At 48.6% G+C, this 106,398-nt stretch overlaps 1 protein-coding gene and 3 long non-coding RNA genes across 13 annotated transcripts; 1 reads left to right on the top strand and 3 right to left on the bottom strand.

The window, feature by feature from the left end:
- The first annotated feature begins 34,890 nt into the window (after positions 1 to 34,890).
- On the top strand, positions 34,891 to 92,566 carry JCAD (junctional cadherin 5 associated). Of its 8 annotated transcripts, none has more exons than XM_040546535.1 (5): positions 34,895 to 35,105; positions 76,807 to 76,846; positions 76,939 to 77,159; positions 83,178 to 86,818; positions 90,727 to 92,566. In XM_040546535.1, exons 1-5 carry the CDS (start codon positions 35,068 to 35,070, stop codon positions 90,759 to 90,761), a joined length of 3,975 nt encoding a protein of 1,324 aa, XP_040402469.1. In that variant the 5' UTR covers positions 34,895 to 35,067; the 3' UTR covers positions 90,762 to 92,566. The 8 variants fall into 8 exon arrangements, with proteins under 8 accessions (XP_040402465.1, XP_040402469.1, XP_040402466.1 ...); XM_040546538.1 differs by lacking the exon at positions 34,895 to 35,105 and adding an exon at positions 65,293 to 65,390; XM_040546536.1 differs by lacking the exon at positions 34,895 to 35,105 and adding an exon at positions 66,307 to 66,350.
- On the bottom strand, positions 40,894 to 56,345 carry LOC121064668. 2 transcript variants are annotated; one of them, XR_005816617.1, is made up of 3 exons: positions 55,824 to 56,345; positions 42,187 to 42,254; positions 40,894 to 41,121 (listed from the first exon to the last, which is right to left on the bottom strand). It is a non-coding gene; the product is annotated as an uncharacterized LOC121064668 (long non-coding RNA). The 2 variants fall into 2 exon arrangements; XR_005816616.1 differs by lacking the exon at positions 55,824 to 56,345 and having other exon boundaries at positions 42,187 to 44,209.
- On the bottom strand, positions 66,963 to 79,172 carry LOC121064667. The gene is made up of 6 exons (XR_005816615.1): positions 78,981 to 79,172; positions 72,307 to 76,237; positions 71,097 to 71,195; positions 70,675 to 70,807; positions 69,604 to 69,997; positions 66,963 to 68,986 (listed from the first exon to the last, which is right to left on the bottom strand). It is a non-coding gene; the product is annotated as an uncharacterized LOC121064667 (long non-coding RNA).
- Positions 90,900 to 99,072, bottom strand: LOC121064666. Of its 2 annotated transcripts, XR_005816614.1 has the most exons (3): positions 98,993 to 99,072; positions 96,797 to 96,856; positions 90,900 to 96,196 (listed from the first exon to the last, which is right to left on the bottom strand). It is a non-coding gene; the product is annotated as an uncharacterized LOC121064666 (long non-coding RNA). The 2 variants fall into 2 exon arrangements; XR_005816613.1 differs by having other exon boundaries at positions 90,900 to 96,856.
- Positions 99,073 to 106,398: the final 7,326 nt, after the last annotated feature.

The raw sequence follows: 106,398 nt of genomic DNA, 5'->3' as shown, positions 1-106,398 counted from the left end.
TAACGATTACTGCTGTATTAAGCTATTTATAAGTGTATTTATTTAATACCCTAATTTAATAAAGCTGCTTTTAAAAGTAACTCATTGAGTTTGTTCTGTTTTCTTTTAAAATGTGTTCAGTCTGTTTCCTATTAAAATTAAGAGAAATGGGTTCCACCTTGTTGTTTTCCGTTGGCACTAAGGATGCTGCTGACAAGGTGACAAGGTGGCCAAAATCCCACAAAGTTCAAAACTGGAATTCTTGCCTGTTCATGAAAGTTTTTTTTATTCCTTTAGCACAATTCCAGAGCAGTTTATATGCATCTGTGTGAAAACTTGTTTTTGTGATATAACAGCCTGCCCTACTGGTATTGTTTCCAGAGTCAAGATCCTGTATGTAACAGGCAAAATGTACTGAAATGGGCAAAATGTACTGAAATTTGCAAAAGTCTGTGTTATAACTGAGGGGTGAGTGTGGCATTTTGCATCCATGGGGGTCAGGTGCTGAAGCAGGAGCAAGCTCAGAGCTGCTACGCTACAACCACAGTCCCACTGTGCCAATGGTCCTGTAAGTCAACTGAAAGCCTTTATTCAGAGCCTCCTCGCTGACAGGAGGCAAATTCAATCTCTCTCTCTCTCTTTTTTTTTTTTTTCCCTCTGTGGCAGAGGGGCCCGGGGTGAAACCCCCTCTCCCCTGCTCCTGCTCAAGCGCTGGCCACCCTGGTGCCACACAGGCCTCAATTCACGGCACCAGCTGAACGAGCCCAGGAAGCTACAAGGTTTCCTGTCGCTTTTACAAGCGCTCGCAGCCTGCCAGGAGGAACCATCAGCCCAGTTTCTAATAACTTCGCGTTTTAATCGGGAAAAGGCTGACGTGGGTTTATTCCTGAGGCGCCCGCCCCCGGTGTCATGGCGCCCGTGCCCACGCAGGCCCCGTGACGCAGGGAGCTCCTGGCGGGGTGGCCTGGGCGAGGCGCGCTCCCTCAGGGGATTTCCCCCGCCTCAGCGGGGTGCCTTCGGGTGCCGCTGCTCAGCCCTCGCAGCTTTCTCTTTTAGAACCGCAGGGGAGGAGACATAGAAAGCTCTGTCCTCATCTGATGTGGCTTCAGAGCTGCCTCCCTCTGCCAGTTAGGGTTCACTGCTCAGAGACACTGCTCCTCGTGAGGAGATCGGGTTGGGGGATTTCAGGATGGCTCTGTCAGGAAGTTTTAGGAAGTTTTACTCTGGCCCAGGGAGGTGAATAAATCCATGACCATGAAAAGGGCCCGATCCCCACATTTACATCTCTGCAAAGTCTGCAGAAGTGTTTCTGTGCTGCTGGAGCCCTGCTGGGAATGTGACGCAAAGCACGTTTTCTCTTGGTATAGCACTGGAGAGAAAAAATCCCTCCCCACGCTGACAGCATGAAAACTGCTAATTCTGTTTTCTTCCTTTTAAGGCATTTACACAGCTTGAAGAGATTTCTTTTGTTTTTCAACCCCAGCGAGCACAGGCAGGCGATGTGAGAATGGCTCCGTATCGTACCCCATGTCACAGCACCCTGCACCTGAAGACGGGCACGGTGATGGACAAGGGCTGGGGATCAGCCTGCTGCAAACACCTGGATTTTGAAACAGATTGTGGCCCCCTCAGCTTCCCTGCCTCATGCTTTGTGCTGTGCATGGTGATAAAAGGCACAGGAGCCCAGCCCAGGCCGTGTGCCATCTCCTCCTGCTCTGTCCTGCTCACCTCTGGACCAAACTCTTCTCTCTCCCTTGTGCTACGAAAAGCACTGGGAAGGTTCTTCTTGACCAAAATAAATAATTCCTGCTTTCTATTTCCCTTCTCTGGTACCTGCCAGTTTACTCAGTGTTGGATTGCTGCATCACTTATGCTTTCCTGGTATTAAGTCCATGCCCTAGAGAGAAGCTATCCTTTTTCTGCGCGTTCTGGGAGAAGACAGATCCTGAAAAGCCAGAAGATGGCAAAGAAACACCTCCCATCTTCCACACACTGCTTGCTGCCTTCCTGCTCCATAGCTCCTTGCCAGCTCAGTTCTGCAGTTCTGCCTCAGAAATTTTGAGTTTACTTCCAGCAATAATAGTAAAAAAAAAGTTATTTGCGTGAATTTAAACATAAGCAGTCCTTGATGATGGCAAAGTCAGTGGGTTGGAAAGCTCTCTGTCCTGTTAGTGCATCCAGACAGCACGTGGACGTGGTCTTGCAGGAGCTTGCGATATGCTGAGAAAGACAGATTGGGTGGTCTGCTCCCAAGAGTAGACCTGGTGGGTGGGGAGATGCTGTAGATCATAATTTTGGATAACTTCAGCGCTGCACAGAAGACTGAACTTCACGCTGCTGTTCCCTGTCAAAAAAGATTACTGCTTAGCTGCACTCCAGCCAAGCCTCCTCGTTGCTGTTGGAAGTTGCACATGGTGCCACAGGGTGCACATGGTGCCACAGGGTGCAGGTGGTGCCACAGGGTGCAGGTCGCCCTGGTCGGGGTACAGCCACGTGCACCAGCTGAGGGTCAAGCAGCCGATGAAGCCAAGCACATACAGCCACCCGTGAGCTCCCAGCCAAGCAACAAGTGAGCTGGTGGGTTTTATTGGAGTGCGTTTAGAAACAATCCACCACAGTGCTTGGAAAACCTGGAAGAGCAAAGGAGGTGCCTGGCTCTGCCAGCAAAAACATCTCCTAAAAGGAGAAGATAAATTACTTCTTGCGTGCGGTGGACTCACTTTCCAGAAAGGCGGCTGCCACCAGTAGTGGTGGGAGGGATACCAGAGGCAGCTCATACAGGGAGGTGATTTCTCTCAGCATGAAATTATGCATCTGTTCTGCCTGCTACAGACCTCCCGACATCAGCCCTCCCTGCCTCGGCTCAGCGTCTTTCTTTCGGTGTGAGGCTGCAGGCTCCTGTGCAAAATATATATAATTTTAACATGGAATAGCTGCTGCTGGAGAAGCACATGTCAAAGGCACCAAAGCACTCCCTGAAAAGCTCTGAGCCAGCCTGCCTGCCCTTTCCTCCTGGGGCTGAGCATGGGGCTATTGGTTAGAAAGAGCTTTGCTGAAGTTTCAAGCAAGCTGGGAAAACTTTCTCTCCACTGGTTTCTCTAAAATTGAAATCGAAATAGATTCTTTCCAGAAGGTTTGTTCATATGCATGTAAACATGAACCAGAAAAATAATACCATTTGTTCTGTGGCATTTTCCTATAAAATTCTCATTATTTCAGAGTAATTTTTCCAAGCCCTGTTAAGTACATGTGGTAAAACCATTTCATCCTTACCAACAGAAAGCTCTTCCATCATTCACTAAAAAAGTCCTTGTACCAATAAAATGGAGAAATAAAAATCACATCAGTTTGAAGCTGGGTAACATGAAATCACAGAATGGTTGAGGCTGACAGAAACTCTGGAGGTCGTCTAGTCATCTAGCAGGGGCAGCTAGAGCAGGTTGGCCAGGACCATGTCCAGCTGGCTTTGGATGTGTGGAGATGAAACCTGCACAACCTCTGTGGTCAGCCTGCTCTCCTGTTTAACCACCCTCACAGAATTTTTGTTTCTTGTGCTTAAATGGAATTTCTTGCCTTTTGATTGGTGCCCATTGCCTCTTGTCCTGTCACTGGCCACCACTATAAAGAGCCTGGCTCTGTGTCCTTTAAACCCTTCTGTCAGGTATTTGTACACATTGGTGAGATCTCCTCTGAGCCTTCTCTTCTCCAGGCTGAACAGCCCCAGATCTCTCAGCTTCCCCCTGTTTAAGAGATGCTCCACTCCCTTAGTCATCTTCACGTCCCTTCGCTGGATTTGCTGCAGTATGTCCATATCATTCTGGCACTGAAGAGCCCAAACTGGATTTAGTACTTCACAGATGGCCTCAGCCATGCTGAGGGGAAGGATCTCCTCCCTCCACCTGCTGGCAGCACCCTGCTAAAGCAGCCCAGGAAGCTGTGGGCCTTCTGTGCCACAAGGGCACACTGGTGGCTCACGTTCACCTTGGTGTCCATCAGGTCTCTCAGGTCCTTTTCTGCAGAGCTTTCCAGCTGGGTGGCCACCTGCATGTACCGGTGCCTGGGGTTGTTCCATGAATGTCACGAGGTTCCCATCAGCCCGTTTCTCCAGCTTTCTGAGGTCCCCCTGAAAGGCCGCACAACCCTCTGGTGCATCAGCTCCAGCTCCATCACCTCCTCCCAGTTTTGTCTCATCTGCAGCCTTGCTGAGGGTGCTCTCTGCCCCATTGTTCAGGCCACTAATGAAGCTGTTCAACAGTATTGGCCCCAGTATTGACCCCAGGCATACACCAGCATCCTTATGCTGTCCTCTTGCCGCTGATCACATCCCTCTGAGCCCAGGAAAAGGGCTTTCAGGCAGTCTTTCAATCCATCTGATCATTTGTTTATGTAGCCTATTCTTCTTCAGCTTGCCCATGAGGAGGATGATATGAGAGGTAATGTCAAAAGCCTTACTAAAGTCTACATAGACAACATCCACCTCATCTACCAATCCAGACATCTCATTGTGGAGGGCTATCAGGTTCGTCAGGTGTGATTTCCCTTTCATAACTCCATGCTGACTACTTGCAGGCACCTTCTTGTCCTTCGTGTGTCTGGAAATGGATCGGTTGCTCCCTCACCTTCCCAGGGACTGAGGTAAGGCTGACTGGCCTGTAGTTCCCCAAATCTTTGTTTTTGCATTTCTTGAAGGAGGACCATTTTCTTTCTTCCAGTCTTAAGGATTGTCTCCTGATTGCTTTGACCTTTCAAAAATAATCAAGAGTGGCCTTACAATGGTAGTGGCCGGCTTCCTCAACACTCGTGGGTGTATCTCATGAGGTCCCATGGACTTGTGTATGTGCAATTGTTTAAATGCGCCCTAACCTGACCCTCCTCCATTGAGTGTAAGTCTGAAAGTCTTCCTTGCTCCAGACTTCCCCTAGGTCTCAGGAGAATCTATAGCACCCTATAGCAAGGATGCAAATTTCTGTTAATTCTCTGCAGTGCTCACAGTATATATATATATATGTATATATATATATATATATACATTTCATTCTGTTCTACAGTATTCTCCAGAAAATATGATCTCAACAGCAATGATTCCATGTAATCATAACCCATATATCTCTACCTTCCTTCTCTTCCTTATCTTCCCACCTCCAGCACCTTATTTCTAAATCCTCCTCCTCAGAGCCTTTGGGAAGAGTTGGCTTTGCGGCATGCCCGCGGGTTTGTGCTTCGCTCTCCAAGGCGCATGGGGCTTGCACATTTACACCTCTGTGGTGTATCCTTGAAAATTCAGCTTCATTTTCCAGAGGAGGAGAGCTCTGGTGAAGGTTTTCCATTAACCTCTTCCCAACCCCAGTGCTCAAGCCACTGCTGACGTTGTCAGATCCCCAGAAAGGGGTACCATAGCCACGTTGTGGTGGTGGAAAGGTGAAATGGTGCTGCTTAAACACCCAAATTTAATCTGCTACCCGGTGTGTGACTTGCAATACCGCAGGATTTCCCTGAAAGATTAATGATGTTAAAATGTGCTAATGGATGATGAGAGCAGCTTTCAGCTGCACGATGTGCTACTGGTGCTGTAAATACTGAACAGCTGAAGTAACAGCGGCACTCTGGGGGGGAGATGCTGTGCTGATTTTAGGGCCGTGTGTGCGGTACCCGGGCACCGCCGCGCCCCAGCACTCCAGCCTCATGCTTCAGCGGAGCAGGCTTGCTCTGAAATGACAGTTTTTCCAAAATGTTCTTCTGCCTTTTATGTTTGCCTCCTCAAGCAGAAAAAGACTCCCTGCATTAAAAACCACGGCAGGTTTTTCGGAAATGTTGTTTCGGCCTCCGTCTGCCCATCCATCCGCAGAGACCCCAGGTGGCACAAGGCCACCCCTCCCCATGCCTTTCTGCATGTACCCACATCACCCTGGGAACCAGACCGCTCCCCATCTTCCATCTGGGTGCCAAAATCCGCCCCACGCTGGCACTTTTTCCTTCCCAGCTCTTTCAGTGAGACTGCATCCTTCTGTAGTTTCAGCCACGGTGGGACAGCTGGATTTTGTACACTGCTAGCTGGGAAGATTTTCTGTCCAAGGAAACATTACCCACTGCTCCAGAACATAAATAAGGAGCAAAAATTTGGCAAATTTGGCCTCGTTTGGCATAAAGCAGGTGTATAAGGCAAGGGATGCAGATGGCACGATGGCCACACTAAATCCTCCAAACAGGCAAAGCAGGTCTCCGTTTTCAAGCCCATGCCCCTGACAATTTGTGATTCTTCTTGAAAGAACGAAATTAAATACCATGCTCTGGAGAATGCAGGTTTAACTTGGAGAGAGAGAGGGTCCTACTTGTAGATTTGACCAGAAAATGGGAGGCATCCCATAGGGTATTTTTGTTCTCCCTTTATCAGAAGATGAATTGGATGGTGTCATTCTCTATTAATCTGCATATGACCACAGAGTAACATCAACAGAACCCAGTGGGTTAATCCCTATTCATTCTGCAAGCTTTTCCAGGGGGAAGAGATGAAAGTGAAACAGTAAATTTGGGCTATTAAAACACTTAGTTCAGGCTGCATTCTGTTTTGGGTCACATCTCAAGCTGCTCACCCCACAAACCGTCTAACACCTTAAGTAAGAAGGTGCAGGAAAGATCTCCAAGGCCAGCCCCGCTACGGGGACGGCCCGGTGGGGCAGCAGAAACCGCTGTGGAGGAAACTGATGGAGAAGAAGAACAGACAGGAGATGCAAGTGTCGGTGCTCCCTGGCAGGAACGCTGCTCTGCAGTGCTGCATCCCAGAGGCAAATGGGCCGGATCCCACGGGACCTCTGCTCTGCCCCTGCCGTGGTGGTGGAGGAGCACGGCAGCAGCCGCCTGTGCGCTGAGGTTGATCGCGGCTGACTTTCTGCGGCCACACGCGATGGGTAGAGATGATTAAAGCAAACTCCAGCGCTCTCCTCAGCGCGGGGATGCTGATGAGCGGTGACAGCTGCACCGCTGCTGTCCTGTTCCGTGGTGGCTATCGGAGATGGGAGTGCAGAGCGCGGCACTAAGTGCAGCTTCTTGCAGCACGGTCCTTGGGAGCTTTTCTCCAAGGCGTGACAGGTGGGGGGCTTTGCTCTGGGGAGGCGGAGGAAAGTCTGTGTGGGGTGTGGGGTTGCACCAGGAGGGGCTGGGTTTGCTCTGTGATGCTTTCACTATTCAGACCCGTGTCACTCTGTAAGTGTCACCACAGCCAAACCGCCACGTGGTGACTTGCATTGCCCTCTCAGATCTTCTACCCACGCAATCTCTTCTCTTACCTAACTGTACAGCACCGGTCACGGTCGTAAACATCACCATACATCACTCCTGCAGTGCCCAGTGGGAAATCCTCGCACATCATTCAGAAACGCGATAAAAACTAAGAAGCCTGCAAGCAGTTCTGAAATCAAAGAGCCAGTGCACGCCTCAGTTGTTTCAGTGGGGATGTCGGGGGCATGGCCGCATGCCGGCTGCGGGAGGGCTGGCGGGGAACCAGGCATGCAAGGAAAACCAGCGTGTCCAAGCGGTGCTGTCAGCATGGCTGTGTTTGGGCTGGGGTTGCTGCTGCGGGTGCTGTCAAGGCTGGCAGCATAAAAGTGGCTCCCGATGGCTTTGGGTTTTGTTTACAAAGCCTCGGCCTCGTTGGTGGCAGCCGCACTGACATGGTCAGCGGGAAGGTGGTTGTATTCCAGGTTTTTAAAGAACTATATGGCATTTTCCTCTCTTTAAAGACACCAATCTGCAAAGGCACTGTGTTTGCAGAAGGATGCTCTCTCTCTTTAGCAGGGGAGAGCATTTAGTGAAATAGCTTCTCATCTAACATCAGTGCCATAGGGGACACCGAGCAGCAACAGGACACAGGAAAACCACAGCGAAGGGCAGCACGCTTTGCTTTGAGGCTTCAGTAGCTGGTTGCAGAGAGCACAGTGTTAATATAAGGCCCAGCACATCCAGACTTGGCAGCAGGAACTGCCCAGTGGATTTTTAAACGGTTTACGTGTTTCAGAACAGATGTGAAGCTGAAGTTTTGTTATTGCATGGCATTTCTCAGCTATTCTTTTCCATGAGATGTTTCATATGTTTTATACCCCGACGCACTTCCCCTCCCGTTGCTATAGTCCTGAAACATTTACATTATAACTTCATTTCGTAAAATTGGAAAAAGTGTATGTATTATTTCTCTCCCATCACCAGCCTCTCATTTCCGTCTCATGCATGCTTTTTTATCCAAAAGGCCACTCTGGGCTGTCTCTCGGTCTTTTCACAAGGTGGAAGCTTGATGCTGTAATTTTTCTGCCAGCAGGGACTGTGGTCATGCCTACTACCCACTCACAGTAGCCGTGCCAATGTAACTGCTTTTTTGGTCTGTCACATTAACCATATCAGTGAAAAGGGGTGGGTTAAGAAGCAGTAGACCGAAGGGGGAAAGCTGCATCTGTTTAATATATGCTCAAACAGAACAAATAGTTACTTTTCTTCCCCATTTCACAGAATCGGGGCAGCTGCCAGCTGTGGCCAGCAGCTGTGCAACCCCAGGGCTCGGCGGCCCCATGCCGGAGGCAGCCAGGGCCCCCAGCGTGCCTGGGGACCGGAGCTGGTTGTGCTGACGTGGCTGGCCTCCTCTCCCCTCTGAGAGAAATGACGGCAGGACCTGCACGGCAGCTCGTGAGGGATGGTCGTGGAGGCTGCCAGCACCAGGAGACCACCGGCAGTCTGGTGCTGTGAGGTGCATCAACACCAGTGTGGCAAAGGACAGATAAAGCCATGAAAATAAATACCTGGAAGGGCACCGTGCAGTCGCGTGGTTCTTCCTCATGTTGCTTTTCTTTTCATTTACAGCCTGGGGTTCCACGCGATATCCTCCGCTCCTCATGCATCACCATGAGGTGCTGGGCCTGGCCACGCCGTGGTCATCTTCATGGCAGCGCCTCGATGTTGCCTCTGCCCTTTCCAATGTGTTTGCCTTTTCTTTCCCATGCTCTAAGCTTCTCTTCAAACATTACCAGCTACACAGTCCCAGTGCCATGAAAAAAAAGCAACACACCACCACCACACACACACAAAGATAATTTCCAACATTCAGAAGTCTGGCATATTTCTGTTATAACCAAAAAGTGGCCGTGGCCTGATTTGTATAGACGTCTTCCTTTAATTAGGTGAAAAATGTGACTGCTTCAAAGCTGATTTATATTTCTAGCTGAAGCCCAGAATCTTAACCTCTCTTACTGTTTCCCCCATCTGAACTGTGCTTGGCTGTGTGCAGAGTGAGGAATTAGGGTCAGAGGTGGCAGTCAGAAGGAAGAAGGATCAATTGTTCCCATTTCAAAAGTAAACAGTAGTAAGTGCTTAATTGTTTCTGTAATTTTTAATCAAGTGGATTCTTTCAGATTGCTCTGAATAGCTCTCAGTGTGCACGAGCAGCGTGGACTGCCAACAAACCAATCCATGTCCTCCTCTTTTCGGAAGCTTGTGGGTTTTGTTGTGTTTCTTTTGCCGGTCCTGGGTGAGGACGAGCTCCTCTAGTGCTCCCTGCTGCTGCGCAGGAGGGGACTGCAGGGAACGTGCTTCTCGTTGGGTTGAACTGGTGCATCCAGCCCCAAACTGGGACAGGGTATGGGGAAATGTCAGGAAGTCCTGCTAGTCCTCTTCAGCGCGGCAGGGCAAGGGGACCACATGCTGAGCAGCCTGAGGAGCACTACTCTGCACAGTGCTGAGCTCCCACTGCCCTTGGAGGCTGCTGGGGGTGAAATCGACTCATCCGAGAACAAGCCCTTTGGTGGACGCGGGAGCTACTGAAGCCTTATTTCCAATGGATTTGTGTCTTGTGCTTGCCCCAGGAAAGCGTGGTCTCCTGTGCTAAACTTTTCAAAGCAGGAGGCCTTCACCCGAAGCACAGGAGACCATGCGACTTCTAGGAGACCTGCTCCTTCCAGCAGGGTCCGGCCTTTTCCTTCAGTCCCTTCCAGAGGCACTGAAAGGCTCAGTTCCCACAAAGACACGGACGTTTGCGGCTCCAGGACCAAACTGGGCTGTTGTGGTGATGAATGACCACATGGTGGTGATTCACATGTGGTGATGAATGGTGATGTGCTTGAAATGGCCCCATGGATGGTGAGATCAGGACAAGTGCTTGAGCTCCCTGAGCTGTACTGCTTCCTTGTATATCCTACAGATGGATTTTTTTTCTCCCCCTTCATATTTTTCCCCGAGTTTCCATAGTTTTGACAAACAAATGTAACCAGGATGCTAAGAGATTAACCAGGATCACAAGGACTTCCATGCCTGCTGGTGAACTTGGCTGTTACATTTTTTCTGCATTTCCCAGAGTCACTGGAAGGCTGCGGTGTTCCTGTACAGGTTGTAATGGATATTGTGCAAGCCCAGGCTGCAAAACTGCAGGTTAACTGTGAGCAGAGAAGAGGAGAAGAACAGAGCTTAGCTCAGGCAAGAGGCACACCCTCTGTTTTGGCAAGAAGCAGTTCAAATTCTTACTCTGATTTACGCTAGTTTATAGAAAAGGCTGTATCCAGCCCTGGAAGCATGTGGTAGTATTTAACTGTATGAAACTTGGAATCAGCTTCAAGTGCTGCATGTGGGGAGATCAAAGCTAATAAACCATATATTTTATATAGGCAATATCCGTGATGAAGAAACAAATCCATTTCAGCAATAGCTAAAGGGAAGAACCTTGTTCTCGAAAGCTCACACGGTGATGTTCCTCTTTGCTAGTTTTTAAGGGGGATTGCTCACTGGAGGCACTGCTTTCATACAAACTCTGCCAAGTCCTGTGCAGGTTGCAGGGGCAGCTCTTGGGCCATGGATGAGATGTGCGATGGCAGATGGGTGCTGGTGCCTGGGCACAGTGGGGTGGCAGCTCTGCCTCCCAGCTGGAGCCAAGTGCTTGGCTATGGGAAATGCTTTCCTCCCAGTGCAGTCAGGCTGATACGATGGGCAATGGCCATGCTTTTCCACAAGGGGAAGAGCCTGGGCCTCTGCTCTCCCCACAGATCTGCTTCTCATGATGGGCAAACCCCAGAATCCCATGCTGGCCTCAGAGACATTCCAGCCAGAGGAGGCTTGGGCTCACCACCACGGGGGTCTCCACCACGGGGGATGGCAGCTGTGCCCCTCACTGTCCTCTTTGGGGCTCTTCCGTGCTCACTCCCCCTCACCATGTGCAAATCAGCTTTTGTATCCTGGTTATTTATTTGAGGCCGGCTCTCCAGGGCTGCCCCACAGGGCTATTTTAGTCGCTTCCTCTCCCGAGTTCCTCCGATTGTTGGGCTGGCATTGTGTGAGTCACCCGCCACGCTTCCTCCCACGCTCACTCGCAGCTGGGAAGGAGCTCCTCCAGCTCCTTTTCCTTTGTTAACTGAAGCATCCTGAAGTGATCCAACCTTTAACACCACAACAGCTGAGCTCAGTGATGGCAGCCCTGTGCTTTGCCATCACTGAGTACAGGTCCTGATGGACACCAAGGTGAACGTGGGCCAGCAGTGTGCCCTTGTGGCACAGAAGGTCCACAGCCTCCTGGGCTGCTTTGGCAGAGCACTGCCAGCAGGTGGAGGGAGGAGATCCTTCCCCCCCATGCCACCAGTGAAGCTGTGTGTGAGTGCTCTGGCCTGGCCAGGGCTCACCAGCACAAGAGAGATGTGGGTGGACTGGAGGGAGCCCAACGAAGGGCCATGAAGATGATGAAGGGACTGGAGAACCTCTCTTATGTGGAAAGGCTGAGAGAGCTGTGACTGTTCAGCCTACAGAAGTGAGGGTTCGGGGGGACCTTATCAATGTCTGTACGTACCCGAAGGGAGGGTACAACGAGGACATAGCCAGGCACTTTCCAGTGGTGCCCAGTGCCAGGACAAGACACAGCTGGCCCAAACTGAGACACGGGAGGTTCCTTCTGAACATCAGAGAGCAATGCTGTACTGTGCAGGCGACCTAGCCAGAGAGGCGCTGGAGCCTCCTCCTCAGAGACCTTCAGAAGCCGCCTGGACATGGCCCTGGGCTCCCTGCTCTGGGTGGCCCTGCGTGAGCAGGGGTTGGGCCTGCTGGGCCCAGAGCTCCCTGCCAGCCTCAGCCACCCTGCGGTTCTGTGGCAGAAGGGGGCATGGAGCAGAGCCCGCTTGCTAAGGGGGTGCCGAGCACTGCTGGTCACGGCTCCATGATGGAGAGCAGGGCTGGCGGAGCTGCCCCAGCACTGTGAGGCAGTGCAGGCCACCTGGGCACCACATGGCCCTGCGAAATGGCTGTGCACACCTGGCCAGGCAAGCTGGCTTGGCTGTGGTGCAAATGAGCTGCTAGCAGATGAGCACTAAAAGTATCTAAAATACAGGCAGGGCAGGTATTTAAACATATGTGATGGGCAAGTGGTAAAACTCTTAAAGAAACAACTCAGCTTTTATCCATTTCCACCATGTTTCTTTTCATTTGTTTGTTTTGGGCTTTCTGCATTTTATTCCCCTGAGCACCAGACTTATACAGGACTAACATTTCTGCCACCGTAGGAGTGAAAAACATCAGCGAGCTTGGGTCTAGCAATTCCTTTTATTTTATGGAGTCATAATGTTTTCCAGCTCCATGCTGTGCTGGGCAGACTAATCCTCAGGGATGCTCCTTGCACTCCAGCCTTGCCCCCAGTCAAAGGAGGAAACCTAGCATTTCTCCCCCATTATCGGCTGAGGACATTGGCTCGGCTGATGTTATTTCTGCTGCTTGTTAGGTTTTCTCTTCAGTAACCAGTGACACATTTCCAACTGGGAAGGTATAAAATCACCCAACTGCAGGGGATAATCATCATTTTTGCTAGAGTGACCCTGATGTTTCTTATTAGCACCAGCAGTATGTGTGGGGACCTGCATGGTGGAGGGAGCAGATGGTGAAGGGGTCCCTTGGGAGCACGGGGAGAGGAGGAACACACAACTGCCACCAGCAGAAGCATCTGCCAGCCTGCAACCAGGTAACACCATCCTGGGCACCGCCACTCTGAGGTTTTCCAGTAGATGGAGACATGGCAGAAGGTGGGAAGGAAGGGAAAGGAAGGGAGGTCAGAAGGAAAGCTCAAAAAATGCAGCCTGCCAACAAACCCCTGTGACTGGTCTTTGGGTCTCGACCCCAGATGTGCTGATCTGGTAGCGCTGCAGGGGGCAGGTCCAGGCCAAAGCCATCTGGAGGGACACGGGTGGGCTCAGCCTCTCCCTCAGCATCTCACGAGCTGGGGCCGAGGCTAATAATGGTTTTAGGTCTGAGGAGCAGGGGGCCACCCTGTAAATAGGAAAAAGCAGGCCGCTCATCTGAATGACTTCATTATTCCCCCGAGACGCCCATTCTGCCTCTAACAGACAGTTGCAAGGAAGCTGCTGGCTCTGGGGCTGGTGACACAGCGCAGCAGCACAAGGATGATGTACACAGGCCTTTCCTTCCCTTGTCATTTATTGGAGCATCTGGGATCTCGTTTCCTACAAATCAAGACAAAATCTGGAAATCAGGTTTTGGTCCCGGCTGCAGCTCATCAGATCAGGAGATGAGGAGGGCTGGAAGTGCCTGCTCGCAGCTGGCTGGGCTCTGCAACACCTGCGTCTCTCAGTGCTTTTTAATTTAATTCCCTAAAGCCTGCTAAGGTTGTTGTGGTTGGGACAGGCTGGTGTGGGGCCCCAGCAGCACCTTTCTAAATTTTGGTGCCACACAGTTCCAGCTGACCGTTGCTGGACATCTTCCCACTCTCCTTCAGTAGGGATACTGGGTGTCACAAGAGCAGGAGAATTAAGGAATCTTTTTCCTTCCAAATTTACTATGTTTTTCCTGGAAACTCTAAGAAACCCAGGGCTGGAGGGGAAGTAGCTGGTGAGCTGGAAAACATTCATTTTGCTCCCAATCTTTCTTTCCCTGCTGCTTGAAACAGTGGGAGAACCCTTGAAAGAGTCTTGCCCCTTGTGTCCCCGACCCCCCAGCACACCCGTGTAAATGTTTTCTAAAGATGAGCCTTACCAGTGGTTGACATGAGGTGAAGACCAAAAGATATGAGAATCCAAGAGGTTGTATCCCAGGCCTGCCACACGCAAAGCTCTGGCTTTGTGCAGATCTGCATCTACTGCCTAGGTCAGTAGGGCAGGTAGTGTAACTACTCAGGTACTTCTGGTATTTTTACTGTAACACTGGAGCAACTTGCAGCGCTTAAAGTATTTCTCACATGAGCTCCCTTTTACAGAAAAGAGTGAAAAAAAACATGAATTTCCAAGGGCAAATCAAATATTTGCAGCAAAATAGAGGATTCAGCCAGGGCCTTCCGAATTCCTGACTGCTACCAAAGTTGCTGCAAGACCCTGGCAGGACTGCAGGACATAGGGCCAGGATGCTCGGGGGGCCACTCAGGTGCCCTACAACATCCGTGCATTTTGAAATGTGCACGCCTGCTTTAAAGACAACCCTTAAAGATTTTCTGGCACTGGCACAGGGATGGTCCAACTGACCTACTTTTACAGATCTTTCTCATCGCTGACCTCCGTGGTTCATTGACTACAGGGATTGCTGTGTTTCTCATTAGCAGTTAGAAAGCATTTTTATGCTCCTGTTCACTCGGCGCGCAGCATGCAGCAAAATATTCCAGAAAGTAATCCTGCTGCACGGCTCAGGGCTGCAGTCCACAGAGAAGCAGGCTCCTGGAAAAATCAGAAAGGTGAGGCCAAGGAAAAGCACGGGATTTCTGTCGTGCCTGGGCTGCGGGGCTGTGTGCTGGGTCCAGCGTGTCTGGGTGCAGCTCCCATCGTGGTCCCCCAGCTCTCGCCTCTGCTGAGCTGCCAAAAGGAATCCAACAAAGACAGCACATAGGGTGAAAGCAGAAGGGCCTATGTTCCCTTTCAGACTGGTTTGCTTTCATGGAAATATTAATTTCCAAGCAGTTACTCCTGATTTACTGAGTGAGACTGGAATGAGACCTATGGTATTTACATAGGAAATGATGTTGACATCTCGCTTTTTATGTGAGCTCCTCGGGATTTCTTTAGTCTGGCTGCTTCTCCAAGCGTATGTCCATGAACTGCTATTTCTTCTCCTGCTGCACTTCAGAACGGTGGAGCTGCCTCCCACAGGTTGGTGGTGGGGCTCTTACCAATGCGTGTGATAGCTCAGGGGCTGGGGGTGCCTTTCTGCCACCCCACCCTCACTATCTGTCCTGGTGAGGCTTTCCAGGCTGCTTTGCACCAGCTCGGGTGAGGTTTGGAGCTGCAGAGGGAGCGGCAGCAGTCCCACGCCAGCCATGGCAGTCTCTCTGGACCCAGGAGAAGGAGGAGCGGCACCAGGACCTGCTATCTCTCTGCGAGGGAGTGAACGCCCCAGTGCTGGTGCGATAAGAAGCTGGGCTGAGGTTAGCATTAAACTCACTTTCTCAGCAGATAGCAGGTGGGGGAGATTGCATCCCATCGCCCAGAAGTGTTATTCCCACCTGGTCTAGATCTGCACTCTCCTTTCCAGACTGAGCCTGAACTCTGGTGCTTCTCATTTGCTTGTTTTTGAGTTGGCTTTGACATCCCATGGTCACCCATGGCTGGGGACCCTCACCCTGCTGGGTGCTGGTGTTGTGCCAGGCACTGCAACACGGAGCCTGCAAGGGGCTGGGCAGCAGCAACACACCTCACGTGTGCTGAAGATGCCCTGCAGGATATTTTCCATTCTTCAGACACCACAGTGCTTTCCTTGATTCATTTCCTCCTCGTACTGACTTACTGTTTCTTAAGGAAAAAAAAAGAAAAGACAAGCATTAACTAACCCCAGGATTTCACAAATACCTTCTTCGAGGCTTTTGGTGAAGATCAAGTGTAGTATAACATTAAATATTTAGTATGCCCTCTCAGAAGGGATTAGATCTTTACATATGAAAAAGGGAAGAGACTTAAAGATTAAATAGATCTTTTAAACATCCAGCTCTGGTGACTCAGAATGACAATGCCAACAGGCACGGCTAAAGAACTGGCAAGCATGGGATTAGGCAGAGCCCGGGTCAGGGCAGGAGGGAGCTGCGCTGTGCAGAGGATGTCAGTGGGGGAGTCATGGAGATGCCTGGGAGGAGGTGACATGAGGCTCAGGAGACTTGGGCAGCCGAGAGGAGAGGGGCAGGAAAAATGTGACAGTGGACGAGAGGAAGCAGTGTGTAGCACTCAGATCTGGTGGCTTGGCATGTTCTCAGCTGGTCCCTGAGTGAATTACCCACTATATCACACTCCTGTAGTATCTGAGTGTCTATGATGAAGCCTTGGAGTCTTCCCAAAGGACTTTGAGCAGCCCCTCCTGTGATGCACTGAAAGAAAACCACCGCTCCTGCTCCACAGAGTTTATTCACAAAGAAGAGTTCATGCCATAGATATGCTTATATACACACAATCACACAAATTAAAAAAGAGGATTTGTGAAATGTCTCCCCCTTTAAACCAAAAAATAAAAATAAATTCAAAAGGCAGAAGAAAGGAAAAAAATCACAACAAAATCCTTCACGCTCAGTGTGTTAAAATGAAGGGTTAAAGCAGAGGGCTGTCCCTGCTGCCACAAACCCTTCTCTTTCTCTGCTTTTAAGCCAGAAAACCGTGACATGAAGACAGCTCATGAGAGAGCCTGCAGTCTGGCTCCTTAAACCTCTCTGGGAGGGCTTAACTAACGCGATGTGGCAGCGGCACGCGTGCGGTGCAGGACCCCTGCCTTCTCGGCCAGCTGCCCAACAGGCGAGGGCAGGCGCTGGGAAGTGTGGACTTCCTCGCTGCCCTGGCTAAGGCACCTTTTTCAATTCAGTCCTTTCTAAGCTATGTACCTGTAGTGCTCAGCCTGGAAAAGATGCTTGACTGACCTTCCGTGAAGCTGATCTCAGCCTTTTCCCAGCCCAGCTCTGTGCCATTCCCGCGTACGAGTGAACAGCAGCTGCCTACATGGGGAAAATAAGGTGTTGGCTCAGCCCAGAAGAAGTGCACTGCCCAGGATTTCCACAACATCCCAAGTTCAACTGCATCCCATTTTGTTCTGCGGAGCAAAACTCTGAATGACTTCAGTTGCTTCCCTTTGAAAATAATTGCTTTCCTGATGCAGCCTTGAACACCCAAGCAAAGAAATATCTCTTTCTCGCTACCAGCCCCGCTGAAGGAGTGGCAGGGACTGGAAACTGAGACGTGGTGAGCTCAACATGACTAATGCCTATCAGATCTACTTCCCGTCACTGCGGTGCGACAACTTACAAACCTGAAAAAAATGTGCTAAAGCTGGTGAAACCTGTCCTCGGTTTGCCAGTTAGATTCACAGAAAACAGAGTTGGAAGAGGCTGTTGTAAACATTTACTCTGACTTCACATGCAGTTTGGGCCGGAGTTTCCCTGAATTAGTTTGCCTTTGAACTGGAGTATTTCTGCTTAAAAATGCATTATAGGAAAATTTCTGCGTTTTGAAAATCCACCTCAGACTATGCTAAACCATTCTCATGTTTAGTTAACCTCAGCTCCTAAAGCATCTTCCTTTTGGTCTAAAATCCCTCTCCCTCAGCATCCAGCTCCAGATTTGGCCACACTTGTGTTCCAGGCTGCCAAGCTCCCCGGTCACCTCTTTATTCTGTTTGTCATCGCATGTGGTAGGAGTCACGTTGCCCTCCTTTGGATAACCACAGTGTGGATGTCTCCAGCCGAGCAGGTCACAGGCTCTACACTCGGCCAAAGAATCAGGTGCTTTGAGGGTACAGTCTCTGTAACCTGGTTTAGAGCTCTGCTGCAGCAAGAGGATTGCACTCCCAGAGCACTTATTCCTTCTCATTGACTTTAAAGGGAGTCTAAATATATCTGCGTTTGGACAGATGAGACCCACCCGAGCAGTCGGCGATCCCAGCACTCTTCGCTCATCTCTCACAAACTACAAAAACACACCGAGATCCTCAAAACTACTTTACCAAGCGGAGTCATATCTCCTTTCAGTTACACCCATCGTCCTTCCTCGGACTTTACAGCTTCCCAAACCCTTCCCTTGTTTTTCCTGCAAACATATAGAAAGCCCTGACAACAATACCTTGCCCTTTCCAGCTGCGGATTAGGGCTACCTAAATGTTAAAACAATGTTCAGGACACGGTTCATTCTTTCAGGGGTTATATTTACTGCCTTGTTTGTGTCCGTGGAGGGCTCCAGGGTCCATTTGAGCTCCACGTTGGCCAAAAGCCACCACCTGGAGAAGCACAACCTGCTCCCAGGGCTCGTCCCCCCTTGCCAGGCTGCATCGCTGCTGCTTGGCTGCCCAGATGCCTCGTCCAACACACCGTGACGGGCCTCAGAAATGAAACCCAAAGGGAGACTGTGCTGACTCAAGACCAGAACTGGGTTTCCACAGCTCTCAGAGAGCAGCCACTAAAGGAAAAGCTGCTGGGAGAGCCCCAGGCAGAGGCGAGCTGTTGACGGAGGGTTTCTGCAGGAAGACGCTGCCTTCCTGCCCGCGGGGCTGTGCACATCTGGCTTCCTCCTCTCCCAGTGGCAGATGTGGGTGTCTGCAGCTGCAGGGACATCAACACTGCTCCCTGCCGCTGGGGACAGCTACGTGAACGGCTGGCTGTGCCGGTGCCTCCTCCCCTGCTTCCCCCAGACTCCGGCCACTTCCCTTCTCCGTTCTATTCCAGGTTTTCCTTTTGGAGAGGCTTTTTCCTGGACGTCCTTTGTGTATGCTTTCAGCTCAACAGAAAACTCTTGTTCCCTCCCAGGCCTTTCTCTAGGGCACTGTGGACAAGTAGCCATCAAGCTGACCAAAACAAGAGGATCCCGTTCTCCTGCCCCTCATCAGCTCTTGGGACATTTTGCTGCTTCTGCAAATTCGGAGCAGTCCTTGCTTGCGGCAGGGCCATGGATGGGTCTCTGCTCTGTCCCCAGAGTGCCTGGTGTTCCCCGGGCAGCCAAGAGGAGGAAGAAAAGGTTTCCTCTTCTTTCCCAGCCGGGGTGCCTGGCTACACCTTATCCCAGCCTCTGTGCATACAGGTGGTGCTGGAATTGCCACTGCTGCAGGGTGGGCAAGCAACAGGCAGAGCGAGAGGAAAAAAAGAGATAAAAGCTCAGCAAGTGGATGGTTTGCATATTTGGAAAGATCACACAGAGGGATAGGTGATGCTGAAGTGCTCCAGGTGGCATCAGGTGCTTCAGAGCGAGCAGCACAGATCCGAATCGGAGCCACCTGCCTTCGAGCCCTGGAAAGCCAGCCCTGATCCCCCCATCCTGTCCCCACCGGCCCTGTTCCCCCACATCCCATCACCTCCAGCCCTCTCACCTCCAGCCCTAGCCTCCACCACTGCCATTCCTCTCAACGTTCAGAAAACCTGCCTCTGAAGGCTGTTAGGTGTTCCCATTTAAATACATAAGATTTGAAGTACAGCCACAGGGTTCGAGCTGAGCTTATTTTAGCTCCTTGGGTTGGTGGTGGAACAATCCTGGTGAGAGGTGGGGATGAGAAGGTGGGGACCAAAGTCTGTTTGCAAATCCGCATTGCTTCAAAAGTGGAGTGGGATATACACATAAATATAACAGAAGGTCCTTGTCATACAACTGCTGATTATTATCATCTTTTTTCTTTCTTGTCTGGTTTTAACAGACACCTGTGCTTCAGCTGAACTTCTCCCCATTAGTTTTACTACCTTTATCATCCCACACTGCCTTTCCCTCAGCTGTCTTAGCTTTTGTTTGTATGCAAATCATCAGTGGTAGTGAATTCCCTGAAGAGGAAAACAAAACACAATTGTCTGCAATTATTTGTTGCTAATTTTTCTATGTATTCTTCACCGCTGAGCCCTGCAAAAGAGGGTTGTTTTGTTTTAAAAACATCTCTGTTGAGCTAAAGCTAGATGGAAATCCAACAACCTAGTGGGCAAAACTCTTAAAGGTAGCGAATGTTTCCAAACCTGCGCTGCTCCTTCCCCTGCACAGAAACGCTCCACCAGCACAGCAAAGCAGTAAAACATGGGTCTGGGGAAATGCATTCCTCTGGTCGTCTTCTCGTAGCACAGAGCTCCTAGGTTTGAACCTTTAGTCCTCCAGTCATTTCCTGGTGTGTGTAATTACAACTGTTCCTGAAATACAAAGCAAAACAAAAGAAGGATGATTTCTGCCAAGTAAACTGCATTGTTATGTCAGTTATGCATGCCTTTCTCAAAGTTAGCCATTAGGGCTTGATGTGGGTTCGTACAAAGACGTTACACCTCCTCAAATAACCAGGGAGGGAACAGAATCCAAGCTGAGAGCACCACCAGGTCGGTTATATTACTTCTCTTTCTGACCATCTTCATGAGTCCTTCACAAAGTAAGTTGACTGTAGATAAGGTAGCCTCCATGTGACAGTCATGCTGATTTGTGAGAAGCGTTTTCATGGCCTGCTAAGAGGATTATCTAGAAATCCCATCAGCGGGGTGAGTGCGAGAGCACATCGTTACTTTGTCCCTGCAGTCAGTGCAATGGGTAGAGCTCGTTAGGTACTGAACCTTGATTAGGGCTTGTGGCTGTTCCCTGCACACCAGCCCCTATTTTCCTCCCTCCAGTGACCGGCAGGGGCATGCTCCCCATGAGACCCCATGCCTGCCAAGACCAGATCGGGGTGGTGGTCCCCAGCTCACAGGCAGCAGGCAAAGCAAGTCAGTATCTTTGATTTAACGCTCTTAAGATCTGAGCTGTTGTCTAATTAACTGCCTATTTAATAATGATAATAGTTATTAATACCAAGCTCTAATCTGTTCTTTTCATTAGTAAAGCCAAAAGCACAACACAGATTATGCCTATATTACATAAAAGCAAAGGTGAAACAGAGATGGGTGGATTGCCTTCCCCAGGGTCACACGTCAGTTTACTGGCAGATCTGGGAATAAAACCTCGTTTTTCCAATCCTTGGTCCAAGGCTGGAAATGCCAGGTCCCCTGGTGGGGTTTCCTGAGTGTCCGTGACAGCTTCACAGCCTTTCCCACTGCAGCCCTTCCAGAAACTGGAGGAAACCTCTCCTGGACCAGAGTTCACACACTTCAGTTCAAGGCTGCATTGCAAATGACCTCCTGGAAAAGGATTTTCTCCAGGGAAGCTACCGGGCTATCACTCAAGGCAGCATACAGAGCTAGCCCAGCTCTCAGGACAGTTCAAAGGCCCTCCAAGGGACAGTTCCTAGTCTGAGATGAACTTTGCTTCTTTCTCTCTCTTCTTTCCATGTGTGTGCTCTGTATTGCTACCCAAACACAAGCAACCACATTATATTTTTATTCCATGGCCCCTTGTGTGAAGTAGCATTGATTTTTTTTCCTCCCTGCTTTTTATTTCAGGATCCATTTTCTTTCTGTATCCCCTTCATTCTGTCCCTGGCTCTTTTACGTGAATTCCTTGGGTATCCCCAGGTGCACGTCTCACAGCACCTCTCTGCTCAGTGCTTTTGTTCATCCCGAGCCATAAGCCAAGTGCAGCTGTATGAGAGCTGCTCTGCTCCGTCCAGTCGTGCAGTACAAGAAGAGACCCTTGGTAAAGGCTTGTCTGGCACCTGGCACACCACTTCGGTAGCACTCAATGTCACCCTCCCTGGCATGGGCATTATGGGGTTTGTCGAGTTTGTGTAATGATGGCAAGACCTCTGGGACGCCTGCTACTCTGAAGGGATTCACTTAACTGTATAGGTATATTTGGATTTCCTCCCAACTTAGATTTCCCGTTTTTCTCAGATTTGATTAGCTGAATTATTATTTTATAGAGGGGAAAAAAAAAAAAAAAAAAGACTTCAAACTCACTCTCCAGTGGAGTAATATTTGCATCCTGTCTATCAATGAAGGATCTCCTGCATATCTCTTTGCCAGATCCTAATTTTTTTGCAAAGTCTCCTTCAGGCAAGGGCGTAGTGTCTTGAAATATAACAGGTTTAAGCAACCATTTTGTAGCAGGATATTCCTCAATTCCCCTTGCATACCTAACCGAAAAGAAGAGATGAAGACCAGCTTTAAAAAGCTGAGAGAAAGAGGAGTGTTTCTGCGTTAGCTATTAGCAGGTCAAAGGCTTCTTGCAAGGAAACCTGGCCATTTACACAGCAAACTGAGAGCACACAGAGTATTTTTCTCCACCTTCCCTGCAGAGAGCGAACTGAAATCTAGGAATTAGGGCTAAATTGTTTTCAATTTTTGTAATGGCTTCAGATAAGTGGCTTTTTCTCCTCCACTTCAGTACACTTGACAGCCATTATGAACCTCCCTGGCCAGAACAGGCCCTAGAGCCCTCAGTCCTTATCCCAGCAGATCTCCCGGCTCCCAGCTGGCACCACGAGGCCCCGTGCCGTGGGTGAACCATTGCATGGGTGAACCTGCAGCCCCTGCTCGGGTCCCTGCAGCCCCTGCTCTCAGAGGGGGGCTCCAGCTGGGCACCAGCCCTGCAGCCAGCCTGCCCAGCCCGGCCGGCACCACCCCCAGCACTCCCCACACACCCCCGTTTTGTGCCCCAAAAATGTTTGTTCAAAAGCAAAGACGAGCTCTTTGGGCTTGTCTATTTCAGGATCTTCCAGTGCCTGAAGAAAATCACCGAAATAACTCTTCTTTCAGCTCTCTCACAGCATTCGGTGCCTCCGACTGACCAAACCTTTGCAGAGAGCAGCTCTTAACTGGTAGGTTCAAGAAGACATACTGAAAGTACTGGTGGCGATTAAGGTTGATTTTACCATCTGACATCTTCTGAATGCTTCTCAGATGATCCCTCCAATCACCTCCTGAAAAACACGAGGACTCCTTGCACACCAGGGGTCTGAAAGGTCCCCAGCACTTTCTGGGGACCCCAGATGTCTTCTCCAGAGGTCCAGATAGCCAACCAGAGGGTGGGCCCTAAACCTTAGTGTTAGACCTCAGGTTCATCGAGGACACAACGGTTGCCTTCATTGAAATGCGTAGTTGGTGAGGAAAGGATGGGGCCAGGTGACTGCTCACTTCCCACGGGGACTTAGACCCTGGCAGAGCTGGGGCACGTCCAGCTGAAGGAGCACAAAGGGCAGAGGCAGCCCTCTGCTGTCCTTCAGCTAATGAGGAGCAGGAGACCCTGCTCCCACGGACACGTCCCACCAGTCCTCCTTCCAACACCACCTGGCTGGACGGAGCTTTTCTCTTTCTAAAAGCCCTACCAACAGCACACACGTGTAATTTGGCAATCACGCCAGGAGCAAAATGAAAGCGTTGTCTTCCCTTCAGCTCGCTATCTGCACCATTTCCCCCTGGTATCCTTTCTCTGTTATTTTGTTCTTTTCCCTCACTGCAGTCATTTAAACAATTTCCAGGCTCACACTGAAGTGAAATCATTTTAAGACGGCTTCCTCCTGTTTAAACTAGGAGGAGAAAGAAAGAAAGAGGAAAGAAAACCTTTCTCGCTTTGCTCTCAGCCCTCCGGTATGAGCAAGTAAAAGCTTTGTAGAGTGGTGATATGTCCCTTCACCCTTACGGCATAGGTACCTTGCCTATAAAACCTCAGTCATGCTACGGATCTTCAGCACAGGTAAATCTAACAGCCAGGCCAAAAGGATCTACCTGGTCCTCACGGTGGTTGTTGTAAGCTTTCAAATACAATATTTTCATTATATTGATATTTAAAAAACTGGCATTGGTAAAAGGAGGTGTATTTTGCAAAGCTATTGCTTTGGACAGCAGCCTGTCCGAATGTGAACAGCCACCCCACAGCCCCAAATACACCCCTGGGGGCTCAGAACGTGCAGGAGGGGATGCCTCCAGGGTCCCCTGTTCCTTCTTGTTCATCAGCTACTAACGTGACTGGTGGGATGACTGCCAGCTTCATAAGCATTCAGGAGGTGCTCAGAGGTTGTAGGTTCATCACCATTAGTGAATGGAGGCTGAAGGGGGACACAGCACTTCCCAATTCTGGCTTTCAGGGACTTTCTCCAGCCTTTCGCACCCCAGCTGGGCTCTGGGAGCAGCAGAAGATGCTCAGGGTCTGTGATTTTGGGGCTGGATTCAGGCTGCCTGGCCATGGAGAGGCTCAGCACCCCTCTGCATGGGAGCAGCTGCCTCCATCCACAGCATCAAGCACTCCCACAGCAACTAATTAGTGCTGCTGATTAGCACTGCCTTCCCATCACCAGACACGCTGCAGATCACCTTCTCCTCAAGCCTCCGTTATCTCCAGGGCAGAAAAAGCCCTGGCAGCGAACGTGCCTTGCAGCATGCCCTGCGGGTCAGCTAATCCTGCCCCTGCAGGGCTGGAGCGAGGGCTGGGCTTCACGCAAGGGAACCTCGTGCAAAAAAAAAGTCTGTGAAAGGATCGATGTAGGGTTTTGTTCTCTACATCGAGGTGCTTCTTGCTGGCTGATAGGCAACTCACCAGAGCTGCTGAAGCTGCGGAAGCTCAGCTGTGGAGCACCATGTCCATAGAGACATCGCTTGCACCGCCTTTGCCACTCTTCTCTGCAACAACCACTGGCGGGCCACGCAGAAGCCAATGTCCCAGCAGAAAACAAAAGGGCAAGCTGTTTTAGTCTGGTTGAAATGGGAAAAGAAGGATAGTTACAGAATACGTGCTCCTGCATCAGCCCGTCCTTTCACAGCTGAGGACAGGTATTCAGCTGACATCTCCGCAGGACGCTGAGATGGGAGCAGCATTGCTGTATGTGCGGGCAGCCCGTGCTTCTCCACCCCCCTGCGCCATGCCCCTCGCCTCCAGCAGCGAGGGGGAGGCAAGCCGGGATTGCGAGCTAAAAGAAATCTCTAAGCAGCTTTTTAACTTTTGGATTTTGATTCCATCGGTGTCATATTTTCAAGCTTTTCTCCCCAGACGAGAGAGCTACTAACGTTTTCTTTAAATAAACACAGGCGTTTTCACATAACTGCATTATTCCAGGAACCTTACAGCAAAGCCAGAGCCTGCTAGGGAGGTGTGAACACAGGGTTCCCCAAGCATCGCAGTGCTGTCTCTTGGCACAGGAGGCACATTTTTGCAGGGGGTGGGAGTTATCCTTCGTTTATAGAATTTGCACTCTGATCCAGTTTGCTTCCTGAAGATGTAGCAGCCCCACGGCAGTTTTCTCAGCGCCTCAGGGGGCTGCTGGTGGGAGCAGGGCATTGTGACAGCACCAGGCTGCAGGAGATGGAGAAATAAAGCTGTAAAAAGAGCGGGGTCACTGGAGGGATGGTGGGAAGCCCCCCACCAGACGAATGGCCTGAACGCTGCTGTGAACGAAATTATTCTGCTGGGAAGCTCAGGCCCTTTCCTTGGGGTAGCAGAGTCAGGTGAATTAAGCTCAAGTCAGGAGCTGTTCTTTAAGGCATTGGCCTGACTACGACCCACAGTGGGTATTAAAGAGAGTGATTCAACCACCCGTGCGTCTCTTTCTTTATCTGTAAAATGGAAAAAAAATGAAGTATTACACTCAAAAAGCCTGAACATCATGTTTGTGTGGCGTAACAGGAAAGCTGTGTTAATGATCTACCTCATATCTGCAAGTATGCAGGAAATGAACATAAACAAAATGTTCTCTGGTCTTTGGTTTCAGAAATCCAGAATTTATTTTTATCTTCAGATTGGCACAGATAATGCTACGCTGCCTTTCTGAAGGGCCACTAAAGAGTAGATGGGGTTCTGAGTGCCTAATCCATGCAGTTTTTTCTCTGCCTTTTTGCTTAGCAGTCAGGTCTGAACGGGAGGAGAAGGAACGGGTTCATTCCCAGGCACCTTGACTGCCATGGGCCTTGGAGTTACCAACCCACCATCATCATCACCCCAGCAGCTGATGGGGGTTCGAAACAGCCGTGTTTATGCACTGCTGGTGTTTGCTAGGGCACAGATTTTTATCTTTGTTCACGGACACGGCTGCAGCTCGCTGTGAAGGGGCCACATGGATTCACCTCCCTGTGGCAACCTCGCCGACCCGTGCGGCACAACGTGGGCTGGCAGCGGGCATCACGAGGGCTTGGGCAGGTTGGGGGATTTCCAGCTGAATGGTCTTTTTGTTGTTCTTTGGATTGGTTTGGTTTCCCATTTGAAAATGCCGGTTTATCAAAATGGGAATGTTCACAGGAGTGTGCTGATTTTGACAGGCTGCAGCAGCTGGGGGAGCTAAAAACCATTGGTTTTGCACCAGGAGGCTGCGTTTTCCTCCAAGCAGCCGTCTGAGGGCAGCCCGGACTCCTGGCAGAGCAGGCAGCACCTCTGCTCCCTTGCAGCAGAGCTTTCCTGATCTTTTACATATCTCCAGAGTTTTCCCAGGATGGAAGGTGCTTTTTTTTTTTTTTTTCTTCTTCTTCTTCTTTTTTTCTTTTTTCTTTTTTTTTTTTTCTCTGCCTCAAATAAGAATTCCTGACCTTGAAAAAAAAAAAAAAAACAGAACAACAACAACAAAAAACATTTTATAGGCTTTCTGTCCATCCTGGACTATCGACACACACTGATGAACTGGAATAGCCACTGTTGAATTGCTTAGCCAAAGAACTGATTAACTGCTTGGCTTCTGAGCATTACTAACAAGAACAAACATATCTCCTGCAAATTAGGGTGCAAAAGGAAAATAAAAATCCTAACGAGGTTAAGGACACAAACCCGACTAGTAGCAGGAAACGCTACTTGGGCCCTAATTTCTGCTGTACGCAACCTTGCTGTCCTCCCCACGGCCACCCGAGGTGTCTCACTTGTCCTCACGTGGCAGTGGACAAGGCTTTGTTGCTTTTTGCTCCATGGTGATGCCGGGCAGGGCTGCTGCTGACCCCACTGTCACATCTCCCAGAGCCCGGGTGGATTCTTTTAATTTGAGCTGCCAAATGGTTCCCAGAGGGTGTGAGCTTCAAACTGCTGCTGTCTCAGATTGGGAGAGATTAGCAAAAAATGAAGGACTCCTTATCCCAGCTGCTTCCTGGGTACAGCCCAACATAATCTGATGCTGCTTTTTTTGCAAAGAGCTGAGATGTATTGCAAAGGGGGTGATAAGGGAAGAGACCCAGACCTCTTGTTACTTTAAGAATAGAAGAATATTTGCACTCAGTTTTTGCTCAGGGAAATGCTCCCACTCCTGTATCCATAAACACTTTCATTCTGTGGGAAATTTCACTGCATCATCATCACTGTCCCAGGAGACATCCCTGACTGCACCATGAATGGTAATTAAGCATGAAAACTTGCATTGCAGTGGCAGTGATGGGGCAAGCACCGGAGTGCAGCTCTGGGCTGTATTATGATACAAAATTTAGATGCATTTGCAGATCTGGAGGGATATTTTCCCTGTGCTGTACTGACCAGTGCCCAGAGCAAGACTTGTGGCCTGCTGTGAGCATCCTGCCTTGCTGTGGGGAGGTGGAAAAGGCAGGCTACGAGACAGGGCTGACCCTCACCCCTCGTGCCCTGGCCCATATGGTGCCCCATGCTCTGGCTTCAGAAGAAGCTGCTGGCATTTACCACTTCCTACAAGGTGCTCAATATTTCAAAAATATCACCCCGTCAGCCCTATAGGTTGTACCCCTGAAGGATGGAGCCAGGAGCTCATCTGCCAGCCTCTGTGTTATTTTTCTTAATTTTGTCATGCTTCATTGTGATTTTTTGGTGGGAAACATTGCAGTAAGCTCTTCGGTCTCAGTGCAAATCTGAGTCTGATTATCAGAACTTTGCCAAAAATAGCCTTGTTTTTCTCCACACAGCGAGTGACCCACATCGACAGTGTGAGGCTTGTTTTCTCTGGAATAGCAGCAGGTAGTTTTGAATGAGTTTTGATCTCCTAGGGACACTGTATAATTTGAGTGTAACTCCCTTTACAGCCTTGCTTGTGAGTGAGTTTCTGTGGCTCTAAGGAGCCGTTCCAGCATCTGGGAAGTCATATGCTAAATACCAGTTTCAGAAAAAAATCAAGCAGAGTTAATGTGGCCATAAAATTGAGGAAAGTTCAACTTACTCCGACCTTAAGGTCTGTTTCATTATACTTCCCGGTGTTCTGCTCCTGCTGATGTTCACTCTACACAGAGCATGCTCATCCTTATTCATCTTCATCATTAAAGACCTGAAGAGGGTTTACGGTGCATTTCCCAGAAAAACTGCCCTCTAATCCTCCAAGTGAATGAAGCAGAAATAGGTCCGAAACACCCAGCATCTTACAAGAGAATACAGATTAAAGTGAGTTAAAGAGGAATCTCACATGATATTTCATTTCCCTTTTTAGTGTCCATTTCTCTGTGCAGTTTGCTTCTTTAATTCTGATTATTTTTAATAGTGGTGTGCATTTGTGTAGCAGAAGCAGCGTCAAAGCTCCATGCCCCGCTGTGCCAGCGGGACCCCTAAATACAAGGGAGTCTCACCACAGGGATCTCATGGTTGGTGTAGCAAAGCCAGGGTAAGGATGCTGAGGAAAGACGGTTTCTTTCAACATACACACGGGGATAGAGGCAGAGAGGTGTGGGCGTAAAGTTTCCTAAGAAGCCGGTGCTGCCAAGTGAGAGCAGTTCTCAGAAGAGCTGAGCTCCCCTCTAATCAGTAAAGTAATGGGCAAATTCTTCCAAGGAACTCCGGACAAGGGGAAATGAGCTCTTCTGGGGATCTGGCCTTATATAGTTATTGTAGCAACTCGGCTTTGGTGCCAAGTGTATGAAAATCCATCACAGAGTGACTTGCCAAAGTGATACAGGGAGTCTGCAATGTGTCTGGGGGATCCAGTCCTGGTCTCCGAGTCAGAGGACATTGTTCAGGCCTCTGGCTCGTCTGGGAAGCACAGGGCCTGGCCTTGGCTTTGCTGCCTTGCTTCACCCAGAATTGCTCGTGGCAGATGGTGTGATTCCCCAGGAGCATTTCTGCATTCCCTGGGGAGCTGCAGGGAAGGACCTGGCCCCTCTGCAGGGCCGTGTCCCCAGGCCTGGCCTGGCTGTGGGGAGGCTGGGGCAGCCCCACCTCGCCCTGGCCACCTTCAGCAAAGCTCAGGGCCTGGGGCTCAGCAGCATTTAGCTCTGCCATGCACAACATGCAGGCTCGGGGAATGCCATCAGCAGGTTGTTGAAGCATCCTTCACCGAGCCTCATAGTGTCATCTGCCAGAAAATTTTGTTGCGAAAAACAAAGATGCAGCTCAAACGCTGCTCCACAAGCAATGCAAGGGGAAAGCGTTGGTGTGGTGCTAGGCCTTCCACTTTTTCACAACTTACCTTGTTACTCACTAGAGTCTTCAGCTCAGTGTTTCCTTCAGACAGGAGTTCATGCTGCAGCCTGGGCAACCATTTGGCTAATGGTGAAGAAATAATTACAGGCTAAAGGCCAGGCATGTTAACAGAGGCCTTCTTGGAGATGCAGGCTACAATTCTGGATGTATTAAAAAGAGACTAATCCTAAACTTCTCACCTGCCTGGAGGCCTCCTCCTTGCTGAAAGCATCAAGAACTGTGAATTGGTTGAGCCAAAAGCCACAGGGCAGGGCAGGGCCACGTGTGGAGTGTGCCAGGAGGGCCCAGCGGGCACTGAGGGACCAGCCATGGGGGCTCGAGGCACCCAGGCCAAGCCTGGTCCCTGCCACTGACCTAGGCTGTTGGGGTGGGCGAGCCACGTTTGTTCAAGCAAACTGGAAAAGAAAACTGCAGCAATTACAGCAAAGGAGCTGAATGGCCAGGTTTGGGCACGTCCTGTGTCAGACGTGCCCTTGCTGCCATCATCATCAGCTACTCCTTTTCCCCAGGGAGCAGCCGCCGGGTCCTTGCCAGGGGCTGGCTCTCGGCTGCGGCAAGGAAAACCTGCTGCTGTATTTCGGCATGGTCCTTCCTCCTTGCCTGTGCCTCACAGGGAGAGTCTCCCTCACTGTGTGACTCTCAGTTTGCTTTCATGTGAGGAATAAAGTGTAACAAGCTGATGGCACCTTCCACCAGCACAGCTCATTTCATGGTCCTTGGTGCAAGAGGTCCCTGTGTTCCTGCCATCAGAGGTGTGAGAGGAAAGAAGACATGCTGTTACTACCTCCTGACAACCCTCACGCTCTGCCTGAATATAATTTTCTCAGCTCTGCTAACAGAGCTCTGCTAACTCTGTTTTCCTCATCAGCCTCTATTTCCAGGACCTCAGAGGTTCCCACTCCAAAATCCTTTTCCCTCAGCCCGCTGTTCCTTCATTTTTTCCACAGCGTGCCCTGAAACCTCCAGCTGAACAAGGGCCTCTGCTGTTCACTTCTGTGCGTCGAATGTGCCTCTCTCAACCAAGGGCTTCAGCCCGTCACCTTGCAGCTGGACAAGGCATCGCTGCTGTAGCAGCACCTACAGCCCTTGTCCATGCAGTTAAGGAGTTCAGAAAAGAGCACGAGAGGCCTTGAGCAGCTGTGGTTTGGCTTGGTCCTTCCTGGTCCTTCCATGGGCCTCAGAAGGCACCTCTAAATGAGCATGCCTGCAGCAGTAGCAATCTCATTTGCCTGTCGGAAGGGACTGGGGATGAGGATAACCTTTCCTGAGTGGAAGGTCTACTGGCTCGGCGCTGCTGCTGGCATCTCTCTATTGCTGAGCAAAGCTGGCTCTTCTCTAGGAGTGTCTTCAGAGCTGCGCCCCCTGAAGTTTAGCTGTCTGTGCAGCCTGGTTTTCAGCTATCTCATCCTAAAGCTACTTACAGGAAACGCGTGTTCTTCCTTCCGAGATCCATGTGGGTCATTTCATCACATCTTTGCCTGCCACCTGCCATACTCACCAGCGAACTATAAATGTCTGGGTGATGGGTTGTAGAATAGGGACAGATAGACAGAAGGGCTTTTTTTAAAGAAAGCTTAAATAAGGCATAGTCAGATCATAATACATCTTTCTAATATTGTAATAATATACTTCTAGCCAGAGAGGAATTTTCCAATCATTATCTATTGACTGAAATCCTCCCACCCCAGAAACTGACCTTACTGTGCTCTTGTAATGCTGCCCTCACTCATGTGGGTCCCAGATTTTCTCCCAAAATGCTTCGCCCTGCCAGGAGGTGAGCTGTTCTATGGCACCTGCCTGGTAAGTCATTTTAAAAGTATTTGGCCTTCTAGGCATGCTGGGGAAAGCGTGCTTCCCAGCGCCTCCTAGGCATGTGGGGAGATACTGGGAGACCACCAGAAGCTGAATGATTTAGGCTTCATCATCTTTGCAAGCAGGGTATTCTTTTGCAAAGGAAACTCCTGAACTGAAGCCCATGCCTGCACTGGGAAGATTTGAAGCACCACCAAATGTAGGCATTCTGCTTGTGGTGTGAAAGGGAGGAGAGCTAGGGATACACCCAAGTGAGAAGCACCATACACCTCTAAGCATCCAGGGAGAAGAGTAAGTTTATTGTCTTTATTTCCTCTAAATTTGTTAATTTAGCCAAAATAATTTAGTAAGCAATAAAATTTCCCACCCTACTCTGAGTGAGCCTTATGCCAAGGCAGCCCTGGGCACCACCACAGGACCATTCCTGGGACAACTGTGGGGTTCCCCAGGCCTGAAGGTGACCGCAGCTTTCCTTACCAAGTGCTGGGCACAGCTCGCCACCTCCTCTGGAATCCCCATAGGTCCCTGACATGGCTCAGGAGCTCACATCTGGTCCCTGGTGGCTCACACGTTTAACCCTTTGCCCAGGACACCAAACCAGTGATCCCCCTAACCCCAAGCTGGGGGCCAGGTCCCTACTGCCATATGCTGGGAGGTGCAGGGTGAGACCTGCTGCTTTTGGAGAGGGGAAGCCATGCCCACGGGGGATCAGCAGCTGCCAGCGCCCCTCCTGTGCCAGGACCTCAGTCCCCCAAATCACACACCTGCCTGCTTTACCCTGGGCTTGCAGCTGAGCTTCACACACGTCATTTAGTGGGAAATACCTCAGTGTAATCCACTGGGTTAACCTGCACTTACTGCCATCTTGTTCTGTTTGTCACATCGCTGGTTTCTTTTTAATTCACCATCAGGATGTGATTGACAAAATTTTAGAACAGGAAAAAAGCGTCACGCTCAAGAATGAAAATAATTCAAGAGTTAGCAGCTTAAATTCACTTTTTGATTTTTTTTTTTAAATTTCTTTTTTTAGCAACCATCACAATTTTATGTCTTTTGGTACTTGCTTCTGGGAGGGGCTGGTTCAGGGCCTCAGCTCCTCCGTGCTTTGATTAGAGAAAACGTTTGCTTCATTTTGCAACAGAAGCAAGCACCAGATGTCAAAACTACAGAGCAGAAGTGTGAAAATGTGTCCTGCTACCATTCTCAGTGGGCTTTTTTCCCAAAATCTTGTGTTTTCTAGATCAATCTGACAGTTTTGTGTGATCTTAACTGAAGATTTTTTTTTTAGCTGGGTGGATTGGCAACATCACTTCTAGAAGCGGCTTCCTAACTCAAAAGAAATAGAAACTTTAGGAGATGTCAGGTGAGGCCCACTGCCTGCAGGCCTCAGCCTGGTGGGGTCACGGTGCAGAAATACCAAGCGGTGTGCAGGGGAGGTTCCTCTCACGGATTGGGAATAGTTTGTTGGCATTTACAACTGGGGAACAGCCATTCCTGCTAATATCCACACTGTTAGGGTTGGATGAAGCAGCTCTAGGAAACTATGTGGAGCCGACTTGGCTTTGGAGGCAGTGGGCATGCTTGTGGCCTGCTCTGCAGCAGGAGAAGCAGGCCCAACCCACCTTCAGGCATGCGGGGAAAATAAAACACCAAGCTTCATCGATGGGCAGGTGTTTGACTTCCAAATGCTGTGTCAGGGCCGAAATCTGGCACAGGTTTCAGACAGAACCCTTTTTTTTTTTTTTTTTTTCCAAAAAAGACACAGACTTGAACAAAATGGTCAAATCCGGGTCCAGTTCGTTGACTTATTTGGGAGGCAAAAGGAAACTGACACTGAACCCATCCCACCGCTAAAAACCAACATCAGTTTGGAAAGGGGACATTTCTTGCCTTGACATTTTGGAAATGAAAGTCTTCATTTTCTTTTTGTTTGTTTTTAATGCGCTGTTTCTTTGTAAATTAAGTACAGTCTGACCTAAGAGATAAATTAGAAAATGAAACCACATGTTAAGATCAAATGCTTTCACTAGATTCAAAATTATTTTTGCCTTTTTCCCTCCCACACTTTTTTTTTTTTTTTTTTTTGAGTTTCTGTGGAAAAATGGGCTCTTTTCAGGTCAACCTGCAGAGCAACTTCTGTTGGCCTCTCTTCCTCCCACTGTTTCCTATCTCGCCAGCTAAGCAAAAAATGGAAAATATATTCCTCTGCAGCACAGAAACTTCCTTTGTGCAAGCAAAACTCCTCTTTCCAAGTGGAGCACGAAGCACAAGAAAATGGGAAGTGTCATTTTTTTCCCTCAAGGCCCTCCAGCGACTTTCCGTGTCCTTGCTGACATACGTGGCCTGGTGGCTGGCACACCTGCTCTGACCGGCCTGGTGTGACGTACCAGTACCTCTGCAAACTGGGAGGCACTGGTGCTTCCCCAGGAGGGCTGTAACACTTGGCCCTGCCGCAGGAGCAGTGCTTGTGTCTGCTGTCCTCGTGGGGTCACACGTGAGGACAAGGTGCGACCTGTAGCTGGAAGGGGCCAGCAGGGACGATCTGATGGCAGTCACAGTGATGCTGAAGAGAGATCCTAGTCACCTCCCTGCTCCCAGGGCCAAAACAGCAAGCTCCCAGAGCCGGGCTGGGCCAGGCATTGTGAGGACCTCAGGGAGCTCAGCCTGAGCTCTGGGAAGCAGCGCGGTGTCCCCAGAGGTAGCACTCGTCCTACAGCAGGAGAACCAAGCAGGTGCCCCAATCCTTCCTGACAGACAAACCTACTCTCGCCCACGCTGGTCATTGAAGATGCTGGGCTGGGCTCTCCTGAGGCCAGTGGTGACCCACAGGAGGCAGCACCCCGGGTGCAGGGCGCTGGCTGAGAGGTGCAGGACAGCTTCCAGCTCCCCCCCACGCTGGGGCGGGATGCCTGCCTGCGGTTTTCAGATGGGCTGATTACGTCTGCAAAGCACTTGGGAACGTTTTGGGATGAAAAGCATTATGTAAGGGTAAGATAATGTTATTTATAGAGCCAGGTTTTATTTAAAATGGAATTAAACTCTGGCTCATGAAGCCTCTGTTGTCAAAGACAAATTGGAACTTGTCCTCCTTTCCTCTCTAGCATTTTGCATCCAAATTGTTCTCCTTCCTCAGTTCAGCCTGAACTTTAAGGATGTGCTTTATTTACCAAACATACCTCTCTGGCAGTTACTAGATCTATTTTCCTGAGCCATCAGCTGGGAGGTGAACCTGGGAGCCTGGACCATGGCTGTGCCGTGCAGTGACAGCAGCTGCGGCACCAAAGTGTCATACAACAGGAAATGAAGGCAGGTTTTGAGCTGGATTAAATAAATAAAAAAATCAAAACCACCCAACCAGTTTCCTGGGCACAGTATTTTGCCTGTGTTTGACAATTTCCATAGTAATATGTGAGCTGCAGGGAGGCTATCAGGTTTGCAGCCCTGCTGGGGATGGCATTTCTTCAGCGTGCTAATACCTGTGTTCTTGTACAGCTACAGACATGATGGCCTTTTCAGATGTTGCCTTTTTACCTTAAACAGCTTTATTTGTTTGTTTTTTGTTGATGTTGTTTGAAGGACTATATTGAAATCCCCCAAAGTTGTACTTTTCACAAAACACGAAAACCCATTTGTGCTGATGTCTGATGAAATCCACGCTAACAGGTGCTGGGAATATAGTTTTACGAGGCACCTTACAGCACCTTACAGAGGTTGGTCTGCACAGTTCATCTGCTGTCTCTCACTTGTCTCAGTATCTAGCATGAAATTCCACACATGCCTTTTATTTAGGAAAGAACACAAAAGTATGTTATCTTATTCCTCTGGAATTTTCCACAGTTATTTAACATGTTAGTTTAAGCATAATTGGTGAGTGGGCTCTTGAAATTTATATCTTAGCAGCGCTTATTTACATCAGGCTTAAAGTAGTCCGTTTCAGCCGAGGTAGACGTGAAGCATTAGATTGCAAACGTACCTAATCCATCTCTCCTCCCCCACGACCAGAAATCCTGTGGTTAAAATAACACAGCCTCTATTCAGAGCACAAACTTAGAGCTGCTAGCGGGAGCAGGCTCGGGATTTAGACAACTCTCCGCAGATGAAGCTGTTGAAAGGTCTCTCCCGGTTTTGTTTCCCATCCTACTTTTGATCCATGCAAGGAAGACAGGGGCTCTCCTGCGTGCAAGCAAGGTAAAGATCTTCTGCGTTCTGTGTGCGTCTGCATGCGTACGTAAAGGAGCCTGTAAATGTGACTGTAAAAATGCAAATGTGACTGTAAAAATGTAGCTGCTTCTATAGCGAGAAGCGTTTGGGAAATGGCTTCACAATCTTTAACTGTTAATCTGCTCTGGAGGCTGCTCCCATACAGCAGAGCAACGATGAAATGATAATCTGGCACGGCGAGGCTAGCAGCAGCAATTCCCCGCCGCACGGTAGAGAGGCTGAACGTGTGGGAAAGGCAGCAAATAACAGAACCGGGCACCCCTGTGGTCCGGCCAGCCTGCAGCACAGCAGGCGTGTTGCTGACCCCCAGGTGCAGCCCCTCTCAGGGGGCTCCACGCAGGAGGCAGCGCGGTGCCGGAGGTGGCAGCGGGTCTGGGAGCAGGGGATGCGCTGAGGCTCTTATGGCAACGGCAGCGCGGGGTGCTCAGAAGTGTTGGGATGCGGCGTGCTGGATAATCGACTGCCTGTATTTGCTCTTACTGCTTTCCGAGTCCCAGGAGATGTAGGAAAGCATCGCCTTGAGCGAGGCAGGATGCTTTCTCACAGCGCTTCAGGGCGCACCTCCTGCCTGCCACAGCTGCCCTCCCCTGGTCCCCGCTGTCCCAAAGCCCTGCCAGCCTGGCAGCACGCACCCAACTCCTCTGCTGCTCCGGAGGGAGGAGGAGGATGCTCTGCGTGCCAGGTCCCTCGCAATGCTGAGCTGCCATGCTGCGGGGAAGCTCCCGCCTGGCAGAGGTAACCTCGTCCCTCCAGCCGACGCCGCTGCTTTGTCCTGGAGGAGGAAATGTGGTTTTATCATCTGGGTGCCTGGCGTAGGGAGGGGGAAGCGAGGCTGCAAGGAACACAAACGCAGAGTTTTTCACGATAGCACATTGTGTACAGCACGCCGTGGCAGAGAGGCAGCTCGGAGGAGAGAGAATATGCACAGAACAAAGAAATGTGGTCAGGCAGCAACTATAAAATTTCCATATAGAAAGTCAAGCTGATGTCATTGCAACTTCCCAGAGCGGTGCCAAGAATCCTAAGCTCCATATCAAGATTCAGTGAAAATCCCCCGCATACTCACAATTTGTTCATGTGGAAAAATGAACTTTCATGGAAAATATGCATGGGAATCTGCCAGAGGAGTGTGTTGCTTTATTTCTTTTATTAATTTTGAGTATGTTAGTTCAGAGAGCAATCCCATTTTAGCATCAGCTGCCCCCATCCAAGAGTCAGAAGCTCTCATGCAAATGCTGGAGGTGAGGGAAGCGTGTTTTTTTTTTGTGCGACCAGTTGTCAGATGGGAAGAGCTGTTCGAGTAGGAAGGGGAGTGGGAAGGCTCAGTGGGATGACTGCATTAAAGCTTTTTTTCCTAGTGACAAATCTGAATCGTGATAAGACACACCTGAATGGAACAGCGTCACCAGCTTTTATAAGGCTGGATGTGTCAGGGGTGGGATTGCATGTAACTCCTGTGATTAAGATTTCTCGTACACGCCTCGCTATAAGACCGCATTCACAGTCCCTTATAACTTTGCCAGACTCGAAGCATTTAGACTGAATTTTTCCAACTTGTTTGTCTGCCTCAGGCTAAGTTCTTTTCTGGAAAATTTCAGCCAAAGCTGTCCAGCTATTTCCAAGAATGAGCATAGGGGGAAAAGGTGTTGTTGTCCAACTGGAAAAAGCAGAAAGGAAGAAACAGGAGGGGGGACCTGGTGATCCTTTCTTTGGATAGTTCTTATCCCTCTGCGCTTTGGAGCAGAGATCTGAAATTTGGCAGGAGCTGAGCTTTCTGTCAGGACTGTGGGTTGTTTTAATTTTTTATTTTTTTTTACTTTGTAAATCTCTTCCAATTTGGCCTCGTGATAGACTTTGAAGGGAAAAAATAGCAACTTATTAAGGACATGCTAGTGCTCAGTAGTCAAAATCTGCTGAGATTTCTTCCCGCGTGAGCGAGCCCAGCCCACTGTCCCAGCAGCTCCCGGCACTGACCCCGATGCTCCCGGGCACCCAGCGGTGCTGCCAAGCTCCTGCTGCTCCTGCTGCCTGCCCACAGCTCTGCAGGGACAAGGGGCTGAAGCATCACTCCAACCCTGGCAGGTACCAGAGCTCAGAAATGCTTGTGAAGCACCCAGAGCCTGTGGGAGATGTGCCACTGTTGGGAAAATCAGTCCTCTGTACACAGAGGAGGACTTGGGTGGCAGTTAAAGCCTAGGACCACACAGCACTAAGGAAAAAACAAAATACCGTACAACGTCTTAATCAGTGAAGACTGTCCACCCTGTCCCATGGGATAAAGCTGGGACCTCTAGCAAAATGCTGTGCGATCATCTAGTGAACAAGTGTATCATAACACATGGCAAAAGGGAGTCCTAGTTCTGCAAGCTCTTTCCTCGTGGGTTTTTCAGTCTTAAAGTTATTCTTGCGGCCTATTTCTGTGTGTAATGCGTATGCAGCACTTTCAGACAGATGGTGAAATGTCAGGGTTTCCAGTTTGCCACTTGACATGATTCCCACAGCGAAAGGTAGACAGCGGCAGTCTGCTCGCTTCCCTTCCCGCTGGAGCTGCAGGAAGTGGTGGCTGCTTTCGCTTCTTTTAGGGCTATGAGCCATGGAGCATCCCGTACAGCCTCTCCTTGCACAAAGGCAGGCAGTGATGCTTCATCACCTCCATCAGCTCCTTGGAGCCCCGTGCTCACATAAGGACTCCGATGTGCAAGGCGGTGTGGGTTTGATCAAAGACCAGAGGAGCAGCCACAGCTCCTCGGGAGCTGGCAGCATAAGCAGAGACCAGAGCTGCCTACAGACCACTGCTGAGAGATGAGGGAGCACCAAGAAGCCACGAGACTACACTGGCTGCCGTGGCAGGTAGTGCTTGCTCTGTCGCAGATGTCACAACAAAGAGTTTTAAGCAGGTTTTTTCTGCAGGAGAACTGAAATGGAGTTCAGGTGCGAACCCAAAACCTTCATCGCTTGTGACCTGCTCCAAACCCAGACCCCGCTCCTACCCCAGCTCTACTCACGGCTAGCAGCTGGCTTTATCCCTTCATGCTCTTCCTACAGGTTTGGTTGAATTAAAGCAGTCTGTGGGACAGGACTAGCTCAACAGCCACAGCCCCGCACCTTGGGACACGCTCTTTGCTGGAAATTAAAGTCCATGAAATTCATTCTGCAGCTCCTCAATGGACAAAGCAAGGCTTTTGTGTAATTCCTATTTCTCATATGTTTCCAAGTAATCGTGAGTTATGAACTGTTCTGTCTCAGGAATTAATGCTATTTTCCAAACAATCTGCTTTGATCTGCTCTGCAGACTCCTGGAGCCTGCAGGTTGCGTGGGCCGGGTCTTCTGTCTGGAGCCACACCAGGTCTGGGGTTTCTGAAGGTGGTCGTAATCACACCTTTGAGGACCCCAGATCCCATGGCTGCAGAGAGTCAGGCTCATCCCGGCCCCGTGCAAACCATACCCTACTCTGTATGGGGGCTGTGTCATGTCTTCGGGTGCAAGGATAGGGAAAGGATTTACCTTTTTCAAAAGAAACTAGCATAAGGTGAGGAAGATGAACATTTCAGCCTCTTGCACTGGCAAAGACCACCTGGGAACTCCCTACCCAGATGTAAATTCAGGTCTCCCACACTAAACTAAGTGCCATAGACTCCCCTAAGTCTTTTTCTATCATTCACAATACCCTTGTGAATCCCATAGTCTGTCTGTATGAAACCATGACATACACAAGTTCCTAATAACTTCAAGTTCTCTGAGGGCATTTTTTTAACTGCTTACAGCCTTTTAGCATGTTTTCACTTTCATTTAGATGTCTTGTCCCTCAGCAGTGAATTTCTTTCGTTTTCTCTTCTTTCCTGCTACTGCCGGTTGTTCGTTTGTGCCCTCGGCGTTTTCCACCTGCAGGGCAGGAGGCGCCTCCTTGTATCAAACCCCTGACAGCAGCGCTGAGTCTTGGCTGTGCTGAGCTCACCGCACGAGGTGACTCCAGCTCTGTAGCCACAGATAAAATCTCCTCCGTGTTTCCATCCCTGAGCCCGACCAAATCGAGCAGCATTTGAAGGCGAACCCATGTTGCAATTTGCAGCCTCCACCACCAAGGCTGTGTTTGTGTCTCTGCTGAAGACCTGCCAACGCCTGCCCGATGGGTCACGCCTGGCCATCCACAACCACCTTTGTCCTGTTGTCCTCGGGGACATGGTCCTGCAGTGCTAAGCTCTGCTCTTACCTGGACTTACCCAGCCGTGTCATCAGGCAAAATGCCCAAAGGGCTCGCAGAAGGCAACGCGTCCACTGCTGTGACTGCAAGGACTTGTACCCCTGCTGCACCCAGCACCAGGCAGAAACGGAGTTGTTGATAACCTATTGTGGAGAAATAGAACCAAAAGCAATTGCTTTCCTCGCCGCCGCCTTTGTTCACAATGTCTTGCTTTTGGCCTCTTTCACGTATGTAATCAAACATCGCTGCTTTCCACATGCTACAGCTCGCTGTGTTTAAATTCAGAGGAATCTCCCTTAAATATTTACTTAAACTATAACACCCTTGAGCTCTTCATAAATTGCTGTACAAGATTGCCTTTTGTAAAAGACCCCAGATTTTTTTTTAATTTTAAAATTTCCTTGATCTGCTTCCCCACCTCACAACCGCACCGGGGACAGCACCGCCTCCTGCTCAGAAAGCTGGTGCCTGCTCCTTGAGGCTCACAGACCCCATCCTCAAACCCTGCCAAGGGCTCCCAGAGCCACAGGGCAGGGTTTCAGCACACATATTGTTTCTGTCCCAGGAACACACCAACCCCATAACTTCCAGGAATAGGCAGGAAAACTGCTTTGAAAGCCTCTCTTCCTACCATTGCACACGCACAGCAGCTGAGGCTGAAAGTGCCAGCATCTACAGCCAGTTGATTGTTTTCATATCAAATGTAGATAAAAAATGCAGGCGGTCGTTAGCAGCTGTGGATTAAATGCCTGATGTGCCCAGGTGGGTGCAGGGACCTGGGCTTGTAGGTGGTGTCCCCAGACGTGCCACCCCACCTGCACCTGGGGACCTTGGGGACACGAAGTTGGGATGCCTGGCGGACATGAAGGTGGGCTGCCTGACCCAACGCCAGGAGCTGAGGTGAGCAGGGCTTTTGGTTTGGGGTGGAGTTTTGCAGAAAAGTGTTCTGCATTTTCTTTTTTTTTTTTCCTTTTTTTTTTTTCTTTAAATTTCAGATTCGCTAGCCATGGAAAATGAACCTTTCAATAACATTTAAATTATAACTTCAGACCCTGTGGTTCTGGGCATTTTCTGAGCAATAGACCTTCAAGACACATAAAACATTCTGGGCTATTCAGCTGGAGGCCTCAAATCTGAGAAGGACCCACTACTCACCATACGAAGATTTTGATATTATACATAAAAATAGAGGATTCACCTTGCTTCTATTTAATTTTAGCTAATGGTGCACATTCAGCAAAGTATTAGGTTATTTTCATGTTATCTGTTAAAAAGTTTGCCTGAAATAATCAGTATCTAAGTGGTGGAGAACTACAGTCCTTCTTCTGTGTTTCTAATTCCACAGTATTCCCGCATCTCGATGATTCATATACTGGCAAAATCTCCACAGCCAGTGTACGTTTGGGTAGGAATTGGATTACTCACCCACATAAGCAAGTGCAAAGGAGGTAATTCGTTATGCTGTTCCTCGGCTATAATTGAGCCTCGGCTTCCCATTCTGGGCTCTATGTGGGTTTAATCGGGGGAGCTATGCAGAGGAGAAGTACCACAGCCTCTCTGAATCATTTTTATTCTCATCCCGGTTCTTTATCATTAATTACATCAAGGCACATTTCCATGGAGACCGAGAGCAGTGCCATCAGCCCGCAGTCCCTCCGGTCCCCCTGGCACCTCCACTTGCTTTTCTAAGTGCAGTGCTCCTCCAGCAGGTCCCTGGGGAGGAAGAGGCAGGCTGCGTTTTGATCGAGATCCTCCTTGTACTGAGCGTAAATTTCAACAGGCTAAATAAAAAGATACGTCCTGTTAGAGAATGAGTGCTATTGGTGAAGCTGGGGGATCAATTAGTCTTTCCTGGTGGCTGAGGATGATTGCAGAAACAGATTTGAACATCAGGATGGCACTGAGTATTACTTTCCTCCCATGGTGAATGCAGTACGTGGAAAGTCTGCCTCAGACATCCTTTTCCTTTTTTCAGTCTGAACTGGAAAGACCTCCTTGTACTTTCCTCTCCACCACACGAGGCCATCCTCAGCAACATGGACATGGTATCGCGGTTTAATAAATTCAAATCAATACTTCATTACTTTGCTCTGTTAAGATGAAGCACGTTTTTCCCCAAGTGGGTACGAAGGGCTTTCATCCAGCCCTTGCTCACATCTACCCAGTCACCTCGTGTTGGTGTCAGGGTCAATCCCCTCTTTTAATTTCCTCCCGAATTTATTCACAGCATCTGGCATAGACCTTAGACTGTGAACGTGTCTGAAAGAGTATTTCCAGAATAAAGTCCTTACATCTTTTTAAAAAATTTTCTTGCCTGTACTAGTCAATCTGAGCAGCCGCATGATAGCACGGAAGGGCTTTTTCTTCCTCTCCTTCCAGTGGTAGCTCTCACATAGCTCCTGCATTGCACATTGCTGCCCTGCTTTCCATTTCATGGGACCTCCTGGCAGTCATACCCTTGCCTTTGTACACAACCAGGTCAGGAAGTCACATTACAGGTAATCTGAGGCAACTACGTGGCCTTGAAAATATTGTTTCAGAAATGTACAGGCCGCTTAATTCTGGAGACAAGTCATGATGATGGTTCAGAGCTGAAACGACTCGTTTCCAGCTTGAACTGAACCAAAACCTCTGATTTCCTCTTGGTCTGACATTAGTCTGTGACCTCCTTTTTGTGCTCTGGTGTCTTGTGGGAGCTGTAGCTATCTGCAAGAGCTCTGGCTCACCCGCTGGGCTGCGTGCACCCGCGAGTGGAAGCAATTGCACTCCTGTGGAGCTGGGAACACCTCTTGCACCAAAGAACAGGATGTTCTCAGTCCTGCACACCTGTAACGGGAGGTACTCACCCAGCGCAAGGTCTTTGAGGAAGCAGATTGGAGTAGAAATCCCATCACCTCCGGGAAGCCCTGGAGATCTCAAGTAGGACACTGAAAAATGAAAGGAAGATTGGTCACAGTGGTGCTGGAGAGTTATGGAGATCGCAGGCATGGGGGGCAGAGGCAAGAGCAGAACTGGGCACTGTGACCACCCTGCTGGGCACCTCTGCGAGGTCCCTGACTCTTGCATGGCCAAGGGCTGCACAAATTAATGTTGTTTTAGTTCAGCCATGCTCGTGTGGCTTTATGAGTGCTGAAAGCAGCGTGAGCCCGAATGATTAACTGTTGTTATTTATGAGGTATAATACTGCCCAGTCCTGGGGCTGAACTTTCCAAACCAAAGCCCAGTGTATACAACCGGCCCTGCTGCTCTCCAAACAGTGCCCAGCATCAATCACGGCGCTGTAAACTGTTTACATAGAGCTGCAGGCGTCATAACTTACTGAATAACTCTCTTGTCAGTCAGATAAGTAAATATTTCAAGAGACTGTGAACATCATCACCAGCCCCAACTGCCCAGACCAGCTCCAGATGGACCCAGTTTAACAGGGGACCAGAACTGCCTCGCTTTGACGTCCCTGCTCCAAATCGGGTTGAGAAGGGATCTGAAAACAACCCCCCGAGGGAGGCTGATGCAGTTTTAAAGATGCTCAACTTTCTGTGGAGCTAACAAGAGGAGGAAACCATGGCAAGTACTTACAAGGAAACTATCTTTCTGAATTCGTAAATTGGCATTTTGGGGAGCCGGAGGGTTCCCCTTCTTCTCCATGTCCTCCTTGCTTAGCCAGACAGATGAGGTGGAGGACAGCAAATGCCTGCAGCAGAAGGGACGGGCAGTCCTCTCCTCAGGCCATGTCTAGGGACCACAGTATCTGGTCTGTCACACTGGTTGGTGACGATGGATGGTGGCAGGGCCTCCACAAAGCCACCTTGCGGGTAGTCCCATGGGTGTGAGGAAGGGAAAGGTGTGAGGACGAAGGGCAGGTGCTGTGAGGACTGCTGGTGCTGTGTCGCAGGGCGGCTGAGGGGGACAGTCCTCCACCAGAACCCGCCAAAGGCCATGCACAAAGTTCAGTATGAGCTGAAAACTTCATAACTCGTTGACTCGAGGTTAACCTGATGCTGAGCCATCGGCCAAGCTGCATGTTTGGTGTTTGCTCCTTAGGATTTTGACCGGGACCTACTTCCACCCAGTTCCTTCAGAAAGATTTTGATTCTTTCTCTCTTGAGAGATCAAGATATCTCTTCGGTACCTCCTGATTATGCTGGTGCCGAGGGGAAGTTTTCCTAAAAGTGTGTTTCCGTGCATGGTGTGTTTTACTTATTTAGTGTCAGAGGCATGTGTGAGGCTGCCTGTGTTTACAAGAAGGCAGGGTTTTCATCCCAGGACTAAACCAAACGCTGCCAAGACAGCGCAATGCGGGCATAAATAAAAGATAGCTTGTAGAGACTGTCGGCAGTTCTCATCCCCTTAAATGTCTGCTCCGGTTTGTGCACCACCACGCTGACTGCCTCTCCAACCTCGATATCCTCACTGGTGCCTGGTATAGGAAAACAGGTGAAGTAAGAGTAATTCCTTACAAGTGGGTAGATGCAGAGGGGAAAAGGATGCAGAAGCGACATCGACTTGGTGGTGCACACCCCTGTGTGAAATGCAGTCAGCCCAGGTGATATGTTTGTGTCCTGCAAGCACGGAGAGGTTTCGCCTGCTGTAGTAAAAGCTTTCTAATTCCTAGATAACCTTGGTTGAAAAGGACAGCACAGAGTGAAACATGCAGGGGATCTGCCAGAAATAAAGGTGTTATTTTTTAAAAGAGAGCTGGAAATGCTCCAGCTTTGGATCCAGCTCCAGCTCTAGCTTCCAGCCATGGATACAAACCCACACGTATTTGGAAATGACCTGAGTGCCACCAGCATAGAGGAACATGTATGTGTGCTGTGTTGGAAGGGGAAGGGGAAAGGGAAAGGGAAGGGGAAGGGGAAGTGGAAGGGAAAGGGAAGGGGAAAGGGGAAGGGGAAGGGAAGGGAAAAGGGGAAAAGGGGAAGGGGAGAAGGGGAAGGGGGAAAGGGGAAGGGGAAAGGGGAAGGGAAGGGGAGAAGGGAAGGGAAGGGAGGGAAGGGAAGGGAAGGGAAGGGAAGGGAAGGGAAGGGAAGGGAAGGGAAGGGAAGGGAAGGGAAGGGAGGGAAGGGAAGGGAAGGGAAGGGAAGGGAAGGAAGGGAAGGGAAGGGAAGGGAAGGGAAGGGAAGGGAAGGGAAGGGAAGGGAAGGGAAGGGAAGGGAAGGGAAGGGAAGGGAAGGGAAGGGAAGGGAAGGGAAGGGAAGGAAGGGAAGGAAAGGGAAAGGAAAGGAAGGAAAGGGAAGAAGGAAAGGGAAAGAAAGGGAAGGAGGGAAGGGAAGGGCAGGAACGGGAAGGAAAGGGAAGGAAAGGGAAGGGAAGGAAAGGGAAGGGAAGGGAAGGGAAGGGAAGGGAAGGAAAGGGAAGGAAAGGGAAGGGAAGGAAAGGAAAGGAAAGGAGCGTAAAGGAAAGGAAAGGAAAGGAAAGGAAAGAAAGGAAAGGAGCGGAAAGGAAAGGAAAGGAAAGGAAAGGGAAGGAAAAGGAAAGGAAGGAAAGGAAAGGGAAGGAAAGGAAAGGAAAGGAAAAGGAAGGGCAGGAAAGGGCAGGAAAGGGCAGGAAAGGGCAGGAAAGGGCAGGAAAGGAAAGGAAAGGAAAGGAAAGGAAAGGTGATGATTTCTTCCATCAACCACTGCCTGCTCCTGGGCACATACCCTGCTGGCCTCTAAGTAGCTGTAGTGTTGTTATCTGTGCTACCTGAGGCTTTTTTTTGTAAGCAAAAGGTGCTCTGTAGCTGTCTCTGTGTTCCTCTTGACCAGTCTCTAAAATGGGAACTTAAAGAATGCAAATGGGGGTACATTTGCCCTTAACTAAGTGCTTTTCTTTTCTTATCTTCACTGGTACATGTCACTGTTTTTTCATCCATTAGTGATTTTTTTTTCCTCTTAACATCGTCTCTGATTTCTGTGTCATGAGGGGGAGTATTGTCAGATCTCATTCGCATGATGGGAGAGGCAGAAAATCCGTCCCATATATCATGTGCCCTTGGCTCCCAACACCACAAAGGATTTCTTCAAGCCCTGCTCATTATCTCCTTTTATACTTTAAAAGAGAAGCTAAAATGCTGGTGACAAATGGCCTCGTTTATCACATTTAATTGACTGACTGTTCTTTTAAGCCTCTGAAATACACACTTTGGGCCAAAGCACTGGAAAAAGAACATGCCATTTATCCTGGTCCGCCGCCAGGTCACATTAAAAAATGTTCAGGAGGTGTTTGCTAGACCAGTACATCAAGGGCGCTTGCTCCAGCAGCATGTCTCCAGCTGTATGCTGTGCTGCTCTCTGGAAAGGAGGCTGAGCAACTGCTCCAAAAGTACTTTTTATCCTTTGCTAATAGCACTAACCATTTTACTAGTGATCTGTGGATGTGCAGCACAAGGTCTGCGCCCTCTGCAGAGGGTAGGACCTCCAGAAGCTCCACGAAGTGGAAACCTAGACATCGGGAGGTGGCCTGCTGTACCACTGTGGGGTTGCTTGTGTTTTTGATGGTAACAAAAATGAATTGCAGGCACCCAAAGGGAGGCCCCTTGCTCCTATCCTGTGCTTCCAGCCCCTTGTGAGCCTTGCCCTGCCACAGCAGAGCCCCTGCTACCGGCCTCCATTGGATTGAAGAGACGTACGGTGCCGTTTGGGAGGGACGATGGCACTCCTCCGCCCAGAGCTGGCACTGCCCCTGTCCTGGGACGCAGCTTGGCTTGGAGGGCCTGCACCTGCACAGGCTGAGTGTACACCTACCGTGCCATACTGTTAGGGGAAAATAAAAACAATAAAAAACCCCTCCATTGTTGAACACGTAAATAGAAATGCAACATGTGAGGCATCTCCCTCCCCTCTGTTCAGCTCCCTCTGTTAGTGTGAGACTTCACTGAGATTTTCTTACGGATAGGGATGCTGTTCCTCAAAAAATGTGTGTACAGGTATAGGCGGGCAGGTAGGCTGAAGAAGGTGGTGTGGATTGGAGAAGAGGTGGCTGAGTAGTGAAATAACATTTATCATAAAAGAGTGAGCAAAAGGAAAGCAAATAAATTGTTCTCTGTCAGTGCTGTAGACAGCGGCCATGTGCTAAAATTTCAGTGGGGGTGTGTACTTTGTCTGGCCAGGAGGGAGTTAAGAAAGAATTAATACAGATTCAAGACAGATTTAAGAAATGTTCCGAACAGTAAGAGCAGAAAAACTCTGAAAGACTTCATCTCAGGAGGCTGTGGAGGTTCTGTCAGAGGCTTTCAGGGGCAGGCTCTCCATATGTCTGCAGGCAGTGCCCTAGGCACGGGGTGCAGGGATGGACTGAGGGCAGCCTGGGGGCCCTTCTGCGTGACACTTCCAGAGTACTGACCCCAGCAAGAGACTCCTCTGATAAAGCTCTTACAGAGAACATGACTCTGGTTCTGAAACCCCCACAAACCCCTCCCCAAAAAGGGGGGTTCTCTGAAGCCCCCCCGAAAGATTTCAGGCTCAGCCGAGCCCTTCCCCAGCCGGCAGATGGAAACCTGTCGTCTCCTTTCCCCATCCCACCCTGCTGCCAAGGGGTGCCCCGAAGCCCCCGGCACCCTACAGCTGCTGTCCCCCATGGGGACCTCGGACCCCGTCCCTCTGTGTTCACCCCACGCTCACCAGACCTCGGGGGGACTCAGCATCGCATCCAAAGGAGGAGATTGACACAAATCCCGCTGTCCCAATTAGCAGCCCGCCTAATCCCCGTGATGTCAACAGGGCTTTGCATGGCAGGATTTGGCCCACCGCCCTCCTGCGGGAACCGCAGAAGAGCTTTGAGTTTTATTCCCCCCTCCCGGCCACGGCATGAGCCTGTGGTAGGAGACAGCAAAATGCACTGCCGAGCTGTGTTCGTATCTGCGGGAAAATGCGACAGAAAAAGGTGTTTCTGGAGGAGCGCAGGGAAATCCCGCTGGGCTGCTCTTCTTTAACTCTAAAACATACGTATATGGGTTTGCCTACATTCGTGTGGATAAATATATTTTCACGTCCAACACACACAGCCTCTGGGGCTAGCACAAGGCACACGGGCGGCAGGGGGAGGAAGAGGGGGAGGCCGAGGGGGGGAAGCTGCCGTGGGACGCCGAGGCTCTCCGCTAACCCCCATTTCTTACTCCGCTGGAATGCAACCAGTGACTGTTCCTACTATTTAAGGAAAAAGGTTCCTATACAAAATCCTGTGGTTTTGAAGTGATCCTTTTATAGGCATAAAGAGATTTTTCCACATCCCTCTGTTTGATTTCTTTTTTCACTCGGACCTGGCTACTCACACAGATATTTACAGGATACCACGCGCAGGAATCGTTCCTGCTCTTGGTGCTGGAGCTCAAATATCCCCCCAGCTCACCATAAAAAAAAAACACAAAAAGCCAAGCAAACTGAAGTCGCTTTAGCCATAGGACAGTGCGACTGAGAGTTGAATTTGGTCCCGTACCCATCCCGAGGGATTTGGAGCTGGAAATGCCTCATCATGGAGCTGAACGTGCTGTGTGTTCTGCAGCGGGCTCACCCTAATCACAGCCCTCCCTAATGAATTGTTTACGCTCGTGTTTCTCAACAACAGGGCATGTTAATGGAATTTGTAATTTCCTTGGTTTGGAATAAGATTAACTATATGTTAGCCTCGAGTTAATAGCAGGGGCTTTCAGGGTGTTTATCCTAAACAGTAATTGGATGCAATGTGCAACGTGTGCCTGCAGCAGAGACCTCAACAGCCATCCCGCCTTGCCCAGGGGTGTGCCCCGCTCCCAGCAGTGGGAAATGTGGCATCTGTGCTTGTTCGGGTTCGGGGAGGGGTGACCCCAGGCGTCCCGTGCCCCAGGCAGCAAGCACTGCCAGGGACCAGGGGGCAATGTGGGGTGCTGGGGACTGTGAGCGCAGGTGCCCATGTGTGAAGGCTTGGGGGGGCTCAGGTGGGATGCATCCATCCAGCTGCTGCTGAGCCGCTTGGCCCAGCCAAACTGATGGGACGCGAGGGGGACAAGCAAAGCTCAGGGACTTACAAACAAGTCCACGGCCACCTGAGATCTTCTCAAGTCACTCTGCAGGCAGCGGCATCCTTGGGGTTGTCCAGGCACAAGTGCTGAGCTGGGGGTCTGAAAACAGCATTGCACAGCTCGGCGCTTTATAAGGACCAACACCATCTTTAATTTATTACTCCAGACTATACAATCACATACAGCGCTGGAGGTAGATTTTCTGCACGAAACTTACAAAAGAAGGGATTTACAGAGTGCCAGTAGCCGCTTGGTGCCAGATGTCCATTAGCTCATCACATACATATGCCGTGCAAAGATGCCGGCACCAACACTTCCCTACTGCCGAGACACGCCTGGTACCACCAGCTTGTGCTGACATCAGTAATAACCTGCCCCAGCATCTCCCCCACCGGCGCTGGGGGAAGTGGAGAGGACACATGTTCCAGATAGAAACACCGCCAGGGTCTGTTCCCACAGTGGCTTCAATTTATCTAATTTTACCTCAGATTTGATCTGAGTGGGAGGGATTCCTTCACAAGCTGTGTCCTGTCTGACAGCTTACACACTTCTAAAAAATGAAACTACGGGAGTAATAATAGGAGCAACGACAAAACTACTTCAAAGCAGCTGAGACTCCCAAAATGTGATAGAAAAACTTAACCTGCTACCTGGCTCCCCCTTGACAGATGAGGGATGTTCCTCATTCCTGCTTTAAGGTGGTGTACATCTCCAGCCTTAGAAGAATGACTCCTGATTTACTCATACACCGAGTGAGTGGCAAGTGCCGGAGCTGGATTTGGGGTCATTGGCACAGGTCTCAGTTCTCCAGGCTTTGAGCTCCCTCAGCTCATTGTTGAATCATCAGTCAAAGTCATCGTTTAAGTGTGCACAAAGCCCCCATGGAAAACTGTGTGATCCAGATACGCGTGCAGCTCATCTAGCATGAATGACTAAAGACAGGCTAAAGATACATTGACAGAGCGGGGATGGAAAACTAAGTGATGCTCGCCTACAGAGGGACAAACTCGTAGTGCTCTCCCCAATTGTGGGTGGTCCATTGTGCACCATTCTACTCAATGAGAACATTAACTCATACTTGCGAACCTAATTTGAAAAACCATTATCTAGACTTAACAATGGAAGTATTGTAACCTCCTCGTTTGCACATATTGAGCCTCAGCCCCCAGTTCCTCTCCAGCACACAGAAGTCTCTTCAAAGTGCTGCGATCTGATTTGAAAAAAATGCTGTAGGCGTAAAGTTAGCGTGGAAGTACGCGGCCCACTGATGCCTCTGTTTTCATCCGCACAGAACACGAGGCCAGCAGATGATTTATTTTTATTGGCACTGCGGTGAGATAAGCTGCCCTTATGATGAATGAGAGGAGCACGAGTCGGCCTGAGCTGTCAGTCAGAAGGCAGAAAGACTGCAAAATGCAATTTAATTACATACTCCTTGAGCGTGCACTGCTGGGTAGTGCCAGGGTCCCGCGCCTGCTGCTTCTCCCATTACTCTCAGAAATAGTGCTCCTGGTCGAGGAGGTCACTATTTGCCCTTGGACCGCTCTTGATCTTTGTAAATGCTGTGGCATGTCATGGGAGATTATGGCTATGACACGACTGAAGCAAAAATGTCTGGCTTAAAATTAAGAACTAAGTATCGGGGCTGAACATCAGGTGTGCTTCACTTCCTGCCTTCCCTGGGCAGTGGGGACAGCCTGCAATTTGCCATCTGTGACCACCTCAGAAAGGTTTCTGGACCTCGCTGTAACAAATCATTTTCCTCTGGTTGTTGTTCTCCTAGTTTTTACAAACCAGACTTGCTGTAATCACCCGGACTTCGGAATTAAGCAAACAAACTTTTGATGGATGTTCTCACTCCTTCTGCATTGCAGCCAATTTATCCTATGCTTTCCTTGAAGGAGACCTTGATTATCACGTAAATTACATTTTTACCCTCTTCTTCTGAGATCTCAAGTGGGAAATGAATTTTGGGGGGGATTGAAGGTTGCTAGAGAACTCCAGCAAGTAAAAAGATCATGAATACAAATGGACGGCTTGGGAAGAATATCAAAGGATATTAACAGCACTGCAAAAATGCTCCAGAGCTTTAGAGCTCAGTGCTGTGGGTCTGTGTGCCTTCACAGCTTTGCTCGCGCTGCTCGGATTGTAGCATCGTGATTTGTACCACTTTCTGCCAAGGAGGAAATGAGGCAGCTGTCCCACAGCTTCCAGGCCAGTAGCCAAGACCCCAGAGAAGAGCAGACTGCAGCCCCGTGTGGACGTGGATGTGCTCTGGGCGTGCTTCAAGCACCCACAGCAGGGAGCAGGGCTACTCGGACTTTCGTGACTTAAAGATATTTTTCCTAAAACAACAGATTTTGTCATGGCTTTTTAAAAGTCACTTGTTGCAGGAGAACTCTGCTTTTAAGCAAGTATTTTCCAAATGATTTAAAAAATGACACCTGTAGTTTAAGTTTCTAATTTCTGAAGAGCAAAATATCCTGAGAAATTTGATTTTTTCCATTTCATCACAACTCAAAAAAAAAAATCACAGAGGGCTCTTTCTATTTGTTTTGTGGTTTTTGTTTGTTTGTTTGTTTTGTTTTTTCCTTTTTCTGTCCCTCTGCAGCTGCCTGGGTGCCTCCTGCCAGCGCACTGGGGCACCCGATGGGGACGCTGGGTGCGACCCCAGGCCTGGCGCTGTGTTCAGCAGCTATTCCAGTGCTCCTTCTCCTCCCTTTTTTCAGCTAGGTCTTAGCAGGGGTTTAAGTTTCCTTTTTGCCAGCAGCTGCACACACTCTGTACTTGCTGCTATTGGCACTGAAGATCAGACTTTGGAGGGCAATGTGCTTTCCGTGATGAAATCTGGTTGGGAGCGGTAAAGATCTGAGGGCTCCCTCAGCCAGAAAATTGGATCCGGCTTACCTGAATGTCAGGTCATCTGGGCTGGAGTTAATAAATAGCTCGGGATGAAGGTGGACAAACGGAGAAGGAGCTGCTCTGTGCACGTAGGAGCCTACTTTGCTGCAGGGTCTGGCCCTTCATGCCGTCCTGCGGCTCCTCCTGGGAGGGCTCACCTGGGCGAGCAGTGGCTGGTGCTGAGGACCCCAGCTCAGTGCATGTCCCAAACCTGTGGGGACTTCATGGCCTCGAGATGTCTCCTCTATCAGAACTGGGTGAAATTGGCCGTCAGATCCACACGTTACCACGGGCAGGTGAGCAGACAGAATGGGTCAGGCTTTGGTGGTAGAAAATGCAGCTAGCACATCCCACTGGCTATTCACAACTGTCACCCAGAAGGCCAGGTCCTGCTGGAACTGGGCTGCCAGGTGCTGGTGACACCAAAATGCATTCCCAGGGCCATCGTACCTGCAGCCAGGTGCCTGGGTCCTGTCCCACACGTGCAGACATCTTGGTGCACCTACCCACGCTGGAAACGCTGGGCATGCCATCGCACCGTCTTGTAAGTGAGGGTGGCTGGTGTCCCTGGGGTGTGCTGCCTGCACCACTGCCCATGCAGAAACCCTACACACATAGCCAAAGTCTTTGGGATTTGTCCCTATAGAAATGCCTGGAGAGGTGGAAAAAGGTGGATTCTGTGAGGAAACCTTGGTGTATGGTAGCTCCAAATATGCCAAACTGCTCCAGGAGAGAAGTCCCCACTCAGGCGGTATGCCCTGTCCCCAGGAGCATCCCGCAAGCTCTCTTTTCTCTGGGCCATGGGTAGTGTGCTGCCCATTTCAGGGTTTGCACAAACAAACACCAATCCCAGAGTTTCTTTCCAATGCCTCGGGTTGTTTCTGCAAGACTGCACAGTCACGGTTGTGTCCATGCACACGTCCAAGATATCTTGGTTTGGAAAAGGGGTCAGGGACAAAGACAAAAAACGCAGGAAACACACCAAAAACATGATTCATGGTTGCCATGGCTGTAATCCTGCCTCGTAACCCTGCACTGCCACATCTGAATGAAAAGAGAACGGGTGAAGTGAATGGGTCTGCCATGGACCCTGCCACCCTGCCCTCCACCCCTCTTTTTGGGTGCAGGCAGCCACAGAATCACAGCATCACAAAACAGGCAAGGTGGGAAGGGACTTGCAGAGGTCGTCTTGGGACTCCAGTCACCAGCCATCACCTTGTTTGTCCATCTTCTTCCTGACCAAGACGAGATTGTTCTCTTCGGCTGACAGAGGCTGAAAAATACGGCTTAGATCTGATTTTCTACCACCGCAGTTAGATTTTCTGTTCTGTACAGGGGAAACAATGAAAGGTGAAATCCCTGTAGGGAAGGATTTGTGAAATTCTGCAGGAAATTGGTATTACAGATAATTGTTTCCTGCTGAGGGGATCTAACAGAACTTTGCAGAAAAGCTGCCCTTTTCAGCAATATCCACTGCAGTGTACCCAGGCACAAAAGTCTGTCTCTAGCACAAATGTGCTTCACTGCACATTTTCCTGCTGCACCTGAAATCTAATATTGGTTAATTCCACCGGGATTTCCTTCATAAGAGACAACATAGTGTAAATGATAAACCTGTGAAATTGCAGATGAGGTGAAATGTTGGGTGCCTCGGCCTCTGGAGCACCAAGACTTTGATTCTTAATGGCAGCTATTGAGCCTTGCCTTTTGAAGACGTGCAGGGAAAATTTATTGACTATCAGCAAAATCTTCTCTCCTAAGTAGGTTTGTACCATTAGAAGGCACCAGTTTTGTTCCACTAAGGATAAAAAAGACACTTATAAGCAGCAGCATTCTTGTATCTGGTTCCCAGTATTTTTAGAATAGGTCCTTTTTTTGGTCCCTGTTGAAGGTACTTTGTTAAAATAAGCCAACATTATCAGAATAACAGATACAGCAGTTGATGTGATACTGGGTTTTGCCATTATATACAGTTATGGATACATGTCCAGGAAAACGGAATTTTTTTTTTGTAAGCCTAGATGCCTTTGGTAAGCTACTGTGAGCTTCAGTCATGCTAACAGTGGATGGGGGAATGAGCCTTCAGACAATCTTTCCTCTTCATGCTCCTGCTAAACTTACCAAAGTAGACAGACGGCACTTTCTGGGTCAGAAACTCCTGTCCATCGATCATAGCCCTCTTATTCAGCTGCTGCCAACAGCTTTAGGCTTGAAGCAACAGAGACTTTGAACTAGATAAAAGGAAACTTCTGCTTACAATTATTACAATCAGAACAAAACCAAGAGCGCTGTGACTGTTTTATTAATACGTGTGCTTTGCTGTTCCCAACCTTTGCAAAATCCGTGTATCTGGTTCTCCAAGAATATTACTACTTGGACCTAGTTCATATGGATTGCAAAGGAAAGACATTCCTGAAAGCTCACTTGCCAGCTCCGCCGCTCTGCCAGCAGCAGTAATTTGAGAAGGAATGATGGTCCCTTTGAAATACGGACTGCAGTGTGACTGGAATACTGGGCCCAGCTAGATGCACGTGCATGGACAGACCTACAGACAACCCGTTTTCCTCATCTTCACCCTTCTGTTGCTGTGCAGCGCTCCTGCTGAGGGCACTGGAGGCAGAGGAGACATCAATTCTGATCTTTGAAATCGTTCCAGAAACATGCCACCGCATTGGGCTGTCCTGACAGTAGCAAGAGGAGCAAGGACTGGAGCAGAAGCTCAGATCTCCCATTTTCTTTTTATGTCTCAGTCATAGCTTTATGAAGAATTAGAGCATTTTTGCAGGACTCAAGCGTGCTGACAGTATCTGGTTTAACATGATAAACCTTGCTTGCCATCCCAAATTTACGAGCTATCAGATCAGCTCGTCTGCTAGGTTGTTACAGCCCCTCCCGTACATCATCAGGAGTGAATGTGTTATATCGATTATGCCTTTTACAGTCCAACGTGGGTTTAAGTAAACTGCGTTAACTGAAGGGCTTAATGAGAAAAACAGCTTCTGCATGTAGAGCCCTACCTGAGACACAGATCTGAAATGCGCAAGTGTCTGTTACACAGACCCTAACTGCTTTATCAGATGAGAGGAGAAACCTGGCAAAGCTTAATGATCTCACAGCAAAAGACATGGACGAGGCTGAGAGGTTTCTGTCAGATCACCCAAACAGATACTCGGGCTGCAGGACGGGGTGCTGCCATCCCAGCTAATGAGTTCCCAGCACAAGCACCTCGGCTCTCCATTTCTCCAAAGAGTTTCCTGAAAGGTAATTGACTTTTTGTGAGCAGAATGAATAAACCGTAGCAGAATAGCAGCTACGGTCTCTTGTGCTCCCTGTCAGTCACTGGACTTCAATAACCAGATTTCTGTTACTATTTTGAGCTCTGTCTTGAAGAAAGAGGCACATGGACAGACATACTCTGCAATGTAGTATAAGAGTTGGTTAATGGGGGAATTTTATACCTTGTTAGGAATGACTTTAAGCTGCTCTTGTGTAGCTTTGTTAATGGGTTGTGGTACAACTGGCATCCCATGACCCATCCAGCTTCCATGCACACTGGACTGCAGAGTCCACCTGGCTCCAACTTCTCCTACCAAGCCCTCAGTAGAGGGCAACATAAGAAGGACTTCTATTTGGATCCCGCACAGGGAGTTGGAGGTACGGGGAGTTGGAGGTTGGTTTGGATACCGACAGGGAAGAGCAGCACCAACCAAGGTTTGAGCAAAAGCAGCTTGGACTCAGAGCCCAGGGCACAGCCACAGGGCATCAGAGAGCCCGTGAAGGTGGCCACCTTCCCCTGGGGGGCTGGAGAGCGGAGAGGCAGGAGGCAGGCTGTGGTGGCCAAGCTCTGCTAAGATGGCAGCACCTACAGCCACCCCCTTGCAGAGGTCCAGGTTTTTAAAGGAGTTCTGGGAAGGGGCGTACAAAAGGGAGAGCCTAAGTCCTTAGGCAGCTGTGAATTGCCGTCTTGGATTTAGGCACCTAAGTGCTTTTTTGGACCTCATCCCAAACACTTCATTGAGTGAGCGTTGCTTTAGCTTTAACAACAGCCCGGTCAGGGGATAAGCAGCAACACAAACACTCCAAGCTGCTCTTCTAACGCATCCTAGGTTGCGAACAAATGATCGGTACAGAAACAGCTGCACTGAGTTACGGTGTCATTGCCCTAAGCCGTTTCCTTCACCGCTTCTACAAGGAAACACCCCTCAGCAGTGCTTTCCTCATTGCTTTCGCTGCAACACCATCGGCCCGGGGGCGCTCCAGAAAGCTCCCGCTGACTTTGTGTTGAAATTAGTAAGCAGCTCCCACCACCCGTGCCTCCGACCCTGTCAGGGAGGAAGATGGCTCCCAGCAGGTAGAGGAGGACACCAGTGTAAAGTAGCATTGTTTCTGTAGTGATTGTTTGCCTCCTTCCTTAAATATAGAGAGGTCGCTTGTAAGGAGCTGAGCTACGCCCTGGGCTTTGGGACTCGCTCTTACACCTCCCTCCTGAGGCGTGTCAAATGCTTACAGGGTTTGTGGTGCTGCTCATGACCACAGAGTTCACATTAAGTAGAGAGAAAACAGAGAATCTTCTGGTAAAGAGGGGAAATAAATGGCAAAGCTTACCTTCTGTCACTTGGGACACGTGTACGTTGACTTTGGAGGACACACGGTCACAGGTGCACGCTGCCTGCAGGGCACAACAAAAGACAGAGCTGAAGTAAGACGACTCATTTCCATTTCAATTTTCTCCTTGTAGTGGATGCAATTCAGCTTTGCCCGATGCTGTCTGCCCGACTATAGCTGCATGTGCCTGGCAGTGCTTAGTCTCTTTTCAGACAGTTCATTCAGAGGCTGACTGGCTGCTTTTCTCCCAGAGCCTGCTGCGGACAAACAAGGCTCTCAAAAACAGTCTGAACGAAGGGTCTCCTTCTAGATTCAGGTCTTTTTAATACTTCAGAGGTGAAGTGAGGTCTTGTGAGGTCCCCGCTGTCTGGGAAGGGGGACATGGGACCCCCCAGAGTGGGGACTTGTCTGTGGGGATGACCGGGTTCGGTCAGGCTGGCAGTGTGATTAAAGGGTGTGTGGTATAAATGGACCACAGCTCCCCAGCCTTTGCACGGCCTGCCTCCTGATGAGAGGGTGTGTGACACTTCTGTGCTGCGCTGCGACCTGCCAAAATATAGGGGGTGAAGCTTGAGCCCGTGGAAGACAGGATGTGATAAATTAAGGCTTCTGTGGTGGTTGTTTCTGATCTGAAATAGAGAAAATACAGCATAAGTATAGGTGTAATTTCCACTGATGAGTCTAAAAGCCCTCTGGTGATTCAGACAGGCTGCATAAGTTGTACAGGAGGCAGCCTCAAGCCCAAACAACCCAGTAAAATGCACACGGATGCCTTTTGATTAATCTGAATGAGGCTTTGCCCAATTAAAGTTTTTTATTATTTTGGTGCTTGGTTCCATTTTCCCTCTGGTGTTGGACAGATGGAGGGAAATGGAGGAGTTCGGCTTAACAAGAAAAGCATTTAGCATGAGAGCTTGGACTTCCCCACCTTCCAAACAAGACTTATTTGTAATATTAGTATCAGCTTCCACAAGACTGCTTAAGAAATTAATAGACTTCAAAGACTTCCATGCTAAAATACACCCCCTACACACCTGCAACCCCTTATGGTGCAGGCGTATGTTCTGTTGGTGCTGTGATCCTTTGCACAGTTGTTGTAATTTAACAGGTTATCCAGCAAAATTGTGTTTCCATGATGTTGCTCAGAAAGTTCTGGGTATGAGTACTTTCCTCGAAGAAGTGTCTCCTCTCCAGTCCCTCCAGAAGCGCTGCAAGTGGACACCAGTTAGGAAAGGGGGATGAGAGCAGTATTTGAGTAAGTGCAAACTCTCCTGAAAAAACAATACAAGAGTGAGTAAGAGTTAGCTGCAAGAACAAACTATACAAGCACAAGGCAAGTTTATTACTATGGGTCTGAAGACCCCACTCACATCTAAACCTGTACACCGGTGGGAGTGAGGGGGAAGGAAAGCAGCTTGTCGAGCATGCCTCTGTGCCACGGGGATGCTTTACGAAGCTATATTTTTCTATTTTGGACCCACGCTTGATGCAGAGGTGGGCCTGTGCTGCCCCCACAGATAACAGCACGCTCCTGAGGTGATTTCACAGCTTCAAGGCAGGCACTTTGAAAAGATTTTTCTATTAAGAATGGATTTGAGCCCTAATCCCTTGACCCCGCCGGCACATCAGAATGACAGGTCCCTGCTCCTGATAACAAACCTCTGCGGTGCCCCTGCCTGTTCCCCTCACGGAGAGCTGCGTGGGGCGGCTGCGCTGCCCTGGCCGCCCTCCAGAGCCCGGGGATCTGTGTAATCTCCCGTGTCAAGATGTGTTTGGATACAGAAAGCCGCACCATCCTGGTGTGTATCAGCTAGATAACCGGAGCGGCCTGCCCCAAGGAGACAGATTCCTTGTGCTCTGTGTCCAAAAGCCGTCCCTCCGCGGCCTTTCTGGTGGCTCTTCAACCCCGAGCGACACTCGTGCCTTCAAGGGGCTGATCTCTGGGAGATAAACATAGCTCTTCTGGTTCCAAAATTACAAGCCATTCTCACATTTTTTCTCTTTAACAGACTGTAATTTCAGCTTTTTGGGTGAGGCTTTTTGTGGGAACGGCCTGGCATGAAGGGGTCTTGCAAACTTTTGTTGAACTCTGTGAGTAGTCCCATTACAGGCAGCCCTGCCTCATGCTCCCGCCCCTGCCACCACGCCGAGCTTCTTCTACAGAAAAATAAAATAAAATAAAATAAAATAAAATAAAATAAAATAAAATAAAATAAAACAAAACAAAATAAAATAATAAAATAAAACAAAACAAAACAAAACAAAACAAAACAAAATAAAATAAAGTAAAATAAAATGTTTTCTGCCCTTGATATCTCATAAAATGAGCTCATGTAGATGCATGGCAGGGAGGCAGTATTTCAGAAAGGACAGTGTTGCCCTTTGAAATAAACGATTTAAAATTTAATGCTGCTACAGCTGAAGGCTGGAATTGGTGAGCTGAAGTTAAATAGCTATTATTTAAATCCTTATGGAACTAATAGGAGCTATGCCGCAGAGCATTTATAACAAGAGCCGTTTTATTGTGTGCTGTGGTTTGGTATTAAAATGCACTATTTCCGTGATGTTCCCCCGTTCCCCAATGTGGACCTGTGGTCCTTGGGGAAGGGCTTACTGCAGAGCGCAACCCCTCCAGACTCTACTCCTTGATATTTACTGCTGCAACCATGGGTTCTTTTGTTGCCTGTATATGTTTTTCATTTGCTCCTCATGAACCCCAGGGCTTCAGTTGTATCTTAGAGCAGTGATTGCCACAGCCTAACTGCCTGCAGCAGAAAAAAGTACAAATCCCTACATCAGTACTGGGTTTGCCATCTTCCAGCTAACTGTTTATATGTGTATGTTCAGCAAAGGGAGGAGACATTCCCAAACTACCTGTCCTGTTTCTACATTACTTTGCATGCTTTTATCACCCCACCTCGTGTGCGTCCCTTCCATCAGGTGCCCCACTACTTCAGCCTCCGCTCTCCCAGATAAAGAGCTGCTCAGCATACACACTGTGTGCTCGTCAGTTAAATTATTTGTGCTGCTAAGAACATGCTTGCAGCTGTTCTGAAGATGAAGTGGCTTTTTTTTTCAAAGTAGCTTTGTAATTAGCTTCATGAAAAAGGCAAAGGATCTTCAGCCGATGCCTGTGGGCAACCTGAATTTGCTCTCAGCCTTCACCGTGCTGTCAGTAGGTCACTATCTGGCCTCTCCACAGTGAATCTGCAGTCACAGTTTGACAGTGCTGTGGTGCAAAACTCTGCGAGAGGACAGGGTGCACCCAACTGCTTGACCAGACGAGCACTGGATATCAGGCATGACCCCGGGGGCTAAGGAGTGTTGGCTGGGAGCAGCCAAGCACCCCAAATAACAATGAAGTGGGCATTTAGATCATCAAGATCTTGTGGTAATATATGAGATCCAACCAGAGTACCTTCTTCTTTTACCTTATTTGAAGTGTGCTTTCATCAGATTATTCCACAGTGGTGTTAGTGGGATCACAGCCCTTGCTAGCCCCTGCTTTTTGACTAGAGAAATAAAGCTAAAACCTCACCTGTGCTTGCAAAAAGACCACTTCTCCGTTGTATACACCTCAAATGTCTGTTCTCAGCCATGACCTCACTTGCCATCGTCTGCAAGACTTCACTCCCTAATGAGTGACACGTGGATCATTAGCAGAAACGATGATGTGGCCATCACAGCCCTTGGCCTTCATACCTAGGCTTGTGGACATCAGCAGAGATGCAGTAATGTCTCTAGTGTACTGTTTGTATACCCTTGTTCTTAAGGCATCAAATCCCTATTACTTCCATTGACCTAATGCAGATCAGCCTTCTGTAGGGCAGTGGGCATCCAAATTTTAAACTAGGAAAAGTAGGCCAGATCCAGCACCAATATTCTTTGCTATCGCCCAACTTTTCCCCTTCTATCCACCCCTGCCTTCTCCTGCCCCTTCTCCATCCCCAGTCCCAACACTTTCCCGGGAGGCCTGCTGGAGCTTCCGGTCCTTCTTGAGAGCTTTCCAGCTGAACGACTGTACAAATATTTTAGTCAGAAAACTCTTCTGAAAAATTAGGCCTAACAGTTCTGTTCCCGGTCTGGGTGATGGGAGCAATTCCTGTTAGAACTTCCCACCTCTCTGGGGTGTTGTGATGAGAAACTCATTAATATTTCCTGAGCACCCTGAGCCAACTCCTTGAATGAAAGAGCTGCAAGGATTATTTTAACAATACTTAGCACTTCAAAAGTTTTAAAAACACTACCTAATTTTCTCAAATGTAAAACAGCTAAAATTTGAAGGGTAATTTGCGTGCCACACCTCTTAATCTCTTCAGCAGCCTCCTCAATGTTCAGGTGTCTTCACACACAGTGTGTGTGTACGGTTCCTCCGGGTTAACTACTCTTTTATTTCTAGTTTTTTATCCATTTTTTTTGTCCCTCCATCATACATTCAGGTGTGATACAGATGCTCACTTAGTCCTTATATCTAAAGGAAAATACACTCCATCAGCGCACCGACCCACTACTCTCTGGCAGCCTATGTAGCGGTGTGTCAGTGACTGCCTTGTACCTTTTTCCAAAAAAAACAGTGTCCAAGAGCCAGCAATTGCCTGAGTTACACAGCCACAGCTCAGACTGCAGCAAAGACTGACCAAGGCAAAGGCACTTCTCCCACTGCACCCTCCCTCAAAGTCAGAGCCAGTTGTGAGACCTCCCTGCTGTCCCCACGCTCTATCCGTTTGCTGACGAATTATCGCAGCCTCTGGTCCGACACCTTGTGCACAAACCGACTGGTGTGTATTACATCGTCCTTGCAGGGCAGTCACCACCCGGTATCGTGAACTATTTCCCTGTGTTCCATACACACCCATCCCATCCACTTCGCTGGGACACTTAGGAAGTGGTAAAGTAGTTAAGAAGTTGAATCCCCAAATATCAGGTCAAAATACAGCTAAAGAAGTACGGAGGACAAACGAAAACATCTCCTCTCCATGGCAATGCTTAGTGTTTCCCTTGATGTAGCTATAAAATATCTGAAGCTCCTCTGTTCCAAACTGAAGAGGTGCCAATTCTATAAACAGGTGATTACTGGCGGGAGGAGCAATGTGACATGTTTTCTTGCAAAAGTGTAATATCTGTTTTGTTTATGAATAGCATCTGGTCTAAGAAAGTTTCATATATCGTGGCTGTAACATGCCATATAGGACGGACAAGAGGAAAAAATAAGCACGGTTTTAATAGCACATCTGTGGCTAGTTAGTTATGGTAAACTTCAGGTATGTGGTGATTTCAGCGTGTGTTCCTAAATACATCCCCAGCAACTGGATCTAAGACAAATGCTGTTACTGCATTTCAGGGAATAATTAATGTACCTAGCCACTTAAAACCACACCAAAATTTGATGGAATCTGGTTGACCTCAAGGTAAAAAACACTGACACAAGATCACCTAAAGATACAAGGCTGAAAGCTTGCAACAAGCTAGGTAGGGATGGCAGGACAGCTCTGGCCCTGAGCAGCAGTGCTGATGATGGGAGACAAAACACAGAAGAGTCCTGGTGAGGGAGGCTTTCAGGCCAGAGCGAATTATAAAGGCATAAAGCAGCAATAACTTGCACCGAGCAGACCAGGACTTCCCATTCACTCATCACACAGCAACGGCCAGCAGCAGTGCTGGGGCTGAGGAGCTGGCCGGTGTGCAGCATGCGCCGTGTTTTTCCTTTTCCCCTCCCTGCGCATTAACTCATCTGTATTTCCCCCATCTGGCCTGCCTCTCCCGTGTTTGTGCGTTCCTGCTTTCCATGATTTCTCCCTATAACGGCCACTAACTCAAACTCGAGGCTAACTGACTCCCGAGGAGCCAAGCCTCAGTGCTCCCTCCGGGCACGCAGACCCATGGGACAGGATGCAGGGGACAGCCTTACCTCCTGCTTGGATGGGGCAGCCTCCCCGTGCCCCATGCCACAGCTTTGCTGTGCATGCTCGCAAATGGCTTTTGACTCGTGGTTTCTTTGCCCTTCTTGCCCACTGCGAGCCATGCGGAGCACCCAAAGTGGCAATAATGGCTCTGTCCTCTCCTGTCTCATTGCGTCACTGATTTTCGCCCACCTCAGGAGCCCTCAGTGGCCGAGCCCTGTGCCAGATGCTTCAGGGCTCTTTCCTCTTCTGCAGACCCCATTTGTATGTTTCTCTCGCAGCCACATTTAGTTCTTACAGCTGTTTCAGGTTGGGAGTGCCAAACAGAAGATGGTCAAACTGTGGTCCCCTTCTCCAGAAAGAGCCAGGAGAGGGACATTTCCGCAGGACCGTGGGCTTTGCAGGGGAGCAATGCTCCACTGGCCATGCACATTTACTGCGATCACACACACACACACAAAAAAAAAAAGCAGAATTGCTTTCCTCCTCTGCTTTTCCTCATCTTTGCCTTTCTCCAAGCATCCTTGCCCTTCTCAACCTGAGTGAGACCATGACCCCACTGATCTGGGCACTGAGCTGGGGCAAAACCAGAAGCTCCATCTGCCCCAAGAGTCTGCTCGCTAGCAGGCTGAGGGCAAGATGCAGGAGGGGCAAAAAAAAGTCCCCAGAAGCCACACTGCTGGGGAGGGGCAGAGCCCAGCGCAGCGCTCAGAGCTCCCCAGCCGCAGTCCCGTGTCTTTGTGCCATACACCAGTCCTCTGCTCAGCCCCCCTTACGTGGGATTTGGGGCTGCAGCTGTTCACAATCGCTAATTGTGAATCCAGCCTGAGAGAATGCCCAGATCATCTTGAAAATGATGTGATTTGCTTTCTGGTGTCAGACCGCAGAGCTACGTCCAGGTCGTGTTTTCAGGCTTTTCTCTGTAACAGGAGAGCCAGAAGCACAGGTGGCTGTTCTCTTTGTTTTAGGAGGAAAGCTGTTTCTCATTTGATTTAAGGAAACCTTTGGAGAATGCAGGACTCCTAACAAATTTGCAGAAATGCCTTCATTCAAGGGCTGCACCTCCCTTTGCAGCCCACCACGTACCCTCAGAAGAGGTGTAACAAAAATAACCCCAAACACAGAAATGCAACCGGCACCCGGCTTTGGGGTGTGCTGCCTTGTGTGCTTTTATCGCGCTGTCTGCAGGCAGTGAACTCCTGAGGGCAAGGACCTGACCCTTCCCTTCACGTTGACATTGTTCAGAACATGACACAGGCTTCCTTCTCCAGAGGGGCTGCTCCAGCTGGTGCCCCCCCACCATCTCCCAGTTCCGCAGCAGCTCCTGGCCTTGCTCTGTGTCCTAACCCCCAACAGGGAGGTTTGGGCTCGGGAAGGAGGGATGTCAACAGGACCATCTCCTACAGCCAAGCAAACAGCCCCGAGGTGCAGCCATGCAGATGAGGAAATCGTCCTGGATTTTTATTTATTTTTTCATACAAGACAGTAGAGACAGGTATTAAAAAAACAGCTCCCAATTTGCCTGTCAGAGTCAAGATATTTAAATAATAAACCTTAAATAGTGCCAGCTAGGCCTCTATGACAGAAACCTGTGCTACCATCACGCCCACAAGAAGCTGTGCTCTGACAAAACCCAATCTTTCTGCTCATTTACTGTCAGCCACAAGGCTTTGCTGTGGGCAAAATACAGGGCTACCTGACCAGCAAAGCTGCGGGAGCTGCACAGGTACCCTGCAGGGCTGGGGTGTGAGGTGCTGCACAGGGTCCTGCTGGAGGTCCCCCTGCCACCAGTGGTGCTGCCCTTGGGGGACGCTTCACGTGCCAGAGGCTGCAAGCAAAGCCTCGCTGCTGGAAGGCAAAAGGAGATGCCTGAAGAAAAGCAGGGCAATGATGATTACGTTGAAAGCAGGGCACCAGGAACCTGCACCTGGTTCTGGGCTCTCCTGCCCAACTCTTGGGAGTCATCACTCAACTTCCAGCCCTTGCTTTCCCACTCTTAGGCAGAGCACGTATTGAATAGGGCTCTGTTTGTGAACATGCTTTGATGGCCTAGGGTAAAAGTCAATTAAGACATGGCGAGCAGTTGGCGGGCCCAAGCAATTGCTGAAGTAAATGATTCACAAACATGTCCTTTCCAGAGCGTCATTAAACTGAAGTAGATTTTCAAATGATTCACCTGTTTCTTGAGGCTGAATAAATGACGGGGAGTGGAGAGGTGGGGAAGCAGGCAACCAATAATGCTCCCAAATATCACAGTGAAAACCGTGGCAAGGACGAGCCCTTTGGGCACGTGGTCTGCCCAGGCCAGCAGATGTGGCAGCTGAGGAAGGATGCACTCTGGTCCCTCTCCCTCTTTGCTGGACTCTTTCTGCAGATCATCCCCATGCAGGTAAAGTTGATATTTTCCATCATCTGCCCCACATGGGAGCGTGCTCCCAGCAGGGCTCCAGGGTCAGGCCCTTCTGCATTACCTTCCTGGAGGGTTGCACCGCCGTTGGACGTGTCCCCAGCTCAGCTTCGCAGCGAAGCGCCCAGTGAGCAGGCTTGTGATGGTGGGCTGCGATCATAGAAACACAGAACCATCAAATCAATAAGGTTGGAAAAGACCTCCAAGATCATCTGGTCCAACCATCCCCCTGCCACCAATATCACCCACTAAGCCATGTCCCTAAGCACCACGTCCAGCCTTTCCTTAAACAACCCCAGGGACGGTGACACCACCATTTCCCTGGGCAACCTGTTCCAATGCCTGACTGCCCTTTCTGAGAAGAAATGTCTCCTCATTTCCAACTTAAACCTCCCCTGGCGCAACTTGAGGCCAATCCCTCTAGTCCTATCACTGGTTATCTGCGAGAAGAGGCCGACCGCCAGCCCCCCACACCTTCCTTTCAGGTAGTTGTAGAGAGCAATAAGGTCTCCCCCGAGTCTTCTCTTCCCCAGACTAAACAACCCCAGCTCCCTCAGCCGCTCCTCACAGGACTTGTGTCCCAGGCCCTTCAGCAGCTTCGTAGCCCTTCTCTGGACACGCTCCAGGGCCTCGATGTCCTTCTTGCAGCGAGGGGCCCAAAACTGAACACAGCACTCGAGGTGAGGCCTCACCAGAGCAGAGTACAGGGGGACGACCACCTCCCCGGTCCTGCTGGCTGCACTATTCCTGACACAGGCCAGGATGCCGCTGGCCTTCTTGGCCACCTGGGCACACTGCCGGCTCACGTTCAGGCGAGCATCGACCAACACCCCCAGATCCCTTTCCTCTGCACAGCTTTCCAGCCACTCTGCCCCAAGCCTGTACGGTTAAACATGGTAGGGACCTCAAAGATCACCTCACTGCCCCGGGCAGGGTTGCCACCCGCTAGCTCAGCTTGTCCAAGCCCCCATCCCTTGAATTATACCCGGAAAGAGGGGGCAGGACGGGAGCCTCCAAGCGAGCCCCAGACGCCCTGGGGGGGAGGGCGGGCCCCGGGAGCCTCCCGCGGCCGCTCCGCCCCGCTCCTCCCGTCCCATCCCAGTCCGTCCCAGTCCGTCCCATCCCATCCCAGCCCGTCCCGTCCCGTCCCGCCCCGTCCCGCCCCGCCGCGGGTGGCGGGCCCCGCAGGCTCGGCGCCTCCCGGCTGCCGCGGAGCGCGGCGGCCCCGCCGCCACCCGAGCGAGGGCCGCCGGCGGAGCGGTGAGTGCCGGCCGGGCCGGGGGGAGCGGAGCGGGCCGGGGGGGCTCGGGGAGGAGCTGGCGGAGGCGGTGGGGTCGCGGCACCCCCGCCCTGCACCTGCTGGGACCCCTCGCTGAGGGGAGGGGGGGGTCCGCCGGCAGCCCCCCGGTCCCCCGGGGAGCTCGGGGGGTGCCGCGGCTGGAGCAGCCCGCGGGGGTCCCCGGCGTGCTGGGTGGCAGCAGGGGGTGGCAGCGGGGTGGGAAGCACCAGCCGGCTCCCCTATGGGGGTCTGCGCTCGTTGCGGTGCTGCCCGGCAGTCGGGGGGGTCTGGTGGTTTGTTTCCCTTTTCCTTGTTGTTTCAAAGCGCTTGCTGTTACAGAGGGGATCTGCGCCGTTATGTCACTTGGTAATTGGCTCCGAATTACAAATTACGGCCTCGCTCTGCCCCTGGGTCTGTGCCAGCGGACTCCTGCATCTAAGATTTATTTATTTATTTATTTATTTATTTATTCCTGTTTTGTCAAGAGTTGAGAATAATAGCTTTTTTTTGTGGCGTGGACCCTGCATGTTGAGTTACCCCAGCCCGTGTCTTTAAGTGAAAATATGATCTAACTGAGCGCTCAGGCTGATCCACACAGGCAAGACGTTAAATCTTGGCCGGTGACGACGAGAATTGTGTCCTGCCGAAAAGCGTTCAGCTGTGCTTCTTCCCGTGAGCTGGAGCGTTTTCTTTTCATTGCTTTAAAAGTTCTGGTTCTGCCCAGAAAGGCTGTTGCTGCTTGTGGGGAGCAGGCACGTGGAAAACAGCAACCTTCCAGCTTCAGACCGAAAACGATCGGATTAATGACAGAGAAGGGCTGTGCAGTTAAGGGATGCAGCCGCTGCGAGAGCCTCAGTTTGTCCCAGCGCTTCCAGTTTCCAATCGCCGAGGCTAGACCTGCCCTACCCTGTCATGTTCTTGCAGTTCTACCGCGCGCCAAGGTACGTGGAGGAAAAAGTGTGGTCCTGCCAGCTATCCCCTTTGCCGAGGATGCTGAGGGCAGCGTGAGTAGGGAGGGAACCAAGGCAGGTTGCTGCCCAGGGCAGCTCCTACCCCTGGTGGCAGGATGCTCCCTAGGGTGTCCCACTGGGCACAGCGTGCTGCAAAATGCCAGCTCAGGCTGTTGTTTCAAAGGTTGGGCCCCATTTCTGCATCCCCCCTTCTGGTGGGGGTGTTCATGCTTTCTCCTTGCTGCAGCGTGTGTTCGCCAGCTCTTGGAAAATACTGACCGTTCAGAGCCTGCCTGGCTGTGTGTGTCAAGTGGCATGTTACAGTGGTATATTGTTCTTTCGATGCAATTTCACTGGCCTCTTGTGACCTAAAAAGCACACAGAAAATAAACAAGGGCATATTGTTCAGTGGGAAGGATGCAGAAAATCTTCTGCCCTTAGCTGCCTGGTTAGGTTACTTTTAAGTGTTGCTCCTGATTGCTAGAGAAATGACATGGCACATGTGAGCTTGGTTTTTGCCAAGCAGACTTTATTTGGGAGGTGATGCATTTCTGAACTTCTCAGTCACCTTGGAACTAGTTATGAGTGCAGAGCAAAGTCCTGTCCAGATCTTCTAATTAATTTGGCCAAAGGCCATCCTAATTAACCTTGAGGGAGTTCAGGGGTGGGAGAGCTTGGTATGGAACAATTGTTCTCTTGTAATTTGCTTTTCACAATGTGTCGACCCAAACAAGAGCTGCATCTCTAAAATCCTCTGGGTCTCTCGCTGAAGCCATTACACCAGTTTATTTGTTTTTTAACAGATGTTGTTTTTCACTGCTTGAGTGGAAAGGGTTATCTCACTTTCTGCAACCTTGTTATTGTGCTTTGTTTTAAGAGCCAGTGGACTGGGGCTTGCTGGGGAAGCTTACTCACCGGTTCCAGCGACAAAGGAAGGGGCTGGTCAGCCTTCCAGTGGTCTTGATGTGGTCGTTAAGGTCTCTCTGTGAACTGATGGCATCTTTTCACATCTACGCAGAGATAACCCGCAGTTCTTTTGGTATTGGCAGTGCCTGCAGAGAACAGAAACGGGCAGCAGACTCTTTGTCGCCCAAGTGTATTGCAGCTGGGATATTAATAGAAGTCGTCAGCCATAACTTGGACCATCTCAAATGGTAGGGCAACGGAAGGGAAAATTTACCAGCCATTTCTGAAACTTTAGGATAGTTCCTCTTCCCTCATCACGCTGCTTGCTGCTGGCCTTCTTGGTCCTTGGGGCTCCTCTGTGCTCAGGAGCTGTGCTGCCTTTCACCCCTATGTACGTACCCTACCGGTGCGCAGGAGAGGTGCCTGTCTTACTTTTTTCTACACTAATGCTCTCAAGTGCTACTTTGGCTTTTATTTTCTGGTAGTGCAAGGGGTCGGGGGGAAATCCTGCTGAGACTACAAGGCAGGACACACAGACGCAAGAAAGGAAGATCAAAGACGTCTATAATACAGGAAGAAGCAGAGGGTCAATCCAGAAGAGAGGGCACTCAATTATACATACAAGGGTAATATAAAAGGGATAACAGCACAGGAGAGGATGGTAATGTCTGAAAATGAGTAAACAAACAGACGTGTAAGGCTACGCTGAGAATTTATTTACCCCAGCAGACACAATCCTTATCTCTTTGAAAGAGGAGAAGACCATGCCAAGCTCGGAGCGCCTCCGCTCCCAGCCGCATTTGTGAGCGGGAGAAAGTGTTTGTTTACGGATCGCTCCTCCGTGAGCCCTGGCCTGATGGGCCGGCCCGTCCTGCTGTGATTAGTAGGATGCTAATGTGCGTAATCCTTTTGATCACGAAGCCCAGGCTCTATAAGTCATGTCACCGTCACCTCAAAGAAATTCAGCCTCGTGATGGATCCCTTATTAGAAATTTGTACTTTTAAGTATTTAATAGTTATTATTGACATCCTTTTGTTTTGTTTTGTTTTGTTTGTACAAATGAGAGTGTTTCTGTTAAAAAAAACAATTACAAAAAAAACAAAAAAAGCTCACTCATGCAGTCTTAGTGTGGGTGTTGCTTATTAGCACTTTGCCCACAGGTATTTGAGGTGAGATGATTAGCCCTTAGCATCCTGATTTTAAGATGTGAACAACAAATGTGATTGCATTTGCTTTGTTCTAGCACAACCCCGATGGATCTCTCCGTACAGAAGTGTCATAACAGCATGGAAACATTCATCTGGGTTCTAAACAATATTCTCTATAGCTCCTTTTGGGGAGGGAAAGAGTTAGCTAATTACGCTTTGTTTAATAAATGTACTATTTTGTTCTCTTCTTGCGACAAACAAAAGCTGTCATTTGGGGAAATATACCATATGCTGCCAATTGGTCTAAGAACTCGTTATATCTGCTGTGCAGAGTAGCAGCGAGCGCTCCTTAACAATTGCTCCCTCTCTGAAGAAAATCTGGACGGATTTCAGTGCAGCAATGTGCTGCTCTGTCGTCGGTGGGAGCGAGCCGTTGACATTTTGAAAACCAGCTAACGCGAGCAGTGGTGTCTGTGCGTGCCTGGACGTTTCCTCTCCCCGTTTATGCCTTTATTTCTCTTCGGATGCTTCGGAGCCTCAGCAAATGAATGCTCAGTCAGCGCTGGGTTAGGCTACAGCAAATTTAAAAATCGACACTATTTGAGATACAACCTCCCAGCCACGCACCATCGGACACGTATTTCATCATTATGTGAACCCAATACTCAAACACCCACAGCACTTAAAAAAATAAATCTAGCTCTGTGCCATTTTTTCTTGGCAAATCCGAGAAGGCAAGCCTTGAAACCTGACCTGAAACACAGCAGAGGGGGAGAGCAGCAGTCACTCGTTACGGCCTCCCCCAGCGGAGGAGGCGCGCGGTGCTCTCTCTCATGCCCCGGTGGGTTTGCTGATGCATCTGTGCCAGCGAGATAAAAGACAGGAATAACTACCTTCTTACAGATAAACTCCTTCTTTAACACTCACTCCTCTCCTCCTCCCCACTTCCTAATTTTATCGGAGCCACGTTGGATCATTCATTTATTCTCTGGCTCGGCTCCTTGGTGATTTCAGTGAGGACTTCTTGCTCAAAGACTGCGGAGAGGACGTGAGCTATAATTTTCCCTTTCTGTGAACCTCTGTATTACAGAAAAAAAATGTGAACCCTCCTGCCCATAGGTAATGAGGATTAAACACAAAATTCACAGATTTCTTTTTCATTTCTGTGAGACGAATGAGAGACACACACCTGGGAAGGCATGTGGAGCTGCCATAACACTGAATTATCTTCCAGCAATGACTCTGGCACGTCTTCACGTGTGGTCAGCAGAGCTGATTATGCATTTAGCACGAGTGGCTTTGAAACCCTTGGTGTGGTGTTGGCTGTAGTGGGAACTGCCTTGAAGCTCAGCCTGGTGTGTGTCCAGATCTGATCCCAGTCCTCTGGTTGGGACCCGTCCTTGTGCCTCCGCTCGGGCCATCTGCTGCCTCTTCTGTGCGCAGGCTCCTTCAGCGTGTGGTGTTTCTTGTGCCTTGTGCTCGTTTTGGGACTTTACCTCCCAAAGAGCTGCGTGCTGGTCCTCCTCACCTGCGTGTGGCTCCTGGTGGAGGTGCAGCGGCGTTGTTCGTGTGAGTGTAGGCCCCTAGGAGAGAATGGAGGCCAACAAACTGCAGCTGAGGAATCAAGTGGGAAACAAGTAATACATCGTCTAGTCAAATATTCAAAATTACAGGTATGGGGCATTTCACCAAAGCAATACCTTTGGGGCTGGGGGGAGGTGGAGGAATGTCAAACTGTTAAGTTTCTGTCCCAAATCCCTTGTGTCTAGGTCAGGATCTGCTTTATTTCCACTGTTCCTGATAGATGTCCATTTAGCCTGTTCCTGAAAACCATTGTCGGAGATTTGTAGCTTCCCAGGGTAAGCAATGTTTGACTATGCTCATGGTTAGACCGTCTCTCCTAATGTCTAACCTAAGCCTCTCGTGCTGCCTGCTGAGACAATCACTTCAGGTTCCTACATCAGCAGGGAGCAGGACAAGATTATCGCTGCCTGCTAGCAGCCTGACATATCTGAAACTTGTTATCATGTCTCATTCTCTCACCCCAATCCCTCCTCCCTTTTCCTCCGGCTAAACAAGGCCGCTTCTTGTAGCCTTTTCTCGAGGGGTCACACTCCGTAAACCTTTTGTCACTCCTGCGAGCGGCTGGCAGGGAGCAGCTAGAGGCAGGGCCCAAAACTGGGTGCAGGGCTGGGCACGGAGAGGAGCAGGACAGCCTGACACGAGATGCTCCTCCTGGGGTATCTCCAAATGTGCTCACCTCTGGGTGCCAAGGCCTGCACTATTCTTGATGCCTTTTCTCTGTGTGGCTCTAGGCCCCGAGACCCTTCTGCTGCACCGCTCCATTTTGCAGTTACACATCTTCCTTCTTCAGCGTGGTGCTTTGCACCTGCCTGTATTGAATCTCAGTCATTTGCTTCAGATTGGTTCTCTAATTTATTAAGATTTTATTCTAATTGTAATCCCTGAAAATGTTCATAGCACTCCCTACTGATTTGTAATTGTAATCTTTATTCTAATTTACAAGTTATTAATGGAAATACTGAATAGAGCAAAACCCCCGGCAGAGCCCTTGTGTGTCTTTTCAGGTTGACATTTAATTTACTCACTATTCCTTGAGTGCAGATTTGGAACATTTGTATATCCACCTACGATAATATATTATACATAAATTGTATTCACCTGTTTTGCATATAAAACTGTCACATGCATCCATCAAAAGTTTTCCTCCTTCCAATGCGCAACTTCTGTATTTTCCCCCTAGTCACTACGCTACCGACTCTGTCGAAGAAGAAAATTACATCGACTAGACTTAATTTGCTCTTGACAAGTCTGTGTTTTCTGTTTTCTTGTGACTTTATCATGTGGGAGTGGATGCAGCTGCAGGGTTGCAGGGAGCTGGAAATTGCACTGCTGGGCCGCACACTCGTCCCCTCTCCCTCCTGCTCCGTGATAAATCAACACCTACCAGAAGTATTTACAAGTGGGTTGAATAATCTGTCTGAGTTGATACCACAGCCAGGCTGTTTGGTCTATGATACCTCAGATCTGTCTCTTTCCCCGTTTTGTTTGAAGTTAGATAATGTTTGCCCTTCGCCCATCCTCTGAGAGTTTCTAGGAGGTATTTGCTAATGGCTTGGAGGCTGCTCTGGCTACATCCCTGCTCCCGCCTTACTCCGGGCCTACGCTTAATTAGGGCCCACTGAGCTGAATGCATCCGACTTACACTAATGTCCCCTAACCTCTTTTCTCTGTGTCCTGGCCTAGCTTTGCATCAACCATCCAATACTCGATCATAGCGAACCTTACTGTTTCAGACTTTTTAATGGCATGAATTTCTTCTTCGCCATCTGAACGTGTGTCTGTCACCAAGCGAACGTGGTGCCCACTCTTTCCGCAGCAGCCGTGGTTCTGGGCGGAGGGCAGGGGCTCGGCACGCCAGGTACGGCTGCAGAGCAGCCTGCCCTTTGCAGCCCCATCTGCCTCCAAAAGGGTGAAACAATCAAGGTAAACGTCTCACTGAGTGTGTGTGGTTTTGATAAGCTGTCTCGTATGCACACATGCAAAAACAGAGTGAGAAAACAGGAGAGATTACAATGGACAAAGACTTGGATATTCTCCTGGGATGTAGCTCAGGGTTATATTTAGTCTGAGCTAGTAGTACCATCTAGTATTGTAACTTCAACTACAAGAACCTGTTCTCCACTGCTATAGTCTGTCAGGCTTTTATCGCTTGATCTGAGACTTTCAGGTTGCGTGTCTCTCTCAGGCTAAATTTATTCTAATAGCGTCAGCCAAACCAATTCAACCATTTCCAAGAAAAACTAGGGAGAGGAGGAAGGAGAGGAGGAATGTTGTTTTGCCCACATTAAAAAAGGGAAAGAAAAGAAACCTTCCAGCCTCTTGGTTGAGAGCTGTGGTGCCATCACTCTCAGGAACGGGATCTATGGTTACGAGGCTCGGAGACGTCTGCGTGTGTTCTCGGCAGACCTGTCTCTGATTCCAGCCGCTCCGTTTTCCCAAGGTTTTTTCTTCACATCCATCAGCATCTCACAGCTTTTGGTGCAGGGACAGTGCTGGTGCCCTCGTTGCTCCTATGGATGTATGAGCAGAGTGTGCCTGCATAGCCCAAGCCTTGCCCAGGGAAACTTTTCCTCGGTTTCCCAAGGAACTGGGAATGAAGGCACCGGTGTGCAGAGAGGTAAGAAACTCATGGGGTGGGAGGGAGATGCAGGCTGCCTGTGCGAAAGTGTTGGTACTGGATTAGGTGGACAGAGGGATGGAATTAGGCAAATTACTGCAACTAACTTCTTGGGTCACCCCATGTCTTCATTGTGTGGGCACTTGGCTTGCCACACATGGCACGACTTGCAGACCCCTGGGCTCTTGCAGCAGTTGCTTTCAACATACCTCGTTCAGTTTTAACACTGTGCTTCAGAAAAATCTGGTTGCAGACACTTCAGACTAGGCTCCTAGAACAGAGAGGGCTGTTTTCACTTTAGTCTGTCTACATAAATACTTCTGTCTGGCACGTGTCTGATATAAAATGAGAATAATGTCACTGCGCACTCTCACAGAAGTGAGTGAAGATAAGCTAGCTTAATGTGCGACCCGTCTAGATAATACACTTTGTAATTCAGGTGCCTGTTAGTAACTCCGTCTTCAGAGCAGTGTCTGGATAGCTGCTGTAGATAAAGCCTGTGAAGACTAGCATCACCTGCCCCCTGCATCACAAGAGGCAGGAGTCCTGCAGACTTCAGTAGCCTGAAGGCACGTAATCACAGACTGCAGCAAGTCGTTTGTCCGTGCAGGGTGCCTCGATTTTGGCAATACGTGATGGTTGCGTGCTTCGTTTTGCAATGTGAATAATGCTCCTTTGTTGTTTTCCTTTCTGTCAAGTTGTACAGAACTGCTCGCAAAATGTTATAAATAGTTACGCAGAGGTGGGCAGGGGGAGTTGTGTGCAAGAAGGACTTCCAGGGGTCGTGTTTGAACAGTTTGAGGGTTGCCACCTTCCACTTTAAGTAACAGAGGGAGGGAGAGGTGTAACAGAGGGCAGCCAGCTCGGTGCCAGTTCCCTGTCACTTCTGGCATCCCGCTGAGCTGCGTGGGTGCTCCCCCAGGATCAGCACCAAGCGAAGGAGCACGCCGAGAGCCTGCCCTGAATGCCGTACAGAGGACCTAGTGGCACACGAGCCCTTTTGGAGCCCAGGGGTAAGAGCTGCAGTTGCCACTGCTGCAGGTGTTGACATTGGGCCATCACTGCCAGCAGTGGTGGTGGTGGCACCCCCAAAAATAAGGCTGGGGAACCCCTGCCACTCAGCAAACCTGCAGAGAGAGGCAGAGCACCAGCGGAAATCAGTGCGATTCCCCTACCAGGAACGGGCTGTGAGAGCAGCGCAGAGGAAAGCCGAGCACCAGATTTCTTCAGGGACTTTCAGGAGACTTTGGGGCTTTTCTGCAGAGCAGCAATGGGATCCGTGCTCTCGGACAGACCGTCCCTGCGACGAGGTGCTCCGATGGCCTTTCTCCTATTGTATCCAGCTCCCGGGGCTGCGGGTCCCCATTGGCCCCATTGTGTTTGTGCACGCGGGGGCCACGCAGATTTCCGCAGCTCAGCCCGCGCTCGCTCCTCTCCATCTGACAGCGCCGTGGAGAAGTTTCCAGAGAAAAGCTTGGCCCCTGTTTGCAGCTTAATGCGGAGCTGTACCGGCTGACGGGGACAAGTCGGAAACCCTGGCAAGATAGCAGGCATCCTCAGGAAGCAAACCCTATCAGAAAAGCACTGATGTCATTGGCAAACAAAACAAATGAGCGCTGGAAAAACAAACTGTTTTGCAGCGTTGTTGATCTTGCCTCAAATTAGAAGCTCTGCACAGCCTTTACTCTTTGGCCCAGTCTCACAGATTATTTACAGGACGGCACCGCAGCCATGGTTTTGCTACTCCCGCCGGTCCGATCCCTTTGATTTTAGTTTTTTAGATTTATTTATCTAAGGGAGGGTGGGAAGAGTGTCCCAGCGCTGCGACCGGTTTTGGAAAGCTGGCTGGTGTCCCTACCAGCGTTGGGTGCTGACATGGTTGATGTCCTGCGGGCTTTGCTCTTCCCAGTCGCTCCTCACCAAAAAGGGGATCAGAGCGAGCCCCACGGCTGGGGGTTCCTTGTCCCCTGCCTTTGCCTCCCCGATGGCGCCGTGGCTGCAGCAGGAGGCAGAGAGGGGGTTAAGCCGTGCTCCAGCCTGACAATAATAGCAGGAAAAGCACATTTCTTCCTTGCACCTGCGAGCACTCCGATGGGCTTTCTGCCGTCTCTGGTAGTCACATTGGATCTTTCTCTTGTTAGAGGCTGAACAGCTCTAGCAGCCAGCTGTTCCCCTTGCTCTGCTCCTACCTGGCTCCTTGCACGGTCCAGGGTGGGGGGCGGATGGAAAATCAGCTTTTTAGGTCAGCACTCAAAAATAAAGCACAAAGCCTTCCCTTCCCTCCAGCAGGGAAGGGTCCTGCTCCTCCCTGCTTTCTGCCTGGTTGCTGGCTCGGGTACTCAGAGCGCTTACTGGGAATTTGGAGTCCTGTCCTAGCAAGGGAGACTCCTAAAATATTTTCGGCACAGAGCTTTCTTTCTCTGTTTTTAAAGGGTGTGTAGTGTTACATGCGTGAAAAGGGAAGAGATTCATTAAGCTCCAGAGACAAACCGGTTTAAATGCTAAGCAGGCTCTCAGGCTGCAAAGCCACTTTTGCAGCCTTGCAGGTTGCCAGCGAAATCGTGGCTCTGCATTTAAAACGTGCATGTTTTTCCTCCTTAAAAAACTGCTTTTCTACACCGTGGGCTGCCCTGGGGCCAGGGCATTGCAGGGGCTCCCTGTGTGCCTGGAGCCACGCACTGGGCTGGCCCCAGCGGCCGCAGGGCATCCAGCAGACAGGGCGTGAGCAAAAAGTGGATGGGGATAAAGCTGGAGAGCTGCAAGGTGGCTGCAGTATGTGGAGCACTACGCCACAGAAACTGGTTTAGGTACTAAGGCAACCCATCAGCTTCTGTGGGTAGCTAGCCTGAGAGGTTTAGCACCACTAAATGCGCAGCAGCCATCTCGGTAGTTGCTCCATCCAAAGTAAATTATTGTTAATAGCAGTGAAGAGGGTTCTCCCTTACCTCTGGCCCAAGAGGAGCATTAGAGCCCTGTGTATAAAATGTACTTGCTTTTCCTGATGTTTGCGGAGACGATCTCCTTTTGAGCGGCTGCTAACGCAGGGCTCCTGTCCCTCAGGTAGACCTGCTGCTATGAAGGACACACACCACTCACCGGGCATGTCAGATGAAGTCCTTATGCAGCAAAAATCATCTTGAGTGGTTTATGTTTTACATAACAAGTCTATTCCTGCGTGTTTCACTTCTCATTTATGCACCATTCTTTTTTCCGGCAACGCAGTTCAGGCACAGAGGAGTATCTCCAGGTCAGTTCCTTGCTGTGCACAACCTACAGAATAGATGATTACCTTCCAGCCATTTTAAAACTAGGGAAGAACGGGTATTCCGTAATTGCCATAACAAGCTGCGAGGGCGGCGCAGACAATAGAGATTGTTTCCAGCCAGCTAATTCAGTTTGCTGAAGCTCCGCTGGAGTCGGTGAAGAATTGAGGACAGTCACCGGAGAGAAAAATCTGGACTGTCCTGTGCGTTGGGAATCACCGAGACACAACAGACACAGGCATCTCAGGTTGATTTCAGTCGTTTTTCACAGGGAAAGCGTGCTGTAAAAACAGAGCACGCTTGAAACCTTAGGCTTTGTGTTATTCTAGTTGAGAATTACTGGTTTCCAGCAGGTCAACCTAGGCCAAAAAGAAAATAATCTGTAAAAAAGACTGTTTAACAAGGTATTGCATGACATTACCTGGGTTTCTCATGTGGTTGCATAATGAATTTTTGTTCTCATGCATACATTGTCCTTCATGTGAACATTTGTTCTTAATTGGAATATGCAGAGCTGCTGGGAGAGGCAGGTTGCCTTGTAACCCGTCCCCTCCTCCCAGAATACAGAGCACACCAGAGGAAAGCTGGTTTTTAAGCAGACGCCTGAGTCAAACGGTGGGTTTACCTCTGCTGCAAGGATTTGGGCGAAATCTGAAAGCTGCAATCAGCGCTGAATTCGTCGGCGAGATGGACTGAGTCAGCAGCACGGCATCTGCTCCGTGGCTGAGCACGTGTAGGGGCGTTGTAGGGGAAGGTCAGCACGGGATCCAGCAGCATCTGCCTGCACTTCAGCTGATGTGCTTTATTGTAAGGGTGGAGGGCTGAGGCCGAGGGATGAAACCCTTCGCTTCAGCAGCCCACCAGCTGATGAAGGATGCCTTCCCGTGTTTAAAGCAGTCTTCTGTTTGTTTGATTTTTTTTTTTCCAGTGATGGGTCCTGCTGGAAAGAGCTTTCTGATGGCGCAGCTGTGAGTGAAACCAGCACAATATGTTCAGTGTCGAGGACCTCCTGATTTCTCATGGATACAAATTGTCTAAAAACCCCCCTGCTTCATACCAGAACAGATACGATGGATACCGGCGTGAAACCGCGGGGAACAGGTCTGCTCGGAGACCGCTGAATGGGTTCGAAGCAGACTTGAGAGCTTACAGCAAGAAGCCTTTGGTGAAAACCAACTCGAGCAGCACTGAGAGCAGCCATGGGAGCCAAGGGAGGCGCGCGGGTCCTGGTTACCACCATGACCTTCAGGGTTTGTCCACTTTTCATACTTCAGAAGGGGGGTAAGTTTCAGCATCATGCCATGGCTCTGCTTTCTCTTCCTTTGGGTTCTGGGTGGATAACTGAGCATGTCCCTAACCCGTGACACCGTCTTCCTGTGATCCTTTCCTGCTAGTGACCATTTCCACGTGCCGCAGGTCCACACGAAGCAGCGGCACATCTGCTCGCCTCCTGCTCGGGGAGGCCTCTGAGGATACTGGGGTGGTGGGAAGTGGCCAGCTGAGGGGAAATACCGTTTACTCATATGGTCTGTCACAAAAAGGCCTTGCTGAGGGGCTCAGGAAAGCTCAGTCCAAGCGCAATAAAAATAAAAAGAGAGGCAAAAGCTCTTCCTTTTGTAAGTGAGTAGTTTAAAAAAAAACGAGCCTAGCTTCTTCTGCCACATACAAGCCCTGGTTTTTGTGGTGGGTTCAGCCGCGTGCAGCTCTCGGCGGGTGTTCCTCCACGCACAGGGCACTTTCTGGTTTTCCTAAGGCTGCTCTCGCAGAGTAAACACGCGAAGGTGCCTGTGTGTTTCTTTTTAAAGCAGCTCAAAGCCAGTGGAAGCTCTTGTCATCACTCCATAAAACGTGCTTGCACAACCGCGGGTTGCTCACCGCGGAGTACGTGCACGGTGGGGCTGGGGCAGGCCGGGCAGGAAGAGCTGTGTGTATACAGCGCGGCTCGGGCATTGTTTCGTGGCTATTTGAGTGCTCCCTATGAACAAAGGAAAGGGGCGAGAGCAGGACTGGAAGCCAGCCCAGCTGTGACGGTGGTGGTTCGTGAGGAAAAGCCCCTTCCTCTTGCAGAACAGGCTTGAAACTGAAAGCAGGACGCAACGCTCTAGCCTTGGGATCCCGTCCTTCTACAGAGACCTTCAGTAGCATGTGGCGAAGGCACGCGTCCCCTGGCTGCCGGGCCTGTCTGCTCTTCCCCTTCATCTCCCTTCCCCTTGCAAGGTTGCTTGCCTGGAGCAGGGATGGCTCCTAGCTGCCTGCCGGAGTGAGGGCAGGAAGGATGGGAGCGCTGGGAGCTGCACGTCCCGGCTGGGGAAGGCTCCCGGGTGGAACCGTCCCCTCTGGAGCAGGCAGGAAAGGACACGGGTTTACAGGTAGTAAGGAGGATCCTCCGTGGTGTGCTGGGAGCTGGACGGCAATAAAGCGAGGAAAGAATTAAAAAGAACGAAAGGGAAAACGGCTTTGAGTCAGGGAAAGAGGGGATGTCGAGGAAGGTGGCACTTGGTCTTGGAGCAGAGTTCACGATGTGGAGAAAAACTGGTGTGAGGGAGATAACGGCTGTGCAAGGCTGGCAGCGACCACAGCGCTTGCTGCTCCCACACCAGGTAAGGTAGAACATGCTTCAGTGCCAGGGGATGTTGGCTGCCTTCCTGCCTCCCTCTGCCCCAGGTGAGGCTGCCACAGTGGGGGCTCGCTCATCTGACCCTCGTCAGAGGTGTGGCAGAGGTGACTGCAACTGCCAGGGATGGCTAAATACAAAAACGGAGCTCTCTGGTAGGTTGCGTGTCTCCTTGTAACCCCTCAAAAAGCAAGGGGTGGAACCCATCAGTCTGTAGCATGGTTAAATGTTATATCCTGGTTTAAAAAAGCTGCTTTTTTTTTTTCCACATAAAATGGGGAACGTGGCCCTGGAGATGACTTTGTCACACTTCAGCAAAAATAGAAATCTTATTGTTACAGCAAACTCTAACTGCCAGTGAGCCTGCGGGGAGCTCTTACAAGGCTCTCACAGCTACGAACGAGGGGGAACCTTTGTAGCAGCCGTCCCTTTCTTGCCATCCCTGGGTGTGCAAGAAGGGTTTTAAAACAGAACAGACTCAGACATACAGACACTGCTCTTTGGGCTTAGCGGGCTCCCTGCAACCACCTCCTGATTTTGCCTTCCCAGCGTGGCAGAGGTTGGCACAGCGGCAGGAGAGGGCCAAAAGAGGCAGCACGTCTCCCAGCTGCCTTCTCTGACCTTCACCTGCTCCACGGCAGCTCAGGGCACGGCACAGACTCCTTACCCAGGGAATCACCAGCTCATGCTCAGAGTGCTGGGTGTAGAAGAGCTGATGAGCCTCCAAACACCCCAGAAGTAAGTGATGTTGTCCACCTTGTTTGTGAGGTCAGGAGATGATGCTGTTGTCAGCAGAACATTGGGATTGTTCTGCTCTTCTGCTGGTGTGCTCTGCTCCACCCTGTTGTTCTTCAGGCAGGTTATGGGGGAGCAGGCGGTGGGAGTACTGTCCTGGCTGTTCTTGCTTAGCTGACCATCAGGAGGCCACGCGGGAAAGGTTTGGAAGAGGCTGCGAGGCAAAGAAAATGAGGAAGCTGCCCCTATGGGTAGAGACAAGAAGGTTCACAGAACTCCTGCTTCTCATCTGAGCGTGGAGGAGATGCACTTCGCTTCGTTATTTGTGTGGAAGGAACTATGTTGGTAGCTAGCGAATTTAGAGATAAGTAGATAGCATCATTAATGAGATCACCTGCTGCAAAAATTAGACAACTGTACTGGTGTTACAACGTGGATGAGAGTACGTGAGGATAGGATCCCAAAATAGAACAGAAGTTGCCAGTGTCCAGAACAGAGCTCTGATTTTTTTACCCCTTGCTGCCAAATCCTGGAAATAAGTTCTTTACAGTGCCTCCCTGCTGGGCACAAAGTCTGTCCTGGTGCATATATCTCCTGCACCCTGAGCAGCTGGGTGCCTAATGCCTTCTATTTACCCACTAGGAGCCAAAAACAGGGACAGAAACTGCCGTGCTGTTGCTAGATGGCCCTGCAATGGCCTCATCCTGCAGGGTTTTGACTTCATAGCCTGTGCCATGCTCCTTTACTTCTGGTGGGTTCTGCTCTGGCATCTGGGCAGCTTCGACCTGCTGCTGTGAGAGCACCAGCTGGGTGAGATGCGGTCGTGCAGCCAGCACAGGGTGGACTGATGGCCTCCTTTCTTGCCAAGGCCTAAGATTCGTAGAGAGCTAGCAACAGTTGATGCTTTTAAAATGATTTATTAGATTAATTTTATATAGATTCAGTTCAAAGCACTTTATGACAGCAGTCATGGTATCTGTTAGAAGCGGGCCTTTTAGAGAAAGCTCACAATGTTTAAAGCTTCCTCTTGGTCCCATGGGACCCCTCTGTCCCTGGCTGCCACCTGAGAGCCAGCTGTGAAGCTCCCGCAAGCCGCTGTGTCCAGAAGCACGTTTCTTCATGCACCAGCGTGGTTGCAGCCCGGAGCAAGGCAGACTTGTGCACTGGGAGCAGCACGGTCGGAGATTAGCTGCTGGTAAGAGGTACCGTGAGATCTCTTCGTTGATGATGTCCTGGATGCAAAGACCACAGCACGACTGGCATTCTCCATCCAGACGTGTAGCACTGCTGCGGCTGCAGTGAAGCATTTTGAACTTGAGGCGACTTTGGGATGCTTCCCCTTTCCACCGCTTCATTAGATCACCCAGCAGTGCCATAGATCCTCTCCACCCTCAGGAGCAGAGGAGTCCTCAGGCTGTGCTAGGCTGGAGGTCCATCAGGAGGCTGTGGAGCATCCCCTTGCCCTGCGCAGTGCAGTGCCATCCTCTCCAGAAGCTTACGGGGCCCAGGAAGCAGGCTGTGTGTAATCATCTCCAGCTCTTGGATCAGGCACTAGAGAGAATGAGGTTCTCTGCCTCATGAATGAATATACCATAGAAAAGATCAGGTGTAAAATGCCCTAAATACCCCCTTTTAAATGTCTTTTCTGCACTCGTGTTGCAGTGGTGGTCACATGGTGGTTTGTATCATGCTCAGAAATTTATTACGGAGGCTAGCTATTAATCTTTTCATCTTTAAAAACAAATTTAATCTTTCAACTAGCTTTAATAAATGGAGGAACATCCTTTCTGTAACTGAAGCTGTCCTAACTTAGAGCAAATTTGCTTTAATGAATATCTGAGCTTGGGTTTTGTTTGTCTTTAAAAAAAAGCAAACTAACCCAAACTGTTCTTTTAGTGGTTTCCTAGGAAAGAGTTGAGTAATGCTTCCTTCCCTATTCCCAATTTCCTATTAAATCCTTTAAACAGGCACCCCAGTTCATTCTTGTAGTGTTAGCTGCAGTTGTTGCAAATCGCAGCGTTATTGTCCACCATACCGCCTTCCCCCAGTGTTTTCATATTTAGGTTGGTAAGAACTTGGTTTCACTTTATATTTAATGTTTCATTTTGTTTTGTTTCTTGTTTATTTGTTTGTTTTTAACACTGAATTAACCTTTGCAAGAATTGTGATAGATTCACCATCTCCGGAAATTTAAAGATCAAGATTTTAGATGCTTTTCTAGAAGACCTGCTACCACTGAAGCAGAAACCGTTTCAGGGAATTCTGTTGGCCTGCACTGAACAGGATGTCAAGCCAAATAATCGTAACAGTCTCTTCTGATCTCAGAATCTATGACTCTGTACTTTCCGGGATTTTTTTATAGTCCCTTTAAAGATGAATGGTGAAATCACACCAGGTATTTTGTGTTCCTAGCAGATCTGACTGAACAGAAAGAGCAATCTGCCCGTCCCCTTGTGATAATCGTAGAAGAAGGCAGCTTTTGTTCAGTTGCATGTTTTTACATGCTGAAATGCATAGAAATGTTTGTTGTTATTGCAATCAACTTTCCAGTATAGGAGGTGTCCTGTTATATCTCATTGATTAATTAAGACATTTATTACTTCGTGGGGTTCAGCAACTGAACTGTGCTTTGTGCTTCAGAAGCAAAACACTTTGCTCAGATGTTAAGTCTTAACTCAGTCGAGTTAATGTGAACAAGATGCTCCTTATCCCAGGTTAGTTTTAAACTTCTGTAGTCAGAGGATGAAGTTAACATACGTAAAAGAACATTACTGTGGATCTGGATGATGTAATTCTCATTCTGAATTTTAAATTATATTATCTTTTCACAAACTACTACTCAAATAGGGTGCTTTTAGTAGAAAAATGAGCTAGGTGGTACTGTTTATATACCTTGAGGTCAAGGGAAGAGGAAAAAATTCTTGGGTTCTATCTACATCCTTGTCCTATTTATGTCAATTTTGATTTTTCGTCCTAGTCGTATGCTGGTGGCAGCTACGTAGTGTAATAGCAGTTACACTGTTGGACACCTTAGGTACAAGAATAGCAGAACATGGTTCAAGTAGGAGATTAATTATTTATATGAAAGGATACCAATTTTGTTCAGCAGTAATATACAAAATCATTTATGGTCTGTTCAGAACACATGCAGGAACTGTTCTGTTCATGTAAACCTGTGTTCTGAATTTCTAATCTGCAATGAAATGTGTGATGTGTTTCATATTTCAGTTATGGATTGTTGAAGGTCATCCCTCTTTTATTAAAAGAAAAAAAAAGAAAAAAAATTATACATTTTGGTGTGTTTTAGGTTTAAATATTGGTTCCACCTTACTCAGAGCTGTGCTAATACATCACCATTGTTGTGGCGTGTATCGTTTCATCCAAAGCCCTTTAAAGAGATTTGTTCCCTCAGAAAGATGAGCAAGAATCAATGCAGGAAATGACATGTTTAATTTCAGCTCTTGTACTAGGATGCAAATCACGCTTCTTACAGAATATATCTTAAGAAATAGCCCTCTACCTGTTCCCCCTATCCTCTACTTTTTAGTTTTAGATTCCTATTAAACTCGCCTATCCCAGTAGTCCCTTTAAAGTTTATGGACTTTGGTGTAACAGAGGGCAGAAATAAATTAAAGGTAATTATTTCTGTCTGCCAATTGAGGGGGGCTGTACATGTTTGCAGAGCGTGTAACTGTGTGCATTCATGTCTCTTTCTAACAGCTTTGCACAGCTAACAACATGCCAGCAGAGCATCAGTTCCTTCGCCATCCCTTTGCTCATGCTAACGACTGACTTAAATCCTCTCACTAAAATCATGAAGTGTTGTGGTTGCGAGTGATTACGGAAACCCCATTGGCATAACTCAGCATTCGACCTCCTAACGGGATTACCCATGAGGGAAAGAAGGGGCAGCCGTGGAAATTGCCTGTGACACTGCCTTTCTTTTTCAGGGCTTATGACAGGCCTCAACTAGCGTGGTCTTCCCAGCCCAAGGCTGACAAGGATCTGGCCTACTGGCGGCGGCGAGGACAAGACTTCAGCGTGCTGCTGGGCTACTCCCAGAAAGGAGGCGCGGAAATGCAAGGGCTGGCGGCAGCCCACGGGGTGCCCCGGCACCCCAAGGACACTCAGCTGAAGGCAGGGCTAGGCGCGGAGTACGTTAGGAGGGGTGGCCTGCCAGAGAACTGCGAGGCGCCCGGCGACTGCACATGGCAAAGTTTGAGGGTGGAAAGCTGGAACCAGCCAAAAAAGGTAGGAAGGCAAATGTCAGACGGTGACAGGGAGAAACTGCTCCAAGAGCTGTATTCGCTGACCCTGCGAGATGACGTGCTGAGTGCCCACAACAAGGGGAAATCGCAGTCCTTGCCCAGAGTCCTGTCGCCGGAGAGCATGAGATGTGTGGAAATGCCCTCCCTGACCAACAGCAACAACTCCCTCAGCGTAAGTAAGGCCCCCTCCTATCCCCCAAGCAGGCCGGTTGTGGAATCGGCCAAACACCACGAAACGGGGGGCCATTTCCTGCCCCTGGTGAAACCCAAGTATGGGAGGCCTCTGATGCCTCCATCCTATGAACTGCAGCGACAGAGCAGGGCACCTGCGGAAACCGGTGGCTTTCAGGACCACTACCAGAAGGACGAACCCGTTCCCTACTTAGCCAAAGCACACGAGCCAAGGCAAGATGCTTGCGTTCAAGACTCTGGTTTGGAGCCCCCGGTCTATGTACCTCCCCCGTCTTACAAATCCCCCCCCCACCAAGCCGTGACTCCACATTCCCCCAGTGAAGTGCCTACCAATGCCACGCATGCCAGCAGCAGCCAGCGGGACGCTGCGGAGCGGGTTGTCGCCTGCCAACGACCGCCTGCGAATAGTGTTGAAACGGGGGCCGACCCCTGCAAAGACAACCATCTTCCTCACGGGAAGCAGAGCCATCCGAGACGCCCCGCTGACTACCTGCGTTCTGTTCAGTATATTCCCTTTGACGATCCTCGGATACGGCATATTAAAATTGCACCACCCGAAGGTCTGCAGGACAACACAAAATACAGTGAAAATGCACGTAGTCCCAGTTCTGGTACTTTGCAAGAGAGAGATCTCGAAGTGCAGTACAACAGTGCCTTTTTGGATGCATCACACTCACCTGGTTCTGTAAAGGGAGAAAGAAATTCTGACAGCTCCACTCACAGCGGCAGATGGTTGGCACCATCCATCCGAGATCAGGAAAATTGTGCCTTGCTGGACCAAAGAGACAGTTGTAGCACAACTAATCACAGCCCCCGTAACGAAGCCAGCACACAGTACACAAAAGGCAAACTTTCTCTAAGAAATTCACATATGGACAGCACCTGTGAGACCGTTACAAAAGTGAAAAAGTTTGAACCTGGAACTGGGATGCAGAGCAAAAAGAGTTCAAAGAAAAAAATGAATGAAACTATATTTTGTTTGGTCTCCATCCCAGTTAAATCAGAATCAAATCTGCCAGATACAGATAGGAACAACAACATAACCCAGAGCTCTGATAAGAATGGGTTTGATAACAATGGGGCTTTGCAAGAACAAAGTCTCTTAAGTATGTCTTCAACGGACTTGGAGTTACAAGCGCTTACAGGAAGCATGACCAATAAAAATGAGTTACAAAAACAAGAGCTGTGGAGACCAGAAGAGTTCAAACAAATGAATGACCTCAGATTTATTCAGCCTGCAAAACACAGAGAGCTCAAATACTCTGGCTCCTGGCCAGGTGATCAGTACAAAGACCAGCAGACACAGACCAGTTTTGCCGAAGAACCTAAGAGCCCACAGATTTGCCATGGTACAAAGCCTGGGCAGCCCAATAGTACCAAACTGCTGTCTCCAAAGCAACTCGGATGTACAGCATCCACGACAGGGTCAAAACAGACAGGGTCGCCTTCTGACGAGAGAGGCTGCAGGCAGAGCGCTTACGGCATGAAGGGTCAGACGTACCTCAGCCAGTCCAGCAACAGCGCGTTTTCCAGGACTGCCACCTCCGTCCTGCAGGCCTCCTCGCCAAAGGGCCACCAGAGCCAGCCCGTGCCTGCCCAGGAGAGGGAAAACGGCCTTCTTCCCAGGGGCGATGTGGTTAAGGGAGAAGCGGGCGCTCCCTGCAATAGTAAAGAGCTGTTTGGGCAGTTCCTTCTGAAGCCCGTAAGTCGCCGTCCCTGGGATGCAATAAGCGAGCTAGAGAGTTTTAACAAGGAGCTGCAAGGGCAGGAGGAGAGCACGAGCAGTGAAGAAGACTTGGAAAGTGCTTCTCCGCAGGCACATGCCCTTCCGCAGAGAAGGGCGTCCAGAAATGAGAACCAGGAGCCAAAACGTGGTGGGAGGTTGGAAACGGTTGTGCCAGAGGTGCCTGTGTTTAAGTCAGGAAGAGTTAAAAGCAAGTCTGAAAGTTGGAGCGTGGGGACCGAGCATGGTGGCGAGCCGGGCTGCGTTGGCTCTCAACGCTCTTCGCAGCCAGGAGGGAGCAGTGAAGGAGTCAGGCCAGCAGATGGAAGCCTGATAACAGAAATGAGGGCAGAGGAAGCCAAGAACAGAGCAAACAAACAGCCCGTTCGCGCGGGACCTATCAAGAGATTCTTGTCCAGCAGCCCAAGCAGTTCCTATCATGGTAATCCTTTCAATAATCCTGTTTTACAGGAGATGAGCGAAGACCAAAATTACTTAGACTTTGTTAAACTCAGCAAAGGGGCAGCTCCTCAAAATGATCCAGTATTAGAGAGAGGCTCAGTGGTACGCTTGTCCTTAACTAAGAGGAACCACGGGCGCTCTGAGCCAGATTTGAGGTCTGTGGGACTTGATGTAGCCCCAGGACCTGGTGCTAACAATTCTGATCACTCTTCAAATGCAAATGCAGTGGAAATCCCTGTGAATGAGTCCTTGCAGGCAAGAGCTGCAAGAATTTTAGGCATAGAGATAGCAGTGGAGTCTCTCCTTCCAGATGACCACGTTGGGCCCCATCCAGGCGCGAGCCCTGCAAATGGTGCCCAGGACCTCGAGTCATCAACGGAGAGCACAGTAAGTGGCAAAGAAGGAAAAAAAGATGATTCTTATGAAGGCAGGCGTAAGTGTGGCTGGACAGAGAGCGCTCTCTTTGTTGGAGAGAGGAACCGATCGTTATACCTTGATGAATGCCAGGCCACTCACCGTGAAGGCAGCACTAAAACGTTGGTAAAGGAGCAAGCGTTTGAACAACCTGCGAGTCCCAGCCAAGGTGAAGACCAAAACTCGGTGCCCAAATCAGCCGTGTATCAGCATTCAGAAAAGAGAGTGAGAAGTACCTCAAAAGTGATCGAGACGCTCCAAGGCAAGCTGACGTCTCCCCCGAGCCGGACTGCCATGGACCGCTTGGTGCGCATGAAAGAAGTTGACTCCGTGTCCCGGATGAGACGTCTGAGCATTAAAAGTGCAGACTCAGGAGAGGAGGTGGACGAGGAGAAGCTGTTGAGGGCACAAGAGGAGAGAGGAAGCAAAGTGGCAAACTCAGGAGCTGTGTCCAAGCGTGTTATCTCCCTCAGCGAAAATGGATATTTAGCTGGAATGGACAAGAAGAAGACGGACAGAGATTTTTCTTTAGGTAAGACCCTATTATTGGAGATCCAAGTGGGTACTGTTTCCTTATGTAACGGGCACCATCACTTTGCCTATGCCCACGTAATGACGCTCAAATAGTAACAGGCTGTAGGTGGTACTATCCCCATCTGGTTGTCACCCCCTGTGCTCTCCTTGTGGAAGAGGTAACGAGCGATCCTATTTTAGGACAAGTTACTGTAAAGCTAACTTGTGACACTGAAACTCATTCACAGAGACTGGAGCGTTCCCTGCGGTCTGCTCTCTGTCTAATTGTTTCAGGGAACTGCCAGCTTCAAACAGCGGAGTTCAAAGACAGTCACTCTTGTGCCAGTGCTTGGGAACACGTGGTGATCTAGTCGTAGCCTCTCCTTGAATACGCATTTTTTCCCTCTCTGATACTTAAGTAGACACATACTATATCAGAGTTCAAGAGAAACTAAAAATAAAAATCTGATGTTCTTCCGTGAAGCCTCTGGGAAAAGGCTGCATTAAGGGGCCTGGAAAATTCTCTCTCTCATGAATATTTTCCAGATCATATGTTGAGAATAACTGTTACTCCCAGGTCAAATGGAAAGTTGTCTTTTTCAGTGAACACCTTTTTTTTCTTTTTTTTGGTGTTCCTCATCTCTCAAGAGCACATAAACTTGTGTAGTCCATATGCATCCCCAAAGCAACATGAGCTGTTCTCTCTCCAAAACGGTTTTCATATGGCATTGCGTTGAGCAACTGAAAATCACTCATTGCCGTAGATCTGCATAAAGGGATAAATGTCCCAGGCCACCTGTCTGCTACACGAAATGAATTGGAGTGAACAAATGTATGGTGCAAAAATTGTTCAATTACTATTAATCTCCTCCTCCCTTTTTCCATCCCGTCTGCAACAGCTGACATTCTGCCTTGAAATTTGCACAGGTTGTTCATTAAACCTCATCGATGTAAATCTGTTCACAGTTTTCCAGTACAGAGGGACTGAAACTAAACTGAGCGTACTTCAAAGTCGAAGTATTTCTTTCTTTCTGCCAAAAAAAAATATGTTTTTATGAGTTCTGAGCATTGACTCCTGCAGTCTTGCAGCCTTTTCCTGTGTCTTTCTCTTTATCCCACAGCTCTGCATCTCTTTCTGCTCTGAACTGTATTCTCTAGACCCGATTTTCCAAGTGGGTTAATTCAGCTTCCTCGTACCCATCAGGTCGAGTACGCCCCACACGCCTCTCCTGTGCTTTCCTCCCTTGGGGTTTCTGCCAGAGTGAAGAAAATAACTGTTGTGGTGACATGACTTCAGGGATGTATCAAAACAGATTGTGTGTGTTTTACTGGAGCCTTGTACTCGGAGTTATTCTGCAGTAAATTAGGTCTAATTTTATCCTCCTTGCTGACAATGCCAGGCTTGTATGCTGCAGTGTGTTCCCATTGCAGCAGTTCCCTCGCAGCTGCAACAGCCTTCCCTGCCTCTGGCCAGCGTGGATGGCCCTTCCTGCTGCACCCACCCCGTGCTGCAGGATAACACGTGGGGTGGGAAGCCATCCCATCCACGGAGACCCTGGTTTGCTGAGAGCCACGAGATACTCGTCTTACCTTAGTGAGGCAGGACTGAAGATTTCTGTGCAGAAGGGCCTGATGTTTGTCTTGTCTGTTAACTCCTGCTCCATCTTCCAAGCTAGCTCGCTGGTACCAGTGAAAGCCAAAATGAGAACTAAGCCTGGAAAAGCATTGTATTTGTTGCTTTCAAGGAGTTTGGAGTGAGATAGGGTGATGTTAGTCTTATAATTGCAGACTGGGCCCACCTTAGAGGCTACAGGTCTTAGAAGAAGCAGGCTTTCACATGTATAATGCAGCTGGGCAGCTGAACAGTCATCTTGGTGTAAGAGCTCTCCTGAAACTCAGTGCAAGAAGCTGATCTTACTGTGCAAATACTGGCCTTAGAAAAACATCTCCCAGTGTTCCCAAATGCACTGGATGTCTTTTCTCCTTTGCTGTTTGAAGACTGCTTCTGTGAGTCTAATCATCTGGCTTCGTTTCTGTAGAGAGTATTTCAAGTTAGCTTAACCAAATGTCGAATAAATGTTTGTGCATCAGTGCAGGAATTCCAATATTTGCCCCTCAGATACAGTCTGAGGCAGCCAAGAGTCTTCCTGGCAGTCTGGGCCTTTTGTGTCTTTGGTTTAGATGCTGAAGATCTGGGTAAGCTATCAGGGAATAAACTGGGCCCTGCAGAACTTCCATGTCTTGTGGCCTGATTTCTTCTCCCCAAAACAGGGAGCACCTCCAAGTTGTGGTGAGCTCTCACAGTGTGAATGTGCGTGAAAACTGGGCCGTGGAGGCCTTAGGAAAATCAGATTTCTGAAATGTGAATCCATTTTTATTCTTAGGTCAACCTCATGCAGAGTAGTTGAGAATTTGTGTATGTTCTTGTGGGTTAGGTGGGAAAAAACATTTGCAACTGAAAAAGTATCGCTGCTTTGGAGACATCTTCTCACACCATCAATGCTTTAAGCTTAGAAAGATGCAGCATTGTCCTGGAGCGCACTAGCTCTCGTACACTATTTTTCCCTTGAGTTTTTTTCCATTCATGTGGTGTCTGTCCTTGAAGTCTGGAAATACCAGAAGAGGCTGAATAGTGATAAGCAGTTTGGAAAACATAGGTACCGCTGGCACAGGCTCCTGTCTTAGCTGGCCTAGCAATTTGAGGAGAGTAGGCAAGAAAAACAATACCCAGAAGTTCCTTCTTAGCCAGTCCCCCCTTGGTACGGGTCTGGATGCTGCAGATGGACACTTGCACGTAGAAGTAGAAATCTCCCTCTGAGGATTTTTATGCCTGTTTGAATGAAGACGTTCACTCACATCAACATAAGAGTCTCCGGGGTGAACGTTTTACTCTTGAAGTGTGATATTTGTGCGTGCAACTCTTTTCACGCTCAACTGTTTAAATGCAAGTGCTATGGGAGCACAGCCTGCGGGAGGGACTTTTAAGGTTAGCACAGACACCCGATTACATAAACGCAGCGGGTGGCAGCTCCAGTTTGTCCAGACCCTGTGTGCATCGAGACTCCTCCGCAGGTAGCCCTGCTTCCTCCGCTCCATGGCTGCACCTAGGGTAAGTCAGACGTCTGCAGGGCAGGCACATCTCACAAGGAGAAGCCCCTTGGTTGCTATCCTTTCCAAAATCACAAGGATGCAGGAGAGGGCTCATGTCTGCTCAGTGCATGGCCATCGTCTGGATAAACCCGATAAAAAAGTCTGATAGAAGAGCGTCGCTGGGGATTCAGAGAAGAAATGCAAAGTGAGGTCTGTCCTGTGACCTGACAAGAGGTAGGCTATAAGCGAAGAGCAGTGTTAGTAAGCCAGTTCTCACTTCAGTGAGTAACGTTCAAACCGTGAGCTGCGGTTGTGCAGACTGAAGCGGGTCGGTCTGACCGCAGGGATGTAACAGCAGTGCTTTCTGGTATGCCACTGAATGAATCTTGGGCTGGGGACCTACAATCAAATGAAAAGACCCCGATGACTGAGCTGTATCACTTCAACCAGCCTTAAACACCCTGCTAGGGAGCGTGCAGCATTTCCCTGTCCTTAGTGTTCAATACAAGGGGAGCAAATCTTATGTCTTTCCCTCTCAAAGCATCTGAAAAAAAGATGTAATAATTTAGCGGTCAGTGAGCTTGCTCCTACCTACCCAAGGCTTCCCAAGTTTTATCTTGATGCATTTGATCTGAGTTGCTCCCAGGTTACACCGGTGTAAGTACAGAATCTGGGTCAGGAATGTAGAATGGATCTTTAGGGCTATCAGCCCAGTTTTAGCTTCATTTTTATATAAAAATCAGGAAAAAGATGATGTATTTCCATGGCTTGCTGCATCTATCAGTGTTAAATAAGTTTCACAGTACCTTATTGATGGTGTTTTCTTGTCTTTTTCAGACACATATGACCCCACCAAAGTTGAAAAGGTGTGAGATGAGCGGAGAGGAGAATAGAGATTCCTGCTCTACTAAGAATGTTTCACTGATTATTTTTTTTTGCTGGGTGCTTTTTGTTTGTTTTTGTTCTTTGATGCTTGGAAATTGCCTCCATTCGTGGTGTTCATGGTGTACTGATAATGCCTTTACCACCGCCACTAGGAATTAGCTATTTGTATCTGAAACTGTTGCGGAGACCGCAGAAAAGTCTGACTTCTACATTGGGACCATCTGGCTTTGTAGCATTAAGACTTAATGCCTACAGTTGGCAAAGCGTTTTTATCTGAACAGCATTTCAGTCTTCAGCAGGGATGATGAAGTGCATAAAGTGAGGCTTTTGCGCTTTCTCTTTGGTGTAAATGTAAACGTGGGAGATTAGTGAAATGATTTTGAAAAGAATGTGAATTTATAAGCTAAACTTCTAAGTCTCTGTAGTCTAAACTTTGTTTAACTTAAGGGATTTTTGGCCATAAGTAGAAAGTGCTGCTGCACAAAGTGGGGGAAGGAATGTGAGACAATGGTAGCGAAGGCTGATTGTGAAATTATTTCTGACTTCCAGAGTTTGAATTTACTCGGATTAAATACTTACTTGCCACCTAGAGAGAAGAAAAGCAAAAACCCCAAAGCTTCTAAAAGATGAAGACTTTTGTAGTACAATGTACAGAACGTGTAATTATAGTAGCTGGCAACTAGTGTTTCAGACCAATGCAAAGTATACCACTGGCTGTTTTGCACTCAGTATTACCTATTTTTGTTTTGCTGTTTAGAAATTCTTTATATGAAAGAATAGTAGCTGGTTTAAAATAGCCCATTTTAACAAAGTAACTATATTTCTTGTTACAGAATACTATCTATTTTTCTACGATGTAAACAATTGCTAACAAGTGGCAAGTATAAAGAAGTATTATTATTATTATTATTATATTTTAAGAAGACTTATCCGTCTGAGTGAAGGTGACCCAAGCAGATTTCACCTGTGTATCTTAATGCACACACCGTATTGCCACATATCCAGTAGTGCTCCCTTATTTCATTCGGAAAAGAGCCATCTATGTATGTATGTATGTATGTACTACAGGGTTAATTTCTGTTTTTTCCCCACTCAACCCTTGGATCGCTCTTCTTGGAGCAACTTTCTGAAGCGCAGCTGAGAACCGTCTGGGCTGGTGTTGCTGCCATAACATTCCAGTGACTGTGATTACCAAAAAAAAATGGGTTTGGATCTTCATCCCGGTGTCCTTGAGCAGCTCAGATGAAATACCTGGTTTCTCTCTTTCACTTAACTTCTTTTTGCACATTGTGGTTTTGGATTGGGCCAGTGTATGAAAAGAAATAAACCCGGGTTCAGTTCTTCCCTGCAGCTAACTGATGGTGCTGGGAAGGAGTTTAGATGTCTTCTTTGAGGCATTTAAATACATGGCTTTAAGTGTATTTTATCTGCACACACAAATGCATGACCTACAGAGTTTATAAGAAAGCCTATGCATTCTGCTCTTTGATATTGAATTAGCCTGCATAGGATCTGTGTCTTTAAAGCCTTTATGTCCACTCCTGTGCATTTTTTGTAAGTACCTGTTTGCTAACATTCTTCAGATGACTTGTTCATGTACATCTCTGGTCTATTGTACTATCCCTTTTTTGTTTTTGGTTTTGTAGCATAATTTTATTTTCTAAAATCTGATTTCTTGAAATATTTTTTCCTAAGTCTGTAATTTGGAAAGAACACTCATCCTGTGTTTTGGCAGAAAGAATTTCTTGTCTGTAACACGATTCTGTTACATATGGACTATTTAAAGCTTGTTTGAAAAGAAACTGTGGTGTATAATTTATTTTATTAACTCTTGTGCATGCTGTCTAGCAATGCTTGTTGGCAAACTGTTCCTACCATCCTTATCATACTCACCTTTGTTTTAAAATAATCATCTATCTCCATCTAGCACATCTGGGGGCTGGTAAAAGGCTGCAAAACATGTTTCCTGCTAATTCTGTCCATAAAGAGCTACTTCCTAAAAAGAATTGCTTCAGTTCTTACCATCCCACTTAGTAAGTGGGAAAGCAAAGCTGAGATGCCTGGCAATAACTTGAAGGATTTAATTTACCATGGGTTTCTGGAGAACTGTAAATTGTCACGTATCACTGGTCCTGCTACCTTCAGTTCATGTCTGTGTGGAACATGAGGTTTTTGTGCATTTTTTTTTCCTTCTGATGGGGAGGGGTTAATCGATTCTTCAGCGTCTGTTTCATCACTCACATCAAGTAATTACTTTTCCAAAACATGTAAACAGCCAAGACCTTAAAAAAAAGAAAAAAAAAGCAATAGGAAGAATTGGTTTTACTGGCCAACAATAAGAAATTAAAACCTAAAACATTAATAAGCTTTATTTCGCAGTAATGTGACTGACCAATGGATGGAAGACTAGAGTTAGTACTGCTTTAAACATGGTGTGTTAGTCTAACCACACTAGATATTTCCTACAATGACGTAGGAGTGACTATGACTTAGTGTTTCTATGGCACCTGTGCCATATCAGCTATCTGAATGGGCCTGGGGGATGATACCATAGATGAACACCTTTCCAGAAGCCTTTTGCCAGTTGCAAAGAGTCATCAGAAAGCTCCTTCTGCTCCAGATGTAGTTAAAAGATAGTTAATGGTGACTTTCAGTGCCTGTTTCAATAAAGCTGTCATGGCAACAGCTGTCACTGGCAATGGCAAGGGCAGGAGCTCAGGGCTGAGTGGATGCAGAGGAGGAGGAGGAGGATGTGGAGCCTGTTCCTAGGGTCTCCTGCAGCGCAGTGGTGTGACTGCAGAGCAGCAGTGAAGAACTGTGTGTGTGTGTTTATTTCCAGGAGGAAGAGCAGAGCTAGTTCCTCAAAAAGCACGTTGTTAGGGGTTGGGTATCCAGCTTGTGCTGTTGCTGTACTGCTGCAGCTGGGGATGGTGGGGCTGGATGACAAGCGGTCAGATGGGATGATACTGGTTTCACAAGCATTCCCAGAAAAAAAGAAAAAAACAGAGCACAGGTTAGTATATTTAAAATATTTCATGGGGAAACTCCTCTGGGGATAGATAGCTAAATAGGACCTGCCATCTCCTTCTATTTACCCTGTTGAAATAGCCAATTTACAGGGTTAGTGAGATAGCAGCACTCGGTGGCTGTGCTACGGTACCAGCTCTGGTGCCAGGAAGGTACCCGGTGAGCGCGCAGCCTGAGGCTCTCATCTTCTGTCTGAGAAAGAAGTCACCAGTCTCCAGCATTGCTCGCAGATGCTGAGCGAGAAAAGCAAGCCCCTTTGGCTTTGCAGAGGAGAGGTGCAAAGCGAGAAGGTACTCGGGGACTCCCTGATGGGAATGTAATTTTTTGAAGGTGAAAGTGCTCCCTCGTGCGGTTCCCCTGAGCACGAGTTAGGAGTTTGTCTGCAGGAAGAGCCACTATTCTCTGATCCCACCCTAGTCCTTGCTAGAGGCATTTTTGAACTAGACAGAAGTGTGCTCTGAGAAATGCTCCCGTCTCCGAAATCCCACTGTCATCACAGCCAGATAGGGTGGGATGAGAGAGGCAAAGGAGGGAAATCCCTTCGCGTGACTCACAATCATTGGTAGTTGAAATGCCCAGCAGTAGGCCTGAACAAGCATCACTTCTCAGCTACTAACTCAACAAAGCTTTCCTTAGGCATAAGAAAGACTGTTGTGTTTCATACCACAGATTAGTCTTTACTGCAAACAACTGCATACTGCATCAAACCCATCGAGTTTCCTCGACTCTGCTCCTGATGGAACATGTAAAAATGAAAGGATGGTGGGAGCAGATATTCTATACACTGAAACAGCCAACAACTGCTGGGAAAGAAAAAATAAATAAAGGACAATATGTGCTTAAAGTGGTCAAGTAATAAAATTAATCTGTCAAGCATGCACCCTTTGAAAATAACCAGTCCCATAAAGCTTATTTATATAAATATTTGAATTTAGTGAAATATTTCTGTTTAGTATCATAAATCAATATTAGTATCTTGGGTCAATACTCTGTTGCCTTTAGCACACGGACAGCCAGCTGAATGTTAGTTTTATAACAGTGGATTTTCTGGTTGGTTAAAATGTTGATATTTCCTTCTCTGCCCCTTTTCAGAAGAAAAGTGATTGGGAGAAAAGTAAAAGTGAGATGTTCTTGCATTTTAAATGGCAGAAGTTCTTGCAATTGCAAGGTAGGCATTTCGTCCAAGCTCACAATCTGATTGAGGCAAGTGTATCTGAGAAGCACATCTTTACTTGACAGGAGCCATCAGATGAAGTAAGTGAGCCTTTTTAATTGTTGGCCTTTTGAATGTTTTCTGTAAAGCTGTCCTTTTGCAGGACACTGATATTTTCTTGGTTAAGGATCAAACACCCCCCTAATTTCATTCCCCTGGCAATAAGCCATGATGCTGCAGTCCTAATTTACTGGAGTGAGATTTACTTACAGGTGTAGACCACGGAGTTTAAACTTCTTTACTTCTGCACAGTCCCAGTAAAGAATGGAGCTGGAAATTTCATGAGACGATGATTATATCATTGAATCCATTAGAAAAGTTGGGAAAGTGTGACTTCATGTTTTCATTCAAACTTGCATGAAAAAGTGTTCGCTCCACCTCCCCCTGGGAACTAAACGAAAGCTGTTTACCATCAACTCTATTTTTAAAGGAAAAAATGTTTGAAACAAAGAAAAATGGAAATCCTGATATCAATAGCAAAGCCCCAAACCACAATGCTACCTCCCACCCATGCTGAAAAATATGTTTGCAATATGGCTTGCAGAGCTGCTCAGCAGGGAGAGGGGTGAAGTCAGAATTGACTGACACATGGCTGAGATTAGAAATAAAAACGAAATTTCCCAGCCAAGAGAAACCACAATAACATACAGATTATAAAACGAAGGAGGAACTTTCCACCACGAACAGCAGCAATCTCAGCCTTCCTTCTAGATCTGGACTGGCAGAGAAAATAATCAGAACCATTCCAAAAGCTATTCCTAACCTGTAAGGAAAACAGACAGAGTATCCTCATGTCTTTTTCCTTACACATTGCAGATAAATCTCCATACTGACTTTCAAGATACTGTGGCCTATCTCCAAAACTAATACTAGCTCATTTCCACAGCTTTCTGCTCTAGGTAGCCCAAGGGCAGAGAGCTGGAGGGATAAAGAGAAAATGGAGGCAAGCAATTTCAATAGTATTCATATTATGTCAGAAGATGAATGCATTTTAAGAATTTTCTTTGTATTTTTTTCTGCACAATGCAAATACCGTGCTTCTGTGCTTACATGTAAACTGGAGGGGTGCTGCTGTCCCACAGGAGACATTCTCCAAATAAAGATTTTGCATGGATACGCTCCTCTGTGATGTTGGCGTTGTTACAGAGCAAAACCGAGCGTGTGCTCTGATGTTTGCATTGCCTTGAGAAAGATAAATGTATTGGTGAAGTGATAAAAGGCTGCACGTATTCTCAGGGGGCTGCTACTTCACTATACTAAAACCTGACATTGTGGCCGGCTTGTTACACCAGCAGGTACAGAAATTCTCATTACCTTTCACATATTTGCCTTCAAAAAAAAATTACTTTCCACATCTACACGTACTCAGATCTTCATAAACCCTAGGTCACATATTTCCAAATTGTGTTCTTTGTTTGCTACCATTAGGGTATGTTCTGCCTCCGTGTAAGAGTCGGTTCCTCCTTTACTGGCAACCAGCCATTTGCACTGGGTAAACCTACCGTGCCACAGCATTTCCCACTCCACATCAGAGCATTTTCCACTCCCTTTGCACAACTTGATATGGCACTGGGGTAGTTTACTTTGGCTGTGCTGCAGTAAAGAATGGCATGCTCTGTATCTGTGCTGATAAGACTTCAAGAGAGCTAAGCTATCATTTTAATATTAAAAACCACCAACTATCTTTTTCACGCAAAAGTGTAGGCTGCTCATGGTTAGAATGTGCAGGTCTGTCTTTTGTCATGGGCTCGCAAACAGGTTAGACCTTACTGTCATACTCACACATATGCTGTGGAGAAACACTGGATTCATCCTGGTGCTCCTCACCTGTCACATATCTACCTACGGAACAAGAGACAAGACAGGGCTGGTGAAGCTGCACACAGAAATCATTGTGGCAGTTTTACTCTCCTTTTCTTTCCATCATCCAGACACTCTGAACTCACTTTACCTCCCCCTTCCCTACCTTCTTCAAGTATTAAAACTTCTAGTCTGGCATAATCCCAGCTTCCACCCATTTTTAGTCTAGAAATCAATTTTTTTTCCTTATTTTTTTTTTTCCTGCAGGTCGGAAAGGGCAGGCACTCAGTTCTATCCAGTTGCTGTTATTTTTTGTTGGTGATGTTCCTGTTCTTCATCTTAGTGTTGGTCCCTGCATCACTGCATACATACAGTTTGACTTTTTTTTTTTTTTCCAGAAGCAGCAATACACATAACAGAATTGTCCCGTTTGCTAAAGGTACGAGAGCAGAGACCTTTCTGTGCTTGCTCCCACCCAACAGCACCCACTCTCCCTGCAAAGAGGAGAGCAGCAGTATCAAGGCAGACATTGGCCCACGCTGGCAGGGAGCCGTCTGTTGCTTCCAGCCCTGGATGTCAGCCAGCCAGCTCTCCTGACACGCTTCAGGCTGGCAGATGCCCTGCTGTCTGCCACCACGCACGGACAGGGGCTGGCCAACAGAGCTCATGCTCCCTCCGAGCAAATCTGTAGGCACTCCCAACAACCCTGCAAATCAGTGGATGAGAGTGGATGCTGTTAAGCCCTCACTCAGAAACCGTTTTGCTAAGGCAACCAGAAACCTGCTGAAGGGCTCTGCGCCTCCTCTCCAGCACCAGTTTGGGAGCCACCAGGTCACTCACCCTTGTCCACAGAGCCCTGACCCTTTGCTAATTAAATAAAACCCCTTGCTCTTATCTTACACAACACACACCTCATCTTCTTTCTCTCTCTCACTGAACTCTTACAGCCCTAGAGCATGTTTGACCTTTGCAGGGTACTGGTGGGCATGCCCAAATACAGTTAAAGCTGTATACTCTCTCCGTGTTCTGCTTTGAATCTTGTCAGGTGCAAAGAAAAACAGCCCCTGGGAATCCCCTTGCACTCTTCATGCAGGAGCGTCACACCTCGGGGAAATGATGTGGAAAGGAAGGGGGCTGATTGGAAGTCAACTCCCTTACTTTACCCCTAGAAATAAGAATATTTCTTGCACAGATAAGCAAGATCAAGGCAAATGTTTGCCAAAAAAAAAGGAGAAAAAAACAAACAACAAAAACAAAAACAAACAAACAACAACAAAAACCAGCTTAGATCCCTTTGAGGAGCTACACTTCATCTGAGCTCTGCAGCACTGTACTTAAAGAGCTAGCTGTAGCTTTCTTTATCAATGATTTAACAGCCAAACTTTGGGAAGCATTGGGTGGACACTTGTTGCCCTAACTGGTGAGCTTTAGCTTCTCTTACCCCTTTGCTACTCTATTTAGCCTGCAGAGTATTTAGACGCTGCTGCCCTACGTACAGCCTTTAGCCTCAGTTTCACTACAGCTGCAGGAACAACCGGCAATCTGAAACCCACTGAACAAACAGCACGGTGACCTAGCCAGCTCTTGTCATTTGAAGTGGCAGGGTTATGACACTTTGTGGGCAGGAAGGCTTGTCATTTGTCCTAGTTTCTCATTATTATTGCAGCCCAGCATTTAGAGTATAAAGGAAGTCCTCTGCTCTCCCAGCGGTGGGTCACGCTATAAATACCCCAGATGGCACAGGACAAGGAGGGCTGTAAAACTCAGGATGTGGGTCACAGGATGGCTGTCTGCTTTCTGTCTGGGAGAACATGATAATAAACCCTTGCAAAGAACTCTGATAACACCACATGAAAGGAGTACAAACATTGTGGAGATCTTCGGCTGCTGTAAAATGTCACCGCTCTCTTCACTTTGTGATATGCTGCTTTTCTTATTTCCTTCCCTTCCCAGCCCCCTTTCGAGTGCTCAAGGCTGAGAAGCATCCACAAAGCTTTTTCCTTCTGTATTACCTTTCAGTTCCTTCTCCCTGTCAGTGCAGACACATCTCCATGTTCTTGCAACACACTCCTTACCCTAAGCAGCTCTCATGCAAATCAGTGACTCCAACCAAAGGTACCCTGAAGAATACCACATCAAAAATACAGGGCCCTTTCCCCTGCACCACAAGAATGACACTACAGGGAGGTGAGTCACGTCAGTCCTGCATCATAGGTTTAACAGAAACACTCCTCATATAAAAAATATCTTTTGTTCCCCTGAAAAAAAAATAAAATAAATAAATAAATATCACGAGTGTTGTCAGCTCCTGTAATAAAAGGATGTTCACGGTGAACATCATGCCTTTTATTCCTGCATATTTTGTATGTTTATTAGCAAATGCTTATTGGCTGTGGTGTTTTAATAACCCCTGGACAAAGTTTCTGATAACAGTTTTGGAAAAGAGGATTTGGGAGTAGAGAGAATAATGAAACAATTACAGGTACATTTCAAAGCCTCTGAAATTCCCTTTGAAATTCTTTTTTTTTTTTTCCTTCCCACAAAACTCATTTTTCATTTTATGTCCCCAGGTTTTCCCCAGTCCCCACCTTTCATACAGCCACCAAAGCCTGGTGTGCACAGTTCCGCGAAGCAATGTATCTATTCCAGCTGAGGTTACAATTCACTGCTTGGTGACCGCATTTATATCCGTACAATTTTGACAACTGCTGAGAAATTATACTGCTTTAACTACATCAGCGAGGCGGCAGAGTTTTGTGATATGGGTTCATGTTTCTCCCAGACAGGTTGCAAGGTATAACTCTGGCCTCCAATGGTAAAGGAGATTTATTTCCTTCTTTTATTCTCCTTCCCCTTGAGACAGGAACTGCCCTCTCCTGCTGAATCAGCAGAATATACTGTGAGACACTGCCCTTAGCTGGCTGAAGAGCTGTTAATGGGTCCAAAAATCGCATCCCACCCAAGCCCCCCTCTGGTCAGTGAGTACTGGAGAGGGAAGGAGCCAAGCAAGAGGCATGGGAGAGGGGAGCTGAGTCCCCTGATGCACACAGCTGTTATCTATGATAAGCTGCATCCCGTGCCATGCTCCACCTCGCTGCAGCAGAGAAGCTGTTTGAACTCCGGGACCCTTCCTCGGTTCAATCGCTATCTGACAAACACACAGTAGGCAGCTCGAAGAAAAAAACAAAGGTCAGCCCATCCCAATGACTCACTTTCTAAGACTTCTGACCAATTTCCTAAAACTCTGCCTTAGGAGTTTTTTAGGCAGCATCCATACTTTTGAACCATATAAATAGTTGAGGGAGTTCATCATAGCAGCAGAGCAGTGAAGCAAAGAGCTTGATCTGAGAAGGGAAACAAAAAAGCTCAATCACATGCAGACAGAACAGTAAAAAAAAAGCGCAAGCCCCTTTCAGAAGTATTCAGAAGTATTGTGTGTTTAAAAGGGCTGCAGCTGACCTCCAATCTCCTGCCAGGCCGTGAACCTACCTGGCATGGTTTTTTTTTGCCTGCCTTCCCCCTTACAGGTGGCTAGTAACAACCTCACAGACCCCCCAGGTCTGACTGTCCTGTGCAGTGCAAACCTGTGGTAGATTCCCCAGTGTCCTCCTGGAAGTCTCTTCCTTGCTGCCTGGGGGTGCAGACAGCAGCAGAAACAAACCCACAGCTGTGAATTTAACTTCGGATCACCTCTGTCAAGCACCTGTCCCTCCTTTCTGTGCCCACTCTGTTTTTACACAACATGGTGTGATCACCGCTCACAGGCCTCAATAGCCTGTCAGGGAGCTGGCCCCATCCTTCTCTTCTCTGTAGCCAGCCCAGAGCACCCCTTCGGCATGATTCAGAGCTCACTTTTCTTTTTCTTTCATTTCTCTTCCCACACAGAGAGGCCAAACTGAGCTGACAAGCCACTGCAGCCCCTTCCTCACAAATCCCCCCAGAGACCATGGCCCCTACGCCTCTGCAAACCCCCAGAGCTGGCAGCCGTCAGCAACCTCCACAGGGCTTCTAGACAGCCCTGATCTCATGTGTGCCCCAACCCCACGGCAAAATCTGTGAGGACACACCAGGGTTTCCCATGTGGGTGCAAGGGCGGTGCTGCGCTGCTGCTGGGGCAGGCACCATTTTGTGTGGCAGAGCCCTGGTGCTTCTGCCACGGGGCCCAGGTCTCCGCGCTGGGTAAAGACTTGCCACCATGGTTGGTTGGTTGTTTTCTCAAGAAAGACCCCGTGTAAAAATATATATTATATATATATATATATATATATTACTGTGTTGTTTTTTGTTTGGTTGTTTGTTTTCATGGTGTTGTTTACATACGAGAAAAGTAGACAAGCTGAAAGAGGCTGCCCCAGCCTGCACTGCCTCCTCAGGGGGACACGATCCCCAGTGTCCCGTCAGGCTAACGGGGCTTTTTCACGGAGGGGTAAATCAGGCGAATTCACGCCTCGCGAAAAGCTGCGGCCACCCACAGCTTCCCCCAGCACGAAGCGGCCGGCGGAGCCCACATCTCTCCCGGCCCCCCGGAGGCCGGCGGGGGCCGAGGCAGCAGCGCCATCTGCGGGGCGAGGCCGGGCCAGGCCGGGGGGAGCTGGGCTCGGCCTCGCCAGCGCCGCGGGTCCTGGCCTTGGGGCGGTGGGAGTGGTGTGGGGGGAAAGGGGGGGAGCTGGTGACACGGCGGTGGGGTTTAGCAGGAAGGTGCGGGGACAGGTTGGGGTTGGCTGGGGGCTGGTGGGCTGCACGTCCTCCACAGCTGGGGTCGGGGCAGATCGGGGTGAGGAGTGGGGAAGTACTCCCGCTGCCAGGTGGGTTAAATGCGGGGCTGTCTGCGCTGTAGCTGGTGCTGTGGCATGCTGTTTGTTAGAAACGTTGCTTGGCAGACCCACAAAGAGACAAAAAAATCAAAAGGTTTTCTACTGGAGCTCCCGTTTCCTTGGATTTACCTATGAGGCATGTATCAACGTACCTCAGTCCTGAAACTACTTTCACTGTGACTTTCCTGAGGACAGGCACATGTACTGGACCTCAGCAACTCCCTTCAGGTTTGTGTAGGTACAGTTGCAGCACCTAGGTCAGCATTTCTCTTCACAGGTCGTCAGTCCATCTTGTAGCATCACTAAGACAGGTAGATTCTACTTGCAACTTCCCCAAAGGTGTGGGGACCCAGAACTACTCAGAGAGTCACAGGACTAGCCAGCGATTGACAAAATGTATGTGAAATTACTCAGCAGTGTCACCACAGGCTACCACTAACCTTTTAAAACATCTGTGTCTCACCAACATCTGCTTTGGCTCTGAACACAACACCTCTAGTTCCATTTTGGCCAAAAAAATATCATCAACATTTGACTTCTGTAAATCCCCTCAGAGCATCCCGCTTTCCTCCTGTAGCCACCCTTCCTCCATGCCCCCATTTTCATGCCTGGCTTGTTCTCTTTTACATCTTGAACTCTGGCCAGAACCCTCCATTTTAAATTCCTTCCTCTTTCTAAATGGGCATGCCAGTAAGCTGAGACAATAATCAGTTTACTCCAACTGAGGGCATATACAGACAAAATTTCTCCTGCTCTTACCACATATAAAATTAGTTATACGAAATTGATACTTTTAGCAACGGAGACTGAGATGTAACCAAGAACCTCAAAAAAAAAAAAAAAAAAAAAAGACAATGCATGATAGCCAGACTGCTCTGCCTGGTACATACCCAGATTATGAGTTTGGGTTTGTGTACTGTCACAAATATTAATTTAGACAAACTCAAACTTAGCAGCAATTAGGATTTATTAATAGTTTTATAGTAAATCACAAGATCAGATTGTGTGATTTTTAACAACACCTAATCATCAACCAATTTAATAAAGTGACACAAATTGGATTTATGTTATGTCTAACAGCTCTTAAGATTTATTGATACCATATAGCAATTTAACAAAAATTAGTTGTGATTAAAACAGTGACTTAATTAAAGATTTGACAATGGCAAGGTTCACACAAAACTTACTGCATGGTCCCGGCGGGTTCTCAAGTTAGTTGTGTGCCTAAGGATTTCCCCTTGGTGAATTACTCACCCTGTAGGCACTGGTGTTAGTCAGCGGACGATCTTTGAATCTCAAGAAGTCATCCCTGAGAGGCATCCCAACTCAGGGGGGTTCCTGGGTCACAGCCTGCGATGACCCTGGACAGCTCTGGGGGCTCTTCGCTTAGGATCAGTGTTTATAGGACCTCAAGACAATTGACTCTTAGTACTTTTCCTTCCTGTCTATGATTTAGACAAGGCAATTCCAGTATTTTCCACCAACGACACCATTCCAGTATCTTCCACAAAGTACAGTTCTGGCACTTCTCAGGCTGGGCTACAATTCAGGACACAAGTGTTCGAAATGCGATCAGGGAGTGCCTGTTTTTACTCACCCACTATGCCTGTCGCCCACTGACAATAGAAAGATGGTGTAACAACAGCTAATCTTAAACCATAGCTGAGCTGGGGAACGAGCTACTCTGCCACATGTACTTCAGGCTGCTGGACTCTTCTTCTAATTTTTAATGTATATTTCAGAGAACCTGGGTTTTATTCCAGTGATGGTTCTCATGGAGTCAAAGCAGTAGGAAGCTGTTCTCAAAACTGAATTAACCACAGCTTCTTGCCACTTTCCAAACCCTAGCAGCCAGAGCTCCATAGCTCTTTCCAAGCCAGGCAACCAATACCCCAGGCCCAAATATGTGACCCACGATCCCATTTGCCTTTGATACCCCAGCAGAATTGTCCAATCCCAGTTCTGTGGTTTCAGACACAGCATAGGCAAATTGGAAATTCCATGCTTGTGTGGAAAATAGCTTTAAGGCAGTGAGTAAAAAGGAAGTCTATGGAGGTTGGCTTTGTTTTTCATTACTGATTGTGATGAAATGGCTAAAGAATAGCTGAGAAGGGATTAGGGAAGTTAGCTTGATGCTGGAGGAGGAAAGCTGTGTCTTGGCATTTCTCTCATGGGGAGCCGGGTCCCAGGATGGCTGGGAACACCCACTGAACTAAACAATTAATCACCCAGCTGCTCTGTAACCTCACCCATCACTGATACATTTTTCTCAAAATTTGAAAGAGATGTTGCTGAAATAACCCCATTTTGCCTTGAAATCCATCTAAATCCCAGGCTTAGTGTAGGTTTTCTCCAGCCTTTGAACTCAGCGAACCTCTGTTTTGGGAAGTGTACATTTGTATTGAAACATGTCACTAGATGAGCTGGGAGGAGGAATGAAGAACATTTCAAGAGAGCATGAAGATAATTTTTCACCCTTTATTCTGATGTAAATATGTTCAGTGAACTTGGCAATGGGCTTTGTGTGCTTTTTTATGTAGATCTTTAAAATAATACTGGCTTACACATTAAAGGACAAACACTGCTGGACACCGCTTTGTGTTATAAAATGGGTGTGGTTCACCCACTTCCTTCTGAGAAGCATTTTGAGAACTGAAGGTAGGAAAAGGTGGTACTAGCACTACATCTCTATGAGTGTATTTTTGCCTTCACATTACCTGTGCTGTGCTAGCCACAGCTCATTAGACAGTCTTTGGAATTGCCAGCCTCTTTCAAGTCACACAACACAACATTTTTTACCTATACTGATCCCTTTGGCATCACAGACTATAGGAGGGAGATGAATGCCAAACACTTCAGATCTGCCTGCGTACGTAGAAATCAAATACCAATTACTCTTCCTTGTCTCTCTTTCTCCCCTCACCTAATACTGCCTACCGCCTGTGATAAAGCAGGGTATTCATTTAAAGGCACTGAAGAGGGAGAAAATGTAGTCATAACTGTAGAACCAAAACCTGAGAAATGAACAGAAAAAGGTTTCACGTCCCACAAATAGAAACTCCTCTTGTTTCAAATGAGTATTAGATAAGACTCTACTCTGCAGCTCCCCAGAAGCATTTATCTGACTTTTTTCTGAGCTGACCAAAGTAAGAGCGCAGGCTGCCCTCCAGGGAAATGCCTGCCAGTCACCACCTCTGAACAAATATTTCTCAAATCAAATCTTATTCCACAAGAGACAAAAGAAACAGAACACCCAGCCTGATAGATGTCTGTATTTGCTAGATGCAAAGAACCAGACAGTGCCCTTCCAGCACTGGAGGTGGGAGGGGGTGGACATCTCTCCAGGGACAGTTACAAGAGCCCTGCTTCCTCAAAAACATCTTCCTGCCCTCCCATGGCAAAGGCCAGGTTTATGTCCAGCAGCTGCAAATCTTGCCCTTTGGCTGGCTCCCAGCACCTGCAGGCTGCTTTCTGTATGAGCCAGGCTAGATGCTTTCCCCAGTCTCTAAAGGGCACGGATTTCTCTTACACAGATTTTCTGTGCAGATTTATTTGCATAAAATGAATATTCTTCAAACCCAGGTTCTTCTTTTTTGAGATCAAAAGCCTAATGCCCTTCAGCCCAGCAGTGTCTGTCTTTTAATGTGTAAGCCAGTATTATTTTAAAGATTTACATAAACGGCTTCAGTGAGCTCATCTCTCCTGCAATGCAAGAGGCTTTAGAGAAAACTTATATCAGTGAAAATTAAATCCAAAAGAACAGATACAAACATAAAGCAGAGAACCCAAAACAGCATTTGGGATGATAAATATGAAAGTGTATCTACCTACCACTAGGTATCTTAATCAGAACCTTTTACAAGTCACTGTCTTAGGTTCCTCCATTTTAGCCCTTCAGAAGGGAAAAGCAGGTAAAGAGAGGCAATGCTCTCAGAGAAGGAGTCAACATCAAGATAACACTTGTCCTTTTTCTTTCAAACTGGGCATCCTGCAAATGAACACCAACATTTTTGAAGTAGCCATACGTAGAAAGAAGCTGATTTATGGGAATATTTGTTGTCACCTTGGTTTAATAAGTGAAAATTATAGTCCATGAATTAGTCCTACACATTGTTAGTGCAGAACAGAAATCTGAGCAGACTGGATACTCACATAAACCGAGAGACTATCACTTTTTGGCTGTGGATTTAGTTCAGAGCAACTCTTGGTGTCAGTCTAATCTCAGTGAATGTCTACAGAAAAACACAGGCCTTCATAAAAAAAAAAAAAAAAAAAAAAAAGTCCTTGGCTTAATAGTTTTGAACCTTATGTGGAGAAACTTTTTTATATATCTTATATCAAGTGTTACTTTGGAGAGGTCTAGTAGGTCTGCTTATAAACCCTAGTCTTCCTTGTTTCCTTGTTTGTAATTTCACTAAACTTTTAAACATGTTTGGGCAGGAGATTTCCCACGTCAGGTATCCATCTTGGGCTTTACTCTTGGGAAAAATTTCAATAAATTGAGCTACTTCCAGGATCCAAGCTCAGGATGAAAAATGATTCTTTTCCTCATGTCCCAAAATATTTGAGAGCCCCTGCGAGGCTGAGGGTAGCAGAGGTGCCACTTCTTTCACTCTCAGGAGAAGGCTTACAGTGTAGCAGAAGTGGACATAGTGCAGAGTATCAGGCAGAACGACAGCCTGCAAAACACCAGAGCAGTCCTCAAGGCACGTTTACAAAATGCAGTTTTAGCATCTCCAAGAGTTCATCCCCTCTGAGCACAAACAGAAA

This window comes from Cygnus olor, chromosome 2, assembly GCF_009769625.2.
Source record: "Cygnus olor isolate bCygOlo1 chromosome 2, bCygOlo1.pri.v2, whole genome shotgun sequence".
In the NCBI taxonomy this organism is placed as follows: Eukaryota; Metazoa; Chordata; class Aves; order Anseriformes; family Anatidae; genus Cygnus; species Cygnus olor.
The sequence above is the reverse complement of the archived record's forward strand: the minus strand, read 5'-3'. Positions and strand labels throughout refer to the sequence as shown.

Excerpts from the sequence above, each read along its gene's own strand:
- JCAD (XM_040546531.1), top strand. The coding sequence starts at position 76,867 with ATGTTCAGTGTCGAGGACCTCCTGATTTCTCATGGATACAAATTGTCT. Across the intron at positions 77,160-83,177 it reads TTTCATACTTCAGAAGGGGG|GGCTTATGACAGGCCTCAAC; the intron begins GTAAGTTTCAGC and ends TTTCTTTTTCAG.